The 144,179-nt window shown below is 40.9% G+C and overlaps 4 protein-coding genes across 5 annotated transcripts in view; 1 reads left to right on the forward strand and 3 right to left on the reverse strand.

Annotated features, from left to right (window-relative positions):
- Nucleotides 1-1,080: 1,080 nt before the first annotated feature.
- ANKAR (ankyrin and armadillo repeat containing) lies at nt 1,081-48,792 on the reverse strand. Its single transcript, XM_089519605.1, has 24 exons — nt 48,195-48,792; nt 46,076-46,513; nt 43,843-44,006; nt 41,271-41,386; nt 39,539-39,716; nt 37,046-37,265; nt 31,961-31,990; nt 30,346-30,393; nt 28,732-28,939; nt 23,973-24,181; nt 21,069-21,176; nt 18,503-18,747; nt 16,812-16,980; nt 15,731-15,972; nt 15,157-15,310; nt 14,868-15,029; nt 12,184-12,290; nt 10,670-10,792; nt 9,627-9,785; nt 8,035-8,152; nt 5,462-5,571; nt 3,772-3,968; nt 2,315-2,361; nt 1,081-1,322 (listed from the first exon to the last, which is right to left on the reverse strand). Exons 1-24 carry the CDS (start codon nt 48,790-48,792, stop codon nt 1,081-1,083), a joined length of 4,392 nt encoding a protein of 1,463 aa, XP_089375731.1.
- Nucleotides 48,793-57,177: 8,385 nt separating this feature from the next.
- Nucleotides 57,178-62,076, reverse strand: ASNSD1 (asparagine synthetase domain containing 1). The gene is made up of 3 exons (XM_089519606.1): nt 60,637-62,076; nt 58,926-59,107; nt 57,178-57,733 (listed from the first exon to the last, which is right to left on the reverse strand). The coding sequence occupies exons 1-3, from the start codon at nt 62,074-62,076 to the stop codon at nt 57,478-57,480; spliced, it is 1,878 nt and encodes a 625-aa protein (XP_089375732.1). The 3' UTR covers nt 57,178-57,477.
- A 4-nt stretch (nt 62,077-62,080) lies between these two features.
- Nucleotides 62,081-117,442, reverse strand: ASDURF (ASNSD1 upstream open reading frame). 2 transcript variants are annotated; one of them, XM_089519608.1, is made up of 5 exons: nt 117,356-117,442; nt 66,604-66,760; nt 65,017-65,070; nt 63,203-63,278; nt 62,081-62,169 (listed from the first exon to the last, which is right to left on the reverse strand). In XM_089519608.1, exons 2-5 carry the CDS (start codon nt 66,676-66,678, stop codon nt 62,099-62,101), a joined length of 276 nt encoding a protein of 91 aa, XP_089375734.1. In that variant the 5' UTR covers nt 66,679-66,760; nt 117,356-117,442; the 3' UTR covers nt 62,081-62,098. The 2 variants fall into 2 exon arrangements, with proteins under 2 accessions (XP_089375734.1, XP_089375733.1); XM_089519607.1 differs by lacking the exon at nt 117,356-117,442 and adding an exon at nt 67,886-68,001.
- A 10,336-nt stretch (nt 117,443-127,778) lies between these two features.
- SLC40A1 (solute carrier family 40 member 1) overlaps nt 127,779-144,179 on the forward strand; it is a 21,308-nt gene continuing 4,907 nt past the window's right edge. The window contains exons 1-6 of the mRNA XM_089519609.1: nt 127,779-128,149; nt 130,656-130,723; nt 138,152-138,311; nt 140,320-140,435; nt 140,630-140,756; nt 143,041-143,286. Coding sequence (XP_089375735.1) covers nt 128,119-128,149; nt 130,656-130,723; nt 138,152-138,311; nt 140,320-140,435; nt 140,630-140,756; nt 143,041-143,286 — 748 coding nt within the window. The 5' untranslated portion in view covers nt 127,779-128,118. The remainder of the gene's footprint in view (nt 128,150-130,655; nt 130,724-138,151; nt 138,312-140,319; nt 140,436-140,629; nt 140,757-143,040; nt 143,287-144,179) is intronic.

Here is a 144,179-nt window from a genome sequence, read left to right on the forward strand (position 1 = left end):
CCTTCTCTGTCATTATTGTTATCTAGGCCTGCCTAATATTCCTACATCTTTATCTCTGATTTGTGGTTGTCTTTGGGCAGGATAATAAAAAACTGATGGAGAAGAGGGGAGTCTTAACTATTAAAACAGAAAAAGAACTTTGCATGATTGGTTTGGCATGTGGAGATAAACCCAAATGGGATGGATTGCACCACCTGCCATCCCAAGAATTATAACTCATCCCAAAGCTTCAGGGAGAAGTGTCCATCTGGTTTGGATACAGACCTACTAGTAATTTACTCTGAAGTTAGGCACACTGGCTTATATCCAGTTGCTAGTCCTAGCTTGAGTAGACCCAATCAATCAACTGAAGAATGGTAGGTCAAAACATACATCATCACTTACTTAAGCGAGCTTACTGTACTTGGGATAAGCAATATTTAGGCCACTAATCAGGGCTTAAACATATGGCCCCAAAGAAGTGGTGTCACACTGCCTCTTTCAGCACCGGATCAGGGCTGTGGCAACCACACACTGCGGCTCTGATCCAGCGCTTTGCCAGCTCTAAAAGAAATGGCAAAATGCTAGTCCTTTTAGAGCTGGCACAAAGGTGATTTTGCCACCGTGGCAGCACTTTTCAGCACTCCTTTTGGCGTGTGGTGTATAAATGCTGTGATGCCGCCTACCATGTGGCTGGGCAGGTGGCGTGATGCCTGTACAGGTGGCCAGTCTATACAGCCCCTCAGTTTGATCTTTTTTCCTTAATAACTGCATATAGGGTGGCAGAGAAAAACCTGTTAAAAGATAATTGTGTTTCTGTGCACCTTGCTATGAAAAAACATTTTAACTGTCCCTGCTCTGACAATGCATGTAAATAGCTTTTGTATATTTAATCGCTTCTGCTTTGTATATTTAATCACTTCTGCTTTTATTCTCTACCATTGTGGCAGATTTTGGTATTATTAATAAATCCATTTCTTCTTCCATTCTTGTGCAAATCTCTTGCGGACACAGCAGTAATATTTACTCTAGTTCAACTATAGGCTAAAGGTATTCACAGCAACCTTTGTTTTCTTGGCCACTGCAGTATAGGCACTGTAGTCAAGTTTTCTTTTCTGGCAAATTTCTCCGGAGCACACTAACATTAACAATTCTTGGTCTTGAAACTTGAATGAGGTCTGATGTTGTGACATGTGGAAAGGGATAGTGCGCAGTGGTCTGAACTCGGGGCTTATCCATGCTTCTCAATCTTCCCATTAGGTGAGTTGTGGGCATCAAAAAGAGAGAATCTTTCGGATGACACTTTACTTTGTAAAGCTTGACACCGGTACTTCTTGATTTATCTAGAAAGTAAAATATTATTCATTTATGCACTGAAAGCATCATCTGCAGAATATTTAAGACAGTTCTCTGGCATAAAAAATGTTGGGTTTTAAGAAAAGGCCACAAAATTATGTTTTGATTAAATACAAAATTTAGGTGATAGCACTTGCTACGTAAAGGAATGTATCTTGGATTTAGTGCTGTATATGCCTACAATATCATTCTGTAGACTTATATACAAATCTTCATACCACCTAGTCCCTGGCATTTTTGTGAATAATATATTGTCTTAAAGAGCATTTCACTTGTTTTAAAAGATAAAAGTATTACATCAAAAACATTTTTAAGTTTAAAAGTTGCAATTTTGTCCTTGGGGAGGAAAAACATTGGTGTTCTCCCCCTGTTCCCTGATATCTTCCAAGGGGTTTTCCAGGCTAGAGCAAGTTTCACAATCTATCATTTGTAAATTTGGGAAATGACTTAAATGTAAAGCTGGGAATGAATGTAGCAGTTTGGATGCAGTCTGAAGATACTGTTCCCAAAACTACCATTTGGTAAGCGTGGAAACTCTTAATAAATTGCATGTTGTCGAGTTAAACTACTGAAATCAGTAGAACAACATAAAGTGATGAAGATACAATCCAAAATTCATCACATGGAGCCTCTACAGGGTTGCGGAGCTGTGCACATGCTTCACACTCAGTTGGAAATGTGCAATGCTCCCCTTCTAAAGGCAGCTTCCCAAAGGTGCACCTTCAGAACAAAAGTTGATGTTAACAGAATGGGTACCCATTTCTCTAGATTTTCACTAGTGTACACGGGGACCCTCACATGATTGGTTGCTTGTTCTATTTGATCGGATAGTAAGCACCTGCTGGATACATGTGAGTAGTACACTGCTATATATACATATCTGTAGTGGGCTTAATGAGCTAATGCGGCTAAGTAACTACAAGGACAGAACTGATAATAAAATGCAAAGCCAGTAGGAGTTGTGCTAGATATAAATTACCTCTTATGTGTATAGGAACTGCAGGTGGGCCTCCATTTATCTCCAAACTGAAAAGAAGAAATTTGAACAAGTTAGGCTTTGGTCCTAAAGACACAATGCTCTAAAGTGTATGAAGTTGAGGAAAACAGTAATTGTATGGTTTTGTAACAACTGTGGCTGGTATTCAGTATAGCATTTGCAGATACTTAACCTAGAGTTGCAAATCCACAACTGATCTGCATTCAGTAAGACTTACAGTTAACCCACTTAAATGCCACCCCACCCCAATCACCAGCTGCTGGATTGGGTGAAGGAGGTCCATTCAGCTTCCAATCAGGAGAATTCCAAGGACAATGATGCTTCTACCAACAAGTAACAATCAGAAGCAGGACCCTGTGGCAAGTTCTTGTTGCAGCCTTGATCGCTGGCAAGAAGGGGGTGGAAACAGCCTCCTCCTTACATCACATTATTAGGCCGGTCTGTTTCCGGCCTTAGTTATACAATGTAATGAAGTAGTCTATCTAGGAATCTAGCATATATGTCCAGTTTACCATTTAAACAGGCTATATCTCACAGTTATCTGAACGGTTCCTCGCTTTCACTTAACATCATTGTCTACTGCTTTATATATTTGATGACTGGGACATTTCCAAACCTTTTTTTCTTGTTGTACTACATGTCTCTCCTTCAGGAACTATGTATTCTCATCAATTTTTTTTAAAGTAATGGTTTGCTCTATCTGACTAGATTCAGGTTTTCTGGTAAACTGTCCTCACTAAAGGACAGTGAGCAAAACTAACTCTTTCATAACATTATGTATTGATTGGTTCTAAACAAGCTGCCATACTGAAAAAGCAATTCTTTAATGTTAATTTTTAAAAACTTTTCATTGTCCTTTCTCTCTTAAAGAAATTTATATTGATTCTCAAGTATTACTTATGTAATTATTTAAAATCTATATAGCCTTATTGTCGAATATATACAGCAGTTATTTTTATTCTTTATTGATAAATACTGTCTGATGATGTGTACTGTTACTTTCTGAGTTTCTTTGTTTTGTTAGTTCTTACATTTGGAGTCAAACTTTGTTCTTTTTGGTTACCTTCAGCTGTCTTCTGTGACACTCAGTAAGGGTTTATGTGGGGAACCTATGCAAAGTCTTCCCTAAACTAATTTGATGATACATCTACTTGCCTAGCATTTACAAAGGTCCCTGGACATATGATGCATGGAACAGGCACATATGTGGGCAGTATATCATATAACAACTAGATTTTAGATGATACCACGACATCTGCATATGTTCTATTGCAATTTCTTGTAAATGTAATAAAGAATTTAAACAACAACTAGATTTTCACATAAGTTACCATGAAGCCCCATACTGTTGAACAGAAATCTGCAATAGTCCAAGCAACTAAGACACGACCTTCAACAAATTTAGCAAAATTTCTAAAAAAAATAATTTCTAATATTACCTGAGAGAAGGGAGGCCAATCTTTTTTTGTCTCCTAAATTCTTTTACAAAATCTGTATTTATTCTTGCATCTCTGCTAAGGTTTCCTATAAGTTTCTTGAACAACTTGGGCTTATTCCTACATTGTACTAATAGATGGCGGTATGCCGTTCGGTTAAATGTTAAATATCCCAGAGCAGATGCCACAGCTGTACGAACCTAGAAGAGAAAGAACCTCACATTCAAGTTAACACAGGTTATTTATTTCATTTATTATTTATTTTTTTAAAAACCTCTGGTGGCAGAAGGAATAGAGGCAACTGTAAGAAAGCACTGGCAAGTGAATTTCATTTTTAGTTGTGTTATAGATTTACTGCTTAGCTAGAAAAATAGCTGCTTGTCCCATTTTTCTGGGAATAGTATTTTTAGCAAGCTACTTGGCTTTTTAGGGATTTTAATTTCGGTCTGACTTAGAGGAATTTTCATAGCTCTGATTGTTTAGATTGCAAGGCATTTAAACAAAGAGAGTCACAATGGGAATACTGTATATACTCATGTATAAGTCCAAAAATTTTGGTCAAAAAATTGACTTATCCAGGGACCAACGTAAGTACTGTACTGTAATGCTTATATAAACAATTCTGAAGGGTAATAGAAAACTCACTCTGGATTTAGCCCACCTTCCAACCTTTCAACTGCGGTTGCCATTTGTCCAATGCTGACTAATGATGTAAAAGACCATATGCAAAATTTCTGTGGCCAATGTGTGCTGTGAATACCATCCTTGGAGGAGGATTCGGAAAAATGAAAATTTTTCCAGGTTCTGTGTTAGCTCATACAAGAAATATACTTTTGACATCTGTATACACCATTCCAAAATTTGCTTCAGCCAGTAATAAATACAAATAACATAGGATCTCAGAGTGCACTTCTTGGAGACAGAAATGTGAGACAGGTGTCTTTGTCCATTCCCTTCAAATAAGGAAACAGTTCCATATTTATTCCCACAGGCAAAGTTGCCTCCTTCTGTAACGCAGAAGGGAGAAGTCTTGCAGGAAAAGAAAACTCTGTGCACAGTGCAAGTTCCCTTTAAATTCAATTACAGGGTTTTTTAAAATAATTTTATTACCAAAAAAAGGCAGAAAATGATAAATACAAACAAAAACAAGCTAAAATACAAATCTTTAAAAACCAACTTCAAAGATTAAATTCAATTACAGTTAAGAGGGACTATGCATCTACTTAATGTAACTTCATATTAAGTCATTACTCCTTATCCAATGATTTTCTAATGGTGGGGTGGAAGCCCCAGAGGGGGCATGAGAGTTGGAGGTCCTGATTGCTCCTCCTTTTCCTCCTCCTCTTTCCAAACTTTTTTTATGTATAAAATTTACACATGTATTGAGTTAAATATTGAATTGACTTAAATAAAACTTCAGATTTGAATACACATGAATGTGGAAATTAAAATACAAATTAACAACATATTTTTGTTCATATACTGCATGATGGGGAGGCATGACATCCAGATGTAGATATAATGGGGACTACAAGGGTAAAAAAAAACAACAAAAAACACTGCCTTCACCTTTGTAATGCATGCCATGTAACTGCAGTCAGAACAATTAAAGTATGGCTAAAATAACTGATTCCCCTCCTCTACTACTAATGGAGGTGAATAAAAACAACAACAACAACAACATATGATCTACCTCTTCCTCCTTGGCATACAAATGAAAGCAAAGACGCTGAACAGTTCCCAGACATGTAATTGCTTCTGGAATACCTGCTCTTGTATGAGCCAAACTAGCCAATAATTTTCCTGCAAAGAAATAGACAATAAATTACATGTGCTAGAGGAAATGGTGCTAATATAGAAAAATTTTCAGATCACAGTATTTCAAATCTATTTATCACGCATGTGTTGTTTCTGAAACGTTATAAAGGCAATGAGAATATTATAACCACTGTTCTTTGTATGCCTGTTTCTATGCTCTTGGTATCTTCAAACAAAACTTCTGATACAAGTCCAATGTGTGCTCCAGTGCACAAGCAGCCTTCCCGATTCTATTCATTTAAGTCAAGTTGGAAACTGAATACTGTATACTTATTCCTTAGTGAATGTTGTCACCTCCATGCAACTGATTTATGTAATGGAGCATTTGGGCTCCCGTGTAGATAAGGCATAGTGTTGTGAGCTGCCTTGGGTCCCAAAACAAGGGAAAGGCAGCATATAAATGAAATAAATAAGTAATAGAAAATATTTGTGTTGATTACAATTACATTGAATCCTTGCTGCCTGCAAATGCTTTTATGAGGGAAAATTATTTTACAATTGTAACATGCTATAATTCTTGACAGAAAGCTTGACACTCATCATTGGTATATCAACGTTTCCATTGACCTTTGTCAAAATGTTTCCTGTGCAAGAAATTTTTACACCTTGGTATTACCAGCTATTACCAGCTGATGCCCACCTACTTGTAGTCATTAAAGCAACTACACAGCTATGATAGAGGCTGATGTTTCATGCTGACCCTGTTTTAAAAAGCCCACATTGCTAACTCTTTAAATATTTTTTCTGACTTTATATTGGCCAGAATCCTGTATCAGATTATACTTAAGTACTTAACTACAGCGCAGTACAGACTGCCCCAGAAGGGCGGTCTGCCGACGCCTGTTTTTCCGCCGGAGGGAAGCCTCAGCCGCCAAACCACGAGGCTTCCTGTCAGCGGAAAAACAATCTTCAAAAAACTGGTACACTCATTACGTAAGTGCCATGCGATGCCACGTGGCACTTATGTAACAATGGCGGCGCCCATGTATACAGGGCACCGCCATTGTTATGCCCTCGTCACGTGCAAGGGTTGTGAGACGTCTGGGCACTCTGACCTCAGCCAACCCCTAGCATGTGATGAGGGCGCCTAAAAGGCCCATATGTACCGGGCCTAAGTAACATCTGCTCATCCATATCTGACAGAAATATCATTCAATTGTGCTCTGAGCATTGGCATAATGGTCTGTTTCTCCCGATTCAGCTGATGCCTGGTAAAGTAGATGGGTCAACAAGTTATGATCATGGTAACAGTGTCAAAATCGTAAGTGGCTATTGTGAATATGAAATGGGTCACTACTTAGTCACAATTTTGCCATGATTGCCACAATCATAACTTGCCACTCAACCTACTTTCCTGGGCATCAGCTGCATGAAGAGAAGGAAGGCCATTCTGCTGACAACCAGAGAATGGCTAAAAGACGTTTCCATCAGTTTTGAGTTATTGAGACAGAAGAAGTTACTTAGTTAAGTATTTAATTATAAACTGCTAACAGGATTCTGGCTATTTTTCTTAAATTCTTCCTCTTTCCGTAGACGTTTTGAAGTCCAAACTCTGTCATGGAAGAAGAGAATTAAGCCTTTTTCCCAAGCACCATTTCCATGATGAAAATTCACTCCTACCCTAAAGCCACTGACCGCCATTTTACATGGTTCCCTTCTCCCCATTTACTCCTACAAAAGCTATGGAAGATAGGTTTGGCTGAGAGGTAATAACTGTAAACAAATCAGGCCACCGATTGTGGAGAAAATGGAATATGGCAACCCTACACTATGTAGCCCCAAAAGTGCATTCATATAGTGAAAAGGGAGAGATATTTGACTGGAAATGGCATCTGTGGGGAGAAGGTTCCTGCATTTTAATCCCAATGCAATTTAGGGGCCCCTATGACTGCTATTTGAAAACAAACAAGGTCTAAGTGTAATGTGACATCTGCACCTGTCTATATCCCATTCAAACCATTAGAGCAGTTGAGTAATGTGTCTTTCACATTACAGAAGTATAGCATTTTGATGCCACTTTAACCGTCACTGATGCAACCTACACCATTTTGGGATTGGTAGTTTAGTTACAGACATGGAATTCCTTTAAATAGCTCAAAAATTGCAAATCCCAGGATTGCATGAAATGGAGCTCTGGAAGCTTAAATGGTATCAAATAACTCTAATTGTGTAGTGTAAAAGAGCCACTATTCATGTTCCTTGCTTTCCATGGGACCAAATCACAAATTTAGCTAGACGAATGTCCAGGACTTGTCTTTTAGCCAAGACCAAATGATTTCCCTCTTATTCTTCCTTTTCTTCTTTCTACTATTTTTTAGATTAAAAAAAGAACTGTAAACTGTCACTTCCTAGAAACAACATATATTTACATAGTCCCCTCTTTATTTAGTATTCCATAATCATACTGCACTGAAGATACATCATTTTCTCCTTTATAGCATTTGTTACCTGCTGTCACAAGAGTGGCTGTCTTTTCTGAACACAGCAAGTCGACTAAAATAGAAACTCCTCTTGCAGACAAACTAACCTGGTTCTCATCAACTATAATTCTGGCTAGCACAACAATCTGAAATCAGAGATAGATTTGGACACAACATATTATACATGGCATTTTCTGCATTTTCCATTTTCCACAGTATGGTTATCCAATTGGTCACAGGGACTATGTTGCAAAACTATATAAAAATACCTTTGAGTGTGTCCCACTGAGCTCAGCAGAAGTGCAAAAGCTTGCATTATAAGGATTGTATGTAATGCCCGTTCATCTGCCAACACAGTGGAAACTGCTGGTCCAAAGCACCAAAAAATACAGCTTCCTTGACATAAACCATTTGGCTTATAAGGGTCAAAAATCCCATTGAGATTGTCCAGTTGCAAGATGTAGAATCTAAAGGGTTGTCTATACAGGACAAAAGACCTAGCTTCCCCCTGGCCTTGCATCATCTAGTGCAGATGACACAGACCAAAACCCCCATGGCAGGATTGGGCCCTATCTGGCCTGATCCCAACATAAATAGCCTTTAACCCAAGGTAATTTACTCTTGCTTTTCTGCTGAGCCAAACCTGGCTGTACACATGCCCGCTATACTCCTTACTTTGCTGGCCTTCACCCTGACTGAACAAACCCCTCGTTGCTACATCTAATGCAGAAATGAGACACCTGGCCACATGGGTGCAACCAGATGCCCCATTTCTGCATCAGACATGGCAAGGGAGGGGCTTCTTCTGTCAGGGTAAAGGCCAGCAAGGTAAAGAGCTCACACCTGACCCAATCCCAGGTTGATGCGGGGATGTGTGTGTGAACAGCCCCCATCCCTGTGCCAACCCAGAGACTAACCCAAGTGAGTACCAGGGCTAGGATAGGACGGGCTCAGCACAGGCTCATCTGCTCAGGTCCTAAGAGGTAGAAAGTGAAAGAGGTCCATGTGTACAAAGGAAACACTTCCCCATGCAAGTACAGAGTAAGTATGGATGTCCTTTATAGATAGCAGCCACTGTGATTGATGCTTTGGCATTTCCTCTCCTTTAAGAGATCAAGAGATGCTGCTGATGGAAAGGGGAGCCTGAAAAGAAAAGCCCATATGTCCATGTGCCACACTGGATCACTGTACTTCAGCAAGAAGGCAGATGTGCAACACCCCAACAGTTCTTGATAGCAAACTCTCCATTTTTGAATGTGACATACATGGAGATTATCACACGCCTCTTTTTGCCCAATCTGGACACAATCTGGGCATGGTCTTAAATGGGTGAAAACAGATCTTATTGAACACCTCCATGCCAAATTTGGCTGCAATGCGTACCCAATCCGGACTCCTGGCATATTTTTTGAAGAACGATTCTTTCTCATTCTTCGAAAAGTACGCCAGGAGTCCGGATCGGGTACATGATGCAGCCAAGTTGGACATGGAGGCATGCAATAAGGTCTGTTTAAGCCCATGCTCAGATCAGGTGAAAAGAGGTGTGCAGTTATCTCCATGTTCACATTTATGCAAAGATACATTCTATCTAAACGATAATGGTAATCCCTAATTTTGTACCTGAAATGCAGCCATTGCTCTATCCGTCTCTACTTCTGATCGCAGAAAAGGCTCAAATATAGACAGTGATATCGGTCCAGTCTCTAAGATCAGTAACTGTTGAGTGGGATTATTATAAGCAAAAAAGGCTATGGCGTATCCTGCCCGTAAACAGATATCCTTAAAGCAATCAGAGAAACATGTAAATATGTACATTCATTTCACATTTAAACAATGTAAACATCTAAACATTTATTTGTGTGTCTTTTTAAGCACACAAAGTATTTCATTAACTTGGGATAGATATGTTATTTTGTTGCAGTAATAATATCAGAACCGTGTGGTACCTTAAATCAGGGGTGGGCAACTATAGGAAGTTAGGAGTCTGCATTAGCCCGCTAAGAAAGCTTGGCAGGCTGCACCCACCCCATCCCCACTAAGCCAATCCCCCCTTCCACTGCCCCCAGGGCCTTCTAGGGGCTGTGGGGACATTTTGCCCATGTTTTAGTGTAACTGAACAGTGACATAAACTTAATATAAGATCATCTCTGTTGGTTTTCCTTATATAGTTCTGTGTTGTAAGTCTCAAGATCCCTAGATGTGTGCAGACCCTTTCTTTCTTTGTAAGAGAAGGAGCCTGTCAATATGTGTAATGAAATTTGCAAACAGATCCTGCTGCTTAAATAAAGGAGGAAATGCTGAGAACAGGATTTGTTCCCATAACAGAGAACTTGTTTCTTCTTCATAAAAGAAACGCAAAGAGTATAGGGCGAAACAGATGGGCAGGAAAAAGTGGCTTGAAACTGAACCCCACCAACCACACCGCTGGCTCCCAAGGCAGCTGGAGCGCTCATGTCATGACCACATGATACGGCTTCAAGCTAGGGAGAAGCGGGAAAAAGCTGCTTCTTTTTTAAACGACTTTTCTCTGCATAAGGCGCCTAGAGGGCACTTTCCTGCTGACTTCAAGGCAAGCCAGCCTGAAAGCACCTCTTTTTGCCTTTCTGTTTAGCCCCAGTGTTATTTTATTTTGGCAGTATTACATACTCCAACAAAGCCAGTACCTTATCTGGTGCATGCAGAAGCTTAAGGACATAAGAATAGTTAAAACCTTCCTTCTCTTGCAGCACATTCTGCAGGTTGCTGTTCTTTAAAACGATGCAAGCCAAAGAAAATGCAACTTCAACCTAGACATCAGAGTGGACGGAAAGATATTTTTATATTTTTAAGGGAGAACATACAGAGTGCTTGTGCATATATGCGTACATTAAATAAAGCAACCTAACAGCACTGTTTTCAGAGAAATCTGAATACTAGGATACCATAAAACTGAAATGGATTTAATAAAATTAATGAAAATACATATTTACATAAACCATCAGATGTTTCAGCTGCTGCTTTCCTCATTTATGTCTCACAATCTGGACAATACACTCTTATTGATGCAGTCTAGGACATATTGATCTTTAGCTGTTGCATCACAGTTAACTTGTGGTCTACTAAGACTCCTAATCCCTTTCATATGTGCTATTGTCAAGCCAGGTGCTCACCATTATATACCTCTTTCTTCTTTTCTCCCTAAATGTAGTACCTTGCATTTCTCCCTGTTGGGATTCATTTTGTTAGTTTTAGTCCAGCTTTCTAATCTATTACAGTCATTTTGAATTTTTGAGCTTATCCTCAATGGTATTAGCTACCCCTCCTAATGTGGTGTCATCTGCAAATTTGATAGGCACGCTCCCTACTCTATCATCCAAGTAATTGATAAAAATGTGGAGTAGCACTGGGCCCAAGACAGAACCTTGTAGCCCTTTGCTAGTCATTTCAGGGCGAGGAGGAATCATTGTTTGATACCTCTTGGGTTTAGTCAGTAAACCAATTACAAATCTGCCTGACAGTTACAATTTCTAGTCCACAAGAATTGCAAGAATATCATGGGAGACCTTGTCAAAGGCCCTACTGAAATCCACTCCTACATCCACATCATTCCCTTCATCTATCAAGCTATCAAAGAGAGAGAGAGAGAGAAAATTAATCTGGTATGACCTATTTTTGAGAAACCCATCTTGACTTTAATGATCATAGCATTCCTTTCTAAGTGCAGATCTTGTAGTACTCTGAGACTAAATGATGGAAAGATATTTTATAGCATATGGTTTTGTAGTTCAGTTGCATCTAATGATGCAGACCCAGTCTATTAAAGCTGATGCTACAAACCTCTTTTTCTTAGCCCCAAAGGTGCTACAAGATCTGTTTTATATAGTGATAGAATATATAAAAACTTACAGCTGGGATTACAAAACCCCAGCTGTTAGCCTACTCTGTCTTCAAGAAAGCTGATGTTGGAAACTAGGAATATGCAAAATATATACAGTACTATTTTTCACAGGGCAGGCCCCTAATTATGATCTCCACACTAGGTGTGAGTGACACTGGGAGACACTGCGGTGTTTCACTAGCCTTCTGTTTCATCCATTTTTGTAGCTGGACTGCAAAAATCTTGGTCTTACCAGAGCCATTGGTCATAATGGTTGGAGACTATGCAAGACGTTGTTTGAAGCTAACTCTTATAACCCACCTTTATCTGAAGAGAATGATGAGTTTTAAGTAAATGAACCAGTATCGGCAAGGCCCCTTCATCCACAACATTCTCTTGACTGACTGGGTTGCTTATATTGGCTTCACCTGTCAAGTGCAAAAATCATGCAGAGAAACCCACAGAAGGAAAACAAACAAATAAAAGGGCGGGGAGGGGGGAGAAGGAATTTAAGGCTAGCACAAGAAAATATATAACTGTTAATAACTGTGTGTTATTTGTTTTTAAACCATTAATTTTGATAAAGAAGGGTAATAATAAAATTGGTTTATGGACTTTGAGCCTAGAAACTAAATGCGTTTCATTTTCCAGCTAATAGCAACTACAGTGCACCCGCGTTATACGCGGCTTTGAGCATATGTGCTAAAGCCACGCGGGAGTGCGCGGGGCACAAGGGGCGTCGCGTCCCATTCAGATGAATGGGGTGTGCGTGCTGCTGCGCACACAAGTCCCATTCACTTGAATGGGGCTCGAGCATAAGCAGAATTCACATTACACTAAAAAACCCAATTTACCCCTGTCACACTGAAGTCTCTTTGGAGATAAAGTTGGGTATTATCATACACAAAATGCTGCCAATGCCACAGGTTGGCATTGTGCAGCATAGCTAACTTCTGGCTAAAAGCCATGCTCAGCCGGCCTATTTGTAAAGCTGGCAGCTTCCCGGTTTTGAAAATAGGCTGCCTGAGTGTGGATTCTAGCTGGAGGTTAGCTGGGCTGCACTCAGCCAGCGGCATCACTGCATTTTGTGTATGATAATACCTGACTTTATCCCGAAAGAGACTTCAGTGCGACAGGGGTAAGTCGGGTTTTTAGCAATGCAGTAAACTCCTAGGATCTGAAGTTGTAATGGCCTTTTCAGTGTCATGCGGAGAGAGTTCCTTTAGGGTTTTCTTCTCCCTAGCAATTTAAAAATATTATACTATTTATTTCTTAGATGGTAAGCCTGAGGGCAGGGAACCGTCTAACTAAAAGATTGTATGTACAGCGTGTGTAAATTTACAGCGCTTTATAAATAAAAGTTAATAATAATAATAATTCTTGCTGCTGGTTTGATTATGTGCTGCACTATATTGACCTCTTGCTGCTGGTTTAATCCTGGTAATAGTAGATGCTGATTAATGTACTGTAAGTGCTCCTTATGGTATATATACCCATACACACACACACACACAGCCATAGAATTTCAGACCAACTATAACTGTAAGAGATAAGAAACAGACAAAAGAAAGATGTCAAGGCTATTTAGAGTATATGGTACAAGCTACAAGTATGTGATTCATGTTTTTAGCATCCTTCAGGTGGATGCTGGTTAGGTACAAGCTTAAATAAATCAATTTCTATTGTTTAAGAACATAGCTGGGCAGAAACCAGATGACATTTATTGGCAGGTATCTGGCAGGTTAGTAGCAGATTGGAAAGATTTTTGGCTCCTATTTGTTCTAGAGTAGTAATAACAAAATTATTCTCTTTCCAGATACAGTGAGACTGCTGAAATAAAGATAGCTTGGGTGCTCAGAAATGGTCTTTCTGTGTGGAAAGACTATCACCTCTGTTCAGTTCCAATTTGTTATTGTTGTGCCTTCAAGTTCACCCTGATTTATGGTGATTCTATCACAGGATTTTCTTGGCAAGATTTATTCAGAGGAGGTTTTCCATTGCTTTTCTTTAAAGCTGAGAGAGTGTGAGTTCCCAAGGTTACTCAGTGGGTTTCCCTGGCCAAGTGGAGGTTCAAACTCTGGTCTGCCAGAGGCTTTTCTCAACAATCAAACCACATTATACTGGCTCTTTCTCTCATGCTAATCTCTTGATTCCAGCTTCTTTAATTCTAAAGAATTCTAATTCTGTTTGCACAAGACTCTAGTTGGTGGATCTTGGGGATTCCAGTTTAAAAAAGCAGTAGAGCACATGAAGCTGATTTACTATTTCTTATTACTTTCGGATTAGGAAAGCTTACACCAAAGTGATATCTCTGGACAAAAATTCTGTCATCCCTAGCCACTGGCCATAATGGCTGGGGCTAATGTGAATTGTAGCCCACATTATCTAGAGAGGTTTCACATTAAGGAAGATTGGGTTAAAGGAGACATTTCTGAATCTTAATAAAAAGCTCAGACAACAGCCCAGCCCAGTAGTTAGTCATCAAAATGGGAGTTTTGTTAAGGAAAAGGGACTACTTCTATATCACTCAAACATAGGAGATTATCACACAGGGGTATCTCGCCTTGTCCTGTTCCTGTCCTATTCTTCCCATGCAATCGTGGGAAGGACTTTCAGATGACGTTGCACAGATCCCGTCATTAACTCATCAGGGAACTGTGAATGACAGCAATCATGCAAAAAACTTTCAGATGTCATTGAGCAGATACCGTCATTAACTCACCATTAATCCGTCATTAAAGCGACATCGGCCGGCATTTTGCATTAATGGAAGTTCATGTTATTGCAATGCCACTTTAATGACAGGTTAATGGTATGGCACTATGATTTGAAAGCCTTTCATGCTATCACAGTCATGGATGAGTTAATGACGGGATAAGGACAGGGAGCGATCCCATCCCTATCCTGTCTGTTTGTGATAATCTCCATACTCTTTCAAAGTTATTTTATTATTCTTAGATGAAACTCTTGTAATTCTTTCAATGAAAGAACTGTAGATTACAAACCAACACATATGGTCCCCAAGGCTTTGATGATACTAAGCAGTGTGCCCTCTGCTATCCTTCCACTCCTTAACAACCGGACCAAAGGTGCAATTCCATTTCCTTCACATATTTGATTCTGGTGAAGCTCGCTGTCCTTGCTAAGAGCGATGACGGCTTCACCTCCTTCAGAAACAACCAAAACAAAGCAGGTGTTTAAAAACCTTTGGTGCCTTGATCTGTATGTCTGTGCACACACTTGCATGCATGCAGGGTTTTTTTTTGTCTTTAAAAGAAATAAAAGATGACTTACCAACACACTGCATTCTATCAGATGGGGACAGAAGCATATCTATAATAAGGTTGTATCCAATTTGTTCTGCCATGAATTTTTGCTGCTTCAAGGTTTGTCCTGCTAGTGCCCAGAGCGTTGCTGCACCTTGTTCTTTAACTCTCAGGTGAAAAGCCTGGAAATTTAACCAAACCAAAAAAATCCTGAAAATGTTTCAGGACTGACATAACCAAGCAATAAAAATGAGGTTGCAGTCTTAAGTAGATTCCTAGTGAGTTAGTCTGATTGAACTTGGTAGGATTTTTTTATAGTTTTTTTGTGGGTTTTTTCAGACAGAGCTCTGAAGATGCCAGCCACAGATGCTGGTGAAATGTCAGGGAAAAAATCTTCTAGAACATGGCCATGTAGCCCGAAAAAACCCACAAAAAACCATGGATGCCGGCCGTGAAAGCCTTCAACTTCACATTGGTAGGATTTGTTTGTTGGCGAACATGGTTAGGATCAGGTTATGATGTTCTATAGAGATTCCAGATAACACAATACTAAATTATATTAATGTACAACACATCTGAAAGAAGAAAAGCAAAATACTTGCCTTCAGGAGCTTTAAAAGGAATCTTGTCACAGACTTGGCTAGAAATCTCATCTGGATGTAACTGTTCTTTTCACAGAGTGCCTCAATTGCCATTGCTCCTTTCACTTGGACACTGATTTTTCTTCCTCTGAGCAACTCAACTAGAGGACCAATGACATTCGTCTCAGCAATGGCATTCTGCATATTAAAATTCCCACGGGCAAGTTCTGCAATTGCTGCTGAAGCCACTGCCAGTAGCACATCTATATACAGAAAAAGGAATAAAATAATAAAAACCAACCACTTTACTGAAATAAAAAACCATAATAATGATGATGGTATGTTTGTTATTTTATGTTTATTGGGCAGTTCACAGATTTGTTTTATTAATAACTCCGTGCTGACCTAATTAATGATCCCCTGATGACAGCCTTAAATATAATCTACTATATTCTACTATATCTAAATAATTTTGCAGTCATTAATTAACATCTTTGATTTGTCTCAAAAGGAAGGAAGGAAGGAAGGAAGGAAGGAAGGAAGGAAGGAAGGAAGGATATTTGTGGCAAAGGTGCCACAATGGCAAATGTGAATATGAAGCAGTTATAAGATGGTCAGTCTAGCTCACAACAGCACAATTGCTTAACAAGATGATAGAAATTATTTTTAAATGGCAATTTCTAGAATGCAGACCGAATTGATTTTAATTTCCTATCTACTATTTATTAGATTATGTTGTTACATGCTTTCAAATCGACATTGACTTTTGACAATCAAATCGTGGGCGACCAAATCAAACAGCAATACCAATTTAAAAAACAATGTAACCAGTAGTGGAGCAAGCTACCTTTCCAAACATTTTAGTGAGGAGAAGAATTAATTACTTTTAAAAAGAAATTTCCCAAGCTCTGGATAATCTCTCAGCATTGCAAGATATGTAGTGTAACTGGTGGGCCAGATATTTTACTGGATAGTAAAATGTCTGGTCATGTAACTAGTTTCATACAGCTGTACAAAATAGATCCTCACAAGTTAAACAAAACACCTATCCCAACCACTGAGTTTAATCAAAATAGTATTAAAACCCAACAGTTTTCATTACCTGAATCTGAATTTAAGAAATCGACAAGTGGTTCAATGCCATTGGTTTCTTTCACTCTCAGTTGGTTCTCATTGTTGTTAAGGCACAATACTCGGATGCAATTTATTACATTTACTAGTAGATCTTCTAAATCATACTGTAACAGGTTAACAAGTGCAGGAATTGCACCCTGTAGAAAGAAAACACCCATATGTACAAATAGTGCTGATGAAAACAGCAGATTCCATTAACTGTCAGATAGTTGCCATAGCTGACCATGGATGGATCCTGAAACAGCATTGTGGGGGTTGGACAGAACAGTTCTTTCTGTGTCAGTGGAATACTTGTGATTCAGTAGAAATTTTGTCTTGCATAAGGAGAGGATTGTTGTTTTTTTTGCCAACAACTCCCCAATCCTGTAACACCCCCAAAATATACACTTAATAGTTACCCCCTTCTTGGGTAGTGGTGAGTTGGCACTGGAGGTTGCAAAAGAAGAGAGGAATAAATAACTCTTACTGCTTTTTCCACTAGTGGGAGTATTCTCAACGCACTGCACTCAGAAATGCTCTTGCTAGCAGAATAAAAGCTGAAGTCCAAACCTATACATTTGATTCATGGTGGACAAATAAGGAGCCACTCTCAAGAACACATACTCCTCCCTTGCAACACCTCCTCACTTTTTCCTTACCCGGCAGGTTAACAGCCACAGTGTGAAGTTTAATCAGGGTTTTCTGATTAAAAATACAAAACTTCAGCTTAAAGTCGTTTTCAGGTACTAGTTGATGAGAATTCTGACTACAGTTGGCCCTCCACATTTGCAGCTTTGACTTTTGTGGATTTGATGATTTGCAGTTTTTATTAATATGTTCTCTCTAGGAATCTCTAAGTCCTCCAGCATAATTCTGCCAGAGGTTGACCGTAGAGTTGTGCTGGAGAACCTAGAGGTTCCTAGAGAAAGCACTTCTCTAGGCATTTGTAGGTTTTCCAGCATGAGTCTGTGATCAACTTCTGGAAGATGTTGACCGCAGAGTTGCACTGGAGGACATGGAGATTCCTAGAGAGTTTTGTTTTTTTTTATTTGCAGTTTTTCCACATTCTCTCAGCCAGTTCATCATGGCTTCTTTTTGGCTCCCACAGTATGTTCCAATACTCATTCATATGGTTATCTACTAACCTTGGATTTAGGCAATAGCCCCAAATGAAATTGTACTTATCACCTCATCTCCACACCCACAAAGGTTTGCATTCCTATGGACATTCTCACACACAGACTGCTATATAGATCTGTCCCTGGGCTTTCCACTTCAACACATGCATCTGAGAAAGTAGGCTCAAGTCTATGAAAGCCCATGCTACCAACTTCTCTCTTCTAGTTAGTCTCAAAGGTGCTGCAAGATCCCGTTGCGTGTAATTAAGATTAGTTAGACTGTACTGCTTGACTATGGTTAAAGAGGAGGGAGGAATTCAGAGGAAGAGTGCCAAGAAAAATGCTCCCATGTAATTCCCAATTTGTTTATCATGATCAATAGGGAACCAGCCATGTGTCTGTGGTGTGCTCTTGTAGAATGGAAATAAAACCCTCCCACTCTGGATTACTTGCAAAAAGCTTCTGGATGCTTTTTTCTCAGTTATGAGACTCGACAACTTCACAAGGTAGAAGCACATTTTCTTCTTTTAGGCCATTTTTAAATATGGAGTGACAGACCCACCTGTTCAGCAATGGTGACCTGATTATCATCCAGCTGGGCAATATCATATAAAAGGACAGCACAACGAGATAGCAGTTCAGGCTCATCAGTATCCAACAGCTTAATTAATACGGGAATGCCCCCTGCTTCTACCAAAGCTCTAGCAATCGGATTATTGATGGAGATGTTACTCAGCACCCCCACAGTGATGCACTCCAGCACAATGTCATCGCTTTTTAACAAGTTGATTAATGAGGGTATCGTACCTGCATGCAGAAGAAAAGAAGAAACAATGCAGATGTCAGTTTAACAAGCACAAACATCTTATTCTTCAAAACAAGTTCACAATATTATTCAGAAATGACAAGCATTTTAAACAAAGTTTTTATTCTTCTTTGATTTCAATTTTTTTTGTTGTTATGCTGATTTTAGGTTTCAATGACATTCACTACTTTTAGGTTGAAATCACATCTTGCTGGAAGGCAATTAAGACTTTTTAATGGATTTCTTTATCCACTAAAAAGTCTTAATTGCCTTCCGGCAAGATGTGATTTAAGCCTAAAAGCAGCACACGTCATTGAAACCTAAAAACACCATAACAAATAAATAAATAAAACTGGAATAAAATGTTTGTTTATGACCAATAAAAAGGACAATATGCAGAAGCTCAAATGACAAGAAAATCTAAAACCTGAAATCATTAACTTAGAATAAAATAACAGACCATAAGGATGTATTTTTCATTTGGTGCAAAGGTGTTCCATGAATACCTCTAGAGCAAGTTTTCCATAAATGGGTGTCACATCTGAATAAAGCCTTTCCCTTTGTGCATTAACATATCCTCCAAAGGCACGCAAACAAACCAAGTCTGACAGAGAAATGTGAAAGGGAACAAAAGTGCACCAGCAGTAGATACTTTATGGGATGAGCACAAATGACATGTAGATCTAAATATAACTACTGTACTAGCTGTTATCAGTGGTTTTGCCAGAGTTCATACATTTGTTTGGCTACATTCTCCAGTGGCAAAGGAGCAAGCTCATAACTCATCCTCTCCATCACTCATTGAATCTAAACTGATTCGTCCTTCTAGCTTCATGCAAACATTGGCCAGCATTCCATTGGTGTCATACAGCTCCATAAGTTCCTATAGAAGCAGTTGAACTTTTCCCCTCAATGCTGAAAAGGCCATATTCATCATTTTGCGGTGTTACTGCATGGGGCACCATTATGCATGAATATGGTTGGTACACAGTACATGGGTATGCACTAGTACACACTGCTCATGTTGATATGCATGTAGTGGCATTGTTTGTCTCTGTGTGGCATGCTTTCAAGTCACTTCTAACCTCTGACTCTAAAGCAAACCTGTCACAAGGTTTTCTTGGCAAGTTTCTTCAGAGGAGGTTTGCCATGGCCATCCTCTGAGGCTGAGGGAGTGTGACTTGTGTTTTCATGGCTGAGCAGGGATTCAGACCCTGACCTGCAGAGTCACTGTCCAATACTCAAACCACTGCACCACACTAATTCACTAATAAGGTGACATTACTTAGCTCCATGAAAGTAAAGCTACACTCCATTTTCTCAGTGTATGACCTCAGCCATTGGTTCATGCAGAAGCCTAATTTGTATAATCCCTACTCATTAAAAACTTGCAGGGGAGGAGATTGGGTAAACTGGACCTCTCTTTGGATGACCAAATGTACTGTTTATCCCAAATATTGGCCACAATCTTCTTGATGCCTTCCACAAGAGTAAGGTCCCCCATGGAAATGGTTGAATATTTTTGTCTGATGCAGAACATCTGTATTCAGTTCAAGTTTGGGGAAGCAGAGCCCCACATGTGGTACAGTCAGCCCTTCTTATACACAGATTTTTTATACACGGAGTCAAGCATACACGATTTGAAAATGTTCAAAAAAGTATAAATTTCAAATATCAAACCTTGATTTTCCAATTTTTTATAAGGGACACCATTTTGCTATGTCATTATATTTAATGGGTCTTGAGTACCCATGGATTTTGTTATCCACTGGCGATCTTGAAACCAAACCCCAGCAAATAACAAGGGTCCACTGTACCATTGTGCATTCAGATCCACACACGTATGTAAATGTGCACATGCATGCAGATATATATGTGACTGTCCATTCAGCTGCATATGGGGAGGTGGCTCAGTTGTGCAATGTTCTTATTCATGAAATTGCTTCCTATATGATAACTGATCTGCAAATATATATATACAGTGGACTATTGGCATTCTATGAGGTTTGATTCCAAGACCCTTCCTGGATACCAAATTCTGTGGATGCTTAAATCTTATTATATGCAATAGGGAGGTAAAATGGTGTCCCTTATATAAAATGGCAAAATCAGTTTCCTTGCTGGATTTAAAAAAATATATTTTCAAGCATTATCCATGGATAGATAATCTGTGGATACAGAGGGCTGACTGTATAATCATTCAGTTTATTTGCACATGCATAGTAAATCAACTTAGAAATGAACTGCTGGAGATATTTTGAAAGGACCACCTGTAGCCAGAAGACAAGGGAAACATTTTGAACGAATCATCTGTATCTCTCACCTGCATCCAAAATACACTGCCAGTAGTTATCTTTGGCTAGGCAAAGTACTTCTAAACACCTTACTGCCATTTCCTTCTTCTTACGACCAGCTTCACAGTCCAACATACCTGTTGAGAAATTAAAAGTAACCCGAAGACACTTGCTAATTGTGCAGAATGATTACACACCATTCCAGGTTACTTTGGCAATAACATCAGTTCACACAGTTCCTTTTTTCATTTTAAAGAAACTGCCAGGTTAGTAGTAATTATGAACAAAAGAGAATAAATGCATATGGCTTTCTTATTAACAGTAAAGTAAGCTGGCATTCTGCACAACAATGTATGCATTTTTGTGCAACAGGCAGGGCATTTTCAGTAACAGCACCACAGTTGTGGAATTCCCTGCCAAAGGCAAGTCAAGCTAGCATCATGCCTACTGAGCTTCCACCAAGCAACTGCATTATTTTATATGGCCTTTGGTTCTTGAAACCAGGGTTGTCCTTGGTTTTAACTGTGTGTTTGTATTTAACTTTTTACATTGTTTTGGTTTGCTTCTAAAATGATGTTTTAGGCCCCCATACAGTCCTAAGGACTGACTCTTAGGGCACATGCATCATTTAAACAGCAAACCTCCAAAGTGATCCGAAGCAGCTTTATTTTGGCCTGTATGTATGGGGCCTTTGTTCCTTTTATCTCTTATACATCACTTTGTTGGCCCTGGTGGGCTAAGAAGTGCTAAATACTATAGTAAATAGATAATAAAATAAGTATTTTTCTTCCTCACCAATACATCTCTGAAGAGCTAATGGTATTCCTATAGCCCAACGGTCTGCCCTATATGTGGCTTGGGTAACTCTTATTAAAAATTATCATTTCTAATACTGTATAAGGTAAAGTCCATGCCTCAGATTTTACACTAAGATACAACATAGGCTAAGAGACTAATATTGCAAGTGGAGGGAACTATGAGAAATGGAACACACTGCTTTCCTTTTGCATGGTACAAATCGTACCAAGAGCTGTTGGTTCCTAAAGTTTTGTGTTTTTGAGCAAGGCTCTTCCAACTTCCTTTGATGAAGCTTTTATTTCTTGTATGCCTAAATCATGCAAAGGCTGCACCAGGTGTGAAAACAACAGACCAAGATGGGCAAAATTTGGCCCTCTAGACAGAGGTGACCAGATGTCAGAACTGCAAAGGAGGACAAGGCATCACAAAATGTAGGATGTTGAAGAAAAATTTAGGACATTATAAATAAAAGCCGAAAACACTGATATTAAATGTAAATTCATGCTTCTTTGTCATGGACAAGATTTTGAAATTCCTTGTTGACAGAAGGTTAAAATGAAGGACATATCCTGGAAAAGGAGTACGTCTGGTCACCCTGCCTATAGACGCCTGCAGCTCCCAGCATTCCTCAACATTTGCTAGTTGATCAAAGGCTGATGAGAGTTGCAGTCCAACAGCACACTGAGGACTGCACTTCTCCCACCCCTGCTATAAACCATTTTTGCTTTAAACCTTGATTTTACATGTTGGCATAATAGGGCATTACCTTACCCAGTTTGGGACATCTTGTGTTCCACAATACAACTTGGGAGGCAACGCACTATTGCTAACAATAATGTTCAACGTTTTGGATCTTCTGTTTTATTTACCGGATATAGTCGACTATAAGTTGACTTCATGTAGAGGTCAAGGGCAGATTTTGGGGCCAAAATTATGGATTTTGATATGACCCATGGATTAGTCAAGGGTAAAACTTAGGGGCATGTAAGAAAGTATCTAAAATATGAAGCAAAGGAAAATAATGCCAAACACCTTGCAAAATTGCAGCAGGACTAACTGTTTTTGGTCACCTTAAGGCTTTGCTTCCAGGGCAGAATATGCTCTTGTCTTTCACAAGAGAATGGTTCCTTTTTTACATATAAGAGTTAAAGTACATCACTTACATTGACCCGTGGATAAGTCAACTCAGGTTTTTCTGGTCCATTTTTGGACAAAAATTTCTAGACTTATACATGAATATATACAATAGGTCAAGACAGTCTCTGAAGATTTGGTTCCATCCAAATTTTGGATGATAATTACCATCATCCCTGACCATTGGCCATGCTGGGTCACATGAATACATAAAGCACCTGGAGCAGAGTCCAACACTGAATGATATACACTCAACCCAATTGATTTCAATGGGTTTACTAATGAGATTGCAAGGGAAACGATAGCAACTGCAATATACAAACTCATAAATCTCAGTATAATTCAGGTTTTGACTGAAAGCTCTCTGTCTCTTCCACTACAGATCAAAAGTCAGTGTGTTCATAATCTGGTCTGCCATTTCCCCCTTCACCCTGTACAATCTGGTTCTGCCACCAAGTGGTAATTTCTTGTTCTTTCTGAGTGATGATACCTTTGTAGAGTGAGAGCTGCTGCAGGTCTGATCTACACCATCCCACTCCTTTGGAAAGACAGCATCATAAAGGACACTTGGGTCTAATCTGCACTTCAGAATTTGACACTGGTTTATTTGCCATGGCTCTATCATATGGAATCCTGAGATTTGTATTTTGTTGTGGTACCAGAGCTGTCCCATAAAGAAGGCTAACTGTCTCACAAAACTACAAATCACAGAATTCCATAGCATTGAGCCATGGCAGTTAAAGCAGTGTGAAACTGCATTGTTTCTGCAGTGCAAATTAGACCTTTTAGTCATCACTCGGCATGCTATCTGCTGCACAGTCCAGGAATAAAACATTTCGATTAAGACAGTCTGTTTTATTGATTTATTTTGTATTATTGTATCATTTTATTGATGTAATCCCGCCTTGATCCGTGGGAGAGGCAGCAAATATATATTATTATTATTATTATTATTATTATTATTATTATTATTATTATTAAAAGAAAATGTACATGTTTACCAACAAGAGTTTTCCAAACTGGGAGATCAGGATTATGTAGCTCAATTAGGTGCTTCAGAACTTCTGTGTGAAAGTTCAGCACTGCCAAATGAATGATAGTATTTCCTTCACTGTCCTTTTTCAGCCAGTTGGCTTCAAGAGAAAACAAATACCGGATAGTATCTAATGCTCCAGACGTAGCTGCAAGTAAAAGTGGAGTGGAGAAATACCTGTAGGCAGGAGAATAAAAAAAAAGTATTGTTATATAATAACAAACCAACCAACAACATGAAGGCGGGATACAGACGGGCAGGGGAAGACGTCTTGGAGGTGTATTCTGCTGAATACGGAGCCTCCAGACCGCCCGCCCCGGGGGCATGGCTCAAGAGATGGGGCTTCCACATGGGGGGCAGTGAAGACGCCTCACCTGGGTCCGTTTCTGACCCGCAGTTTCCAAACCGCCACCTCGGAGGACGCTGCAAAGAGAGAGGCAGCTTCCTCATGGGCGGCCAAAAACGGGGCTTTTTTTTTCCCTTTGCCGGCTGGCGGATGCGCAGCTGCGCAGCTGCAGCGCTAAACAGCGGCGGCAGAAAGCCTATGGGCACATTTAAAGTGCCCAAGCCCCTTTAAAACTTTTCCCCCCGCTCTGCCCAAGAACAATGGTGGTCTCCTGCCAGCTGGTGATCAGCTGGTGTTGGCATCCTTGTCCGCTTGCACTTTGCCAGTGTCACCAGCATCATAGATGCCTCCTCTCCTTTGGTCCCCGCGCTCTTGCTGAATCTGCAATGCACAGCTACAGCTGTCTCCGCTGCCACCGCTGTCCCCCTGCCATCCCCCATCACCTCCCTTGTACATATGTAAATATTTACAGTTTTAGCGGTTTTTATTGTTAGGTGAAAATGGCACAGGAATGTGTGTAGGGGTTCACTTTAAAGTCCAAACTTTCCAAGCAGCGCATGCGTACATGTTGCTCTAGGGTTAGGGTTAGGGTTAGGGTTAGGGTTAGGGTTAGGGTTAGGAGTCTTAAAATGCGCTGCAGCTGTGCTGCAGCTTCCACACCTGCATGGCAGCTGACGCTGCAATTAAAGCCTGACTGCAAACTGCGCATGTTCCAGGACCCTGACTCATTATGCGACGCAGCAGACACGGAGCTTTTAAATGGGCAACTTAAATTAGTGGCGTAGCAATTCTGGCGTACCGGTGCAGCAGCTTACAGACGGAGCTGCGCAGCTGCGCATCAAACGGAAAAGAAGCGGAGAAAAGCAGCACCTTTTTAATGCCGCTTCTTCCCGCTTGGGGCGTGCGGGGGGCGTGTTCATGGCGGCATTCAGGTAAGGCCCGTCTGAAGGCTCTACCTTCATGATGTCATGAATACACCCCTTTTTGCCCATCTGTATCCCGCCATAATGAATAAAACAGAATGCACATACAGTGGGCTCTTGATATTTGCTGGAGTTTAGTGGATATCAAAATCTGTGGATGCTCAAGTCCCATTAAATACAATGGCATAATAAAACAGCATCCCTTATATAAAATGAGCAAAACAAGGTTTGCTTACTGGAATTCATATATTTTAAAAATATTTTCAAGCCATGGATGCTTGAATCCGTGGATAAAAAAATCCATGGATATGAAGGGCTGACAGTGTTGACTTTTAGTGAAAAGTGGAGGCCTAAATAAAAGAGAAAGTTACAGCACAAACGTCTCATATATGTTCAAAGGGAGAAACACTGCCCAGTATACAATTGCAGGCTTAAGTTAAAACAGTTGATTACCTTAGAAAGGAATATCTTTGAGTCTGCCAAGGATTTCAGAGCATGAACTAAGATACTACATTAGGAATTTAGCTGAGCGAGATCACTGTGCATTGCATTTGCAGAAGCAAAGCAGCCTTATTTAGGATTAGAAAGGAATGAGGGAGACAAAATACCAGATTACTTTAAAACTAATAATGAGTTAATGGTAGACTTTTAGTACACTGACTGGTGGTTAGATTTTGGCAAGGACATTCCAAGTCCTATTTGGAGTTGCTGAGATCTATCTATCTATCTATCTATCTATCTCTATCTATCTATCTATCTATCTATCTATCTATCTATCTATCTATTTTATATCCTGCCTTTTTCCCAGCATGGGATTCAAGACGGTGATGAGAACATGGGAGTGACAACTAAGTGAACACTACATTTGAGTGAACATAACTGGTAGGCAGCCGAGTCTCACATTGTCTGGCTTTATTTCTGAGCAATTGTGTGCACCACCAATCTAGACTGATCCAACTGTGCATGCATAGAGATTTAAATCTCACTGCCATTTCTTTCTAAATCCTCCCCCCTCCCCATGCCATACAGCAATGGAGGAAAAGATAAAATTGATCACAGAGAAACAAGTAGGGAAAGGCTTGATTTTATTTAATAATTCCCTTCAGTTTAAGCATTACTAATGTGGATAGATGCTCCACCGCAAACCTATACCCCTCCCTACAAACTTAGTAACCCTTCCGCTGGTGAACAATATGAAGCCTTTGGATTGGTTGGGCTTTGTAAAACTAATATAAATCTGGTTTTCTACCCTGGCCTAATGTGTGCTGAATTTTTTTAGGTGCCCTGAGGTACAATGAACTCAAATTGCATGCTATTTTACATCAGTAGTGCTTAAATTAAATTAAATAATCAAAGAGTATCAAGCCTTTCCCTTACTTGTTTCTCTATCACCAATTTTATCTTTTCCTCCATCAATAAAAGGGGGAGGGGGATGATTTAGAAAGAAATAGCAGTGAGGTTTAAATCTATATGAGAGGGAGCCATCAGGCAGACCCAGCAACATCGGGGACTGCCTGAAGGAAGAGGCCCCTCCCTCTTCAACTGTCATCTCGGCCTCAGAGGGAGCCATCAGACAGACCCAGCAACATCAAGGTCTGCCTGAAGGAAGAGGCCCCTCCCTCTTCAACTGTCATCTCGGCCTCAGAGGGAGCCATCAGGCAGACCCAGCAACATCGAGGACTGCCTGAAGGAAGAGGCCCCTCCCTCTTCAACTGTCATCTCGGCCTCAGAGGGAGCCATCAGGCAGACCCAGCAACATCTTGGACTGCCTGAAGGAAGAGGCCCCTCCCTCCTCAACTGTCATCTCGGCCTCAGAGGGAGCCATCAGGCAGACCCAGCAACATCAAGGACTGCCTGAAGGAAGAGGCCCCTCCCTCTTCAACTGTCATCTCGGCCTCAGAGGGAGCCATCAGGCAGACCCAGCAACATCGGGGACTGCCTGAAGGAAGAGGCCCCTCCCTCTTCAACTGTCATCTCGGCCTCAGAGGGAGCCATCAGGCAGACCCAGCAACATCGGGGACTGCCTGAAGGAAGAGGCCCCTCCCTCTTCAACTGTCATCTCGGCCTCAGAGGGAGCCATCAGGCAGACCCAGAAACATCGAGGACTGCCTGAAGGAAGAGGCCCCTCCCTCCTCAACTGTCATCTCGCCTCAGAGGGAGTCATCAGGCAGACCAGCAACATCAGGGACTGCCTGAAGGAAGAGGCCCCTCCCTCCTCAACTGTCGTCTCGGCCTCAGAGGGAGCCATCAGGCAGACCCAGCAACATCAGGGACTGCCTGAAGGAAGAGGCCCCTCCCTCCTCAACTGTCATCTCGGCCTCAGAGGGAGCCATCAGGCAGACCAGCAACATCAGGGACTGCCTGAAGGAAGAGGCCCCTCCCTCCTCAACTGTCGTCTCGGCCTCAGAGGGAGCATCAGGCAGACCCAGCAACATCGGGGACTGCCTGAAGGAAGAGGCCCCTCCCTCTTCAACTGTCATCTCGGCCTCAGAGGGAGCCATCAGGCAGACCCAGCAACATCGGGGACTGCCTGAAGGAAGAGGCCCCTCCCTCTTCAACTGTCATCTCGGCCTCAGAGGCAGCCATCAGGCAGACCCAGCAACATCGGGGACTGCCTGAAGGAAGAGGCCCCTCCCTCTTCAACTGTCATCTCGGCCTCAGAGGGAGCCATCAGGCAGACCCAGCAACATCGAGGACTGCCTGAAGGAAGAGGCCCCTCCCTCTTCAACTGTCATCTCGGCCTCAGAGGGAGCCATCAGGCAGACCCAGCAACATCGGAGACTGCCTGAAGGAAGAGGCCCCTCCCTCTTCAACTGTCATCTCGGCCTCAGAGGGAGCCATCAGGCAGACCCAGCATCATCGGGGACTGCCTGAGAGCTGGTGGAGGACTACTTCTGCCGCTGCCCCCCCTCCATGTCACCTGGGAAGAAGCTCCCCAGAACTGTGGAGGACTGTCTTGCCGCTGTGGTGGCTTTTTACCAGGGGGGAGGGGTCAGTGAGAGAGGGGTGTTTTTATGTATTCTTAATTGTTTTATTGATATTTGCTGTGAACCGCCCTGATCTATGGAAGGGCGGTATAAAAATAAAAAATATTATTATTATTATTATTATTATTATTATTATTATTATATGCAAGCACAGTGGCATCAATCCAGATTGGTGGCATGGACACTTGCTCAGAAATAAAGGCAGCCAGTGTGAGGCTTGGTTGCCCGCCAGTTATGCATTTCATGTAATCACAATGGGTACGTTTAGCCCTAAGCTCTTCAGGTTTAGATATAGGCAGGATTACCCACAGCCCTGGCAGACACCTGCATCCATGCATTCAGTCACTATATGGTGCCCCTTTCCCAATTGTAGAAGTGAAAAGCATCCAAGTGCTGAAAGAGCCAGTGAGGCCATGACACTGGCCATGCCCCACCAATGTTATAGTGATTCCTAGTTTTACGCATACTTACTTAGCTCGTGTTTCAGCCTCTATCAACTCTGGGTTTTTTCGGTAGAGAACTGTGACACAGGTAACATTGTCATAGAAAGCAGCATAATGTATAGGCATCCATCCTCGACTGTCGGGAACACGGTAGTCTGCTTTTAAGGCCAGGAGGAAATGAAGTCCTTCTAGGGAACCACACTGAGCTGCCAGATGCAAAGCAGCAGGACCAGATGCTAGTAGGCCAGAGGATGCAATAGAATTAGTGACTTAGTCCTGGTGCACCTAAGTCTGCAAAATCTAAAGTAAACGCTTCCAGACATTTGAATAATTGCTTGTTGTTTTATATCAATGCTCTCTTCTTTTCATAGAAGAAATATGGATATAACTTCTTGTCATTAGGGATACAGCCCGTGAATGTATTGGTAAAAGAGAACTCTTAATAATAAACACCTAGTATTTGTGTGTCATTTATTCATAAATAAAAATATTTATATTCCACCCTTTTCTTGTTTGTGTTTTCAGTGTGGTGTTACAGATTAATACAAACAATTTAACCCAATTTCAGGTTAAAACGACAAAATGGCTTAAATAGAACAGAAACCTATTAAACTTGACAACATCATTAAAATAGTTGCGGGAGCTACAAAAAAGCCTTTGCATTTTTAAAAATAATTTTGACACAACAAAATGCTTCTCTCACAGGAATGAGAAAAGCATGTATAATACAATTTTATAACTTTATAAAACATTGATATAGACCCCAACATATGATTAAATATGGTATTTAATAATATAGTATTCAGAAACAAAGAACTCCCCCTTAGTACATCAGCTCCACAGAATTTATAACCTTTAAAGTGCTTAATTTTAGCCGGATTATGTTCAGTATTTTCTACTCTTTGTATGAAAGTATAAAATGAGGAAGAAATCTATACTTGGACTCCAGCATACAAAAATGCTATTTTCTGTATTGATCGATAACAGGCTGGAATCGCAGGTGCAAACTGATGTTAAAGCTGAAGTGGCTAGATTGTTGGATTAGGACTCTGAGAGACCAGGGTTTGAATTCCTGCTCAACCATGCACAAGGATGGAGGCAGAGGTACAATCCACATTTCTGTGCGTTTTTTGCAAATTTCTTCATCATCGGTTTAATATAATATGATTATGGATTAGCTCAACTACAAATTTATAGCTGAGTAAGTGTAAGTGGCAAATAAATGTAACACGGACACCAACAGTCACCAGATATAGCCTTGATGCAGGTTTTTTTTTAAAAAATGAATAGAATAGTTGGAACTAATTATTTTCAACAGAACATAGTAATCGTGAGTAAATTTCTCTGGAATGGACCAACATGCTTTCAAGAGTCCTGTTCAAAATACATAATTACATTTTTACATTCTCAGTACGCACACCTACACCTTTACATCTTGAATGAAGATATGCATTTTACCTTCCACTGATACAGATGAAATACTTATTTATATTTATCAGTATGTAGATATCTTCATCACACACATGTGTGCGCATGTGCACGCACACACATACATACACACACACCTATGACAATACTTCAATCCCAATAATTTAATTGGCCTCATCAAATGAAGGGAACACTGATTTCATTTGCAACTCACCAATTCCTTCTGTGGAGGCATCTTTTTCAAAGATACTCATTCCTAAAACTAAATAGATTTGTTTTGAGGCAAAATAGATAATGTGATATTTCTGCCAGTGTGATACATATTTTAAAAAGATACATGTTATTTTTACTAAAGTACTAATCACACTAGCATACCTACAGTCACATAATGATCTTAACTATGCAAAACGTTCATTGTCATCACAAAATACTACAGTGTCAACATTCCTCTACATTCACTTTGCTCATTGACGGGTACCTGGGCAAAAATATGAAACTGTAACATGCTTAATGATTTCTGATATACACATTTTTTCACTTAATACAAGTCCTTATAATGCCCTTTCATTAGGATTATGAATCCTGTGAAATTCTGTCTCAAATCCCAATTAACATTCCCACAAAACAAGGCAGGTATGAGCCACCCTGAACTGGCTCTTAAAACTCTCCACTGACACACTCTTTCCCACTTGCTCCTCTCTTTTAATAGTCACTCCTCAGGCATCCCCCACCTTTGCAGCCAACCTGACTCTGATTGGCTATTGGGGAAACTACACTCTGCCAGTGACTCAACACAGTCATTGATAAAGATGTTGAATAGCACTGGGCCCAGGACAGAACCCTGTGGGCCCCACTGGTCACTTCTCTCCAGGATGAAAAGGAGCCATTGCTGAGCACCCTTTGGGTTCGGCCGGTCAACCAATTACAAATCCACCTAACAGCTTGTTTAACCCAATTCTATATCCACAGCATTCCCTGCATCTACCAAGCTGGTAATTTTAGCAAAAAAAGGAGATCAGATTGGTTAGACATGACTTGTTTTTGAGAAACCAATGTTGACTTTTTATGATTATGGCATTCCTTTCTAAATGTTCACAAACTCTGTTTAACTATCTGCTCTAGAATCTTTCCTTGTACTGATGTCAGGCTAACCAGGCGGTAATTGTTTGGGTCCTCTATTCCTCCTTTTTGAAGATGGGGACAACATTTGTCCTCCTCCTGTTTGCTGGGGCTACTCCTGGTCTCCAGGAGTTCTCAAAGATTATGGAATGCTTGAAAAGACAGAAGTGTTCTGCAACTGATTTTTGTGGATTCCCATTCCTAATGCATGTTTTATGTCCATTTGTCCTTTGGAGCAGAAACTGGCATGCTTGCCCAATGTAGAGAGCTGAAGGGCAAGTTAGAGTAGTGGTTTTTAACCTTTTCTTTACCAGGAACCCTATTTAAATAACTTTTGTTGCCATGGTCTCCCAAGTTTAAAAGCCAAACAACAACAACAACATGTACCTGAACACTAACAATTACACTATCTGTTACCCTCCCACACAGGCACAAGCAGGGGAGGGAAATTTTTTCTGCTACTCCTTCCTATCGGTATGTGGCTGGACTGGCCTGAATGGCAATATGCAGGTCCAGCCAGCCTTTCCCTTGGATCTTGTCACTGAACTAGACTAATGGGGCTATGTCTTTGCATTCATAAAACTAGTTCAACATTATTTAGTATACAGTGCACATGATTTTATTTTTATTTAAAAACAACAACTCAGAGTTTAACTTTTAAACACTTTTTAAAAAAACAACTCAGAGGACAACAGATATTTATGACTTACTCTTTGACTCAGGTTTCTGAACACGTTTTCCTAAAACAAAATATAGTTGTTATGTTTGTGGCTACTATATCTCTTTTTTCTTGCAGTACATATCAGCCTGTTATTTGCTCTAATGATAACAACAACAACTACTACTTGTATGATTCAGGCAACATATTTATAAATTCAGGCAATGTATTTGTAAATGTATTTATATGGAACACTCAAAGACATTTGATAGTTCTGATGAGAAATCTGTATTCAGGACAAGAATATGAGAAACAGATTGGCTCTTAGTTGGCAAGGGGGTCAGGCAAGATTTCATTTTATCACCCTACTTGTTCAACCTGTACACAGAAATCATCATATGAAGAGCAGGATTAGACTCAGAAGAAGGACTGAAGATAGGAGGAAGGAAAATCAACAATTTAAGATAAGTGGATAACAACATACTACTAGCAGACTTGGAACAATTTCTAAGGAGGGTCAAAAAGGAAGTGCAAAGACATGCTTAATGTGGAACGTAAAGAAAACAAATAATGACAACAGAGGACCTACATACATTCGACCTAGACAATGAAGAAATTGCTATAAAGATTTCTCATACCTTAGCTCAAACATTGAACAGATTGGAGACTAAAGTCAAGAGATAAGAAGATGATGAAGAATGGGGAGGGCAGCAATAAAAGAAGCAGACAAGATCTCAAAGAGTAAAGAAATATAATTGAGCACTAAAATTAGGACTAGGACTCCTAGATCCCTTTCACACTCAGGGCCTGAACAGACAGGCCCAAATAAAGCTGCTTTAGATCACTTTGGACGTATGCTGTTTAAATGATGCATGCATCCTAAAAAGCCGGAAGCTGCGCCAAAGCCATACCCCAGTTCTAAGGACTGGAGCGCGGCTTTGGCGCAGCTTCTGGCTTCTTAAGATGCGTGTGCCATTTAAACAGCATACCTCCAAAGTGACCCGAAGCAGCTTTATTTTGACCTGTTTGTTTGGGCCCGTAGTCTCCTTAAGCCAGGTGTCCCCCATCCTACATCTGTGCATTTCAATTTTTCTACCTAAGTGCAGTATTTTACATTTCTCCCTGTTGAAGTTCATTTTGGCGGGTTACAAACTGCCATAAAATACGTATTGACTACGTATTAGGGTTAGGAAGGGGCGGTGCTTCCGCACCCCCCTAACCCTAGTATGTAGTCAATACGTATAATATGGCGGCAGCCATTCCACACGGCCGCCGCCATATTGACGTAGTGGACACTGTGCATCTGCATGTTGCGTGGCGCTTATGAAGTCGCGAGTGCGCCATTGGTGCCTTGCGGCGTTATAACCGCGCCGCAGGAAGAAGCTCCATTTTGGAGCTTCTTTTTTGCTCCGCGAGGGAGTCGTGCGGTTTGGCTGCTGCCAAACACTCCCTAGTTAGTTTTGGCCCAGCTTTCTAATCTATTAAGATCATTTTGAATTTTGATCCTCTCCTCTGGGATATTAGCTACTTCTCCTAATTTGGTGTCATCTGCAAATTTGATAAGCATGCCCTCTATTCCTTCATCCAAGTAATTGATAAAGATGTTGAATAGCACTGGGCCCAGGACAGAACCCTGTGGGACCCTGCTAGTCTCTTCTCTCCATGATGAAGTGGAGCCATTGTTGAACACCCTTTGGGTTCAGCTGGTCAACCAATTACAAATCCATATAACAGTTACCTTGTCTAGCCCACATTTTACCAGTTTGTCTGCAAGAATATCACGGGGCACCTTGTCAAAGGCCTTACTGAAATCGAGATATGCTATATCTACAGCATTCCCTTTATCTACCATAGAGGCAATTGGAGATGTCCCATCCACAAGGTCACCATGAGCTGAAGTTGACTTGAGGGCAGTTAACAACAATTTATAAAGCAGATAAATTTATTGGAAACAAAACAACACTATAGTCTATTATTCATGGAATCATGGAGCTAGAAGAGATCACAAGCGTCATCCAGTTCAACCCCCTTGCCATGCAGGAATATGTAATCAAAGCACCCCCCAACAGATGGTCATCCAGCCTCTGTTTAAAAACCTCCAAAGAAGGAGACTCCTCAACTCTCCGAGGGAGTGTGTTCCACTGTTGAACAGCTATTATTAACAGGAAGTTCCTCTTAATGTTTAGGTGGAATCTCTTTTCCTGTAGCTTGCATCCATTGTCCCGCACCCTATTCTCTGGAGCAGCAGAAAACAATCTTGCTCTATCCCTTTAAGTATTTAAAGAGGGCTATCATATCACCTCTTAACCTTCTCTTCTCCAGGCTAAACATACCCAGCACCCTAAGTCAATCCTCATAGGACATATTTTCTAGACCGGTCACAGTCATAAAAAAATAAAGCTTGCAGAGCTAGGAATGTGTATTCAGAAATAAACTCCACTGATATCAGTGAACCTATATCCTAACTGGGGTCATAATAATATTTCTATATGTGAGGAGTACATCACATTTGAGAATTCTCTGAGCTTTTTACTTGACTATGAGCGTCATGAACCAAATGGTCCAGCTTTGTCTTGGCCTCACATCATCTAGTATAGATAACACAGGGCAAAACAGTGTGGCAGAACTGGAGGATCTGGTCTGACCCCAGGATAAAGAGCCTTTATCCTGCAGTAAAGTAGCCCTGTTTTTTCACAGAGTTTCTAAGAAACTCCACAGCAAAATTGGGCTGGTCAGACAGCCCCTCCCTATACATCTTACCTTTTTGGCAGGCAATCCATAAGAGGAGACCCCCAGTCATCCCATCTGATGCAGAAACAGGGCACCTGGCCATGTGGGTAAAGCCAGGCACCCCATTTCTGCATCAGATGGGGTGACCGGCAGGCTTCTCAGATGGACTGCATGCTGGAAAGATAAGGAGTAGCACACTGGCCCCAGGTCCAGGTTTGGTGCAGGTTAGATGTGTGAACACCTGCATTTCCCCATGCTGACCCAGGGACTAATTTGAGTGAGCACTGGAGCCAGTATAGCACTGGCTCAGCCCATGCTATTCTGGCCTGTCTGATCATGCCCTATGAAAAAAGAAGCATTTGCAATGAAAATGGAAATTCTAACCAAATGAAGTTTCATTTTTCATTCAAATCCCACCTAGGCACTTTTAATTTCCTGTATGTTTAATCTAGGGATGTTAATATTTAACTATTTACAAGTGAACAATATCCATAGTTTTCTCTCCACTGTAGAGAAGAATATTTCTGTGCTGTTCTCCCCCAGCATTCACACATTTGAAAATGTTTCTGGAAATTGTTCTGTGTACACATACACACAAATGTCCTCTGTGTGTGTGAGAGCTGTGGGGTTTTGTGTAAAATAGCAATAGCAAGTACACTTCTATCCTTCTTATCAGTCCACTTAAGCACTCCCTAAGCAGTTTACAAAGTGTAAACTAACTGCCCCCAACAATCTGGGTACTCATTTTAGCGACCACAGAAGGATGCAAGCCTGAGTCAAGCCCGTGGCTGGTATTGAACTCGCAATCTTATGGTTTGGGAGTGAGTGGCTGCAGTACAGGCATTTAACCACTGCACCACCAGGGCTCTCTAAGCATTCTTTCAAAACGCTAGGTTTGAGCGGTTTCAGTGAAAGATTGCTGTTTTCTATGGAAAAATAGCATTTTTGCGTGCACACACACACACACATCTTCTGAAAGAAAAATCTTGTGCAGAAAACAGAATCTTGTGCAACAAAACAATGTGGCTATTTTTCAGGCAAAAATACTGGGTTTTGTGCATGATTTTTTTGGTAAGATTTTTATTGTGCAAGATTGTTGAGGGTTTTGCACAGTGGGCCTTTCTTACCCATGGGCTTGCCATCTGCAGATTTGAGCTTCCATGGATGGCAAGCCTTGTTGTTTTTAATGGAGGTGCATGGAAGCAGCTGCTCTACTGGCCGTGTGTACATCATGCTGCAACAGGAAACAACGGGACTTGAGGTCCTGCATTTTTTGTTATCTGTGGTGGGGGTCCGGAATGGATCACCCATGGATACAAAGAGATGACTGTAGCAATCTTGCACAAAAAACCTATGTGACTGTCTAGAAATAGTAAGCTTTGAGCAAATCTCCACAATTCTAATTAAAAAATCATCATATATTTCTACACAGAAAAGTTTCCCAAAACAGTTCAGGATGTGTGAGTGCCAGATGGATGATTAAACTTTTAGAAATGGGCAGACTATCAAAAAAGATTAGAGGCAAGATAACCACAGACAAAGAAGATTACTGGGAATGTGGTCACAAATTATTGGATAAAGAATGGAAATCATGAATATTACAACCACGAGACATAGACTGAAGTATCTCTTTCTGAAATCAGAAATGTTAATTAGACAATTTGGATGAATATTATGTGAGACAGAGTTTAAAGTTATATAAAAGACAGAAAATATATACATACATATACAGCAAAAAGAATTTGAATATATTTAAAATATGAAAATTATAGGCAATAGAGATATATTACGACTCTGGGTTTAAGGGAAGTTACTTATATGGTTGTGTACTTTAAGAAGACATAAATAATTGATGAAATTTAAATAGACTTTTGTATACCAATATAACAGAAATCAATGAATATTTGTTTATTATTTTACATTGTTTAATTTATTTTTTAATAAAAATATAGTTTTTAAAAAAGAGAGATTCAGGCTAAACCCCATTGACATGGAAACCACCGGTAATTATTGCAACTAGACCAGTAATTGAATCTTCTTTCAGCACTGGCAATGATATAGCATCCTCTCCCACATGTAATAGCAAGACGCTAGAGCAGTGGTTCTCAACCTTCCCAACGCCACAACCCTTTAATACAGTTCCTCATGTTGTGGTGACCCCAACCATAAAATTATTTTTGCCCTGGTTCCTAAGAACACTGGAAATATGTGTTTTCCAATGGTCTTACGCAACTCCTGTGAAAGGCTGGTTTGACCCCCAAAGGGGTCGCGACCCACAGGTTGGGAACCGTTGTGCTAGGGTAAGACAAGAGGTTCTGTCCTCACATCACATCTGAGGATCTATTGCCTGAGACAACCACCACAATTTGCATAGCATTAGGGTTGGCCCTGCTCAGCAGATTCTTACCTTGGCTAGCTATTATGGTGCGCTTCTGATTCATAGCTAGGGGTGATTTGACCACCTGACATATAATTGCCACTCGGTTGTGCATAGCAGCATGGTGGATCAGTGCATAACCTTTTTCATCCGTTGTTGTGAGGCTGGAGATGGATGTCTTGCGACAAAAAGTAAGGAAGACAGCAGCTAGCCCTCTTTCAGCAGCAGCTTTCATGCCAAATGCCAGACTCTAAAACCACATCGTGTACAAGGCACGTTGGGAGGAAAAGAATAACAATGAAATATACCAGATTCCAGTTATGCCAGGATGCTTAGCACAAGAAAGTAATTTTATTCAGGTCTTTTTGTCCTGTTGTAAACTGACAATATAAAATTAAAATTTTGAGCCAAGTTAAACTTAATTCTAGGGCTTGTACAGACTATGCAAATTGTGTGGAAATTCTTGTTTTTTCTTTATTCTCTATACAAAAGAAAATAATCCCCCCCTTATTCTGCACTATCTTCTTTCCATTTGTTTTGGTAAGTATTTTCATAATGACCCTCTCACTCTGGTTAGGCAGGGGGTGGGGGAGTGAAATTGGAAAGAAGGTACATAGGCAATGGCACCCCATGCCCTTATTGGGAGATGACACTCATTCCACCAATGCTGGATGAGATGCCCAGCTGTTTGGACCACAGAGCTCCCTTATACTGTATACAGGTCTTTGAAACTTTGGTTCCAACAACTCTGTTTAATCCCACTGTTGAAACTGAAGTGGGGGATAACTGGGCCCTTAATTGAGTCCACTATTCCTCTTTCCCCATCCTTCCCATACAGAGAGTATTCTAAAACCAGTAGGCCTAAGGGGTTCTAACTTTCTCTGAGGTGCCCAAATTGACCGAGGACACCAAATTATTTAGGGAGGTTAAAGCCAAAATGTAGCATCCAGTGTGGTATAGTGGTTCAAGCATTGGATTATAATTCTAGAGATCAGGGTTTGATTCCCTGCTTGGCCATGGAAACCCACTGGGTGACCTTGGGTGAGTCACACACTCTCAGCCTCAGAAAACCATGTAATAGGTTTGCCTTAGGGTCAGAGAGCCAGTGTAGTGTAGTGGTTTGAGTGTTGGACTATGGAGAGCAGGGTTCAAATTCCCACTCTGCCACAGAAGCCCACAGGGCAAGTCACACCCTCTCAGCCTTCAGAAGACTCCATCAGAAGAAACTTGCCAGGAAAATCCCATGATAGGATCACCTTAAGGTCACCATAAGTTGGAAAGGACTTAAAGGCACATAACAACTACAGAGCCAAAATGTATAGGAAAGAGCTCCCAACAGATCTTACCAAATTTGGAGATGGACATTCAAAAGTTAAATGTGGTTGAATGTAAGCAAGTTTAATGGGATGCACTCTGAGACACCCCCCCAATCTAATTTGCAAACTGTTGGCATGTACTATCTATGGGGTTTCCACATTTTCATATCTAGAGCCAGGCATGTTCTTAAGTGGTCACAATGACTAGGACGCTTCCCCATAGGAAGGGTACCTTGACCTGATGACATGTGAAGGATCTAGGTAATACAAAAATAAAGATTAAATGGGTTTGCTGATCTCTCTGTGCTCCCACCAGGCTGACTTGCTGAAGGCCACCCAGTACTCTTCTGTAGTGGAGTGGGAATTGAACCCTGGTCTCCCAGAGTCCTTGCCCAACTCAAACCACTACACCATGCTGGTGCTTTACTGTAAAGGATACATCCCATTAATCTGCCATTTCAGTAAATACATTGACCCATGAGAATTTGTCCACAGCTTGACTGGACTTTTTCAATACCCATTTTATTTACAGCTTTTAAATCCAGCATATTAAATGCAAGGATGCTTTTAACATCATATCTAATCTGGTCCAACAATGCTTCTGTAGCTCAGGGACAACAGAAGGAATGGAAGGATGGAAAGGACCTGAGTACCCATTCATTATTTGATGATTTGAATGTATGAATGTCTTCTTTTGCATCTAACTGCCAGAAAACCCCATGATAGCGTTGCCATAAGTTGTTGTTATTGTTGTTGTTGTTGTTATTATTATTATTAATATCCCGCCTCTTCCGACTGAGGATCGAGGCAGGTAACAACAAAGTAAAAAATTATTTGGAGACACACAATAGCAACAAGGCAGTTGAATAGTGACAAATGTTACCTCTAATTCAAGGCTCTTCGAGCTGTCACTTCCCTCACATACTCAGCTGTCAGTTTAATGCAAAAATTTCTTAAAGAGAAATAAAGTGGTATACATGCACTTTTGAACTGGCCCACAGAAGCACAAGGAAAAATGAGGCAAAAGAAATAAGGCCCTTCAACAACAAGGAAGAAGAGGTAGATTTTTCAGAGCAGACACCTGGAATATAATATTATTTTGAGTGGCAGATGAACAAATTGGCTCTGAATTGGCTGTCATGACAATAAGAATATAAATGTACTGTACAGTCTTGCTAAAACATCCAGTCCCTAACTGAAAACATACCTTACACTTAATTGCTTTTTTGTAACCAAATCTTTTCTTGAATAGATCCATTGCTTGAATGTCAGTTAATGGTAGCCTTTTGGGTTTAAGCGTGCTTATTAGTTCATTTATGGCGCCCCACCACTGGCTCTTAAAAAGCAGATAAAAAGGTTCAAGTTCAATGCCGATTACATAATAGCTGGAACATGCAGAAAGGGAAGGGGAAAAGAAAACACAACACAACACAAACCAGAAATTTTTGAAACTGTGTTGTAGACTGTGGCTCATAATGCCAAATTTTCATAATGTAAATCTAACCTGTACAACTTATGACCCACCAAACCAAGGATGGGCAACTGCAAGGGAAGCAGGATTCAATTTTCTCCCTCTTCTCCCTACAGGCTGCACCCATCCATCCTGTCCCAAATGTAATTTCATATTCTGCCATATATCAGCCAACCTGGCAAGTAGGAAATGGTCTAATGTCACTTCAAGCTGCTATTTTGGCTGAAAACAGAATTACTTGGGGAGGAGAGTTCTATGATGTATGGAAGGACATTTTTCATCACTTTTGGGGTGTGTTAGTGCAGTTTTGGGGTGAAAAATTGAAAATTTTACTTCAAATTGCTAAGGTGGTAGAGGGGACTGGAGGAGAGTTGGGGGGGGACACAAAAGTGGAGACACATGTTGTGGTTCACCAGGGACTTGACAAACCTAATTTTGCTCTCTCCCTGGCTCAGAAAAATTGTGGGATAGGGTGAGGGGTGGAAGTAGCTAGCTGGCCAAAATATATGGTTGATAGACTCCATTCAGTACAGAAGATCAAAAGATGTACATACTTCTTTTAATTCATCTAAACTGATTCATGGAACACTACAGTGAGCCTGAACCATACTTCACTTTCAGCATATGCTGAAGCTGCGCGAGAATGTTATCAATGGTGCCCCCGCCTGCAGCATGTGTGTCCTATGGTACTGCACGCACGCACCCCATGTGGGTTCCAGAATGGATCCCCCACATAAGGGAAGGGAGGACTGTATTATGCTTTATAGATTTCTTGAGATGGCACACAGGGTTCATGGCTCTTCATTTTTGTCCATACTGCAATTTCAGTTGTTGCACACCTAAGATCACCCATTGAGCTCTACAGCTAAATGGAAATTCATATCTGTCTCTCTATAGTGCTATCCCAATACTCCAACCCAAGGATGGGCAAGATGCAAACTGTGCAACATATACGTCCCACAGGCTGTTCCTGTGACCCCCCCCCCCCCCCAATCATCCTCATTTGCTACAGCCACTGGTAAAAGCAAGGCACAAATGTTGATAGTGATGCCTTACAGTCGTATACACTTAGGCCTTTTCTTCGCTTCCTGAAAGTAGGAGATTGCTCTGCTCTGCTAGTCTGTAGGGCTCTGTGGTGTGGGAGTGTGTGTTGCAACCCTTTTGCACCATACACAGCCATAGCATTTGCTACAGTAGTCAGCAGCAGCGTAGGCTCTGGTGGGTTGAGGGATGTCTAATGCAGGCCACCCCACAAATCCTGCTGAGAAATTGTCCAGCAGCAAAACTCAATGCTCCATTTAATTATTCCCGATTCATTGTTCCTTTCCCCTTAATTATCTAAACTCACTTATTCAAGATCAAGATTACCCCGTATCCTACAGTGCAAGTGAGGGATGTGTTTGGTTATAGTGAACTTTCTAGTGAACCATTCCTAGGATAGAATAGAAAGCATCCTCATAGTCTTTACCTCTTGCCATCAAAATCCATTATTGGTATGGAATAATGCTCTCGATAGGGTGCATCGGGGTCAAGCAACTGAGACAGATGGTTTGTTGCACACGTATGTATTTCATCATAGGCAGCCTATAACAAGAAACTGAAAGTAACTAGACATGCTTATGAAGCATTTGTTTTACTTACACCAAAACCAAGAACTAATTTAGCTAGATTTAGTCTGTAAAATATTTAAATACGTTTTTAAATCTGTTCAAATTATTTTTATTGTTTTAAGTTGTTCTAGGCTGTTTAATTGATTTTATTTGTATGCTACTCTGTGATCCTAGGATATAGGGTGTGGTATAACTATGTTAATACCATTAATTAATTAAATATATTAATATTTATGTTGTTGTTAACTGCCCTCAAGTTGACTATGATTTATGGCGACATCTCCAAGCCCCTCTTTCCTCCACTGCTTTGCTTATTATGTCTTGCAAATTCATACTTGTGATCTCCTTAATTGAGTCTATCCATCTAACGGTCTTCCTCTCTTTCTATTTCCCTCCACATTTCCTAACATTATTGTCTTTTCTAATGAATCGTGCCTTCTTATGATGAGGCCAAAGTACAGCATCACATTGATCATCTTGGCTTCCAGGGAGAGTTTAGGCTTGATCTGTTGTTCAAGAGCCCACTTGTTTGTCTTTTTGGCAGCCCATGTAATTCTTGGTACTCTTCTCCAGCACCACATCTCAAATGAATTGATTTTCTTTCTTCACTGTCCAGCTGTTCCATTCACATGATGATGGGGAGTAATAATGGCTTGGACAAGTCTAACTTTAGTGCTCAGTTGTATATCTTTGCTCTTTGGGATCTTTTCTAGCTCTTCCATGGCTGCCCTTCCTATTCATAGTCTGCAGTCTCTTTCTTGACTGAAGTCTTCGTTTTGATCAATGTTTGATCAAAGGTATGGGAACCTTCTTACTATTTTGATTTCCTCATTGTCTTGGTTGAATGTATGAAGGTCTTCTGTCGTCATTATTTTTCTTTTCTTTATCTTTAGCATTAAGTCTGCCTTTGCATTTTCGTCTTTGACTGTTTTTAATAATTGTTCTATGTCTGCAGTGGTTTCTGCTGGTAGTATCGTGTCATCCTCATATCTTAGACTGTTGATATTCCTTCCTCCTATTTTTATTCCTCTTTTTCCAAGTGTAAGCCCATTCTTTGTATGATGTTTTCGGCATAGAAGTTGAACAAATTGGCGATAGAATGCAGCTTTGCAGGACCCCTTTATCAATTGGGAACCATTCTGTTTTTCCATTTTCTGTTCTAACTGTTCTGTTCTAACCATTCTAACTCTGTTCTAATCTATATCTACACCTATACTTATATCAACATCTATAGTTGTAGCCAATGGTATTCCTCTGCTGAAAGATCCCCACCCCACCTATACTTATATACAAGGCTGGCAGACTCTTCTGAACTCTTCAGGACAATATGGGATGGGCGTTGGAAGATAGAAAGGCAAACACCAACATTTGTCTGCTGTATCAAAGAGTTGTAATCTGTGGAGTGCCAGATTGGACACTGGACAAATCCCAGAAGGTTTAAATGTGAAACATGCAAAATATCTGTGAGAATAACATTTATTATTCTTGATCCATAAAAAAAGTAATGTTGGCACCAGATCAGACGCTTTGGGGAAGATGTTTCATAATTGGGGTACCACAGCAAAAAAGGCCCCCTTTCTTGTATTTAGAGATTGTGGAGCTGTACAAACAGCCTCAAAGGGGCGGCCTTCAGCCGCCCCTTCTTCAGCTGGATTGGGGTCACAGCAACCGCACACAGTGGCCCTGATCTGGCCTTTCCAGGGCCTGAAAAGGAGCTATGGCTATACAGTGCTCCTTTGGTGCTGTGTTGTATGGATGTAGCAGGATGCTGAGGAGCGCCATGACACAGTGTGCCATGTGGAATGATGCGCGGAATCATGGCACCCTGGGGGGCAGAGTTGGGACATGTGTCATCTGGATGCAATGCCCCGACTCTGCCACCAGGCTAGCCTTAATGGCTGGCCTGAATGGGGCCTATATTTCTAGCAAGGAGAGGACTGAAAGAAGTGTGGGTGGGTTGGTGTGGCAACAAGTATTCAATGACATGTCAAGCAATTTCAGGGTCTCAAAAGAAGCAATTTGAATGGGGGTTGTTGAGAAAGATTGATGTACCTTCTGTACTACCATTTCAAGTTTCCAAACCATTTTCAATGGTAGTCCCACATATAACACTTTATGATAATACCCATAGGGTGTAGGGCATATATAGTAAATAGTAATTCAAAACCAAGTAATCAAGAACAATAACATTCAAAATCTACAAAACTTGTACATTGCTTTATTCCCAACAGAGCTACCTCTGGATATGGTTTTTGGAAATAGATAACTAGCTGTAGACCATCTCCATGCATGAAAGGTATGAGATGCTAGATTAGCTGCAGCTGGAAGTCACTCCAAGCCACTGCTGCTTTATCAGCCTCAGTGGCAAAGCTGCATCTAAGAAAAGTCTCAAACTACAAATTAAATTTTTTCAAAGATATTAACTCATACCTTAATCTCCTCTGAGACATCTTTAACTGCAGGAGTACCAATATCGAATTCAATGCCACCATGGAGATGGAAATAACGATTTTGGGGATACACAAAATGCTGGCATTTAAAATCTGGTCCAAGCAAAAGTGGAGGCAATTCACGTTCAGTTTTAACTTTGTCATCTGCAAAAAGAGCAAATAGGATTTTAATTCTGAGCAGAAAGTTAGTGTTACTGTCTGGGTTTGAAGATAGACTGAATAATTAAATGTCACTACAAGCCTAGATTGACTACTCACTTAAGGAAACGTAACTAACCCTTTTTCCATCTCCTGGGGGAACCACAATATGTAAATATCTTCATGGCTGACCTAGAACAACACTTCCTTAATTCCAGCACCTAGGAACCACTCCTCAACCTGAGGTACACTGACAATATCTTCATAATTTTGACTAATGGAGAAAACTCACTCCAGCCATTTTACCAGAGTTTCAATAACTTGTACCCCACCATCAACCTCAGCCTGGAACTTTCTACAAAACAAGTTCACTTTCTGGACAGCACAGTACAGCCTCAAAATGGAATCTAAGCACCACACTATAAGTGCACACTAAGCACCCATGGACCGCTACAATACTTATACGCCTCCAATTTCCACTCTGAATACACCACCAGATCCATAGTCTGCAGCCAAGCTCTCCAATACAATCGCATCTGCCCAGACCCACCAGACAGTGATGCCAAACTCAAGGAATTACAACAAGCTTTCCTCAAACTACAGTACCCACCACATGAAGTGAAAAATAAACAAAGTAAGACTTGTACCAGGACTGATCTATTACAGAACATTTGAAGAGAGAAAATGACAGAACCCCACTAGTGGTACATACAGCTCGCAACTGGGACCTCTTAGGCACATCATCAATGAAATACAACCTGTTCTGGACAATAATGCCATTCTTTCAAGGGCTCTTGGTGGCAGACCTTTACTCACCTACAGACATCCTCCAAACCTCAAAAAGGCACTCACCTACAGGAAGACACATGACACAGCTGGGGACACAGATACTAAGCCTTTCCACAAACCAAGATACCAACTCTGCCTGCACATTTATCAAGGAAATGTCATCACAAGACACAATGGCATCCCCAATGAGATTTATGCCATACTACACCATCAATGTCCTTCAGCACTATACATCAGACCAGGGGTAGGCGACCGGCCCCCGCCCGGTCCTGCTGCTGATTGCCGCCGGAGCCTTTGGCCTCTCGCGTGAGGGCGTGGGGCCTTTGGCCTATCAGGAGGAGGCGGGCAAGCAGCAGGCAGGGGGGCAAGCGGCGGGCAAGGGGGGCAATTGTCTATAGAAGCCTCCGAAACATGCATTTATATTAACATTTTTTTAAAAATCAGCAAATTTTTTTTGCATGTCCTCCATTTTTTTAAAAAAAGTGTCCTCCATTTGAAAATTTTGTCCCACATTTGTCCCGGTTTATTTATTTATTTAATGTTTTTTTTAAATTATTTAATTATTTATTTTTTGGCTTCAGCCCCCCAGTTGTCTGAGGGACAGCAACCCGGCCCCCGGCTCAAAAAGGTTGCCTACCCCTGCATCAGACAAATACGTCAATCCCTGAGCCAGAGGATAAATGGACATAGATTAGACATTAGGAATGGGAATATACAAAAACTGGTAAGAGAACATTTCAGTTTCCCTGGGCATTCCATCTCAGACCTCAGAACAGCAGTCCTTGAACAAAAGAACTACAAAGGTAGAGTCCTACACTCATCTATTCACCTACAGGCTAGTTTCCAAAGCAAAACTGGTCTTGCCTCTTCATTCCCATACACATTTCCCAGTTCCCAATGTTTTTGTTCACTAACCACCACAGTTAAAACTGGACTTGCTACTTCATTCCCATATGCCTAAGGGCCTCAAAAAGAACAGATCCTTTCCTTCCTCCTCCAATTTGGACTGTATATGTGTCTGGGAAAGTGGCCTTGCTGCCAGCAGGCCTGTTCCATCATAGATGGTCCACAAGATATTTCCTCTGTTGTGTTATGGAGGAGTCATACATGTACTTCCACTCATCTGCATTTTGAAATGGTACAACCTAGGTTTACCAGCCCAGTGAGACAACTGTCAATGGCTTATTACATTTAAAAACAAAGGTTTTAATACTAACCTTATACACATTAGATCTTATTGACAGATTAAGAACAATCTGTCAAATACAGATGGAATATAATCTTACCTGAATATGGCTGAAGAAGACGACTTAAATTTGGAACTTTATTTTTTCGTTTTAAACTGACAATAAATGGAATAAGAAAAGTGATAATCTTTAGATATGCTATATTCTTCTGGATTTCTGGCTTTTTTTCTAGGTGTTTCTTCACAAGTTTCTGTTGAAGAATCAGCCTCTGTTGCAGTCTCTGGTATGATGCAGTATCAAGGCGGTCCTCAGTCATTCTTATGGCATTAGTAAGATTGTACTCTGCATCAAACTTGAAGACATTTTCATACTGCTGGACCTCAGTTGTAGTGAATGTCAGTTTAAGGAGCATGTAATCCACAAACTGCATAAAGAATTTTTTTTCCTCTGTGCTGTTAGGATCATAAGTTGGATCTTCATTCATATTTTCATCATAGATGCCTCGAAAATCTGGTTCCTTTGAAATATCAACTAGACCTATATCACACACAAGTACATAAAGGCTCTTAAATGTATAGAACAATGCACACTCGCACACACACGGGTATATACATGTGTGTATATGTACACACACATTAAAAAACAAATATATCAAGTCATATATGGATCTGTCTCTAGAAATGAAACAAAATGTAAATGGTGTGCAATAATGTAATACAAATTAAATTCAGAGAAGTGCACTTGAAAATGCTAAGGGTAACATTACATAGAGTCAGGGAATTGAATGGGATCCTAAGGGTCACCTAATCCAACCCTCTTTCAGTACAAGAATCCATCATGAAAGCACCCTGACATATGGCCATCTAGACTGTTTTAAAAACTTTAACAAAGGCAAGTCCGCAACCTTCCAATGCTTTTCCTAATATGATGCTTGATTTAATTCTGATTGTGGCAAATCAGGGGGCTCATTCCCATTGGAGGAATGACTTGATTTTTGATCCAGCTTGGCTGAGTGTCAGAAATCAATCCCAAAAGGTCTCTCGTCCCCACTACAAACAAGATTTACCTTACTCCAGAGTAAGCGTGGGTTTTTTGGCATGATTCTTGTTCATTTGATGGCAGGACTGGAGGAAGGAGAGAGGGAGAGAGGAGCCCCCAAGTTGGGGATGGAGGAGGGGGAAGAAGGCCTGGGAAGAAGGGAGAAATGGGGGAGTTCTGGGAGCAGGGAGGGAGAGAAATGGAGGACTTCGGCAAAGGCAAAGGCAAGGCAAATGGGGGACTTCTGGGGCAAATCAGTCCCCTGTTTCTCTCCTCAGTTTAAAAAATTAAACTGAGCGCATATGCAATTGATTGGTTTAGCAACTACATGCCTTTGCAAGTAGTTTCAAAAGCAATCAATCAAATGTGTGCTCAGTTTAATTTTTTTTAAAAGTACAAAGGCAGCACTGACGGGGGGGGGGGGGGGGAAATGCTGGATCTGTCATAAACTGAGGAGAGATGGTAAACACCCCTCTGCCATTTGTTCCTCCCCTACTGAATGCAGTGTTTCCAATCTGTTCCCACCTATCTGACTCGCTTCAGGATCGATTCCTGTGAAAAGAACCGCAAAAAACCAACAACAGTATTACGTAACCCCGGGTTATTTGTATTTGCCCCACTTCTTTCCTCCTGAAATCAATCCAATGAGGATCAGAAATGGGTTAAATGGGAACGAGAGTCGTTTGCCTCGAATCCTGCTTCGGAGCAAACTGCAGTGGGAATGAGCCCAGGAAATTACATGAAATTATAGATTCTTTTCTACTCATCTGGCTGCCCAGGCCGAGCAAGGGCCCTCTGAGGAGCATCTGGTCTGAAAACTCTCTCTGACAGGGAAGGAAGCAAGGCAGGTAAGGGGTGGTGGAGGTGGTGGTTGTGTGCCTTTGAGTCGTTTTCAACTTATGGCAATCCTATTAGGTCTTTAAACAGAGGCTGGATGCCCATCTGTCAGGGATGCTTTGACTGAGAATTCTTGCATGACAGGGGGATGGATTGGATAACCCTTGTGGTCTCTTCAAACTCTATGATTCTACACACACAAGCCCTCCTGTTGTGACAACATAACATATGTTGCTCTACATATAGTTTTCCTTCCCCTTGCATGTAAACATATCATATATCTAAAGTTAAAAATGTTTGGTACAATTCTCACAAATAGATCAATATGAAGTGTTGTTCTTACCGGCTTGGCAAAACTCTGCACAGGCTGTTTTTTCTGTTTGGGGGGCACCATCTGCATCAATATCCATGCTAGAACGCCATAGTTCGGAGAATCTGACCCGTTTTTCTTTGGGCATGTACGCTCCGTGCCACAAGGCTTTCAGCATGTAGTCAACGGCGATTAACATTTGCCCTATTCTTGTGTCAAAGTATGCTGGAGAGATTGAACACGAAGTGCTCTGATCATAATTGGCATCCAGACTGATAGAAGGGATTTGGTTCAGACAGTAAATCCCAACTGACAACTCTCTGATCATCTGATGGATTTCTCTACAGTCCAGAGCTAGCCCGGGCTCCACTGGTGCCAGCAAAATAGCGGTGTGAACATTGACGGATTTCATCTCGTTGATAAGGCCACTGGGAAGTTCTAAGGGATGGCGCAAGTCATCTTTGGATGCCAGCCAGCTGCAGAATGAAATGGTGAGCAACTCCTGGAGCTCACTTCGCTCATATTTCTCAAAGAAGGCACTGGCATTTCTCTGTGCTGCGAGTTGAGCTAAATAGGCAGCCTCATCCGCCTGCTCATTCCTGGGTGCTAGCTTTTTTATCGGTCTCAGCATTCTCCAGGTGTTGCCACGGCGGAGTCTCTAAATTAATAGAGAGATACAAAGAGGCAGAGAGATAAGATTAGATAGACAGACAGACAGCATCCTGTTAGTCAATTACGATGTCAAAACTTAGACTTAGGACATTGCAACTCTTCATATTCTCATTTGCAATTGTGGCACTTAAAAGCCAGCCAGCCAGCCAGCCAGCCAGCCAGAGCAATGGCAATCTGTTTTGTGCCTCAGCAGGGCACTGCAGAATTACAGTGGGACCTTGGTATCTACTGGGGTTTGGTTCTCATCTCATTAATTACATTGGCATATAGTGTCCCTTATATAAAATGGCAAAATCAAGGTTTGCTTTTTGGAATTTATCTGTTTTTTAAAATATTTTCAAACTGTGGGTGCTTGAATCCATGGATAAAGAATCTGTGGATATGGAGGGCTGACTGCACTTGACCAGCCCTCTCCCTCCAGTGCTGAGCAGAAGTGGGGACCTTTGTGGCAAACCTGTCACAACTCTTCACCACAGCCTCAATCTCTTGGGTGAAGAGGCTGGTCACATCCTGTTGCAATGTCCCACTTGCCAGCAAAACAGGCCTCAGCCACTCCAGATGGCTACTTGGCTTTTAAGGTGGGTTTCAGAGGTTGGATGAGAGGTTAAAGTGCAGTTGGGATATTCTGGTTAAGTGTTGCAAGATCATAGCCACTGTTTGTTGGATGATTTTTCCCCCCTCCAAGTAGGACTTAGAAAACTCCCCCCCCCCCCGGTGATTTCTAGTACCTACCAATCCTATCCAGGGTGACCAGATGTCATCACCACAAAGGAGGATGAGGCACCACAAAATGTAGAACATTCAAGAAAAAGCTAAAAACACTAATATAAATATAAATTCATGCTTCTTAGTCATGCTCAAAATGGAGGACATTTTGCAATTCCTCCTGGACAGAAGGGTGAAATGTAAGACATGACCTGGAAAAGGAGCATGTCTGGTCACCCTGGTCCTAGCCAACTTGGCTGATAGTAACAAATGAGGGAGAAGTAGTTGCAACAGATGTGCTGTTGTTGTTTATAAAAATGTGTAATGTAGGTTGTATGTGTTTTAACTGTTCTAAATTAATGTTTTTAAACTGATGTTTTAGTTGGACTGCTTGTTCCATGCTTTTAAAACTTCTGTACTGCACATTGTTTTATTTATTCTGTCTTAATGTACACTGAAAACCACTTTGTATCACATTTTGGGAGAAAAGGTTGGAATTAAATCAATCAATCAATCACATATGATAGTTGGCCATCATCTAGTGACCCACAGGTTCCCCACCCTTATTTTAATGATAGAAACAATACATGTCAGAAGTAATGGCACAGGCAATATTAGTGTTACTGAAATGTGGAGATAACCCAACATTAATTCACTAATAAAGCCCTATGATGAGAGACAATTAAATACTACGATTCCTAGGGCCTATTTACCCTACACAGTTATAGCACTATTACTCCACTTTAATTGCTATGTTTCCATCTTATGGTATCCTGGGATTTGTAGATTGCTCAAAGGCATTGGAGTGCTCTGGGTGAGAATTCTAGTTGCCCTTCCCTCAACTGCCAATCCCAGGATTTCATAGGATGAGGATGAGGCTTAATATTTCTTACTTGCCTCTCCCCATGGATCAAGGCGGGAAACAACAAAAATTAGTAAATACGCTATATCAGCTAAAAACTCAGCAGTTAAAATACACATAAATTTAAAAGGACAAATACAATGTACACCTATTAAAGCAATCCACATTTAAAATTCAGTTTAAAAACCATCTGGATAAGCTTGCTGGAAGAGACTGGTCTTTAATACTGTTTTAAATTAAGACCGTATTCAGCTATCAAACCTCTTCTGGCAGGTCATTCTACAGTCTTGGGGTGGCTGAATTTAGCATGTTCCAAGTAATGTCACTTTTTTGTAACTGTGGTATTGTGATTCTGTCTATAGCAAGATTCCTCAGATGTTTTGTCAATCTTTTAGAATTGGTTTTAGTGCTCCTATCTTTACTGAAACCAATGGTGTCTTCTTTCCCCAGAAGGGATGGATCTCACTTTCCAGGTCTCTATTTTATCAAGTTGAGCTAAGGTGAGTGAGTTTTATCACTTTTTATAACTCTTCCATGTTATGTAAGTGAACAATATTACATAAAAGCATATTGTTACGATCACAATTTACTTAACATATATACTTGACTAAGGTGACCTCATGCATAAGTCAAAGGCAGGTTTGGGGGCCAAAATGAGGGAGGGGTTTTGCTATGAACTGTGGATAAGTCGAGGGTAAAATTTAGGAGCATGTAACGAAGGATCTAAAGCAGTGATTCCCAAACTTTGGTACTCCAGATGTTTTGGACTTCAGCTCCCAGAATTCCTGACTGTTGGCCAGGTTGGCTGGGTGTTCTGGGAGTTGAAGTCCAAAACATCTGGAGGACTAAGTTTGGGAGTCACTGATCCAAAGGATGAAGCAAAGGAAAACAACGCCAAAGTAACTTACAAGATTCTAGCAGACATTTTTGTTTGTGCTCATCCTAAAGGCTGGATGGATGAGAAAATAGATGTGTATGTGTGGTGGGGAGTATCAGAGCTTCCAGGACAGGCTATGCTCTCGCTTTTCACCAGGGACTGGTTCCTTTGATCAGTTTCTTTTCTTTTCTTTTAATAAGAGTTAAATACAATACTTACTTTGACCTCCAGATAAGTCGACTCAGGGTTTGGGGGTCAATTCTTTTATTACAATTTCTAGACTTATACATGAGTATATAGAGTAAATACCTAAAATCACAAATCTAGAAATCACAGAATTACACAGCTAAAATCACAAATATCTAAAATATTAGATGACAAATATATGCTAAAATATCAAATATGATATAAAAAGTAGCAATTATTTGCATTATTTCCCAAAGCTTGTGCAATTGTGCTGTATTATCCTCGAGACAGAAAAGTTTAAAAGACAGCATCTCCCCAAAACTACAGTTCCACGTCTTACTTCCTGGTAATTACACAGTTTCAGTCAATGGTCACAGAAAAATTGATCTACTTTTAAATTTTCAGTGGTTATTGTTAACACACCACACATAAGACTAACATTGCTTGTTTCTGTTATTTCCAAGTGATGACCCAAAATTCTGGATGAACTGCTAGTATTTTTTATCACATTTTAACTGCACAACAGCCTGGACAGTGGAGAGTGTCTTATGCAATGGTATATGGTAAGCTTTATTCTGGGCTGAGATTTGAATCAGGTTCTTTCATATTGCAGATAAAATTTGATTTGGGGGAAAATGTCAAGTATTCTTAAAACTAATAGGACATAACCCACAACTTGATAATAAACTACAATAGCTAAAGTGCAAGACAAATTTGCTGTACAAACATTTCTCTTATCGAGGATGAATAGAATCAGAATAGGTTCATTTGATTTGTAAGAGAAAGATGAATAGACTAGAAAGCTGGGCAAAAGCTAGCAAAATGAATTTCAATACGGAGAAATGTAAGGTACTGTACTTAGGGCGGAAAAACGAAATGCATAGATATAGGATGGGGGACACCTGGCTGAATGAAACTACGTGTGAAAGGGATCTAAGAGTCCAAGTAGAACACAAGTTGAACATGAGTCAACAGTGCAATGTGGAAGCTAAAAAGGCCAATGCGATTTTAGGCTGCATCAATAGAAGTATAGTGTCTAGATCAAGAGAAGTAATAGTGCCACTGTATTCTGCTTTGGTCAGGCCCCACCTGGAATATTGTGTCCAGTTCTGGGCACCACAATTAAAAAAGGACGTTGAGAAACTGGAGTGTGTCCAAAGGAGGATGACTAAAATGAAAGGTCTGGAAACCATGTCCTATGAGGAACGACTTAAGGAGCTGCAGAAGTCTAGCCTGGAGAAGAGAAGGTTAAGAGGTGATATGATAGCCCTGTTTACATACTTGAAGGGATGTCATATTGAGGAGGGAGGTAGCTTGTTTTCTGCTGCTCCAGAGAACAGGACCCAGAGCAATGGATGCAAGCTCCAGGAAAAGAGATTCCACCTCAACATTAGGAGGAACCTCCTGACAGTGAGGGCTGTTCAACAGTGGAACAAACTCCCTCGGAGTGTGGTGGAATCTCCCTCCTTGGACAGGGTTGCTATATCCCACTTTTACCAGGGACTTGCACGGGTTTTGGGGTCTAAAAATGTCCCTGCCTGGTTTTTACTACAGGTCAAAGGCAGTCTCCTTCCCTGGAGGTCTTCAAACAGAGGCTGGATGGCCATCTGTCAGGGATGCTTTGATTGGGAATTCCTGCATGGCAAGGGTTGGACTGGAAGGCCCTTGTGGTCTCTTCCAACTCTATAATTCTATGATTCTGTGACATAAACAGCAACTTTACCCATTACAATGAATGGAAATCAAGCACAAGTTTTGAGAACAGAGAGAGTATGATCACTTGAGGAACTGAGATTACACTGATGGAGAATGTTGATTCATTAGAGAATGGTTAGGCAGATGTTTCACTCTACAATGCAAGCTTATATTTGGACAAGTCAGCAGGTTTTGAATAGTTTTGTTAATGAACCAATCGCTCATATATGAGAATCACCCCACTGTATTCTGCATGGATCCTTCAGCCATATACTGGGGATTAAGGCTGAATTCTATACTCACTTCAGTGGGAGTCAGTCCCATTGCATTTAAAGGGGCTTACTGAGTAGCCATGTCTAGGATTTCACTGTATCAGATTAAAATATGTAATAACAGTACTTAGAACAGGTTTTTACAAATAGCAGGTGGTTCCAAATGCACAACTTCTAGCATTGCCAGTCAGAAAACACTGTGCAGCTAGTTTGTGATACGAAAAACCGTTATGAAAGAGGAAGGATGACAATTTTTCTATCGCTCACCATGATATTCTGTGAATGAGGCAGGGTGACTGCATAATTAAAATCTTGTCTGAAGCATCCAGTTGTGAATTGGGAGGAAGAATGGCAAATACCACAAGCACTGGTTTAAAACATTTTGAAAGATGCTCACCAAAGAGAGAGCCAACATTTGTGGCAAACTGAAAGCCTGGTGCAAATAAATTCTTCACAAGGTTTTTGGTTTTAAGGTTTCATCCTGTCCAATCATCCCCAATAAATAAAATTCCAGTTTTAACTCAATTTTATTAAACATAGTCTCTATTATTCCATGAATAAGAACATTCTGGTATAAAGAATAAATGGTATGGGTTTTGTTTTGTTTTTTGGACCGATATGGAACAATACTAGACAGACTGGAAGAGAAATCTTGGAAGTGAAACCTCAAAGGGACCACCGGAAAGACTCGCCCACATCCAGGCACCACTTTCCAACAAGCAGCCCATGCATGCCACATAGATGGCAACCATGTGGTTCCTCTTTCATCTCAAGTCTTGTGCCATACTCACTTGGTTTTTCTCAGCTGTTAGGTAGTAATCGGTGTGAGAAGAGTCTGACTTGGGTGTTGTTGTTATGGGAACCATGGAATAAGGTTGACCAACTGTGAGGATGGAATGAGAAAGATCAAGATGGCTCCCAGGTTGAACTCCCAGTTTTTGATTGGAGAAAGACATCAATCCCTGTACAGTGTAGGAGAGCTGATAATCTCAAATCCAAAATACCTGCTGGGGATACCTTTGTTATGCTGACCAGAAGGCACAAAAATCTTCACACTAGCTTTCCAAGTAAATAGGCTTCTGCATGAGACAACAACAGCCAAAAGAAATCACACAAGAGAAGTGACATTGTTAGCCACAGGCCTGTGTCTGGTTTGTCTGAGATGTTGAAGAGGTAGTCAGTGCAGACCGATGTGAAGTCACACCTCAGGCTGTGAAGTCACAAAAGCAAATAAAAGCAATAAAATTTCCTTTCTACATTTTGCAGCTATAAAGTTTCTTCAAGAACTGGATCTGTCCCTGTTTTTTTATGAAGACATGGCCCCCTATATGGGCAGAGTTGAGTGACCATCCCAAAGAAGCCAAATTAGATCACTTTGCTTTGTGCTGTAAAATCAAATCAAAGTGTAAAATGAGTCTACTCTCTCTAGATTCGAGTTCCCCTGTTCCTTGGATGTTCAATATCCCTCCACCACAAAAAAGCAGGGACAGCTATGTTGGCCATAAAACAAAATCCAAAATGCAGATTATAGTAATACCTTTAATAATCCATGTTCTCCACACACCTGCTAAGAACCATTTCAGAACCAGTACACAGAATAACATGTAAACAATTTAAAAATCACTTTTGTTGTGGTGGTAGTGCTTTCAAATTGTTTTGACTTTATGGGGTTATCATAGGGTTTTCTTGGCAGGATTTGTTCAGAAGGGGTTTGCCATTGTGTTCCTCTGAAGCAATGAGAATTTGGGATTTGGCCAAGGTTATTCAGTGGGTTACTATAGCCAAACAAGGGCCTGTTACAGACTGCCAAAATAAAGCTGCTTCGGGTCTCTTTGGAGGTATGCTATTTAAATGATGCATGCATCCTAAGAATCTGGAAGCTGCACCAAAAGCTGCACTCCAGTGCTTAGGAATGGAGTGTGGCTTTGGTGCGACTTTCGGACTCTTAGGACCCATGCATCATTTAAATAGCATGCCTCCAAAGAGACCCGAAGCAGCTTTATTTTGGCAGTCTGTAACAGGCCAAGGATTCACACTCTTGTTTCCTGGAGTTATAGTCCACACTCAAACCACTACACCACACTGGCTAAAAACAAACACTACTGATATATTATTACTAGGTCAGAAACTAGGGATTGACTTCAAACCAGAGATGGCTGATCTGGATTCCACAGGATCAGCTGTTCAGCATTCACAATTTTCAGACCAAATACTCCTGCAAATAATATAATGGAAGATCCCAAAACACGAAGATATACAATTGAGCACAAAAGTTAGAACCATACAAGCCATTACATTCCCTATTACAGTGGATCCCTGTTATACGCTGGGGTTTGGTTCCAAGATCCCCTGTGGATAACAAAATCCGTGTATGCTCAAGGTCCCATTAAATAAAATGGTATCCCTTATAAAAAAAATTTTTGAAATGTATATTTTTTTGAACATTTTCAAACCGTGGATGCTTGAATCTGTGTATAAAAAATCAGTGTATAAGAAGGGCCGATTGTACCATGTATGGATATGAGTGCTGGAGAGTTAATAAACAAGATAGGAAGAAAATGAATTCATTTAAGACTAGAGAAGAGTGCTGGGAATACCGTGGACAGCCAAAAAAGACAAATAAATGGATCCTAGAGCAGATTCAAGCCAGAAACCTCTCTGGAAACCAAGATGACAAAAACTTAGGCTGTCTTTGGACATATCATGAGAAGGCACGTCTCACTGGAAAACACAATAAAATGCTAGGAAAGGTGGAGGAAGTAGAAAGGAAGACAGGCCACATACTAGATAGATACTATTAAGGAGGTCACAGGTATGAATGTACAAGAACAAAGCAGAGCAGTGGAGGACAGGGAGTCTTGGAGATGTCTCATCCACAGGGTTGACATGGCTCGAGATCCACTCAAAGGCAGTTAACAACAAACAACAAAAAAGATGTATGAATATGATTATGTATTCTTCTTCCATCCATATTCAGCACGAAGATAACCCCAGAAAAAAACAAAGCATGTTTTGCTTATGCTGGATGTCAACCCACTTAGATTAAAAAAAAAATACTGACACAGGAGCCATTTTAATGTTTGATTTACAGCCATGAAATCATCAGCTAGTTGGCACAGACACTAACTACTCTACACTAAGGTTCCAAAGCTTTCATCAGTTTGGCCAACATACCTATAAAGGCCTATAGAGGCCTGAGATCTTTAATTCTCCAACAAGAATTTAGTAAATTTACAGCCCAAATAGAAGTTTATTTAACCATATGAATAAATGACATTCATTTGCATGAAATCTACATGGTTACACTGAGATTACTTTCAGCCCACTGGCTAGACCAGAGGTACACTAATGTGAGTATCCCACTCTTGTTGGTCCTCAGCTCCCAGAAGCTTCAGTCAGCATAGCAAACTGTCAGAGTTTCTGGGTGTTGAAGTCAAATAACATCCAGGAACCCACATTTAGACTCACTGATTTAGACCCTGAGTCAATCAAAGAGGTTGCTATCCTTATGTATTCCAAGCCAGCATTGCCAAAAAGTATCAGCCTTAGCTGTCATCTTGCAACCCAAGGTGGACAGAGCCATTTTCATGAATAACAACATATGCCCATTCCTTAAAGGAGCAGCTGATAATACATCTCAACTACACATAGATTTCCCCTGTGAGATCTACAAAAATGGTAGCATCTGTGCCGATGTCAATTCCTGTAAAACCCAAGGCTAGCATGTACCACCAAAGAATGCACAACTTCTGAAATATTAAACCAACAACCAGCTTTATTTTGTTGCACATACATGACACAGAAACATCTTTTGACACACTATTGGGACAATCGAGCCTGTGTAGTAATGATTGAGTTCCATTAAAACCAATAGAACTTAGATGTTTACTTTCCTTGGACTGTTTTCAACAGGACATACAGTCTAATCATTCAAAAGGGGCTTACTCCCAAATAAGTGCATAGAATCACTGCCATAACAGAAGGGTCTTTAATTTTGTCAACTGTGTAATTGTTTTTTTAAAAGGTCACCTTCAACTCTATACAGAGCTACTCTGCTGAAAGTGGCTGGAGTCTTTTGCATTTGTCAGATGCCTTTTCATTTCTGTTCTCCATTTTAGCAATCCTGGAGCCAAACTGCATGGCCCTTTTTGGCAGAACTGAAGAGGTAGTCAAGCCAAGCTCAGCAGCTGCCAAGCGCAAAAGCAGTTTCTCTCCAATGCCCCGACGTACAGCCAAGTTTGCTTTCTCCCAAACAGGGAGGGAGTTAAGAAAGGATACAACTTCTTCATCAAGAAAAGGAAATCTGAGGTAAAAAAGAAAGTTAAAATGTGAGGACAGATTTAAATAACAAATGTGCAAAATGCTTCAGAAAATCCTTAATTCTGATTCTGATAGTTATAATTCTGGTTTCTTTCCCTCCCTTAGGTTCTGTAACCTGCCCTTAGTACCTTTACAATCTTCACGGATTTACAACCATTTCAATTTCTATACATTCCATTCTTGAGATCACCTCTTGGGTAGAACTATCATGTACTTAGTTTGCAAATCCCACCAAGGATTATGGGAGCTGAAGTTCAATAGCAGATGGTGGGCTGCTCATTCCTGCCTCTAGTGTAGGATAACTTTCTCCATGACATGTCACTTAACACAATTCTTCCCTGTCTTTGCTCCACTTCAGTGGCTAGCAGGGAAAGCACAGAAGTATGATACCACAGCATATCATAACTGCACTTAGAAAGGAGAACCTATCACAGAAATAATATGGTAGTCTCACTCTTAGCATGCAAATGCAAGTGTGTGTGTGTTTAATGAGCATTCACTGTTCCATAGTGCTGTGCTGTTACACACATCCTGTCAGTCTGCCAGAACTTCTGTATTTGTGGCTTCCATACCAGAGATGTGAGAAGATACCTTTATATCAGGGGTGAAAACTACGTGACCTGTGGGCTCTTGGAACTCCCCGACTTTCAAAACACTAGGAGAATCATACTTCCAGATGCTTCTGGGCATGTTTTATTCTCTTCTAAAACAAAGCACAGTAATTCCCCCCCCCCCCAATAAACATGCAAACATCTTGCTTTGGCCACCAAAATGTTGGTTACTTCTGGTTTCACTGGAAGGTACTGGACTGGCCCATGGAGGGGCCCGGGATACATGGAAGACTAGTCCTGAACCCCCTTGAAGTAACTTACCCCTGGTTTAAATGGAAAACCATGTTACAAGTCTGTGCAAAGTACACAGAAACACTCCCTTAACTGTGGTCTCCTTAACCAAGTCAACATACTAGTGTAACAGATGGAAAAAATTCTTAGTTTAAGGTATTTTTCCACCTGTGTTTTTTCAACAAATAGCCTGAAAAGCTGCTACATATCCCCAAGAAGATAGATGTCCATTTTGTGTGCATGTGTTCAAATGTCCCAAATAAAACAAACAAAAATCTGGACTGGAAACATTTCCCAGAAAGAAAAAGCTCTTTCACTTGCATGCCGCCTTACCTAGCTTCTTTGCCATGATCCCCAATAACTCTATCATCTCGCCCAAGATTTCTAGAAGAAATACGTCCCAGTTCCATTCCCAGCTCTTCATTCAACCGTTCCAGACCATGTTTTTCGAAACAAGCACGGTGTCTGGAATAGCCAGCAAGCTGCTCATCTGCTCCAATCCCTGTAAGTACAATCTGCAATGGAACACAGGTTAGTTTCAGGTATTAAATGTATATATCACTTCCCTAACCCAAATGAGACCTGAAAGTTAGAAGAGAAAATCCAAAAATATATGTAATGCATTCAGTTAAACCCTGTAAACTTAATAAAAGTGTCCATCCAGAACCCCACCTTAAAAATATGCCTCCTCCATCTAGCAGAAGAATGAATGGCAGAAATAGGACACCAAGAATGGACAATAAAACCTATGCAAGTGCCTTTGGGAAAGGGAACTCCACAGAAAAGGCCACCTTAGCATCTACACAAAACTTAGAAAAACTATTTTTTTTAATTACAATTCCCAATATCCTTGTGGACTATGACATTTTGGGAACTGCTAACCAAAAAAGTAACCTCTCCATACTCTGCATCTATTTATTTAACCATTTATTCATTGCTTTCTAAATACATATGGCATGGCTAACAGGGACTAAATCAAAAACCTTCGCTTTACAGTATTTTCCTTACTTTTACATTAACCTTAAAAAACTACAGCTATATTCAAATTAAAATATATGAAGATACAGTATTTGCAAATAACTGCTGTATATGGCTCAACTGTTTTCCAATTAACAAATTGTTATCTTCTATTTAAACAGGAACAGAATTGCATTTTTTAAAAAAGTAAAAACAGACACCACAAGCCTATTAAGACTGTGATCTGGATAAAGATTTTATCCAAATTAAGCAACAAAAAATTACAAAATGAAAGCCAGAATGAAAGATATTTGTTAAAGGCACTTATTTCCAGGATGTCAGAAAAAACTTGGTAATAATGTAGGTACTCTGAAACATCCCTTTCAATAAGCCCAATGCAATGCCATTAAAGCTGTAATTTAAAGTAGCAGGTGAGACCTGAACAGAGGAACTATGCTTTTTCTGTAGCAACTTCTTTGAAGTCTGTTAGATTAATAGTCATTGAGGCCTGAATGTTTATAGTTCCTTATTTATATGATTTATATTTGGGATTATTTATCTGTGTATTTTTATCCTGCCTTGTATAGCCCAAAAGGAGTTTCCCACATGTGAGTCTAAGCTTGTAAGCCCAGGATGAGCCCTGAAAGTAACTCAATAAATGTTCACAGGATAAGAGAAACACAAAGCAGGGCCAGCTGATATATCAGCTACCTCCCTAAACCACTTTTTAAAATTATAGGTGGCCATGATAATAAGATTAATACCATTAAACTGTATTACAGTATTTTATTTGTGTTATACTTGATCATTAGATGAATCCCACAAAGTTATGTTCCTGTGTCTGAGTGTTCTTGTTTTCTTCCTACCATCTTCTTTTCCTGTTGTGTGATGTGGTTTTAAATTGAGAATGGGCATTATTTTCAAAACACCACACACACAGGTGTAAGCTGTTTTGAAAACCTCTCCACCTGAATTTTGAGGCATAAATGCTTATAAATAATAAAACTAAAATCTCTCCTGCACTTGAGAGATATAACTAAATTAATTAATTAAATAATTACAAACAAATAAGCAGAAAACTTTGCACCTTTGCAGGACTTTTATATGGCTTTACATCTCCCTTGTTGGTAATTAGTCCTTCTCCTCTGGAAGCAAACCACACAGCGCAACCAATGCTATCATCCAAAACAGTGTCTAATGGATAAACCAAGTGACGTATATGTTCTTGTCTCATTGCTTTTAAGTCCGCAAGTGTAACATTGATTTCCACAAAATTCCACAATCTTGAAGGATTAATACTTTGCAGTTCTTTCAGTCCTGCTCTGCCTGTAATTCTGTCAGGAACATTAAAAGATGACACACAGTTGCTAGTCACAATGCAGTTGGCATGTAAGCATTCTGGACTAGGTGGCAACTGTTTCTTCTCTCTGCAATGCTTCCTTGTGGAACTGTTTTGATTACTTTGTTCTGGAACCATGAAAGCCACGTTAAGAAGATCAATGGGTTCTTCCACAGGCACGTGTCTATCAGCAAGCGTTGCTATAAGAATGGAGTCAACGCCACCAGAAAAAAGTATTGCAATTTCAGCTATCCCTGATGCATCTCTTAACTGATCAGTCTCTCTAACCAGACATAAGACTCGTTTCCTTACAGCTTGACTCAATACATCAATAAATTGGTGAACTAATTCCTTCTTGTGGTGTTCAGCAAGAAACATATGAAGAACTTGCACATCATCTACATTTTTTATAAAACTGAGGAACTGGGACTCCTCTGGCATGTTACAGATCTCCTTATTCAGAGGAATGACAGGAGCTGTCAATGAGTGGGATTTATTTATTACCAGAGACACGTAAGTTGGTAAATGTTTGGAAATGATTTGAAAGTCACCTTCTTCAGTTATATTCTCTCTGGAAGGATATTTCCACTGATGCAATGTCAGTGTCACAGCTTTAGATGCAGCACAGTCCTGGAGGTCCATTTTGAAGATTCCCAACGCTGGTACTTCCCACCACTGATGATCAGACATAACGCTTACAGAGGTGAGAGCAAGAATGTTGTCCAACTCCTTATTAAATTGCCACAGGAGACTGCGACGACCAAAAAAATCTCTGCCAAACCACAAACAATGCTTGGATGCTTGATAAAAAATGAAAGACCATGGGCCTTGAATGGAAGACAGCACTGACAGAATGTCTGATTCATTACTGCAGGAACAGAGTTGGTGAAAAATAACTTCAGTGTCATTCTCTTCAGCTTCTACATGGATTCCACCAAATACCTCTCCATTCCAAAGAAATACATTATCACCAGTAGGATCTTCCAGCGGCTGTGGAGTCTTCTGCCCCCTTAAGTGAAGTACATGGCCAGAAAATAAGCAATGATAGGGAAGGTGGAGCACAGTCTTCACCAGTTCTTGGCTACTACTGGGCCCTCTTCTTCTTAGGTTACATAAAATATTCTCTTTAAAGAGAGAAATGTTAGGAGGATGATCAGACAAGCTGACCAGGCAGCAAATCCCACACATTTTGAACTGGTGTCTGATTTAGCTATTTCTTGATTTTGGCTTTTTCAGAATTTTCCATTTCCTGATGTGCTTTCTTCAACTCATCTAAAACGTCTGCAACAAATGAAATCCATCTTTAGTCACATTAGTGTAACACATAAAAATAAAGTGTGTAACAGAATTTTAAGCAGCCTGTACCTGCACCTTCTAGTAGTCCAGTTGCTGCAAATTTGACAATATATATGTACTCTTATTACAATCTAGAAATCTGTAATACCAACTAGAGAACAACTTCTCCAATTAAAGTGGGTGGCCAGAAGCAAGAAAGGAGTGTATGTATATAGTTTTCATCTCATAAATGTGGGGTGAGGGAAGATGGATACCTACAGAAGGGGATAGTCAAATCTGATCATACATATTTTAACCACAGCCAGAACTGTGTATGTAAACAGAGTTGTGAGATGCAGACTTTCCTATCCATAGTAGCTTTTTGCACAGCATGAAGAAGGTTTTAACAAAAAGAAAATATGAACAATGGGACTTGTATCAAAAATCTCCCCTGTGTAACTTTGTGAGCTGCCTTGGGTCCTACTACAGGGGAACAGCAGCACATAAATGAAATGACAAATGAATAAATAAAATAAACTTTCATTAGAGATATATCCACTTGATTTTTTTTTGCAGGACTCTACTGGGTGGACAATTATTGAGTGCAAACCCCTATTGCAGAAAATAACTTCAAGTTACATGATGGAATATTTTCCTCCCACCAACAGGACCTTGTCTCTCAAGAACTCGTTCCAAAAGAACCCCCAACTTTGAAGAGACGATTTTTGAGTGCATGAGGAGAAGAACAAATATAGATAAAGCTTATTTATAGTACCCTTTGTTTTTGGCTTTTTCAAATACATTGTTTCAACTGTCAAAGCATTTGGAGGGCAATAGGAAGTTCAATAATAATGATGATGATGATAACAACAACAACATCATCTAATAGTAATATTCACAACTACAGAATATACTTTCAGAACATGGTAACTTTAGTTTGTTTAACGAGAGCACCAGCTGTCAAGTTAGGAACTAATACACTAGATACATACGCACAAACAAACAAACAAACAAAGACAGAATGATCTTAGATACATACTTTTGGATTCTGATAGTGTTTGGGTCCTGTCCACTAGAAAGAGTATGTTGCTGTTGCGCTGTAGTTTGTAAACCTTCTAAAAAAAGTAAACAAGTAATCTTATACATAACACTTCCAGAAAGAAAGAAAATATAAAAGCAAAAATGTTCTTATTTCAGCAATTTTTTTATTTTAAAAATATTATTTTAAATTCTGATTAAAAAAAGAAAATTGAGTGCACCTAAACTTAATTTTGTCTGAAATATGGAAAACTACTTATTTATCAATTAGAATATCTCTTCAATCCCTGTGTTTACATTATTTACTTTTTATTTATTTATTTTTTTATTCAGTGATTACATCTTATGTTCAGGTACATAATAAATATAGACTTTTCTTATTTAGTGACTAGTACAAAAAATAATACCAAAAAGAAAATAACATGCTTTTCAGCTTAATATCATTATCTACTTGTGTAATGCAATCTTCACTGAGAACTTCTTTTTTGACCACTGTAAATAACCCCTCCCCCCTTAGTCCCATCTTTGTTCGCTTGGATTTGTTTGGTATTACATTGAGCAATTATCCCTCTTTTCTTTGGATTTTCTATTCTTTAAAAAGAAAGTATAGAGGAATAGTTAGTGAAAAGAATAGAAGTGATAGTTTGCGAATCTAATCTGTACCTTAACAGTATATATACTTTTATATACAAGAACTCTCAAGCAAAGCATCCCCAACAGATGGCCATCTGAGGCTGAGAGAGTGTTACTTGCCCAATATCACCTAGTGGGACAGCACACAATTCTCTGCAAGAAACCATGCAAATAAGAAATGTTAATTCCTTTTGCATCCTTTGCAAAATTCCTTTTGCATCCTTTGGACTGGATGGCCCTTGTGGTCTCTTCCAACTCTACGATTCTATGAAAATGAGTACCATGGGTGTCTCTGCAAAGGATTGAGGCTGGCAGGTACTTTGCTCTGTGTGTGTGTCCATGTGTGCAAACGCCTCTGGATGGACTTATGACAGCTAAATTGGTATCAAAGTGCTACAATGGTGTGGTACGCACACATCCTATGTTGAATATAATTGGAATAAATTATTCCCCTTTTGCAAGCATTCAGTGATTTGTCCAAGCTCGATTAGACCCACTGAATGTATGGAACATACATAAGTCTTGACTTAACTAGTCTTATTGCTTCAGTGGGTTTGCTTTACTTGGAACTAACAACTAACATTGGGGTGTGCTGGGATTATGAAAAAGTTTGGGGACACTGACCTAGAGATTTCTAGAGAAGCGTTCTTTCAGGTAAAAAAAAATAGCATTCACAATTTTAATTGAAATCTACAGGGTGGGTGTGTGGGTGCCTCTTAACCCTGTAAATATGTGTGTGTGTGTATGGGGGGGAGACATAACACTTTTTGTATCAATTTTCTAAAAAGCTCTACTGACAAGAACATGTTATGAGGAAATGTGATTATGGTTGAATAGTGCAATCTCACACACTTGAAAGGCCACGCTACCAAGATGGGTGCGTTCATCAGGAACAGCCATCAGACTTTAAATTCATTTGACCGCACTGAATTTGTGGGAAAGTGGCATGATCAGTGGACCAAAAATTAGTCGCCAAAGCAACAGCAAAAAGATTCAGCAAGCAACTGGTAAACCTAATATATAGGTGAGATCTTTCACAAGAGAAAGCGATAGATGACATATCTGAGACAACTCAATCTACTTTGCACATTGCTGCAGTTATAAACCAATCTGGGCACTACTTCCTTACATTTCTGTTTCCTTTAATTTATGCTTAGTAATAATCAAAGGCAAGTTATTTACCCGATTCTTCTTCAGGTTGGAAAGTTCATCAACTATAACTTTTTGCTCTTTAATCTGAAAGACAAAAGTTTAGAAAAAGTGTTTCTCAGAATGAAACTCAGCCCAAAGAAACACGATTCAATTGATTATAAAAGGCAAAGTAAGGCTGTTCTGTTTTACATTCTAGCAATCAAAAAATCAGTGTCTATTTGTGAAATGCAGTTTAGGCTTTCCATGTACATTGCCATCTTCTCCAGGCAGACTGGGAACTGTGTTAAATGATTCAGGAAGGTAGCATTTTTACTGAAAAATGGCAATTATACTAAATATTGGTTTGAAAAAGTATTTAGGTAAAAAGAAGCAAGTAATTATGATTGAAATGACAATTAAAATGAATCCCATTAGTTATAAATTTTATCACTGAAGCACATTCTCTATTATGGCTCAAGCCCCCAGAATCTGAGTTTAATGGTGTTTGACTTTGATGGCACATTTTAGCTTTCTTTATAGCTGTAGTGAGAAGAAGCAATGAGGCGGCATTTTTGCTGGCACCTCTTGCAAATACAAAATAACAACAACAATAATTAAAAAAATTATACTATGACAGCCACTGTGGCATAGCGATTTGAGTGTTGGACAACAACTCTGGAGACTAGGGTTTGATTCCCAACTCTGCCATGAAACCCACTAGATGACCTTGAGTGAGTCACACTCTCTCAGCCTCAGAGGATGGCCATGGCAAACCTCCTCTGAACAGATCGTACCAGGAAAACCCCATGATAGGGTCACCATAAGTTGGAAATGACTTGAAGGCACGCCACCACCACATCCAAGTTATAATATTCTTTATCTACTTTTGTAGCCTCTTGTGTTGAAGGGATAAACTCTTAACTTAAAGAGGTAAAAAATCCCTATTAAGAGGTCATTGACATTTTGCCATGTAGCGCAGTCTGAGGAAGTAGACTGATGCTCATGCTGCCAGTTTCTTTCAGTTAGTCTCAAAGGTGCTACAAGACCTCTCTATGTACTGATTCTACAGACTAACATGGCTATACCTTTGAATTCTATACATATTTACTCACAAATAAGATGAACTGTGATCAGTGGAGTTTATAATCCCCTATATGTTCCGGACTGCACTCAAGCCAACCATTATCATCATTGTGCCAAAATCCCACTGCTGGTCCTTTATCTTTCTCAGGATAGGAGAGGTCAGTAACTGCTGAAGGCTCTTGCACCAAAAATGATACAGATGTTGTTCTTATTCAGTGAGCCAGTTCACACTACACAATTGTAGCATTATAATTTCACTTTAAATGCCATGGCTTCTTTATTTATTACAGTTGTATGAAACCTTTCTCCCAGAAGAGACCCAAGGCAGCTCACAGTTCCATTTTATTGAATCCTGGGATTAGCAGTTTAGAAAGGGACCTTTGGACTCCTCAGCCTTTGGTGCCTCTGCCGGAGCTACCAATCCCAGGATTCCAGAGGAGGCAGCCATGGCAGTTATAGAGGAATCATTGAGCTATAACTGTGCAATGTGAAAGGGTCCAGTGTCACTTAGCGACAATTTATCCTGCAACTCTCATTCATCACCTTTCTACTGACCTTTCTGTTCAGCTCCTCTTTGTCACACAGCTTCACTCCATCTCCCTCCTCTCTTGGTGGTGTCTGGCTTGACATTTGCTTCAAGTCACGTTGCTCCTGTTGCCCACTGGCCAAAGTCACCCCAAGTCTCCTGGACACACGTGATCAACTGCTTCTCCTTCAAAATAATAATAATAATAATAATAATAATAATAATAATATAGCCAGCCTTCTGTGTCCATGGATTCTTTATCCACAGATTCAACCATCCACAGCTTTAAAATATTCGAAACAAATATAAATTCCATAAAGGGAAAACTTGATTTTGCCATTTTATATAAGGGGCACCATTTTACTATGCCATTGTATTTAATGGGACTTCAGCATTCATGGATTTTTATATCCACGGTGGGTCCTGGAACCAAGCCTCAACGGATGCCAAGGGCCCACTGTATTAATAGTAATCGCACCTTAAAGCTGGGCATGATGGTCAGATCTGAGAAAAACAGAAGGCCAATAACATACCTCCAACCAGCCCAAAATAAATTCAGGTGCGGGAGGGAATATATATATATATATATATAGAAATACGCTGGCACCAGTGTACTGACCAGCAATGGTTGCTGGTTGGGGTACGATGGAGACCCCTCCAGTCCTGTTACTCACATTAGATCTGTAGGAATAGCACTGGTTTTGTCTACACAAGGGATGAACAATGTGTAGCCCTCTTGAGGTTGATGGAACTATAATTCCCAGCAGTTTGCACCATTAACTCTACTGTTGAGACCTAATGGGAGATGCAGTCCACCATTACCTAGAGCAGTCGTTTCCAAGCTTTGATCCTCCAGATGCTTTGGATCTCAACCCCCAGAAGCCCCAATATTCATGGCCAAGAGTCAGGAATTCTGGCAGCTGAAGTCCAGAACATCTGGAAGACAACCAAAGTATAGGCACCACTGGCCTAGAGGGACCAGGGTGAAAAGAGGCCCTCCTTTTACATGACATGTCCTACATTTCCACCTTCTTCTGCCCAGGAGGAACTCCAAAAATGTCCTCCATTTTGAGCATGACTGGGAAGCATGTATTTACAACGCCATGTAAAAAAAAAGGCCACTGCTTGACTGATCACCTGTCCCATCATCCCTTACTCTTCCTAAAGTAATTATGGAATACTTCTAAATACATATGCAAATACTTATGGGGGGACCATAAGTCCAATTGACAGTATTATATTATAGTGTTTTACATGATTTTATATTAGCTTTATTAAAAAATAAAATTAAATTAAAATTAAAAAACGTACATCTGGGTCCCAATTAGAAATGCAGCCAGTCTCTCACTGTGCTCCTCCTCCTCCTCTTCCCCTTTGCAGCTCCACGTTCCAAAGGCTCCCGGGGACGTTCTATTCCCCCCCTCAGTCACGTGCCTTGTCCCAACATTCCAAAGCAGGCGCGCCTGGATGACGACCGCGCTTCTGATTGGACGAGCCGCTTGGCGCCTTGACCAATGGCAGGCAAGCACAAGGCAAGGCACAGCAAAACGAGCGTATAGCACAGTGATGTCCAAACTCTCTTCCTCCAGGTGTTTTTGGACTACAACTCCCAGAAGCCTCAGCCACCTTGGCCAATGATATGGGATTCTGGGAGCTGAAGTCCAAAACACTTGGAAAAGGTCAGAGTTTGGACATCACTGGTATAGCAATATATTAGAAACCCACAATGCACAAAAGAGTGCTGCCTTTACCCAGGATTATCTTCAGCCCCAAACACACTGCAGAAATAACCCAGTTTGAGACCTCTTTAACTGCCCTGGCTCAATGCTGGGGAATTCTGGGAACTGTTGTTGTGGCACCAGAGTTCTCTCTGACAGAGAAGGCTCAGTGTCTCACAAAACTACAGTTCCCAGGATTCCCTAGCATTGAGCCAGGGGGCAGTTAAAAGCAGTCTCAAACTGGATTATTTCTGCAGTGCGGACAGTACCATAATAAAAGCTTTATTTAAAAAAGCTCATATACATGTAAATTCATGCTTCTGGGTCATGCTCCAAATGGAGGACGTTTTGGAATCCCTCTTTGGCAGAAGGTTGAAATGGAGGACAAAGGAGGAGGGCCTCTATTCACCCTGCCTTTGTTGGGCAACCAAAATGCACAAAACACTTCATGCAAGCTTCCCAAGATACACCAGGGCAGTGGTCCCCAAACTGTGCTCTTGAAGGGATTTTGGACTTCAGCTCCCAGAATCCCAGACTACTGGCCAATGTGGCTGAGGCTTCTGGTAGCTGGAGTCCAAAGTCTTAAGGGCAGGGACCACTGCACTAGAGCTTATTCCCCAGCATCAGATTCAAAGATATAGCCATGTTAGTCTGGAAAAATCAGGATGCAAAGGGGTCTCTTGTAGCACCTTTGAGACATGTAAGGGATATATATGGGAGCTGGACAGTCAAGAAAGCAGGCAAGAAGTACTGTAAATCAATTCATTTGAGCTGTGGTGCTGGAGAAGAGTGCTGAGGATCCCATGGACAGCCAAAAAGACAAAGGAGTGGGCCCTTGAACAGGCCAAGTCTAGGCTCTCCCTGGAAGCCAGGATGATGAAACTGAGGCTGCTGTACATCAGCCACATCATGAGAAGGCCGGACTCATTGGAAAAGACAATTATGCCAGGAAAGGTAGAAGGGAGATCATGAATCTGCAAGACTTAGCAGTGGAAGATAGGGAGGTTTGGAGATGGCTCATTCACAGGGTTGCCATGAGTCAGGGGTCGAACTGAGGGCAGTTAAGAACAACAACATGATCTGAAATATCTGTTTCCTGGTGAAGAAGCCAGTGGAGCTTTGAAAGCTTGCAACTTGTATTTTGTGCATTTTGGTTAGTCCAATGAAGATATCGCTCCTTCATAGATTTTGTTTTACACTCAAAAGAGAATCATAGAATCATTGATTTGGAAGAGACCACAAGGGCCATCCATCCAGTCCAACCCCATTCTGCCATGCAGGAACTCTTAGCCAAAGCATCCCTGACAGATGGCCATCCAGCCTTTGTTTAAAGACCTCCAAGGAGGGAGACTCCACCACTCTCTGAGGAAGGAGTGTGTTCCTCTGTCAAACAGCTTTTGCCGTCAGGAAGTTCCTCCTGATGTTGAGCTAGAATCTCTTTTCCTTTAGCTTGCATCCATTGTTCCATGTCTAGTCTCTGGAGCAGCAGAAAACAAGCTTGCTCCATCCTCAGTGTGACACACCTTCAAATACATCCGATCTAAAGAGCTTCTGATCTAAAGAACAAGCCAGCAGGTCACTGGACAATAGAAATAAGCATATTGCAACCGAAGTATTGCAAATAAGGTGTTGCAACCAAGCCGCAACTGTCCTACTGACAAGCTGCTTCCAAGCTGACTTTGTATTTTGACTTTATTATTTTGGGGGGGAAATGTATAACTCAGTTGCATACATATTAGATTTGGAATGGGTGGGGCATTTTACCAAGTTGATCTTTCCTGCAATCTGTGATGTGTTCTTTGTTCTCTTTGGGTGCGTAGGATTCTTCAGGGGTTGGAAATCATCACAGTCATCATGGACACAGTGTCGGTTAATAATCTCCATTGCACCATTTGAAAGCACTGTTTTAAAGAGCTGGAGGACTGAAAGGGCTGTTAGATCAACCTCTTGCCATACAGAAATAAACAACTAAAGCCCTCCTTAACAGATGACCACTCAACCTCTGTTGTTGTGTGCCTTCAAGTCATTTTGGAATTATGGTGACGCTATCAGGAGGTTTTCTTGGCAAGCTTGTTCAGGGGTGGTGATGGCGTTGCCTTTGCTTTTCTCTGAGGCTGAGAGAGTGTGGCATGCCCAAGGTCACTCAGCTGGTTTCCATGCCTGAATGGGGATTCAAACCCTGGTCTCCAGAGTCTTCAGAGTACTACACCACAGCTGGCTCTCAACCTCTGTTTAAAGACCTCAATAGAAGAAAAGCGCAACACCTTCTGAGGCAGTCTGTTCCACTGCTGAACATCTCTGATAGTCAAGTTCTTCCTCTTTTTTTAATCTGGTATCTTTTTTTCTTGTGTAATTTTTATTCTTTCATTGTATCAGAGTCTCTGGAGCAGCAGTAAACAAGCTTGGTCCATCTTCTGCACGTTATGCACCTTCCACGTTGGTTCTCTTATGACAATTCTAATGCAAATCCGCCATGATATTTTATTTAAGATTTATTCAGAGGTTTGTCTTCCTCTAGCAGTTCTACTCAAAGTGGTGGTCCCAGGACCAGTCCCAATCCACAAGACATTGACTGCTAGGCCACAGACAATTTCCAGGAAAGGAAAAAACAGTTATAACCAGATGGCACAAATATGGTACCAGTCCCTGGTACATTAGGAGGAAATGACTCAAACAACTTTTTTAAAAAGTTAAAGGAAAAAAAGAGGTTAGGGATGGGATCTGTGGCTGGGAGATGTGGCTTTCCAAAGTCCCACAAAAGGCCAATGCAGGCTCGCAAACCCAGGGGGTTGCTAACCCCTGCTTTAGGGAAATGGGAACAGAACCTTATGGAAACATTTACAACCTCCACCCAGCTGGTCTCACATTCTCTGCAACTAGGGTTGCCATAACCCGGCTGCAACTGGGATTTTCCCGTTTTTGGCGGCACTGGGCCCCTCCGTCCCAGGTGCCGCCAAAAACCGGGACAACCCCGGTTGCAGCCAGGTTGGCCGCGGCCCATGGGGCCTCGCTGCCCTCCTCCTCCACCGCACATGGCCGTGTGGAGGAGGAGGAGGAAGAGGAGGGCAGCGAGGCCTGGGGCAGAGGAGGCAAGGTGGAAGTGGTGCCTCCTGCATGCGGCTGCGCCACCCTCCCCGCCTCCCCGCGGCCTCCTCCCTCCTTCCCGGCCTCTGAGGAGGCCTCGGCCCCCTTAGAGACCGGGAAGGAGGAGGAGGCTGCCCGCGTTTGGCCCTGTGGGCTCCTTCTCGGCCCCCTCAGAGGCTGGGAAGGAGCGCGGGGAGGGGGGGGTGTCCTGCATTTTTTGGAGAAAAAAAAATGTCCTACATTTTAAAATGTTGTCCTACATTTGTCCCGGTTTGGAGATCCTGACTTATGGCAACCCTATCTGCAACACCTTTTACCTCAGATGATGGAGATCAGTCTTGTAAGGCAGTAGCAGGTATCACCCCTTGGAGTAACTTTTGCACATCATCCTTGGGCTTAATAAAGGTTGGCAGGCTGTCTGAACAAAGGATGGAATGGCCATTAAAGCTGGACAAAAAGATGCCTAAGGGGTGCATCTACACTGTAAAAATAATGTTGTTTGATACCACTTTATCTGCCATGGCACCATCCTACATAACCCTGGGAGTTGTAGCTTTGTGGGACACTAGCACTATTTGGCCGAGACAGCTAAAGACCTTGTGAAACTACAAATCCCAGTATTCTATAGGCTAGAGCTACAGCGCTGAAAGTGTTGCCAAATTGTATTATTTCTACAGTGTAGATATCTCCTTAGTCCCAGTCTTTCCACTCTGTGAAGAGTCCAAGTTGGAGTAATTGAAAGCAATTTGATCAGCAAAGTCTTTTGTAGACTCATCACAGATTCATCCCATTGATTCAGTAGATTTATTCTAGCTGGGACCATGAACTGGATTTAGACCTGGAACTACAAAAATAAAAATGTATCAAGTGGAACTGAGAACCAACCTGCTGTAATGATTAAGGTGCTGGGTTGGGACTTGGAAGTTGTAGTCTTCACTGAGCCAGGAAGCTCATAGGTGACTTTGGATCAGTAACTCTCTCTTAGCCTGTCCTACTTTACAAGGTTTGTTGTGAGGATAAAGTAGTAGGGAGAACTATGTACAGTGCGCCCTTGGTATCCGCTGTGGTTTGGTTTCAAGACTCTCTCGTGGATACCAAAATCTGCGGATGCTCAAGTCCCACTAAATGAAGTGGCACAGTAAAATGGTGTCCCTTATATAAAATGGCAAAATCAAGGTTTGCTTTTTGGAATTTATATCTATATATTGAATATTTTCATGCTGTGGATTCTTGAATCCATGGATAAAGAATCAGTGGATACAAAAGGCCAACTGTACATTGCCTTGAACTCATTATAGGTGTAACACATAAACAGGATTTACTTCCATCCTGTGCAGTAGCTTTTTTAATCATTTAAATCAACTTTTCACATTAATTAGTTCAGCAGCCACCACAGGTATTTTAATTTGAGTGAGCACTGCCTCCTAGTGGGCACACTGGGATCAAGACTGGGAAGGGTTTTTTCTGACACAGGATGAACTCTTCCCCAAACATACAAACACACGGACAAACATATACACAACCAAAATCATTGCCTCTTCCTATTTTGTCATTTCCCCCTGTGTTTCAGTTGATCTGTCCAACCTGTTTGTTGTGTTTTTTGCCATCAGTGTCTGGCATGTAATCTGATCAAACCTCATCTTGGGCCCTGGGCCAAACATTCTTTCACCGAATTGTCAAGGAGCAAGACAGAAGGGAAAGGAGACAGTGAAACTCTTTCCCACTGTTACACAGTTGATTTTCTTTTTAGCAAAGACATGATTATTTCCTTCCATCTTGGTCCCAAGGCTCACAAAATGAGCATAGGCAGCCTTACACTGGAGAGCACAGGGATTTTTGCAGCAAAAGAATGCTCATGGGTTGTGCTGATGAGAAAAGCAAAGTACAGGTGCATGTATGTAAGTCCTGGGAGCAAGGACCTGTCTTTTATTATTACTCCAACACTTTGCACACTAAATCAATGGGATGAATTTGTGATGAGTCTGCAAAAGACTTTGCTGATCAAATTGCTTTCAGTTACTCCAACTTGGACTCTACACAGAATGGGGAGACTGGGAATAAGGAGATATCTACACTGTAGAAATAATACAGTTTGGCAACATGTTTAGCGCTGTAGCTCTGGCCTATAGAATCCTGGGCTTTATCCTTCATCTGTCTTTAAAATACCGTATATACTCGACTATAATTCAACCTCATGTATAAGTCGAGGGCGTATTTTGGGGCCAAAATAATGGATTTTGATATGACCCATGGATAAGTCGAGGGTAAAACTTAGGGGCATCTAACAAAGGATGTAAAGAATGAAGCAAAGGAAAACAATGCCAAAGAACAAAATTCCAGCAAGCATAACTGTTTGTGTTCATACTAAAGGCTGGATGGATGAGAGTAGAGTGGGGTCAGTGCTTCCAAGACAGATTACACTCTTGCCTTTCACCAGGAGATGGTTCCTTTTTAAAAAAATAAGAGTTAAAGTACAGTACTTACATTGACCCATGGATAAGTTGACACAAGTTTTTAGGTCAATTCTAAATTTCTAGAATTATACATGAGTATATGGGATGTCAGTAGATCACAATTTAATAAGACACTTGTTGTTGTTGTTGTTGTTGTTGTGTGCCTTCAAGTCCTTTCTGACTTATGACCCTAAGGCAAACCTGTCATAAGCTTATTAACCTGTCAGTAAGGCACTAGATAAATGTCTTCCGACCGATCAAAATGGCACACCTACATAAATAACCACTCTTTTATCACTCTCAGGTATCACAAGGTTTATTACACACATTTAATAAATATACAAATCTAGATGCACACCACATCCTTTGGTTTCATCCTGTACAATGTAAATGTATGTTATAAAATATTGTGAGATGAGCCTTGTATTATTATTATTATTATTATTATTATTATTATTATTTTGATGTTCAGGTTATGAATAAAATATCCAGTATCACAGATTAATTGTTTCAGTGCTATGGAGCAACTATAACTTTTTATTATAATAAAATGCACACTTTATTAAAATGTGTGATTGTTTTAGTATTAAAGTAGGGGTCAAAATTCAGTTAGTTAAGAAAAAGGAAAACATCTATTTTAAAAATCCCATCTAACCATTTTCTTGTCATATTATAAATATGTTTTTAAGCAGGGTTTTTAAAAACGCAAACATCAGTCAATATTAATTCAAAGGGATTTTCAAAGCTGTCAAAATGTTAAAATACATGTTTTCATAGCACATACTTTTGTGTAGTACAGCATGCAGCCAGAGTGCTAAAATTATGTAACTAATGTAAGAAAAACAGCATGATTAAATTATTTATACTTTTATTGGTTTTCCAACAATGTTATTCACAAACAAAGTAAGTCTAGTTGACTCTTGTTTAGAGTCTACATTTTCTCAGGCTGCAGCACATTTGCAAATAGAGCCAATAGCATTTAGGACATTTATTTGTAAATTGGAAAATGCATGACTCAGAAACTAGGTGTTGATCTGCTATGAGCAACTATCTGCATGAAACAGAAGAAAACATCTCAGTAAAGAAACAAGTAATGTAAGATTATCAGAGTTTATTTACAGTTCTAGGAAGAGGGACTTTAATAGTTTTAAATACTATAATGAAAACCTTGCTCTTCATTTTAAGCATGTGGCTCAGTTTTTTTAATCCTCAAACAAAACAAAGGGGAAAAATAGTCCAGTTAAATTCTTTTGGGGGTGTATGCTGAAACATATTAGGAAGGATGCAAAGGGCTCTTTTAGCACCTTTGAGATTAACTGAGAAAAAGAGATTTGTTTGTAGCATAAACATTTAGCTGTTTCTGATGGATTAGACCCAGTCTATGAGAGCTGATCCTATAAACTTCTGCCTTACAAGATCCTTTTGCATACTGATACAGGCTAACAAAACTGTGCCTTTGCCTATTAGGCAGTAGCAATGCCTTGTATGAAGAAGTCCTAAAGTTCAGTTCCCACATCTCCTATCATGTGTGCTGGAGAAACTCACAGCCATACAGAAATCATGGAGAGCCATGACCAATTAGTGTGGACAATAAGGGGAAAGGTGTGTGAATCTCTACATGGCCACTCTTGTAGTGCTTTACGATTGGCCCAGCTGGCTTGGGCTAATGGGAACTGGAATTTGACAACAGGTATTCCAGCTCTGGTTTTGACTGAGTTACTTGTACCAGTTGCTAACTGTAATGCAAAGTAAGCTTCCTGTATCCAATATTATCAAACCCAGCATGGTCTAGTGGTCTGAATGTTGGGCTAGGACTCTTGAAGAAGAGGATTCAAATCCCCACAAAGTCACGGAAACCACCTGGATGACCTTGGACAAGTCACATCCTCTGAGACTCAGAGGAAGGCAGTTGCAGACCTCCCATAAATAAATCTTGTCAAGAAACTCCCATGAGAAGGTCGCTGTAAACTGGAGTTGAAGGCACGTAACAACAAATTCATCATTAATCCCATGTGGGATGCCATTTGGATTGTTCTACGTTTGGCAGCAATATGTCCTCAGTATATGAAGCCTTAGGACAGGGGTAGGCAACCTGCGGCCCGCGGGCCGGATGCGGCCCGGCGAGGCCTTGGGACCGGCCCCAGCCCGGTCCTGCCGCCGATTGCCACCGGGGCCTTTGGCATCTCGTGCAAGGGGCATGGTGGGGCAATTGTCTATAGAAGCCTCAGAAACATGCATTTATCTTAACCTTTTTTAAAAAATCAGCAAATTTTTTCGCGTGTCCTCCATTTTTTATTTAAAAAGTGCCCTCCATTTGAAAATTTTGTCCTACATTTGTCCCAGTTTATTTATTTATTTAATTTTTTAAAATTATTTAATTATTTATTTTTTGGCTTCGGCCCCCCAGTTGTCTGAGGGACAGCAATCCGGCCCCCGGCTCAAAAGGGTTGCCTACCCCTGCCTTAGGACATACTGCTGCTTAAGGTAGAGCAATCCAAATGGCGTTGTTGTTGTTGATGATGATGATTATGTGTGCCTTCAAGCCATTTCTGATTTATGGCAATCCTATCCTGGGATTTTCTTGGCAAGAGTTGTTCAAAGGAGGCTTGCCATTACCTTCCACTGAGGCTGAGAGACCAGACTTGCCCAGGATCACCCAGTGGATTTCATGGCTGAGTTGGGAATATACATGATGGTAAAAATATAGGTATAAACTAAAGAATTAATAATCTGTTATCTGTCAGTGGGACCTTAAATTTGCTGTGATGTGTCATATCAAGGATATTTATTTATTTATTTAATTATTTATTTGTATCCCGCTCTTTTCCCAGGACTGGGACTCAGAGCGGCTTCACAGCATTAAAAACAATACAATTAAAAACATAATAATAATAATAATAATAATAATAACTATATTAAAAAGGAATTAAATTATTACAATATTAAAAGAATAAAACATATTTAAAAAACAGAAAACTATAAATAAGAGGGGGGAAAACTGTAACAATTTTTTTAAATGGTTCAACATCCCAGCCTGTCCTTATAGCAATTCCTTAAATGCCTGTGTGAACAGGTAGGTCTTCACCTGCCAGTGGAAGGCCATCAAGGAGGGAGCCATTCTGATCTATTCCCTGGGAGATCAGGGAGTTCCAGAGTCTTGGGGCAGCCACCGAGGAGGCCCCCCCCCCTCGCGTCCCCACCAACCGTGTTTGTGATGATGTTGGGACGGAGAGAAGGGCTTCTCCAGAGGATCTCAGAGTCCGGGCCAGTTCATCCCAGGAGAAACAGTCTGCCAATTAGTGTGGGCCTGAGCCATGTAGGGCTTTGTAGGTTATAACCAGCACCTTGAATTGTGCCCAGAAACAAACTGGCAGCCAATGAAGCTGTTTGAACAGGGGCATTGTATGGTCTCTGTAATCTGCCCCTGTTAACAGCCTAGCAGCAGCTCTTTGAACCAGCTGAATTTTCCGAACACTTTTCAAAGGCAGCACCATGTAGAGTCCATTACAGTAGTCCAAACAGGATGTAACCAAGGCATGTACCACCGTGGCCAGATCTGGCTTCTCAAGGAACGGACACATCTGGAGCACAAGTTTTATATGTGCGAAAGCACTCCTGGTCACAGCAGAGACCTGAGCCTCCAGGTTCAAAGCTGAATCCAAGAGTACCCCCAAACTGCGAACCTATGTCTTCAGGGAGAGTGTAACCCCATCTAACAGAGGCTGGATCCCTATTCCCCGATCTGCCTTCTGACTGACCAGGAGCACCTCTGTCTTGTCTGGATTAAGTTTCAACTTGTTGGCCCTCATCCAGTCCATTACTGAAGACAGGCACTGGTTTAGGACCAGGACAGCCTCCTTGGATTGAGGTGGGAATGACACTGCACCCCAAAACTCCGGACAACCTCTCCCAGTGGTTTCATGAATATGTTAAACAGCATAGGGGACAACACAGAACCCTGAGGGACCCCACAAATCAATGGCCAGGGGGTTGAACAGGAGTCCCCCAGTTTGCCCCTCCAGGAACGAACAGAGACACTGTAGAACAATACCTCCAAGCCCCATCCCAGAGAGGAGGTCCAGAAGGATACCATGATCTATGATATCGAAAGCCGCTCAGAGGTCCAGGAGAATCAACAAGGACACACTCCCTCTGTCCATTTCCCTGCGTAGGTCACCCACCAAGGCGATCAAGGCTGTCTCTGTTCCATAGCCAGGCCTGAAACCATATTGAAATGGATCTAGATAATCCGTTTCATCCAGAAACTCCTGGAGTTGGGAAGCCACTACACGTTCCAAAACCTTGCCCAGAAATGGTAGGTCAGACACTTGATGATAGTTATTCATTATTGTGGGATCTAAGGATGACTTTTTTAACAGAGGCCTCACAACAGCCTCCTTTAGGCAGGATGGAATTCTGCCTTGTTATAGGAAGGCATTGATTACCTCTTTTACGCACTCAGCCAGTCCCCCTCTGGCTGTTTAATAAGCCAAGAAGGACAAGGGTTCAAGACACATGTGGTGGCTTTTACCTCTCCAAGGATCCTGTCCACATCATCAGGCTGCACAAGTTGAAAAGTATCCATTAACACTGGACCGACAGGAGTCAAGGTTACATCCACTGACACTGTATCAACTGTAGCATCCAATTCAGAGCGAATCACACTTTTTATTTATCACACTTCCAGTCAGAATAGTGGTCATGCTGCATGCACCTTAGACAAAGTGTTGAGCTGGGACTTGCCAGATGCAGAGATTGCTGTTTCGGTGACAATTTGGATGAGCAGATCCATGAGGGACTTGGAAACAATTCTCATGGGGTCCATTGCCTGCCCTTGGGATGAATACAGGCAGAGGATAATGAGAGTAAGGAGACCCACTGTTACTGGTTGCCATCTATTGGCATAAGTGCCACAACCAATTATTTTAATGAAAGGAGCTGAGCATTGTCACTAGAACACCTAACTGTTCGCTACAAGTAGCTTCATATGGATTTTGCCTCTATATTCTGAAAAAACAAGTGAGTAACTGCTGATATAGAGAACGGAGTTGGGAGGGAGACCTGTGACAAAGACTTTTAAACTAGAAACCAAGGTGAAGAAACATGGATTAACACTTTTAAAAATGGATCACATTTGTTAAAAAAGAAATTAATGAAACTGCAATTAAGAGCCTTAAGATTTAAAGACTATCAGTTTAACAGCAAGGGGAGAGTTAAAACTGTTTACCTTATTGCAACCATAACAAGGAATCTTCCCATGAGGTCGCTAGAAGGGAAATGAATTATAAAGGGCTTCCCTTCCTGGAATCTAGATACACCTGTTTCTCTTCAGATCGTATAATTTTTTTTACCTTTTAAAAATAATTTATGACAGTTGTCAAAGTACTGTTAAATACTATTATTAGTTAAATATATTGGATGCAGAACAGACACATAGTGACCAGAGGAGGGAGGAGAATGTCAGTGGATCAATCTAGAGGGCCAGTTGATCCAATAGCTCAACTGGTAGAAGAATTTAAACAGTTGAGAAGAGGTTTTTCTTCTGATTTAAGGGATATAAAAAATTCTTTGGGAAAAAATGACAAGGGAATTGTACAAAGTAAATCAAAAGCTCAAATATTTAATGGAGAATACACAGAAGCTGGGGGAAAATACAGAGAAGATGAAATAAGAAAGGGAAGAATTATCAGATGAGATCATTCTTGTGGGTCTGAATGAAGGAGAGAAAGGTATAGAAGTAAGATGACTACTGAGCAAAAGAATGAAGACATATGTACAGTAATGACTGAAGCATTAACAGATTACTTAGCTATACCTGCTAAATATTTTAGTTGTAATATAGATAAAGTGTACAGGTTGGTTCCTTTGTGGCCAGGCAGATGAAGTTACCAAGGGATGCAATGGTTTATTGTGTTAGAAAACAAACTAGAGAATTCATACATGAGCAGCAAAAAGTCAAGTTCAAGACTGCTGACAAGGAATTAATTCTTTTAAAAGCTATTCCCAAAATAATTAAGGAAGAGAAGAGACTAGGCCTTCTTAATGAATATATTAAAATTGAGAAACATGCCCTTCAGATGGGAGAAATTAGAAGGGGTAACCCTCTGGTTTAGATGGAGAAGATTTAGACCAAACTGTGCACAAAAAGCCAAGGAATTTTTGAAGAATTATTGAAATAACCTGAACGAACACCAAGAGGATGAGAGGAAAGAAAGGACAAAGAAGAGATTCTTGAAGAAGGAAAGGTTAGGGTTCGTTCAGAAGGTGATGAAGGCCTTGAGGCTTCAAGATGTTGAAGGACAATATTTAGGAGTGGAAACTCATCTTAATGGAATGAAAACTTTGATTGTTGGGGTTTATGCCCCAAAAGGAGTGAAGTCTGATTTTCTTAAGAAATTATGGAAAAATTATGGAATAATTTTAATGAAAATCTGATTTTCCTGTGAAATTTGAATGGAGGAATTATGTCTAAATTTAACAGTTTAGTTGAAGTGATTATTACAGGAGAGTATGGAAATTGTGAAAATATTTCTTTGGCATGATGAATAACCTCGCAATTCAAGAATTTAGACATTCAACTATGGAAATTCTGGGGACTATTCTTTTTTCTCAGAAAGACAGAAATCATTTCCCCAAACCTGATATGTTTTTAATTTCAGAGATTTTTGGGCCATAAGAAATGAAGAATGGATCGTTTTACCAAAGTCTTTCTCCAATCATAACCCAATTTCATTGATACTATTGAATAAAAAGAGATTGTTAAATTGAAGGTTGAGTGAATCATTTTTAAATAATGAATCATGATAGTGGAAGCCAGGACATCTTTAAAACAACTCTTTGGGGGGGGGATGAAATAAAGGAGCCAGCCTTATGCAAATCTCCCTAAACTTTTCACCTGTCAGGATGTACTCCAACAATCCATTCTCAACCGCCCCTGCCCCCCAGCAGCTCCTTACCTTATATTCTAATATTCTACCAATAAATTCAACATTTCCAAATATAACTCCATGACATTACCATCTCATTCTGTTTCATTGTAAGTACCCATATTTGGGTAAGGAGTGAGGTTGGTTCCATAAAAGCGTCATCATGTAATTGTGCAACTGAGCAATTACAGCATCCTTAAAAAATACAACACAACAGCCCCCTACACACACACACACCAATCATGGTGCAGGAGGTGGAGCAAACAGGGTGGTATAAATGGTACTGTCATTTTTTCAAGTCTGAGAAAACATAGTGGGAACTAATGGCATAGAAGCACTAATGCAGTGATGGTGTGGAACTGTGTATTGCCATTCTGCTACTTTTCCAAGTAGTTTTCAAGCAGAACAAAAAACATAGTGACTAGTGTCATAAGCACTCAAGACAGATGGATTGCAGTGCTCTGCCTAATGATGAAACTGGGATTACTTGGGATTAAAGCTCTCTCCTCTCTCCTGTTGTCTCAGAACATTTGAAGTCATCATCATCTGTGCCGAACTGTCAGTCAAACACACTTTGTACCATATAACACAACTTCTTGCCATAGAATGGGACTACTTATTAGGTTTGCATTTGCTACTGAAAAATTACAAAGGTTGCCCAGGGAGTGAGTTTAGCCCAATGTAATGTTACCTAAGTGTGAAGTCATTATCCCTTGCCCATGCAGCAATAAAAATCATTTGTTTATATAAATGGATAAATAATTGCTGATAAGAGGATCAAACCACAAACTCTGGACTTGTGAAGTAGTCCCAATACTCCCACATTTATTGATGTTTCCAACATGTCTGAGTGCTGAGTGAAGGTTTAAAAGCCTCTCGAAAATCAATGCATTTCTAATGAATTACTAAAAGTAATAAATCACCACACCTTAAGCATCTGTGATAAGCTAATGGTCAGAAAACATGCTCAGTTCCTTTCCTTTAAGGAAAGGATAACCACACAGTGTCATCTAAGCTACAGGCCAATGTCAAAATGAAGTAGCCTCTTCTTTCTAGTCTTAAGGTTACCTCATGGTCCCTGCATGTCAGTAAGTTGTGAATCACTAACCATGGCTGGCATCCTTTTAGTAACATATGCCAATACCACAGTGGCATTAGTCTTTTTTTGGTTGCTGTGGAAGGAGGAATTCACTACCTCCCCTGCACAATTCCCAACTCCCTGAAAATCTACCTGTTGGTCCCCTCCACATCCACATCTCCTTCAGCTGTCCCGATTTGGCAGGGACAGTCCCTTTTAACTCTCTTTTATCCCACTTTTTCAGCTGCTATTAAAAGGTCTCTTTCCTCCTCCCATTTTCTCCTTTTGTCCTGGATTGACTTCAGTTGCTACAAAGCGAGTTCCAAGTGCAAAAGTAGTTTGCACTCAACTCAGCAGGACAAGAGAAGGTGAGTGGGAGGAATCTTGCCCTTCTCAAGCAAAAGCAAATTGTGGCAGCCTCTCCTAGCTTATGTGTTCTTCCTGAATAGCTTTTGCTATCTTGGCCATACTCTGATGTTTCTTGGCCATGTGTGTCCTGGCCAGTGGAGGGGTGGTGACAGAGAATAATCCAGCTATTTCTCTATAGCCAGACAGACAATGATAAAAGCATCCTTAGGAACAGTGATTCCTAAAGTGGGCAGTACCACCCTCCTGGGACTGGTGAAAGGATCAAGGAGGCAGAGAGGGAAAAGGGGATGGTAGGGGTCCTTCAGTCAAGAAAGGCAAGGGGTACCAGAAGCCTTTGGGACAATGGTGTGGATGATGGTTGCATGAAACTTCTCTTTTCCCTTAGAACCACTGCTCAGCCTCAATGATTGCTTCATGCGGTGGTGCTTCCCACTCTTCACCTCCTTGCATGAGCTTACTCCTGTGGTGCCTTTTTGAGACAGAATAACTAACTGGAGCAAGAAGCTGGAGAATGTGGGGGCAGGGGAGAAGTGACCAATAAATGGCTGGGGAGCATGTGATACACAGGCAGCCAGAAGGGTCATCTGACTCTCCCCTTCATTGCGGTGATGGAGGTATCCTTGTGAGGATGCCTCCACCTCTGCGGCAAAGCCAGGAGAGGGGGGCTTGACCCCCTTATTCATTGCAGCAATGGAGGTCTCCTTGTGAGGAGGCCTCTGCTGCTGTGGTAAAGTCAGAAAGGGGACGTTCCTCTGCCACTGTGACAAAGTCAGGAGGGCAGCAGCAGGAGGAGAGCCTGACAGGTGTCATCCAGTGCAGACTGCACCCCCCGCATCCCTCTAGTGATGCCACTGGTAGAGCAGTGGAGGATAGGGGGGTCTTGGAGATATCTGATCTACAGGGTCACCATGCACTGAGGCCAACTCAAGGACAGTTAACAGCAGCAAGGGCCTGGGGGTTAAATAGTCTTTAAATAACCAGTTTACAACTACCTGGCATTTTCTGGAGGCACAACACATCATGTTCCTTAAAAAGGACAGGGGGCTTTGCTGCTACCCAATTTACACCACATGCTACCTAGAAGCCAGTTCATAAAATGTTATTACAGATTAAACTGAAATACAACAGATCTCACTATAGTGGGGGATGGCCTCCACATCAGCCGCCACACATCACTCCATATGAGGCCAAAAATGAAGTGCCCAGAGTTAATCAAGCAACTGGGCACCTTGTTGTGATCTCATTGGGAGCTACCTGCGCTGGAGATGGTACTGTTGTGTAAACAACTATCTGGCATTGCTCTGGAGTACTCCATTTTTTCTGAGAAGATTCAAAAGGAAAAGTAGGATCCTCTATTCTGATTTTATTCAGGGGTGGCTCAGATTCCCTGCAGGACTGCCTTTATGACATGAAGTCAATCTGTAGTTGAATCAGACCTTTGGCCCTGTGTTGTGAAGAGGGGATGATGAAAGGGAGAAAAGAAACATATAAATAAATAAATAAATAAATAAATAAATAAATAAATAAATAAACAAGAAAGAAAGAAAGAAAGAAAGAAAGAAAGAAAGAAAGAAAGAGCAGAGAGAAACCAGGTCTTTGGGCCCGTGTAGACATGACCTGAGTTTCCCCATCTCTATATGGGACACAGTTCATGGAGAAATGGAAAATGTATTGATATTGGGTGGGCTGTTGGAGTGTATTTCTCTATAGGGGATGGGAATTATGTAACATAGGAGAGTTCTTTGGTGCTGAAAACTTGCTTTTGATTATTTCTGTTCTCAGGATGTTTCATTAAAGTTCTACTGTTAGTAAAGCAAAACAAAGGAAAAGAAAACAAACAGTTTTGGAGTTAGCAGCATAGACAAACTGCTATTTAATTCCTGCTTTGTTTTCCTCTCTTCTTCTTTTTAAAACTCTTCAAATTCACTTGGCACAAAGGAGTCCTCTTGAATTTAACAACTCCGTTCAGGGCCTTGTGCTAACTGCTGCTGTCTCAAAAGATGTTGAAGACTTTGAGCTACAGCTTCCTTTTGAAAAATGTGAAAAGTACAGTGCCCTATTTTGAAAAAAATTGTTATTCCTTGGTTAGGTTTAATACTTTAAATCTATTGTAAAGTGGTTTTCATTAGTCATGGCAGTGCTTGTAAATAAAAGGTCTGGGGGCATTCTTTGCCTTGCCCAACACTTAATGCCTTGAAAAGAAGTTTTTCTCGTTGCAAATGTGTGGTCCTCCCCCATTTGTTGCTCGCCTCCCCCATGTAAAAGCAGCAAATTTTCTAAACACAATTATGGATTTCAACAGCAAAACCAAACAGTTATAAGCTAGGGGTGCAAACTTAGCTGTTCTTGGAATGGGAGTGGTTTATTTTCTGAGACTGCTGTGATGATTTTTCACAAACCATAGTCCTATCTTGTGAGAACAGCTGTTCTCAAGGGAGAACTCAGCCCGCCCTGCCCTTATGCCAATTGCCAGAGGTGCTAGCAATATGCAAGTTGGTGCCACAGGAAAAAATCGTGAAGGTCTTCAGATGCATGAGCCAGTGTCGGGCGAGTTATGGGAGCTGCAATCCAACACAATGAGCTTTTAATATCTGCTGTGCTAATCTAAAATGGCAAAATCAAGGATTGCTTTTGGAATTTTTAAATAAAAATCAGGCTGTGAATGGATGATGGCGATGATAATGGTGGTGACAATGATTATATTTATTTATATCCTGCTTCCACCTCCCCCCTTAAAAAAACCTGGGACTCAAAGTGGCTTACAATTTAAAAGAACACAGTTAAAAACTTACAAAACTAAGAATTAAAACTGTTACAGTAAACCGCTCTGATAGCCTTGGCTGAAGAGCGGGGTATAAATAAATAAGTATTATTATTATTATTATTATTATTATTATAAAACACATCCTTAAAAGAATAAAATGCAGATAAAAAAAGATAAAAGCACTTTAACATATCAACGGATATAAAATCCATGGATATGGGGGTGGGTGTTGGTGGGGCTGTATATCAAGGACTCCAGGTTGCAGATGACTGCAGTAGATATCTTGGTCATGTATACAATCTTACTCCAAGAAGAGTCCTATAGCAGTGCTTCTTGTCTTTCATTCAAGAATGGTTCTCATCTTGGGAGCCATTCTTCTATGTAAACTGTCATCACCAGTTTGTACTGGCCATCCTTTGTCAATAACAGGACTTTGCTGCACCTTCAAAATCGGATCTTCCTCAGAACCCAGTCCTCCCCTGCCATACTTTTTGCTCTCTACGGAAGATGGGAAATGTCACTAGGGAACAGAGTGACAATATGTGAACGATGATAAAAAGGATTACATGAGGGATTATTCATAATTAGTTTTAACACTATTACATATTATTAAAAGAGAATTTTAAGAATTTTAAATTTTAAGTCTTCATTGTATTGCATTTTATGCTACTCTGTTTTACATATTCTATCTATTTTATGGGAAAATCTGTTATATTTGGTGATGCTGGTCTATGACCATAATAAATTCAGAGTTTCCCCTGCTTTGAAAAGTCCAGAGGTTTCCACACCTTTACTGAATTTTACAGAGGTTCTTTAGGCAAGAGGTGTCTTTTGAGATCCTCAGATAGTCCATACTTCATGCTGCTCAAGTCTTTGCATGAACCCTTTTGTTACCCAGAAGTAAGCAATATACATAGAATGTGCCACAAGGAGAAAAGGTTCTATTATCGCCTGTCCCCCACCCTAATCTCATGCAATCTGGAGACAAACTGCACAGATGGATCCACACTGGCTGTGCTTTCATTCTTACAGAAGATTTGATTGTCAATCCAAGGCTGTGATTTTGATATTCAACATGTGTTTGAACATGTTGCTATGAGGCAAGCTCAGGAGGAAGATTGTCTTCAAGCATCTGTTGTGCACTTCAGAGGCTGGGTGTCAAACAGCTCTTGCAGAAGTACTGGCATTGCCCTGCTTTGTTTTGTTTGGCAAATGGCCCAGTTGCACTGATATACAGAAGAACCAAAGGTGGGATTTTCATTGTGTATTCCTGCATGGCAGGGGGTTGGAGTGGATGGCCCTTGTGGTCTCGTCTAACTTTATGATTCTATGGTTCTAACATGCATTGTAAAGTTTTGCCATAGCAGAACTAAGGACATTATCGCACCCCTTTTTCTCTTGAGCTGGGCACGGGCATAAACTGCTTAAAAACAGATGTTATCACATACCTCTGCGTCCAGCAAGGAGGCATCGTGTACCCAATTCAGACTTTGCAAAGAACGGGACTTTCCTGTTCTTTGTGAAGTCTGGGAGAAGTCTAGATCGGGTAACATCAGTTTTTAAGCAATTTAGACCCATGCCCACCTCGGGAGAAAAATGTGTATGATAATCTCTGAAGAAATGCCTCACCCCATCCTCACATGACATAGTTCTCCTGCAAACCCTCTCCATAGCCTATGGAGACAATAGCACAGCTGAGAAGCATTTAGTTTTGTGTTTGTAGCCAGACTCACAACAACAACATCCAGGACCTGCAGAGAACCTTGGGGAGGTCTTGAAAGATGCGTTCACTTTTCTTTGTCTGGCTATAGTCACACAGGCAGACACTTCTCATCCATCTCCTGCTTCTTACTAGCCACTACATGGCTTTGGAGGGGGCTGGCACAGGAGGAAGGTGGGTTGTTATGCTGATTTGGTAACTGCACAAGGAGGAAGTGAATTCCAGCTTCCACAACAATAAAAAGAGAGTGACATATGCAAGCACAAGTTGGAGTTACACCTGTGTATGTTACTAACAGGATGCCAACCAGAATGTAAACACACAGGCAAAACACATTCCAGAGCTTATTGACCATCCTGTTGGTTAACCCTAGTATAGACAAGACATTTCCCCCCTACTTCCACTAAGTCCTTTTTTTGAAAATAGCATCAGCTGCATAGCCACAAGTTCAAAACACAAGTTGAATAGCAAAATTACTTTGGCTGACCACGCTCCACCACAACAGTTCTTATTTACACTGTGGACCATAAGGAGCAACTGGAGTGCTGTTTGATCCTTGGTTTGGAAACCGAAGCAGTGACCCCAGACATATGGTTTCAATTGGTCTTTCTCTAACTGCTGGAACCCTGATAACATATTTGTTGCTCCTCCTTGCTCTGCTCTCTTCTTCATGGAGCCAAGGCAAACTCAGAAAAATTGTCCTCAAGCATCTGTTGTGCACTTTAAAGGCCAAACAGCTCTTTCAGAAATACTGGCATTGTCCTGCTTTGTTTTGCAAGGTAAATGACTCAGTTGCACTGCTGCATGAAAGGAACAAAGGTAGTACTTTGTGGATTGTTTTTGTTTCTTTTGTTTTCTGTGTCCTGATGTTGTTTTTGTTGCTTTTAAATAAACTTGGCTTTGTGGCCATGTGGCTATGACTGGACCTACCATTAGACAGAGGGTGGCAGCTGCCTTAGGCAGCACACATGACATATCATGAAAAGGCAACATATGACTGAATATGAATTCTATCCCTATCCCCACCTCTCCTCCTCTCATGCTCTATCGAAACCCACTGGTTGCTACACTTACTTATATGCCTCCAGTTTACACCAGAACATGGTACCAAACCTATTGTTTACAGCCAAGCCTTCTGAAACAACTGCATCTGCTCCAATCCACAAGACAGGGACTCAAAATTCTTGAGTTTACAACAGGTATTTCTCAAACTACAGTTCCCACCTAAAGAGGTGACAAAAGAAATCAATAAGGCAAGATTAATACCTAGAAACCATCTACTACAAGAGAGACCAAAACCACAAAATGACAGAAAACCACTAGTTGTCACCTACAGTCCCAGGTGAGAGCACCCAAATGCATCATCATTAGCCATTCTCCAATTCTTGAGAATAACACAGCCCTCTCACAAGCTCTGGAAGGCAAGCTTTTGTTGGCCTACAGGCAGCCTCCAAATCTTAAACAACTACTAACTAACAACAGGATATATAAGATGTATAGTAATACAGGGACAAGACCCTGCTATAACCCCAGATGCCAACTTTGTCTTCACATCTATTCTGGGGAAAATATTACATGGGTTAAAAACATCACCACAATGTCACAGGTGCATGTACTTGCTCTTTCTCCAATGTGATATATGCCATCTTGTGCCACCAATGGCCCTACACTTTACATTGGGCAAACCAGAAAATCTGTGCATGAGAGGATAAATGGGCACAAAACTGACATTAGAAGTGACAATATATATATATTAAAAAACCAATTGCAAAACATTTCAACCTTCCTGGACATACAGAAAGGGATTTACAGGTTGCAGTCCTTGAACAAGGAAATTACAAATGAAGACTAAAAAGAGAAACAGCTGAAATTAATTGAATTATATTCACAAATCCCTATCCATTAGCAGAGGTATGAATAAAGACAATGGTTACATGGCACACTACATTTATTAATACAAGAGTCCTTTCTACTGCACATAAAGCAAAGGGAATCTTCTCAGAGAGAGTTTTGATCCCTAGGAAATTGACTTTTAGTAAGCAGATTTATTGCTTTCATGTATCAACACTGTCAAATGTATAGATCTGAAAGACCTACATCACCTCGCCCAGATTTTTGAAAATTTAAAGCAAGGGTAATAGTTTGCATCTTTCTGGATCCTATTCTATTCTGTCCCACAACTGTATGAATAGGCTTTATAATCTGAGATTTAAATATCACTCTGTACTAAACTGGAAGAAGTGGGTTTATATCTATAAATGCTCATGCCAAAATAAAAACAAGTTAGTCTTAAAGGTGTGAGCCAGTGTGATGTAGTGGTTTGAGTGTTGGACTATGACTCTGGAGACCAGGGTTCGAATCACAGCTCAGCCATGTAAACCTATTTGATGACCTTGAGAAAGTCACACTCTCTCAGCCTCAGATGATGTCAATGGCAACCCCTTCTGAATAAACTTGCCAAGAAAGCCCTGTGATAAGTTTGCCTTAGGGTTGTCATGACTTGAAGGCACACAACAGCAACAGTATTAAAGGTGCTGCCACACTCCTTTTTTAACCCCCCTTCCTTCTTTTTTGTGCTGTAAGAGACGAACGTGGCTATTTCTCTGAAAATCCCTTAGCTCAGTTTTACAGTCTGCCAGGTGTTACTGACTGAAGATATGGCCGGTCAGTAATTCAGATTCTATCCAAGAAGCTAGGATTCGGCAAGATATTACCAGATAATGTGACAACTTCCAAGTAGTGCCGCTTTTGGTAACTGCTAATGTGGTCCTGTTTGCACTGCAGAGATAATACAGTTTGACACCACTTTAATTGTCATGGGTCTATCCTATGGAATGATGAAATTTGTAGTTTGTTGTGGCATCAGAGCTCTCTGAGAGAAAAGGTTAGATATCTCACAAAACTACAAATCCCAGAATTTCATAGCATTGAGCCATGGCAGTTTAAGTAGTGTCAAACTGCATGATTTCTGCAGTGGAGATGCAACCTATATGGCATTTCAGTCAGATGTTTTGTCACAAAGGAAGAGGATTGCATTTTGACTTCCATGGAACTGGAGAAAGGTGCCTCAACTACCAAAAGCAACGGATTGGCCTTGCCCTTGAGTTCATGGGCATCATTTGCTACTCTTTCTCACATTGGCACCATTTAGAAAACATGGGTTGTGTATCCATCAGTTATCTGATGTAAGTGTAGTAACCTTAGAAAACACCTGAAGGCTTCTCAGTTGGCCCTGACAAGTGACATGATTGTCTGATTATCTATTGCTTTTTAGTCAATCTGTTTTAGGCAGAATGTGAAAAACAGTGTTACATAAGCAGCTTTTGAAATCGATTTCTCCCCATGGAAATGTCATTATCTTTAAAACAAAATTAGTAAAATAATCATCCATGAGAGCCAGCATGGCATAGTGGTTTGAGTGTTGGATAATGACCCTGGAGACCGGGGTTCAATTCACTGCTCGGCCATGAAACCCACTGGGCAAGTCACATACTCTTGGCTTCGGATGAAGTCAAAGGCAAACAAATTTGTTCTTCTAAACAAATCTTGCCAAGAAAACCCCTTAGGGTCGCTGTAAGTCAGAAATGACTTGAAAGCACACCAGGATCACCACCATCACAAGGAGCACAAAACCAGGGTTACATGAAGCTTAAACCAACTTTAAAATAGGGATGCTCCTGTGTTGTTCTTCTTCACTCAGCAGCAGGCTACCTGTTTTCTACTGACCAGGAATCATGTTTTGACTGTGATCTGCCACATATTGGGATGCCACAGTCAGTTGTTCTCATGAGTTAGGTTCACATGCATGTTCATTCATGTTGACATCAGCTCTAGCAGTCTGGAATTGGGAAAGTAAGTACAGGGGTTAACTATATTCTCTTCTGCTCAGGACAACTGTCATCATGATTGCTGAACTGGCAAGGCAAAATATTAAACAACTTTTGTTGTTTCACCCCTTGCCTTTCAGTTCTGTCTTCGGTTTCAGAGGTACTGCTCCCAGGTGCCTTTTCATCTCTGCCTGTTTATCTTCATTCTTTCATATTTTCAGTTCTGACCTGAAATGACTCTGTAGGTGGACTCTCTTTCAGTCTGATCATAGATAGCTTTGCACAGCTGGGGTAGGGAGGCTTGAGTCCACAGCGGCACACCAACATCCTGCGCTTATCAAGTCAGGCAAGTTTGTCCTGCTTTATTGGCTGGCAGTTGCAAATTTAACCTTGGCATGATGCCTCAGTGGCTTTCACCATAAGCAACTCCTTGGCCTTCTCTACCTGCGCGATCCAAGCAATTCCTTCTACAGAATCCCGATTATAATACAGTGGGCCCTTGTTATCTGCTGGGGTTTGGTTCCAGGATCCCCTGTGGATAACACAATCTGTGGATGCTCAAGTCTCATTAAATATGATGGCATATCAAAATTGTGTCCCTTATATAAAATGGAAAATCAAGGTTTGATATTTGGAATTTCTACTTTTTTTGAATATTTTCAAGCCCAGAATCCTTGAATCCGTGGATAAAAAATCTGTGGATAAGGAAGGCAGATTGTGTAGTGTCTCCTAAAGCAATCTATTTTCTCATTGATGATACTCCCCCCCTTTTTTATAATTTTCCTTGTACATCTCTGGTTCAAGTCAAAGGGTGCATGGCTGCACCAATAATGCAGTTTGACTTCACTTTAATTGTCATGGCTCCATCCTATAGATTCCTGGTATTGATAGTTTTGTAAGGCACCAGCACTCTTTGGCATTCAAAACTACAAATCCCGGGATTGCATAGGATTCCATAGTACTTAAAGTGGTATTGAACTGCATTATTGTTATAGTGTAGATGCACAAGGAGTTAATCAGTGCCAGAAGCTGGATCATAAACTTTCTTGGACATTGGCTGAATGAATGGGGAGGGAGTTAATAACACAGACTGTGAAAATGTGTTCATTAACAGTGTACTTTTTTAAAAAACAGAAAAGTCACCTTGGAAGGAAAACTGAGAGCTGGAATGTGGTAGTATTAGTTTAATCCTCACCCAAGCTTTCTTTGCTGTTAAATCACCAAGTGGAGATTTGTTTTAAATATGTTTTATGTGTTTTTGGTGTTTTTAATCAAGTTTTTAAAAATGTTGATGTTTAATGCCTTTTTTAACTTTTGTAAATTAATGTTTTAGTTGGAGCTTTTTAAAATTATTGTAAGCCACCTTGGATCCAAACTGCATTATCTCCAGTGCAGATTAGATACATCCTTGCGTTGTCAACAAGAAAATAGGTTGGGCCAGTGGCATAAACTTCATATACATTGATTTACAAAAATATCCTTTCTGTTTCCAAAAAACTCAGAACTAAACTTATCCGTCATCATGCGATAATCAGACAGGTTCTCTGAAATGGAAAACAGAAGTGAGAAACAAGGGGTGAAGTGGCATTTTTAGTTCTTTTTCTTTTAAATGTTTAATCTTGGCACTTAGGCCTTCCTGTGAATCAGTAACTGGAAAGCAAAAGAACTAGAGGAACACAAAGGGGTAAATAGACAGTTCTCTCAGTGGAGCTATGTAAACAGTGAGGTCAGTTAGGACCAATACTTTCCAACTTATTAATAAATGACCTGGAATCAGTCTGCTGATGACACTAATTTATTCAAAGAATGTTGAAATCCAAAGCAAAATATAAAGAACATCAAAAACATCAAAGTGGACAACAAAAGATAGTGAATGAAATTCAATGTGAGCAAGGTCAAATGAGAAAAAGAGCTGGATTGCATTGTCACCTGGGAGAGTCTGGGAGCTTTCCAAGCTTTCCTTTGTTGTTACTGTGTGCGTTCAAGTTGTTTCTGATTTACGGCGACCCTGAGGCAAACCTATCATAGGGTTTTCTTGGCATATTTCTTCAGAAGGGGGTTGCCATAGCCATTCTCTGATGCTGAGAGAGTGTGACTTGCCCAATGTCACCCAATGGGTTTCTATGGTTCAGCGAGAATTCGAACCCTGTCTCCCAGTGTCCTAATCCAATGCTCAAACTGCTACGCCGGCCTTAGACCATTATAACTGGCATGCTCTTTCTTCTAGTTCAGATGGGGCAATAATGCATGATGCTTATCGGTCTTGGCATTTTGGCATTTCAGCCATTGTGTTATTTGGTGAAAAAAAGCAGCAGAATAACCCAGAAAACCCAATCTCATTCCATGCATTATACTGCCCTGATTAATACATGAATGTTAATAAGTCTATAGATATTCCTTTGTGTGTTTATAACTTACATTGTTTAAAGCTATGCACATCCACACAATAGCCCTACTGTTTCCCTTTCTTCTTCCTATTTACATCCCTCTTTTACACATGAATTTTATGTGACCTAATTGTGATTAATAATTCTTCCGGCATTTATAGAGTACTTTGATCCAAAGTTGCATAGCTCCTCATAGAATATTTTAACCTGGTCCAGTCCTATAAAACAGCTATTTGCTATTACTCTGTTATAAATAGGTGAAGAAACCATTGCAATTCTATAATTAGCATCACTGGCATCACTGTCTACACACATATAACACTTTCTCCCCATTTTACAAGCCACATCATAACAGAAACCAAAGAGCTGTGAGGAACCTCAAACATCTGTAAAGCCTTAAGTTGTATCCAACAAATGTAGATTCAGTCACTTCTTTAAACTCTTTTGAGGACCTGAATTTTTCCCTGGGCAGCTTACAGATCTAGAGATAAGTAGCACACAGAATTGAAGGCCAGAGCTGAAAGTGTTAGCAGTTCCTGGATTATCTAGTGATCAATCACACCAATGTGTACTTAACAAACAACAGTGGGTAGGTGAAGAATAGAAAGGTTTCCAGCCACTTGATGGTGGTACAAAAGGGTGTCCACTTGGTGGTGGTACCTTGTAACAGTCCTAACCTCTGTGTGGTTCTTTAGAGAGCAATTTAAGGCTTGTATCTAATAGATACTTGAATACAACCAGTTGCTGGAGAAGAATGCCTTTCCAATCTAGTACCTGTAAAAAAGAATAGAAAATAAGGTATAGCTAAGCATCAAAATACTCTTTGGCCAGCAGACTACTACTGCTGCTGCTGACTTCCTGTATCTGCTGACCAAGGCAGTTGCTGCATTTTACCAAATGGTAGGACCAGACCTGACAAAGGGGGTTTGAGCATACTTCCCAAAAGATGGCTGCCCATTCCCAAACCAGAACAGGGCTCTAATATGAGAGGTACTAAATACAATGATTAATTCAGGCCTGTGCAAGAACATTGAAAGCTTTTGTCTGTGTGTGCCAAAAGGATTGTGACTGTACACTGAGGATAACTGAGAAGGATAATTCAGGATGTATGTGCAGGGCATAAACATGTTCTGTCTTACTCCAGAGGAGTGGTGATTTGTGGACTGGAGGGAGGGCAGAAAGATGCCTCATCCTGGAATAGTGAGAGAAGGTAGTCCCTTTTCTCAGTCCATAATCTTCATGGTTTCTCGATTTACTGACGTAATAATAATAATAATAATAATAATAATAATAATAATAATAAATGATTTATTTATAGCCCACCCAATCATGAGGAATCCGGGCAGGTTACGACAGTAAAAATACATTAGAAATACAATAAAATTCAAAATTAATCCCTTCCCAAGCCCCCCTTCCCAATTATAAAACTACATAAATGTTGTTGTGCCAAGAATAAGTACACTAACAGGATGACTCTTGGCTAATTGGTGCCAAATTTCAACTCTCCTCTTCAGGGAGCTTTACAAGCAGGATATTATGAGGTTTAATTGATGCAAGACTGGAAGGCAGATATTAACTTTGTTTACATGTTTTAATAGAAGGAGAAGGGCTAAGTGAGTCTCTCAAGCCAAGCGCAATGAATCATGGTCAGAACCAGAATTATACTTTAGGGAGTGCCTGGTTCTTTGCCCTATGGTATGTCATTAGGGCAAATGTCTCTCTTCCTTCCTGGCCTTATTCCCAGGATCTTCCCTTTCTCCCACACCTTCCATGCTTCTCTTTCTGGCTGATTTTGGCCCCATTATCACTGGGCTATAAATTGAATCAAGAATCGGATTATAGGAACATCATTCCCATTTGAACTTGCGTTCGATCCTAGTTTAAGGAAAACCCCGAGGCTCCCAACTGTAATAAAAGGGCCTTAGGCTGCCTAAGCACCCCCCCCCCAAAAAAAAAAAAAAAATTAAAGGGAGGAACACTAAGAAATACAACTCCCTCTCTCTTTATGTACCTATCCAACCCCTCAACTTTTTTTCTCTTCAAATTCCCCATAGAGCCATCCTTCTCTCCCTCTCTTTGCAAATGATGATGATAATAATAATAATAATAATAACAACAACAATAAATATTCAAGTCCGTAAAACTTTTTTTTAAAAAATAAGAAAGTTAAACTGGTTTTTTTGGAGCGGGAGGGGAAAAGAAAGGAAAGAGGAGAATGGATATGGAGAAAGGGAGACTGGCAAAACCTTTTTGTGAGCAGAAAGAAAAAAGAGAGAGAGAGGGAGAAAGAGAAAAAACCCAAAACCCTGAATGTGGCTCCTGCATCCAGACTTGTTTCCTTTTTTGAGACAGAAAAGGGGTGGCTGGTTGCTGCATATTGGGGTGGTTTGAAGAAGAGGGGGATAAGAAGAAAAGGGGATTAGATGTCACTGTGACATCTAATCGCCTAAGCGCTTGATTGACAGCTAAAAAACGGTTCTAGAAAGGCAATGGGAACGGGGGAGGAACCCGTGTCAAATACAACAGAGAAATATCAATGGGAATGAGAACACGGGCCATGAAAAACCGAGTCCATTTGCTCCCTTTTGTAATGGGAACGATGGACCTGATTCGAAGATGACTCGGAAACTTGATCCAATCCAGACTCGCAGCGATATATGCCGCTTTATATGCCCAGTGGGAATGGGGCCTTTGTGTGCAGAGCCTGGAAAAGTTCCTGTTCTGGACAACAAGTACCAGAATCCCCACTCACTGCCCTTGGGGATTTTAGGAGCTGTAGTCCCAAAAGATAACTTTCCTGATTCTGGCTCATTGTATAACATACTGCTTCTCTCCCTCCTTTAATTCATCACATTTTTAAAAAAAATTATCTGTTCTTGTCCCAGTCTGTCCCTATAAACAGCATATTTCATACTAAGGCTAATCTAAAGTATTATTAGTAATTAAGAGTGATTGCCATTGCTACCCTAATTTTATTGGCCATCCTTTCAGAATCTTCTTATGCTGAAATGTAATTTTCTGTCTGTAAATGAAAGTGCATTTTGTATAATTAAGTAGATTGTTTAATTAAATAGTTTCGTGTTTAAAGCATCTGTATGAATAGTACATTCTTATGTTTTTGCTGATACCTATTGTAGTTTTGTGTGTAAATATTTATCTATGGGCCAAGACAGACTGCCCGAAAATGGCAGTCTGCAGGCGCCCATTTTAACTCTGGAAGAACGCCACAGCTGCCAAACCGCACAATGTCCCTCTGGAGTAAAATGAACCCAGTTCTTCTGGGTTCTTTTTGTGGCACCTGGGTTACGTCGCGAGTGCACCACTGGCGCACTCATGACATAAGCAACACAAAGCAACATGTGGATGCTAAGTGTCACTTACATAAAGATGGCGGCCCCAGTGTGGATGGGAGGCCTCCATTAGGCTGCCACCTGCACGTACTACAGTTCTGAAGCATATGGTTGCTGTGCTTTCCGGAAACCTAGCTTTGGCGGCAAGACAGTGCTTTTGGCCTGACTGTCTCAGGCCTATATATTCTTTAAGTATACCTGTTCTAGACGAAAAACCTGGTCGACTTTCTGAAAGCTTTTTAAAACAATGGATGGAGCACCTGTAATAGCAGGAAATACTCACATACATTTTAAGTTCTCAAGATGAATGTGTAGCAAATAAGATAGCAACAAATAAGATGCATGAAGTGAAGATCTGTTGTCATATATGGAATGGACCAAGATCCAAAGAGCTACTTTAGGCTGGCCTAAGAGCTTGAATTCGCCTAGTAAGATTTCCTTTGAAAAACAGATGTCATAACAGATCACCAAGTGTTTCTGAAGTGCCTGTCAGTTTAAGATGTTTAGCCATGGAGCTTGAGAGATGTAAGTTCAAAGCACTCTTTGGAGCTGGGCCAAAGTGCTGAACTATTATTGCTGCTGCTGCTTACTGCTCCTGCAACAAGTACTATGATTAGTACTACGAGTTGCTAGTACAGTTGCTCTGCTAGTACATGTCCTATATGTTCCAATCAACTACTGAAAACTTCAATGAAGTAGGGCAAGCTTTTGTTCCTCCCCCTCCTCTCCCCCTGTTGAATTAACTGAATGCAAACTACTTCTGCATATTGAATTCTGCAGCAATGGAAACAAGCTGAAGACCAAGGATGAAAGTGAAAGGAGAGAGAAACTGAGACATTTTAAAAGCAGCTGCAAAAGTGGGATGAGAGAGGAATAACCAGGACTGTCCTTGCCAAGTCAAGACAGTTGGATGGTATGTTGTTGTTCTCTTGATAAATAACAAGCACATAGACATACATTGTTATTGGTGACATCCATCTCCTGGCACACTTTTCCTCATGTGTTTGAAAGGCAAAAACTGTTGTCATGCCTCCAGAGCATCTTTGATGCTCTTGAGACATATATTTAGTTAAGATTACAATAGGTTTTCTATGTATTAGTTTAGGAGGGGAAATAAAGATCTACAGCTTTAAGAAAGACCAGGATTGTGGGAAATCCCAGGGTCTTATGCTGTCTCCCTCTAGCTAAGTTTCTGTGTGTAGTAAGATTTCAGCCAAGTCAGACCTGGAGAGAGTATTTTCCTTTGACAAAAAGATAAGTCCACAGAAGAAGAAAGATAGTCCTCAAAAGAAGAAAGATAGAATCCACCAAGAAGAGAGAGCAAGGTATTTAGGAAGGACTGTTGAGAAAGAAGAAATCAGTTTCATGTTATTTGTGTTTATAACCAGTAAAGCTTTTAAAACTTAAGAAATTTGTGGACAAGTCTTTCGTTCTGGCTGTGTTCCCGAGAGCCAGAGGCCTTACTACACCCAAAGTCCATAGTATTGCTCTTGGGACAAAACAACTGTTTTCTGCATTAAACGTCTGTTGAAAACATCTCCATTTATGCAGGCTTCCCCCGGCTAGTAAGGATTTTGTGACTGATCTGTTTCTGGGTTATTATTGGTTGATGGATTGTTTGAACTAATTATTATATTCAAAGTACCTTATTTGCTTTATATCCCTTTTATGCTGTCATACAGTATATATGGATCTGAAATCTTAACTTAGAGATTTTATTATATGAAGTGGTATAAACATATTGCTATAAATAATAAATCTGACAATAAGCATTAAGGTAACACAGGAAAGAGAGGCTGCATTCATCCTTCTTGGTCTTGCTTTCCCATACCCTTTCTACTCCCCCTCCTTGTTGTTTACTAATATCAAGTTGACTTTGACTTGCTGCAACCCTTTGAATGAGAGACCTCCAAATCACTCCATTGTCAATACCCTTACTCAGGTCTTGCAAACTCAGGGTGTGGCTTCCCTGATTGACTCCATTCATCTGGAATAAGGCCTCCTTCTTTTCTACCTTACTCAGCATCATTCTCTTTTCTGGTGAGTCACATCTTCTCACCAAAGTATGACAATCTCAGTTTAATCTTGGATACTAGGGAGAGTTTGATCTGCTCTGTTGGTGTTATCTGTCTTCATGTTGACTTTGACTGGTGGCAACCCTGTGAATGTCCCTCTGTTCTCAACGCTAAGATCTAGAAAGCTCTGGCCTATGACCTCCCTGTTTGAGTCTATCCATCTGGCATGTAATCTTCCTCTCTTTCTATTGCCCTCTACCTTCCCCAGAATTATTATATTTCTAATGAGTCATGGCTTCTCATGATGTGGCCAAAGTATGACACCCCCAGTTTAATCATCTTGGCTTCTGGGGAGAGTTCAGGCTTGATCTGTTCAAGGACCCATTTGTTTGTCTTTTTAGCTATACATGGTATCCTCGGCACTCTCCTCCAGCACTACATCTCAAGTTTATTTTCTTCTACCTGCTTTCTTCAAAGTTCAGCTTTCAGATCCAATGGGGAATACAATGGCTTGGACGATTCTGATTTTAGTGATCAGCTGTATATCTTAACACTTTAGCATTTTGTCTAGTGCTTTCATAGCTTCCCTTCCCAGTCCTAATCTCTCTTTCTGATCAATGTTTGATCCAAGATATGGGAAATCTTTAACTATTTCGATATCCTTGTTATCTAGGTTGAATTTATGCAAATCCTCCATAGTAATTATTTTTTTTTTCTTTAGCAGCAGGCCTGCCTTTGCACTTGCTTCTTTGACTTTCTTTAGTAATTGTTTCAAGTTCATGTTCTTTTCTGCTAGTAATAATTTATTTATTTATTTATATTTTGCAATGGATAATGAAGTGCACCAAAAAAGTAGTATGGTGTTATCTGCATATCTTAGATTGTTGATGTTCCTTGCTCCTATCTTCACTCCTCCTTCCACCAATTCTAAACCTGCTCTTTGTATAAGATTTTTACATATACATTGAACAGATAGGGTGATAAAATCCAGCCTTGCCTGACCCCCCTTGCAATTGAGAATTATTGTGTTTCTCTGTATTTTGTTCTTACAGTAGCTTCTTGTCCTAAATTCAGATTTCTCACCTGGACTATCAAATGTAGTATCACTCCTATCTGCTTTTATATTTGATGTTTTTAATTTGTCTTTTCTCTTCTACATGGTAATTTTATCGATTCCTCTATTTAATTATTATCTTAGAGTGTACGCCTTGGGCAGGCTTTTATTTACTCCTTAATTTTACCGACTTTGTACAGCGCTGTGTATAATTACAACGCTCCAGAAATAAAGTTTAATAATAATAATAATAATAATAATCCTATGTCTTTAAGAGCATTCCACAGCTTTTCATGATCTATACAGTCAAAGGCCTTTCTTTAATCTATAAAACATATACCATTTTTTTCTGGAATTCTTTGGTGCACTTCATTATCCATTGTATGTGGTCGCGAGTGCCTTTTCTTTTCTTGAACCTGTTTGCAACACTGTGTCTCCTTTTTTGTGGATGGGAATGTATATTAATCATTTCCAGTCTGTTGGCCACTGTTTTGTTTTATATATTTTTTGGCATATTTTGGTTCTGGAATTGATTCTGTTTGTGTGGTTTGAAGCAGTTCATCTGCGATGTTGTCTGTTCCTGGTAATTTATTGACTGTCACTTTCACATCGCTTTCCATATGTCACTTATTTTTTCATATCTTTTTTATAGTTCTATGTATTGCTTTCATCATCTTTTTATTTGCTCTAGGACGAATTGATTTTTCTTTTTAGCTGTCCACAGTATCTGTCGGAATCTTCTACAACACCCCATTCCTCCAGTTTTCACACCTCCTTATTCTGAGGCTAGTCCAGATTTCTGTATGATGTGTTCATGGTAGAAATTAAACAGATCAGGGTGATAAAATGCAGCCTTGCTTGACTCCTTTGACAATTGGAAACTATCCCATTTCTCCATATTCTATCCTAACAATAGCCTCTTGTCCTGAGTACAGGTTACACATCAGGACAATCAAATGTGGCACACCTATTTCTTTAAAATAATCCATAGTTATTTATGATCTACACAACCATAGGCTTTGCTATATTCTATAAAGCACAGGATGATTTTCTTTTGAAATTGTTTAGTGCTTTCCATTATCCAACCTACATTATTGTAGAATTTTGTGCATTACTTTTCTTGCATGGAGAATTAATGCATTGGTGCTGTTGGTGCTTCAATCCCTGTTGTCTCCTTTTTGGCAACTGGAATGTATATTGAGCATTTCCAGTTTGCGAGTCTTTGGGGTGAAACAGATGGGCAAAGTAAAGTAGCTTCTAGCAGCTTTGAAGGCAGGATGTTTATATGATGCATGCCCCCAAAGCAGGTGGAAAGCGAAACGGGGCTAAAAACCGGAGCAAAAAGAAGTCAGGATACTCCTGGACTAAAGCATAGAATATTTCAATTTCTTCTTCTACCTCTGTAGTTGAAGCATAAACTAGGATTATATTGACTGTTTTTTCCTGAAGTCTCTTTGATATGATTTGGTCAGATTTTATATTATATCCATTGACTGCTTTTGTTACATCTCTCTTCACTATTAATGTCACCCCAATTACATCTTAGATTTTCATTTCTTGAGGAAAATACTGTGTAATTATCTGACTCAAGATGTCCCATTCCTGTTCACTTTAGCTTGCTCACCCTGAGGATTGCAATGTTTATGCATTCAGTTTCTTGTTTTACTATGTCTAGCTACCCCTGATTCATGCTTCTCACATTCCATGTCCTTATAATGGATGTTCTGCAGCTTCAGATTTTTCTTTCACCTCTGAGCAAATCAACAGCTGAACATCCTTTTAGTTGGAGTCCAGTTGCATCATTAGTCACAGTGCTACTTGTAGTTGCCCTCTGCTGTACTCCAGTTCATTGAGTGATACTAGTTCTTTCTTCTGGCACTAACTTTTGTTTCATTTTGGATTGTCTCATCATAGTGTTTTCATGGGGAAAAACCTTCAAAGGGGGTTTACTGTGCCTCCCTTTGCTCAATACTAACGAGTGTTAGCTGTGGTGCTACTGCTGTTGTCTCTGAGAGATCCTCCACTAGTGTCTCCTGCCACTACTGTTGCTGCCCAGTAGCTGTTTGGCACATTTAATTTGGCTTCACAACAAAAGCCTGCCTAACAACGGAGACTCTACCAGTAGCATTGCTGCCATCAGCATAGCCTCTAATCTCACAGGAGCAAGCAATCCTACCTCCATGGAAAGGTAGTGCATTGATGGGTTTCCCCCATAATTCTGCTGTCTGAATTGCAAAGGTTATCGAGCCGTATTCCAGCCTCACCCTGTGTATTTTGGATGTTCCCTCCTTCACTGGTCAGTGTGGAAGTAATCCCTAGGATTCCTGGCATGGTGCTTTGACACTTCAAGATATAAGCCTAAGGTGGAATTTGGTCTGGACAGTTTTACACTGATAAGGCCCAAAATATCCTCTATTAAAGTAAATGATTTATTTTGCTTTAAGCCTTTGGCAACTTAAAGTACACCTCTCCTCCTGACTGCTTTCTTAAAACTAGTTCAGAGCTTTGAAAAAAGATAAATGAATGTACAGAGACATGCTAAAGCTACTCAGAACTGAGCAATAGTATGGGGATGCCCAGGTACCAAAAGTATCATCCTACCCACGCTCAGTTCTGGGTGGCTTCAGCTTGTCACTGAGCTCATCTTTCATAAAAGTAACTTTCCAGGCTCTGAAAAGGGACCTCTCTTAAAAGGATATACTGTATATAAGCATCTATAAGTCTGGAAATTTTAGTTAAAAAAATTGACCACCAAAACCTGGGTTGACTCATCCATGGGTCAATGTAAGTACTGTAAGTTCTGTAACGTATCTCTTATATATAAAAAAGGAATCATCCCCTTCTCTGAGTAGAGTGGCAAAAGGCAAGAGCTTAGTCCAACCTGGAAAAAACTAAAAGAAGCATAACCCTTCTCTATTTTCCCCACTGTGGTGCCACTTCTGGCCTTTTCGAATGTCTGGGTGGGAAAATAGCAGTACTTTGGCATCATTTTCCTTTCCTTCATCCTTTGCATCCTTTGCTACATGCCCCTAGGTTTTACCTTCGACTTATACACAGGTTATAGAAAAATCCATAACTTTGGCCTCACAACCTGCTCTCAACTTATACATGAGGTTGACTTATAGTTGAGTATATATGGTATGTGTTATTGAACCAATAGTTGGTTTGATTCATGCATCATTGTGCTTGGTGGAAAAACACATTTCTTATTTCTAGATACATATGAGTTTGTGCCAGACGCAGTACTATCTTGATCCTAAGGGACATATGGAGATGTCTGGAAAGGTGTGAAATAATCCCAGAAAAACACAAACAGGGGATGTTTATCAGGTAATGTACTAGCCATCTACCATCTCAAATGAGAGCTGGGTCACTGTGATTCATTTAACCTCAAGCAAACATGAAGCTTAAAGCAATCTATAATTATGCGAGAAAATATTTTCTCTAGTGATCTCCCCACTAATTCTGACTTGCTGCAAATCCATCTTGAAGAGCAAAGTTGCATCATTCATTAATTTCCTCCCTTTCCTCTAACCACTCAAGGACAAATCCCTTCCCATTGAGGCCCAACCCTATAATAATCATCCTGGGTGACGGATATGGTATTTGTTGTCTGCTTGCATTACTGTGTATCAGTAATTTCAAAATGACAACAACTAACTGCTTAATAGCTGCTCAAATTACCATGTGCCTGCAGATCTTGATGTCTGTGGAAGAACTTGTCTCACACACCTTTTGCCAAGAAGTGATTTATACTCATTGCTGGTATAGAGGAGCAACCAGGATCAAGCATCATTTGCACTGATTCAGGATACCTAGCGGAAACATTAGAGTGTGTTCCTTTCTTAGTCCTTATTTTGTTTAGGAAATGATTATATTGTAGGGAAAGGGAAGTGTGGGCAGGTTATGGGGCAATTATCTCAAACAAGAGCTCAAAAACACTTAAGCGGAGCTAGATCCAGGCAGTAGCGTCACTGGGCTTGACCTCCTCCCATACCACACCATTGTTTTTTGTATTAATGTTACTCATAAATCATATATCACTGAATGCAGTGGTAATAACTGTGACATAAACAACTAGTCAAATTAAAATCATATCTTTAAATTACAATATCATAAGCACAGACTAAATGTATTTGCATGTACATAGTTTCATGTGGTTGAAGTGAAAATTTGTTTAGATGTGACATCTGAAATAAATTTTTAAAAGAATAAATAAATTAAGATTTTAAACTTTTAAAAATGTTTTCATTCTTTTAAAATTTAATTTGCTTGCAAGAAAAAAAAAAACAGAGCTTCTCCTTTCCCCTCCCACTGAGCATCATCCAACTGACACCATGTCTTTAACATTTTAAAGGCATGCAGACAAAGACCACAGCTTGCCAAAAGGCAGATGTTTTGGCAGATGTGGTGCCACTCCTCCTTTGGGTTTCAGCTGGAATTTTTTTAAAAAAAACAACAGCTGGGGTCTCTCATTTCTTCTCCCACTGAGTCTCACCCCATCTCTTCAGCATTTTAATGGGACACAGGCAAATGCCACAGCCCATTTCTGCCAAAGCACAGATGTTTGAGGAACAGTGGTGTCACACTCCCGTTAGAGTGCCATCTAGTGTGGCCCACCCCCCCCCCCACACACCCCTAGTGATGCCACTCAGTCCAGGGTGAGCAATGGCACCAGGTTCATACTCTCTAACATTTCAGAGATTAAAACAGGGACATGTATGCCCAAGCAACATGAAAGTGGGGTCAAGACGGCAAAAGTAATTAATGAGGAAGAAAGGACAAGCTAATAGAAGATGCAGCAGTTTGTTTTTGCCTGAGCCTACTGGGAAGGACAAGATTCCACCTGGTTCTCTCCTCTTCCCCCTGCCAAGTTAATTGTGTGTAAGCATTTGCATTTTGTACTCAGTTTGCAGTTATTGAAGTAAGCTGAGGAGAAAGGAGGGGGAAAAGACAAGGAGAGAGCAACTGGGACATTTTTAAAACATCTGAAAAAAGGTGACAAAAGATTAACTGGGATTGTCCCTGCCAAATTGGGACACTTGGAGGATATGCAGGACCAGAGACCAAATTTCTGCCTCTGGAACTTTGGCATGGATTACCAAACATATCCCCAGACACTAGAAGGGGCTGATAGTCCCCTTCAGGTTTTGAGGGAAAAAACAGGTTTGTTTGTTTTGTAACTGTGAAAGTTGTTTAAAAGGTGAATTGACACTTCTGGGGGCTACCAAGGGAGGCAATTCACTGCTCCTCCAAATATGGTTTGGAGGGGATGTGGGCCAAAGAAACAGCCCTGGGGCCTCATATAGGTAGCACTTGGACTGGCTGTAAAGCTCACACCCTTCTAGCTGATCATGGCTGAAGGTCACGATCAACAGAAGATGCTGATGCTCAGCCCAAAGATTTTTGCTGGTCGCTCATGCATTGGGGCAGAATGGCCTACATGGAATGCCTGTTCAACACATGTAGGTAACCCTGCAGAAATGGGAATCTTAATCTTTTTATTAACTTTCATTTTTATTAATAAATAAAATTGAATAATTCTTGGTGCATATAATATATATGTGTGTGTGTGTGTGTGTGTGTGTGTGTTTGTGTGTATATATATATATATATATTAACAGTAGATACATTTAAAGTAGATACAAATATCAAACAAATTATTATATTATAAATATATATTTACTCTGTTATTTCTTAAAATTCAGTCTTTTGTCTCAAGTATTTTGTGTGTGTGTGTGTGTGTTGTTGTACCTATGAGTTCTACATCTTAACCATATTAGACTTCTCAATGGGGCTCTTCAGAGTGCCCCAAAGGGGTGGTCTGCAAACACCCAGTTTTCCTCTGGAGGGACACTACAGCAGTCAAACTGCGCAGCGTCCCTCTGGATCAAAAAGAACCTGGAAAAAACAGGTTCTTCTTGGCGTGCAGGGATGCCGTCATCAGTGCGCCAGGTTTCAAGCGCCACACCCAGAGTTGCGGATGTGACACTGAGTTTGCATCATGTACAGGCCCCGTTTGGACAGCACCGCATAAAAATGACACCGTCCACACATTCTACGGTTCCAGAGCATGTGGATGCTGCACGCTCCAGAACCCTAGAATTGGCCCCAGGCCCCTGCAAAGCGGCAGTCTGTACTGGGCCTAAGTCTCTTTGATATATTTGACTTGTACTTAAATATTGTCTACTTCTGTTTATGAGTCATTTATCCTTTGTTACTTCAGTATATATTCAGATTTTTTAAATTTTCTTGACCTTCAAATATTATTATTATTTGCTTTTAATTTTTTGTCTCATTCAACTCCATTTGTTTCTGCATGAATTAAAGATTGTGTTCCATTCTTTTTCTATTTTTTCAAAAGATTTTCCATTTGACCACCAGGCCAACTTAATCTTACAATTTCATACAATTCCATACCCTCCAACATTTCACAGATCAAAACTGGGATACATGTGGGCAAATTGCAGCAGAGTGGCCAGACTGTGGTCAAGAGGGCACAGCTGATTATTGAGGAAGAACAGACAATCTAGATGAGGCTCCAGTGGTTTACTTTTGCCCGAGCTTACTGGGAAGGGCAGGATTCCCTCCTCTTTTCTCCTCTAAGCCCAAGTTAACTGATTGGAAAGTACATTCATATTTTGAACTCAGTTTGCAGCAAGTGATGTAAGCATGAAGGGGAAAGTGGGAGGAGGAGAGAGAAACTAGGACATTTTAAAAGCTCTTGAAAAAGTGCAACAACAGAGGATTAACTGGGACTGCCCCTGGCAAACAGGAGAGCTGGGGGGTATGTAGTTCCTGATTTCAGACCTTACACACTTGCCCCTTGGAACTCAGGGGGGATCTGTTCTGCCCCACCTTGAGTTCCAAAACTTATGCATATTCAAGCCCCATATGCTTGAATGGGGTGCGTGCATGTGGGGCGCACACCAAAGGAGTGCCCCATTGAGGTTAATTGCAGTCGCCCTTCTGTGGATTTTCAAGTCCACAGACTTGGAGAGGCGACTGTATACCCTTGTTCCTCCTGATTTGCGGGGGATCCATTCTGGACCCTCTTGCGAACTGGAAATATTGCAGATATTCAAGCCCCATTGGTTATAATGGGAGTACATGCCCCATTTTGTCTCGCCCTGCTTGCCGTCCGCGAAGGACCAAAACTGTAGATCCCAAGTCCATGAATGGAGAGGGATGGGTGTGTTTATAGTTATTTACATTTACATACCATGTTTTCTCTTCCTCACACAAGGTAGCCATGTTACTTGGAAGTGTGCTAAAAGGACAGTACTAACAGGCAAAAGAATATAGCAGCACTCCATGTGGCATTTTTCGACTTACAACTTGACAAGATGTCCTGACCAACAGGTTTTCTTTGAAAAGAGGGACAATTATACCTCCTATTGTATAAGCATTTAGGTTCCCTCTTTGGTTGACAAAAGAGAGACCTTGTCTGATGATAAAATGTTCTAAAGCTGTTAAACATTTAATTAATATTCCAAAGTAAAAAATTGTCCTTTCTCCTAATGACAAGAATGGAAGAAAGTCTTTTTTTACAATGCAGACTCAAATATAGTCAGCTATTTTCTTGTAAAACCTGTCTTAAAGTTATTTCCATTGCTTCAGAAAAGCATATTCATCACTTAGAAGGCTTTAAGAAACAGTGAGCCTTTCCTTTTGTCCTGTTTTATATCACTCAGGGCTATAAGTCAGCCATGCTTTTAAGACGTCACATTGCAGTAAGTTTTATTTTATTTATGTGAACAAAATAAAAAACGAATTGCCGTGTGGTATAGAAAACAGAATGTAGTATCTTCCCAATACAGTACTATCTTGTTCATGTTATTGTTATTAGGCTGTGTGCAAAATAGCAGCAGCCCTGGTCCAAGGATAGGGGAGGGACTACTGCATTATGAGATCAAATGGCCCTTTTGTGCTACACAGTTGTGGTTTGCAACTTAGTCAGAGGCAGCAGGGGAGCTCTCTGGCTGAGGAGTCTAAATGCTCCTACCTAAATGAAACCATAGTATGGACAACACTGGTTTTCCTTTGACCCTTGATATATTGTTTTACTGCAACTCCTTAACCACCCTAGCCCACAATAGTGAAGAATTGTGAGAACTGCTGTTCATCAGCATCTGGAGGGCAAATCCAGTTTAAAGATAAAACTAAGAAGGGACATCAAGGAGAGGACTTGAACTTTTGCATTCATAGTCAGTACCTGGATAGCGATCTGTAAGCATATTGGTCTCCTGGTCCTCAGTGGCATCACTAGGGGGGTGCAGGGGGTGCGGTCCACACCGGGTGACATCCCAGAAGAACAGCAACACCTCTTCTGGGGCAAAGAGCCTTTTTCTGCACCCTTCACTGCCACCAAAAGTAGGATGATGGGGAAGCTCTGAGGGAGAGGGTTGTGTGCCATACCCCAGAAGTCCCACCCTCAGTGAGTGACAAGGTGGGATTTCTGGGGTATGGCACCCAATCTTCATTAGGGCAGGGACACCACTGCTGGTCCTCATTATCATGAGATTGTATTTCTATAATAATTAGTAATTAAGTCTAAAATTGCATCTATGCATAAAATTAAACTAGTTTTTAATGCATCTTTGCCTCTTCTTTTGTCTTCTTTTTTGCTGATGTATAAAGGGGCCATCTAAGGGTGCATCCACACTGTTGAAATAATGCAGTTTTACACCACTTTAAATGCAATCTCTCCATCCTATGGACTTCTGGGAACTGTATTTTACAAGGTTTTTAGCCTTATTATTATTTATTATATTTATTTATAGCTCGCTTTGCCGCCAAACTTGGAAAACATAGCGGATTATAAATTAAAACAGTAATATTAAAAAAAAACCAAACTGCACATTAAAATTAAAAGTGCCTTCTCTGCCAAAGAGTGCTTGTGCCTTGAAAAACTAGAAATCCCAGGAATCTATAGGATACAACCATGACAGTTAAAATGGTGTCATACTGCATTATTTCTACAGTGTAGATGCAATTTACGTCTAACATGGGACTAAGATGTTCCCAGATTATACTAGCCTCTCCCAGACACTTGCTCTAAAACCTGTGAGTGAAGGAATACCTTTTCTTAGGCCCAATTAAAACATCACAGACTAGTGAAGAAGCATACAGATATGTCCAGAACTCTTTAACCAGACTAGGAAGGCTATCGCATGGGGGCAAAACTGTCCCCCGATGTGTTCTCACGAGCACGAGCGTGGGCGAGCACGGAGCGTGATGGGAACTCGATGGGGCCCAGAACCCTAGTTTACCGCACAGTGGAACGCCGCCGCTGCCGCCGGCGTTCCCATCGGGTTCCCGATGTGTTCCAGGAGGCACCATTTCTGGGACAGTTTCAAAAGCGTTCCCAGAAATGGCGCCTCCTGGAACACATCAGGAACCCGATGGGAACGCCGGCGGCAGCAGCGACATTCCACCGTGCGGTAAACTAGGGTTCTGGGCCCCATCGGGTTCCCATCACGCTCCGTGCGCGCCCGCGCTCATGCTCGTTAGAACACATCGGGGGACGGTTTTGCCCCCATGCGATAACCTTCTAGGTCTTCAGCAAAATATTAGCAATGCAATTTTGTTTCAATTTTATTTCTTATGATTTGAGTGCATTATTGTTTTATTTGAAATTGTATGTCCCCAGTGGGCCTCAGTGGGCAGAAAAGTGATTTGTATATACTTTTAATAAATAAAAGCATGATTTAAAAAAACCCAGCAGTGGGTGTAGAGTGGGAGACAAATATATTTAAGCAAAAACTCACCAGCTCATGTTTGGTTAGGAAGTGTAATGGATGAGATACCTGCTAAGTGCAAAACAGACCTGAAATTTCATCAAGGGCTTTCAGGGTGGAGAACAAATGTGGATTCTTTCTTTGAAATTGTAAATGCTAGTAGTAAATTACTTCTCCATCATTATAACATTGCAAAGCAGGTATATGCTGGCAAGCAGGACTCCAGCAGTCTGACAGCATATAATCTAGTCTGCTCAGTTCCTATGGGATGGGAAAGCTTTCACGTGTTTATTTTTATATGATTTCTTTACTAAATGTGTAGACTGGTTAGTATCATACGACAATACCTAGGAGGTGTGCAAGAAATAATATTACAATAAATGTTCAAATGGAAAAACCAACAGATAACTTATCTGCTGCAGCTCCTCAAAAGAATTATGCATCAGCTATTCTGTCTTTTGCACTTTGTTGTCTTTTTCTGTAGAAAAACGATGATGAAAGACAGGGTGGAAATAAAGGGGAGGACCATAAGTGGAAAATGATGGCATCTGGTGTTTGTGTATGTGTCTTCAAGCTGCCTGACAACATATGGTGACCCCATCAATTTGATAGGATTTTCTCAGGGAAGGAATATTTAGAGGTATTTTTTCCAATTCCTCTAATCAAAATATAGCCTACAGCACGTGGTATTCATTGGCAGTCTCCCATCCAGGTACTAACCAGGGCTGACCCTGCTTAGTTTCAAGATCAGCTGGGATTTGGTGCCTTTAGGGTAGTTCGGCTAGCTATAGCATGTGGACCTTTTGGGTGAAGTATTTATGGTACACTTTTCCTAGTCCATTCATAGACTTTGATGGTATCTGGACCACCCTCAAATTCTGTGAATGGGTCAGAAGAAGTGTACACAACACAGTCCTCATCCAAAATCACACTTTGCACATGTTTATCGAGGGGATGATGAGTTCCTTGTCAGCACAACCACCACTGATATAGCTAACCAACTCTGTTGTGTAAAAGGTACTTGGTGCTGTTGTTCTACTGGTGGAATTTAATTGTACTGTATAGATTGTTCAGTGTAAAATGAAGTCTAAAAAGCAGTTAATCTGAATCTAGAATTTCTTCTCTCTTTTGTAGGTTTTAAAAACTGAGAACATATTATAGCATCACATGTAAGCCACATACACATGGAAATTGCATGGGGAGGGAGGATGTGGTATTGCAACATGGGTTATTGTTGATGAGACTGCCAAACTGTACTCAGCAAATTATGGGTAGTAACACAAATAAGATCTCTCATGATATGTGAGCAGTAAAGTTCAAATTCTGAAAATCAATCCTTGCACATCCAGTTAGAAAAACAAAAACTTATTATGAATAAGGCCTGAGGTTACACTGTGTTTTGTGTTGATCCAGCAAATCAGTCCATTCAAGCAGACAAAGGTTTAACAGGCATTCCTCTGTGTTTACTACCACATGTATTATTGTGATGCCACTTTGTAAGATTTAGAGAACTTAAAGAAATGGACTTATTTTAAAACCAAACCTGACTAAGGCAGGTGCAGAATCTTAAATGGGATTCAAAGAGAGTGTGCGTGGCCAGAGTTCTGCTTTACACCTTGGTACATATTGCCACAAATCAAGGAATAACAAGAGACATCATCTTCCATGTTCAGTTGGAAAACCATTGGCTGAGGCAAAGTAGATGCATTCTCAAAAGGGTTTTGCTAGCAGGCATGGTTCACCTTCACAGAGAACTAGGGAGAACCCATAAAACATGCCAAGGCTTTGGGTGCATCTAACACTGTAAAAATAATTCACTTTGACCCCACATTAAGCATTGTCACTCCATCCTGTGGAATCCTGGGATTTGTACTTAGACAAGGGCTTTGTAGCTTACTCTGTTCAAGAGGGCTGGTGCCTCCTAAGATTACCATGATGCTGTAGGATGGAGCCACAGTAGTTAAAAGTGGTGTCAAACTGCATTATTTCTACAGTGTAGATGCACCTTCAGTGCCTGGTTGTGGACCAAGCAAGGGAAGGGGGTCACTCCCAAATGGTGAGGAGGCAATGCACTCCCTGGTCAATCCACAAGGTAGCCATATCAATATTGATATTATTTGTTCATAACATTTTTGAATCTCTCTCTCTTTCTCTGTGTCGCAAAAAATGAATTAACGACCAGCTTCATTAATTCAACTAGATCAACTAGAATGCACTGCAATCTATCATTAGACACAAACCAAGTAAATGAGAGTCTGAATGTAATAGCTTTTTGGTGATGTAGTCATTAGGGGTTTCGAGCTGGACTGCAGGAAGACCCAAATTCCAAATTCATGTTCAGCCCCAAAGTACTGTGCCCTGAATCAATCTCACTGAAGCTGACCTGAAGGAAAATGAAGGACAAAACCATATACTGCATTTCACCTGAGGTCCTTGGAACAAAAGTGAGATATACATGTGATAACTCCCAGCTAAAGTGTACCATCGCAATACATTGTCTTGACCATAAACTCAATGGATTTTTTTCAGTCCAGCAGTAGGATTTGTCTTAGTGGTAAGCTTTTTTGTTTAAACAAGTCACAGAGTCCAGTTTTCATTTATCCTTTCCCCCACTGCAGTCTTTCATGGCCTAGTTCTTGGCCCTATCATTAGATAGAGTGAAGTGGCCACAGACCTGGGTATCATGAAGATTCAGCAGATGGTGAGTTAGCTAAAGCCTGGGTTGAGGAGAGGTACTTGGGGCTTTCATGTCCCAGGTACCAAAGCAACTTTGCTGGGTTTAGGCACTATCCAATTTCTCTTAGGTGTGACGGGGTGTACTGATTGTTGCTCTGCCTCAGGCAACAAAATATCTTGGGCAGCCCAGTTCTATTCTGTTCCTCTTACTCTCAGGAGCAGCTTTTGAAAGAATGGAGTGCTTCCATGGATAAGGGGAATATGATGAAAACCATATGTTCTGACTTGCAGGAGCAGAACCACTTTCTGTTAAAGCAAAGCATACAATCCAGGACAGTGCTGGGGCCGGGGACAATTGTTTTGAGACTACCATTCTCCAAATCTCCCAGATGACTATGGGAACTAATGGATTCTGGATGTAGCAGTAGTAGTAGTAGTAATGCTCTTATCCAAGCTTTAAAGTACAGTGAGCCTTTGATATCTACTGGGCTTTGGTTCTAGGACAACTCCCTCCCTGTGAATACCAAAACCCATGGATACTTAAGTCACATAGTATGCACTGGTGTATTACAATGGCGTTCTTTATATAAAATGGCAAAAACAAGGTTTGCTTTTTGCTACAGATACGTTTTCTGAATATTTTCAAGCCATGGATGGTTGAATCGGTGGATGCAGAATCTGTGGATATGGAAGACCAAATCTAATAGCATTTCTTTATCTGATTATTTTCACATACCATTTGGCCACAATTATCCTCCTCCTCCTCCTCCTCCTCCTCCTCCTCCTCCTCCTCCTCTTTATTGTACTTTTTGTTTTCCTCTTATGCCTTTTTTATGGGAGGCTGAACCTGACTTCCCTAAGGCTGCAGTTTGACACCACTTTAACTGCTATGGCTCAATGCTATGGAATCCTGGTGTCTGTAATTTGTTGTGATACCAGAGTGCTCTGACAGAGAAGACTAGCATTGAGCCATGGCAAAGTGGAGGCAATCGGAATTATTTCTGCGGTGTGGATGCAGCTATAAATCACAAAGCATGTCATACTTGGGAGATAGACTTTGCTCTCTCAGGCCCACATCTACAAAGGAAACCACTTCTTTTGTTAAACTGGCTTTCCTCAAGATTGTACAGATTGCTTGCCTTATCCCTACATCCGTGAAAAAAAACAAGCACACTCATATGGCAATAGTCCATAAATATTAATGTGTGGTTTCTTAGTCATGGATATGCACTCACAAACAAAGGATGTGTTCTACTATCCAGGAGGTTCCCTTCATTTCCAAACATGGGACTCTTCCTCTGTTTCCTTTGAATGACAGGAATTAGCCATATAATACCCTGTAACCCTGGAGGGCTCTTCTGAAAGGATCCACCCTCTCACACACTGCTGTGGCATCTTAATACCGTGCAAGGTATTACTGCGAGACTGCTAATTTTCTAGCTGATGTGCAAAACAGGAAGTTAACTTCATCAAACTTTGGTCTCTTTCTTCGATGCAAACATTAGGCAATAAAGAATGCTTTGAATTAATGGCCCAGCAACAAAATATGTATCCATAAAATTATTTGCTAGGAGTTGCTCAGTTGTGGTGTTTGCATGTGACACCAATCCATGATTTATGTTACTGTGATTTGTTGCTTTAGTCAAGAATTGTCTACAATTCTTATAAGTCCTGCAGTTGTAGATCCCTAATGTGCCCCTGCTGGAGTTCTGCAGATGTTTCCCATATGGGAAAAATCTTCTTTCTTGTGACAGCCATTAATATCATTAATAATTCTGGATGAAGATCTTTTTCTATTCAAATCAATGAGGAGGAATTTGCCTGATAGTAAACATCATATGAAGAGCAGGTCTGGACTCAGAAGTGGGACAAGTGAAAATAGGAGGAAGGAACATCAACAATCTAAGATATACAGATGACACCATACTACTGGTGGAAAACATCATACATTTGGAACAATTACTAAGAAAGGTCAAGGAGGAAAGCACAAAGACAGGCTTACTGCTGAACATAAAGAAAAGAAAAATAATGACTACAAAGGATCTACATAATGAGGGTATTGAAATATTGCCTTCCCACCCTAACTGTGGGCATCCACCGATGGAAAGCCCCATTACCCCTAATGGCCATGTGTGCATGCAGCCATGGCCATTGAAAATCATGAGACATGAGGTCCTGTTGTTTTTTGCATCTGTGGCAGGGTATGTGTATCTGGAATGGAATCCCCATGGATACCAAGGGCTGACTGTAGTTAAATATTTCCTGTATCTTGGATCAAACATCAATCAAAATGGAAACTGCAGTCAGGAAATAAGAAGACTAGGAATGGGAAGGGCAGCCATGAAAGAACTAGACAAGATCCTAAAGTGTAAAGATATACAACTGAGCATTGAAGTTAGAATCATCCAAGCTGTTGCATCCGCCATCACCATGTATGGATGTGAGTGTGACTGTAAAGAAAGCCGTCAAAAAGAAAATAAACTCCTTTTTCCTGTGGTGCTGGAGAAGAGTGCTGAGGATACCGTGGACAGCCAAAAAGACAAACAACTGGGTCCTTTTATATTAAATTAGACCTCTCCCTGGAAGTCAAGATGATGAAACTGAGGCTGTCATACTTTGGTCACATCATGAGAAGGCATGACTCACTAGCAAAGACTACAATGCTAGGAAAGGCAGAAGGCAATATAAATAGAGGAAGACTGCATGTCAGATGGATAGACTCACTCAGCGAGGCCACAGGCCTGAATATACATGCCATAAGCACAGCAGTGGAGAGTGGGAGGTCTTGGAGATATCTCATCTACAGGGTCACCATGAATTGGGGTCGACTCAAGGGCAGTTAATAACAAATAACGACAAAAGAAAGGGCAAATGTGTGGTCCTCCAGATGTGATTGGATGTCCATCCCCATCAGCCCCAGATGAACGGTGCATGTTTACAGGAGTTTCAGCCCAACATTTGGAGGGCCATACATTCCCTACCCTGGGTACAGGGCAAAGGAAAAGGTATTTTAATCAACACAATCTGGCAGATCTTTTGTTCTGCAGCTAAAAATTTATGGTGCATTTTGAAGACTACTGTACTAATAAGCAAGTGAAACATATATCTTCTGTGGGAAGTTCTTGAGAAGCAGAGTGTGTGAATCAATAACAGGAGCCATTCAATACTTTGGGATTGTTTTTTATTTTATCCAGTGATATTGGAAACATCAAAAGGGACAGTGCATTATCAGATGCCAACCTAGGTTCGTTAGGAAATAATCTCCAGAGGCCTGGTATGCAAGCTCAGCAGATGCCAGCCATACTTGAGTACACTAAGTATAACAATTAAAGCCTTCAGAAATGTATGGGAAGCTAATTTATTAAAAGGGGGTATGATTGGCAACTCAGCAGCTGAGCTATACTTGCATAATTCCCAAGAATATGTTGGGATTTAAAACAGTATAATGCAGAGACATTTGAATGTGTGTGGCCTTCATGTATTGATTGAGGATGTATGGGAAACAAAGGTCTGATGCTCCATCACAATGGTGTTGTTGTGTGCCTTCAAGTCATTTCCAGCTTATGGTGACCGTAAAGCGAACCTATTATGGGGTTTTTATTCAGAAGGGGTTTGCCATTGCCTACCACTGAGGCTGAGAGAGTGTTATTTGCTCAAGGTCATGCAGCAGGTTTTCTTGGCCAAGCAGGGATTTGAACCCTGGTCTCCAGAGTCCTAGTCCAACACTCACACCACTGTACCACAATGTGGCTAATGCCCACAATGTGGCTAATGCCCCAGAAGAAAGGAGTAAAGTTCAAAATGACCTTAGTGGATTGGAGGGCTGGGTGAAAACTCACAGGGTAGGTTTCAATACAGAGAACTGTGGGGTGCTGCACTTGGGGTGGAAAGGTGAGGTGCATGGATGTAGGATGGGGACACCTGGCTTGATGAGACAGCGGAATCTGGGAGACCTAGTGGACCATAGGTTGGACATGGGTCAGCAGTGTGGTGTGGCAGCTGGAAGGGCTGATGCGATTCTGAGCTGCATAAATTGAAGTGTGGGGTCTGGATCAGGGGAGGTAGTAGTGCTACTCTGTTATGCTTTGGCCAGGCCTCACCTGGAGTGCTGTGTCCAGTCCTGGGCACCACAGTTCCAAAAGTATGTTGGCAAGCTGCAGCATGTCCAAAGGAGGGTGGCTGAAATGGTGAGGGGTCTGGGGGGCATCCTCTATGGGGAACGAGTTGGGGAGCTGGGTTTGTTTGGCCTGGAGATGAGAGGATTGGGATGCATGATTTTGCTGCATTGCTTTTTAATGTAATACTAATGTATTAATATTAATGCATTATTTTTAACCTTACTGTTTTAATATTTTTTGTTTCTTTTATACTGGACTTCGACTGTATTAAAGTATATTCTAAGGGGAGATGATATGATGGCCTTGAAGTTTATTGCACCCATTTCCCCCCCCCCCCATTATGGGCACGGGAAGAGGATGCTTGTGTGTGCACGCGACCAAGAAAAAAACGGATTTTATCGCACACCAAATCATCCCCCAAAAGGCCCCATTCCAGTGTCCAGTGCCAGGCCGTCCCCATTCAGTGCTGAGGAGCGCCATTTTTGCCTGATGGAAAAGTTCCATCACACAAAAATGGCGCTCCTCAGCACTGAACGGAATGAGGCCTTTTGGAGGACACTTTGGTGTGCGATAAAATCTGTTTTTTCTTGGTCGTGCATGAACACGAGCATCCTCTTCCCATGCCCATAATGGGGGGAAAACAGGTGTGATAAACCTCCCTGTTTAAGTGTTTGAGGGGATTTTGTGTTGAGGATGGAGCAAGCTTGTTTTCTGCTGCTCCAGAGAATGGGACCCAGAGCAATGGATGCAAGCTACAAGAAAAGGGATTCCACCTAAACATTAGGAGGAACTTTCTGACAGTGGTAGCTGTTTGACAGTGGCACACACACCCTCGAAGGGTGGTGGAGTATCCTTCCTTGGAAATCTTTAAACAGAGGCTGGATGGCCATCTGAAGGCTTTGATTTTTGGCAGTTCCTGCATGGCAGGGGGTTGGACTGGATGGCCCTTGTGGTCTTTTTCAACTTTATGATTCTACCATTCTAATGGCAATAGGAATACTTTATTATTTCTTCTTTCCCCTGATTCTTTTTTTAAAAAGTCAGTCAGGAACCAAGATAAGGTTTGTTTAATCATCAGCTTACTCCAGACCATGTATAACCAACCAAACAATCAGAGGCAAAATAGAACTCTGCTTTTCCTAATATACAAGATAGTCTGGGACTAAAAGCAGTGTGCGTGTGTGCACAATTTCAGCATGGGTCTGGGGTCAGCTTTGTGCCCCAGGACTCTCCTGGGGCTGAACAAACTGACAAAAATACCAAACAATGGAGGGGGGGGGGGACCCACAAAGCAGCAAATGGCTGATTTGCAACCTATTTGAAGGGTGAGTTACCAGTCCTAGAAGCTTCCAGGAGAGGCAGTTCAACCTTATTTTGGCAGGATTTTTTTTTGGGGGGGGGGTGTCTTGGGGGGTTGGAGCCCCAAGAACACAACTGTCAATTTAAAGAGACCTCACAATGTTACCTCCACAAATTTCTATTACTCTAATATATTTTCTCACCTTCCCTTCTTCTTTCTCCCCCTTTTGTTGTTTGTCGTGTGTTTTCAAGTAATTGCTGACTTATGGAGACGCTAAGGTGACATCGCAATGTTTTCTAGGCAAGATGTATTCAGAGGTTTGCCATTGCTTGTCTCTGAGGCCGAGAGTGTGCGCCTTGTCACTTAGGTAACGTAGGGTAGGGAGTTTCCATGGCTGAGTGGCAATTTGAAACCTGGTCTCTCATATTCCTACTCCAACACTCAAACTGTTATACTATGCTGGCTCACCCTCATCTCACTGCCTCCTAGCATTTAGAGCTCCCAAATAATTTCAGCCCCCAAACTGTCCCTTACATAACTTATGCATAAATCTGGCACTGCTAATGTGTACAGGAGAGCTACAAGTGGGAGTTGCAGCAATGGGCTGCATTGTGTTGTGTTCCCTGTCAAGGATTCCAGCTGCCTGATTCCATGTCCCCCCTCTACCCATCGCCAGTCTTCCAGTTTTAGCTCCAACAGCAGCTGGCATTCTGCAACTACTGGGCATGTTGAGTTGGCAGCAGTCTGTACCCATGGATCTTCTCAGTCTTCATTAGGCTTTTGGGAGATGTAGGTATGGAGGTTAACTTTGGATACATAGACGATCGATCAATCGACTGATCAATCAATCAATCAATCAGTTGATTGATCGATTGTTCATAATGGCGCAATCCTTGGCAGTTCTATGAGCTTACCAGTACCCCCTTCTTCTGCACTGATGTTATTGTTATGTCTACATGTGAATCTGAAATTGTGAATCTGAAACTGAAGTTGTTATCATCGAACAGGTTCTCTAGAGTAAAGGTAGTGAGAGAAATGTTGAAGAGAACCAGTGGTACAATTACTTTCTAGTTTCACAATATATAACACAGTGCTTTAAAAACCAGTGGGGAATAAAACCTTTCATATGGGGGAAAATAGAACATATCTTACTATTTTTCTGATTTATCCAAGGCGGGGGGGGGGGGGGGAGAGCAAAAGTCCAAATAAGGATGGAAACCTATATATGGGGGATGTTTGCTCCCAGTGCACTCAAGACAACATACAAATAAAGATACTAAGGATTGCGCTGTTATCTGATGTAGTCTCTTAATTTGCAGCAATTTGGCATATACATGAGATTCATACTTTTGCTCACCTGCTCTGAAAAGTGCTTTTTGAAAGTGCCACTGGTTTCAACAGAATTTCCTTCAGAGCAAGTCTTAGGAGTTTATCAAACGGGAGGAATTTCTCTTAAATTAGAATGAAAAGAAAGTGGGGCCAGAACGCATTCACTTAAAGTTGGTAGTTTAGCGCAATTATGTGAATGTGCATTGCATTCGAACTGGCTTCCCATTGCCCAAAAATAGCATGCCATTGCCCGAATTTATGTGTGGCAGTCTATCATGCAATAACGCGAAACCCCATGATTGCGTTCAGATTGCCATCGGATTATACTTCCAGTTCCCCTTGTCTGATAAACTCGTGAGTTTCAAAAGTGGAATTTCCCACCCTATAGGAAAATTTAAAGAAAGACTCATAGAATTGGAAGGAACCCCAAAGCCCATCTAGGCTTTTGCAATAAAGTCTTGTTATAAGTTCTGAAAAAGAAGTTGGGGCAAAATCCCCCAATGGCTGTACTAAGTGGCAGCGGGACAGTAAATCTACCCTGAAAACAGAGTGAATCCATTCTGAATTGTAAAGGAGTTTCTCCAAGATGCTTTAATCTATTTCCAGTATAGGTTCCATCACTCTGAATACCTCCTTTGAAGTTCAGGCTTAAATCTGTAGTGGATTCACCACCCCCACTGATATGGGAAGCTACCTGTTGGCACTCGGTGCACTGTGCTACAACCCACGTCCTGTAATCCATTATTGAAGCAAGCAAAATCCATGTGCAGCTGAGTTCCCAGACAGTACATAGTCCATGCAGCTGTGCACATCTTGTTGAGATTGTTACAGCTGATCAGAGAAGCCACAACAGCTCCAGCTCAGATGTTGTAAATCCAGCATACCAAACTATGGGGAAATAGAGTACTTACTATTTGACTGTGATTGTTTTGAGAAACATTCACAAACAATGGAATGGTGCTTTATCCCCGCATGACCCCCAGATATAGCTGGCCTGGCTTGAGCTACCTGCACTGGCTCCAGAGGGAGTGATGGTGGTAGGGATGCCTTAATGCATTGCAACTTTCTGTGGCCCACAATCACAACTTGCAACAGAGCTGGCCCTATCATTAGGCAGAGTGAGGCAACTGCCTCAGGCAGAAGATGCTAAAGAGAGGAAGATGTTGGTGGAGGGGACTGTATGGTGCAGGGTGGCCTGCCTGCCATCTTCCAATGCAAGAGAAGATGCTACCCATTGTCAGTACTCCCAGAGGGAACCACCAATCCATTTTGATTCTCTGTATAGAAATAGGAGAAGCCACGGAAGAAAGGTGGGATCTAAATCTAATGGTGCATCTACACTGTAGAAATAATGCAGTTTGACACGACTTTAACTGCTAGGGGAATTGTAGTTTTGTGAGGTACCAGTAGTCTTTGGCAAAGAAGGCTTTGTAAATCAACAAAACTTAGGATACCATAGGATGGAGCTACAACACTTAAAGAGGTGTCAAACAGCATTATTTCTACAGTGTAGATACACCCTAAATGAATGTGGTGACCCATTCCTACAGTTGCAATGAAAAACTTATAAAGATAGTGAAGGTACAGTATAAGATGCGAAATATCTGAATAAAATGTAAAGTAAAACATGATGTTTATATTTTAATGTAAAATTTAAAATATTGGCTGGAATCATAATAAAACCATATTAAGTTTAATTGGTAAAGTAATTAAAGAAAAATGATTAAATATTATTTGTAATTATCCTGGCCTTGAAAAGTCTTCAGTCAACAAACAAAAGCATTCATTCAAATATGTTAGCAAATTCAAATTCATGTCATCATTTTTTGTTTGAACTATGAGTCAAAGTACTTATTAAGCTACTTTGTCACTAAAGTTTAATTCCTGTACTAAAAAACTGTTCTTCCTTTGAGAAAGATGACTTCTGTGATTCATTGACAGAAACTGTTGGCACCATATTAAAGCCAGAAATATTTTAAAAGGAGCTTCCATAGGAAAGCAAATTACTGGTTGGCATGCCTATATACCTAATTCAGCAGATGACCCACCTGTTATTTAAAATGTCACATACTGTAAAGGTAATGAAATATTAAGAGTCATTTGTTAGAACACTGAAAAGTGTTATTCTAATGTGCTATGCAGTACTGTGACTGTAACAGCAACATTAACTTTGTGTGCTAGTCATAAGTTTTCTTTATGTGGACTCCAGCATGGATGCAAGGAGGACTTAAGGATGTTTTTGCTTTGATTTTTTTTCCATTTTATTTTTGCTTAAGTATCATCCCATCCTAACAAACTGTGGCTAGCCTAAACTAGGTTTTGTTTGAAATTTCAAGCTGGTTTGTTTCAACAAACCATCATTAACTTTAACTTCATGATTTGGTTTAGAAGTCATTTGCTAAACTTTGGTTAATCAAAAATAGAAATTAATGCTTCTGATCCTATCCTGGCTGCCTTGCTAGATGTAAGCATGTCAGAGCACTATGATCTAGAAACTGTTGCTTTTACAATCATCTTCATTTTACGGTCGTTGCTGTGCTACTGGATTGAAATGGCACAGGTCCAGAGGTGCCCAGGTCATTTCATCATAATGTTCTGCAGGAGAGCAGTATGTTGGGTGTGCTGGGAGGAGAGAGAAAAGATACAAGACGTTTATTTCTTATGCCAACACCACCATGTACCATGCATACAACTTTAAAATTTTGGGTCAGCGGGAGTACTATTCTGTGCTTCTGTCCTCTTGCAACATCCCAGTAGGTGCATAACTGCCACCAAATGATATGGTTCAGAAAACACACTGCTTCTTCTACTTTCCATTATATCTCTGCTTTAAGCGTATTATGTCTAGAGCAGATCACTAGATGCATCTGAGGAAGTAGACTGACATCTATGAAAGCTCATGCTGCTAACTTCTTTCTTTCACTTAGTCTCAAATGTGCTACAAGATCTCTTTACATACTGTGTAAAGCATGCAGATTAAAGTGGTTTAATTTCTGCAGTCTGGAAGAGCTGAAACTGAGTGAAAAGAAGTTGTAGCATAATCTTTTGTAGACTTATTTTACTTCCTCAAATGCATCTGAGTAGATTAAGTCTATGAAAGCTTGTGCTACAAATTCTTTTGCTCAGTTTGTCTAAAAATTGCTACATACTGTCTAGAACCGTGATGGCAAACCCATGGCACATGTGCCACGGGTGGCATGTGATGCCATTTCACCAGACACGGGGTGAGGGAGAAGGTGGAAGAGGCACTTGCGTGCCTGTTCCACCTCCTCCCTGCCATTTTCGGACCTTGCACTGTCTCTCCGAGACAGCGGGAAGCCAGAAAATGGCGCTCAGGAGGAGCCAGAGACACGTGTGTCTGGCTCCTCCTCCCAGTCCTCTCCCGGCCTTTCCCAGACAGTTGGAGGCTGGGAAAAGGGCAAAGGCAGGAGGAGTGATCAGCGCGTGCCAGTGGCTCCTCCCCAGAGACCTTTTCCGGCCTCCAGTTATCTCCAGAGAGATAGCTGGGGGCTGGGACAGGTCTATGGGGAAGAGGGATGGGCTGCGTGCCCAGTCCTCTTCCCCCCTGGCTTCCCTTTCCTCCGCGCGAATGGGTCCCTTGGAACCCATTCAGGCAGAAGAAAGGCCCGGGGAGGAGAGGCCTGGGTCATGTGCCCTGTCCACTTCCCCCCGGTTTCCCTTTCCTCTGCACGAACGGGCCCCTCGGAGCCCATTCAGGCGGAGGAGAGGCCTGGGTTGTGTGCCCAGTCCTTTCCCCCCGGCTTCCCTTTCTTTTGCCCGAAAGGGCTCTGAGGAGTCCTTTCGAGCTGAGGAAAAGCCCTGGAAGGAGAGGGTGAGCAGACGCCTCTTTCTCTTCCCCACAGGGCTTTGCCAGACCTGAGGTGTCCTTCCAAGGACACCTCGGGACTAGCAAAGCCCCGAGGAGAGGAGCAGGGGCCATGGGCCTCCTCCTCCTCCTCCCCGCGGGGCCTTGCTAGTCCTGAGGTGTCCTTCTAAGAACACCTCAGGACTAGCAAAGCCCCAAGGAGAGGAGCAGGGGCCGCGGACCCATTGCTTTTACCCCCACGGGCCCTTACTGATCCACAGATGTCTCTGAGAGACAGCTGGAGGCCAAGGTAAGGGCAGGAGGAGCAGGCGCATGCCCGTCACCCCCTCCCCAAATTTTCCCTGACTTCTAGAGACAGCTGGAGGCCGGGAAAGGGTGCAAGGGAAAGTTCTGCCCCAGAACCCCCGTCCCCCAGAGGGCGGAAGCTCTGCCCCCAGCATGCCGAACGAAAAAGGTTCACCATCACTGGTCTAGAATGTGACAGTATCTTGCCTGGTACTAATATTTTAAAATTTATTTCCTTTAAACTTAATATACATTGATCATATATGTAACTGATCCTTTAATATTAAACATTACATTATTAATATACTATAAATACTTTAGTTATAATAATATAGTATTAATATTATATACTAATATTCTTAAGTTCATACAATGAACACTTTCTTCAGTAAGGAACAGTTGGTTACTGTCTTAATAATCCCCTTCACACACTCAGGCAGGTTTAAAGTCATAGTTTCAAAAGTGGAATTTTCCAGCCTACAGGAAAGTTTAAAGAGAAGTGGAAGGAACCCGAAAGCCAATCTTATCCAGTCACTGTTGGAATCCACAGCCAAAAAATTCCTAGGAGAATGATGTTCTAACTTCTGTTTAAACATAACTTGATAAAATTATTGTAAAAAATCCAAAATCACAATCCATACCTCTTTCCCTCCTTATAGTATCACTGGTGTGTGTGTGTGTGTTGTGTGTGCATGTACTGGGGTGTCTGTGCATCCTGCTTTACAAGTGATAATCTCCTGTTTAAAGAGGTGCTCTTTTCTTGGGGCTGTCCAGTCCCAGTCCCAGAGCATCTGGAAAAGTAGACTGAGACTGAGGAACTGCACAGGTCACCCAGTCATTGTTTTTTTTCAAATCCCTTCTGTGCTGAGTTGTGTTGCAGTTCTCTTTGAGTCATACTGCCTATTTCTAAATGTGCATTCAACTGTCTATACATACAAATTATTCCATACTAATTGTATGTAAATTGGTACCCTCTTTTGGAGTGATGCATTTCCTCTTTTCTGGTGGTGTACAAGTGCCCCCCCTAATTTGTACCATATATTTTTTCTTACTTATTCCCTCTAATAGGATTTCTATGAGACAAAGGTGGGCAATGTGTGGCCTGTGTGTCCGATGCAGGCCCCTGCCCAATCCTTCTCCCCTGTTCCCTCCAAATTTGCCATTACTGTGGTCACACTGGGAAGGGAAATGCATTTATATTGAGGTGCACATCCACATGCACCTTCTTCCAATTCCAGTTTCAATTCCAATTGATTTTTTCCTTGGTACACAGCTCTTTTACAAGTGAAATCATGCTCCTGGATATTTATTGGAAATGCAGTTTGACCTATAAACAAAGCACTTGTTTTAAAAGGGGGGGGGGGGAGGGAACAACATTGTTATTTGGAAATAAGTCATCCAAGCATGTACATCTTTGATTTAAGGAGGAATACTACTTGTGTAACTGCCACAGTAAACCTGGCAGTGGTGGGTGTGGGTGTCGTGATTGGGGCCTAAGGCAGCCTCCTGGCCTTGGGACATGCCCATCCTTACTCTCAGGTGTTGGGAACACACTGTAAATATGTTTATACCTTTGATACTGAGGATTAAGAATTCACAAAAAAATAGCATAACATCCCTGAAATAATATTCAAGATACTATGTGGTTTAATAAATGAAGATTCTATGCAATATGAAATGAGCATAGGACAGTTACTTAGAGAGCCAGTGTAGTGTGGTGGTTTGAGAGTTGGACTAGGACTCCAGGGGACAAGGTTTTGAATCCCTGCTCGGCCATCCACTGGGTGGCCTTCAGCAACTCACACTCTCTTGGCTTCCTAAGAAGGCAATGGCTAACTCCCTCAATAAATTTTGCAAGAAAATCTCATGATGCATTTGCCTTATGGTTGTCAATAAGGAGGAAACAACTTGAAAGTTGTTGTTATTGCTGTTAACTGTCTTTGAGTTGATCCTGACTTATGGCGATCCTGTGGATGAGACATCTCCATGACTCCCTGTTCTGCGCTGCTCTGCTTAGTTCCTGCAAACTCATACATGTAACCTCCTCAATAGAGTCCATCCATTTAGCATGCGGCCTTCCTCTCTTTCTACATCCTTCCACCTTTCCTAGCATTATTGTCTTTTCCAGTGAATCTTGCCTTCTCACGATGTGGCTAAAGTATGGCAGCCTCAACTTAATAATTTTGCCTTCCAGGGAGAATTCAGGTTTGATTTGGTCTAGGACCTATTTGTTTGTCTTTTTGGCTGTCCATGGTATCCTCAGGACTTTTCTTCAGCACATGTCAAATAAACTGATTTTCTTCTTATCCACTTAACTGTCCAGCTCTCACATCCATATATGGTAATAGGGAATACAATGATTTGTGCAATTCTAACTTACATGGTCAGTTGTATGTCTTAACTGTTTAGGATCTTTTTTTAGTTCTTTCAGAGCTGCCTTTCCCATTCTTAGTCTTCTTCTGATTTCTTGACAGTTCCTATTCTGATCAATGTTTGATTCAAGGTACGAGAACTTTTTTACTGTTTCTATTTCATCATTGTCTAGGTTGAACTTGTGTAATCTTCTATAGTTACTATTTTTGTGTTCTTTATGTTCAGGAGTAAGCCTGCCTTTGCACTTTCTTCCTTAATCATCCTTAGTAGTTGTTCCAGGTCTGTGATGTTTTCCACTAGTAGTATCATGTCATTTGCATATCTTAGGTTGTTGCCTTCCAACTGGTTCTTTCTGGAATGCGCCCAGGGTGCCATTGGAGCCCTCGCATTCACTGATGATGTACACAAGGTGCCGTTTGGACACTGCGGTGTGCGTATGTCATCATGGTGGCCCTGTGTGGATGGGGGTGAGCCATGATGGTGCCCATGGTGCGCAGTAGGGCTCGGGAGCGTGTGGATGCTCCGCTCTCCCAATCCCTAAAATCAGTCCCAGGCTGGAGTAAGGCACCAGTCTTTACCTGGCCTAAGTCTCAATAAAATCAGTGGAATATGCAGCACAGTACAGGTAGCCTCCACTAAGAACTGGAGATTTCCTTTCCTGTTACATGAGGGATAAACGAATGGAAGAAGACTCTTCAGTTGCTGAAACAATCTGTAAGCTTTTGAGAAGAGAGCTAGCATGGTGGCTTGAGTGTTGAACTAGGACCCTGGAGACCACGGCTCGATTCCTGACTTGACCATAGACACCCACTGAGTTATCTTGGGCAAGTCACTCTCTCTCTCAGCCTCAGCCTCAGCCAGTGGCAAACCTCCTCTGAACAAATCTTGCCAAGAAAACCCCATGATAGGTTCACCGCCTTAGGGTCTCCATAAATCAGAAATAATTTACTAGAAAGATGTTGGCACCATGAGTTTTCCTAGACTTCAGTCTACTTCAGCAGATGTGAGGAAATAGACTGAAGTCTAGAAAAGCTCATGCTGTCCACTTTTCTTTCAGTGAGTCTCAAAGGTGCTACAAGGCCTCTTTACATACACATAGAGAGAATATTTTTTGTCTTCTTAGCTAAAGGGTCTGTTCCCAGGTCAAAGGGAGATGATATTATTCCTTCTCACTTAGGGAGATGGGGCTAAGGAACATTCAGTCTAGCCTACTTGTTTCCTCATGCGAAGGGCAACTTTCATGGGAAGCTAGGTTGGCCCCCTTGCTCCTTGTATTTCCAGGAGAAGCAAACACAGTTTTATTTAAGCAGGCTTTTAGAATCAGGACAGGGTAGGGTTTTTTTAATGTGGTCTCTGTGTGTTTTTTAGTTCTGTTTTTAACTTTTGTATGTTGACATATTAATTGTATATCATTTTAACTAGATAAAAAAGTTATTGCGATGTTTTAATAATGTTTTATCTTGTGAGCCGCCTTGGGTCCCTTCTTTTTTGGGAATAAATAAATAAATAAATAAATAACTGAGATGGTTCCTTAGCTCCCCATCAAGGCTCTTTCTGCTCAGGTTTTCAGGCTTTTTAGTTTTGCTTCAGAAACCCAGAGGCAGACCAAGGAAGAGATGGAGGGTGAAAAGGAAGAAGAGGAAAAGGAGGAGATTATTTCTGCAGTGTGTTTTGGACCCTTGCTTCCTCAGGTGAAGGGCAACCAAGGGGGATTCTTAGCTCCCTATCAAGGCCCTTTCTGCCCAGTTTTTTTTTTTTAAGTTTTGCTTCACTAACCTAGAGGCAGACCATGGAAGAGATGAAGGAGGGGAAAAAAGAGGAGGAGTAGATTATTTCAGCAGTGTGTTTTGGACCCTTGCTTCCTCAGGGGAAGGCCAACTGAGCTGCAAGGCCCTCTCTGCTCAGGGGCTTTTAGGTTTTGCTCCAGAAAGCCAGAGCCAAACCAAGGAGGAGGAGGAGGAGGAAGAAGAGGAGGAGGAAGAAGAGGGAGAAGGAAGAGGAAGGAGAGGAGGAGGAAGAGGAAGAGGAGGAAGAGAAAGAAGAGGAGGAGGAGAAGGAAGAGGAAGAAGAGGAAAAGAAGAAGGAAGAGGAGGAGGAAGAGGAGAAGGAAGAGGAAGAAGAGGAGGAGGAAGAGGGAGAAGGAAGAGGAGGGGGAGGAAGAGGAGAAGGAAGAGGAGGAAGAGGGAGAAGAGGGAGAAGGAAGAGGAAGGGAAGGAAGAGGAGGGGGAGGAAGAAGAGGAAGAGGAGAAGGAAGAGGAAGAAGAGGAGGAGGAAGAAGAGGGACAAGGAAGAGGAAGGAGAGGAAGAGAAGAAGGAAGAGGAAGAAGAGGGAGAAGGAAGAGTCAGAAGAGGAGGAGGAGGAAGAGGAAGAGGAGGAAGAGAAGAAGGAAGAGGAAGACGAGGAGGAGGAGGAGGAGGAAGGAAGAGGAAGAAGAAGAGGAGGAAGAAGAACAGGAAGAACAGGAGGAAGGCCCTGTGGCCTTTCTGGGTGTTTGTGTTTGTGTGTGTGTGTGTGTGTTTGTGGGCGCCCTGAGGGATGCAGGGCTCCCTAATGGAGGGTGGAGATTGCTGGCCCTATAAAAGTGCCCCCAGATGCTGGCTGGGCCTCATCCTTCCCAAAGGGCTGCTGCTGCTGTGGCTCTCCTCCTTGTCCTTCCAGTGGGAACAGAGGGGCAGGAGGGGCATGCAGATCAGGCGGGCGCTGATAGGCGACTCTGGGCCCCGTCTCCTCCGCCTGGGCTCCGTCTGCAGTATAAGAGGGAGGCTCTCTGCATTGCCAGAACAGACAGAGCCAGCAGCAGAGCAGGAGGAGGAGGAGGTGGGCGCCCAGCAGCAGCAGCAGCGGTGCCCTTCCCCTACACCCAGCCCAGGGCCCCCTTGGCCACCCTTGGCCCATAAGGCCATCGCTTTCCAACTTCAGCTACAGTGCTAGCTAAGTTTGGAAAGACCAACAGGGAGGGAGAAGACGCCTTTGCAAGGCTTTGGGTTGCTGCTGTTGTTGCTGTTGTTGTGAGTGAGTGTGAGTGCCTCCAAGGCTCTTTCCTCTGTGCCCCCTTCTCCTCCCATCCCTGCTCTGCCTCTGCCTGGAGGGTCTCTCTATCCTGCAGGGAAGGCTGGAGAAGAGAAGGAGAAGCAAAGGAGCAACAACAACCATGGAGCAGCCAAGTAGTCAAGGATGCTGCGGTGAGTGGGAGGCTCCTGCAGGGGAAGAGCTTCTTCTTGTTGTTGTTGTTGTTGTTGTGTGGCTCCAAGTCCTTTCCAACTTACAGCCACCTTCTTGGGGTCTTCTTGGCAATTTCTAAAGAGAGAGAGGGGGGAGGGCTTTCCTTTGAAGCTTTTTTCTTTCCTTAATTTTATTTGAGCCTGAGTGTGCAAAGCGCTGTGCAATGTTAATAGTAATAGTAATAATAATAATAATAATAAATGTTAATAATAATAATAATAGGCTGAGAGAGTGTGGCTTCTCCTCCCTATTTTATTTGAGCCTTACTATGTCAAGAGCTGTGCAAACTTTACAGTGCTCTGTAAATAAATGTTAATGATAATAATAATAATAATAGCAATAGCAAGTACATTTCTATACCTCTTATCAGTGCACTAAGCACTCCAGTGGTTCTCAACCTTGGGTCCTCCAGACATTTTAGACTTCAGCTCCCAGAATCCCTGATCATTTGGGCATGCTGGCAGGGACATCTGGGAGTTGAAGTCCAAAACATTTGGAGAGCCAAAGGTTGAGAAGCAAGCGGTTTACAATGTGTGTACGCTAATTGGGTGCTCATTTTAGCAACCTACGGAAGGATGCCAGGCTGAGTCAACCCTGAGCCCTGGCTGAGATTGAACTCACAACCTTGCGGTTTGTGAGTGAGTGGCTGCCGTACAGGCATTTAACCGCTGCACCACCAGGGCTCCTATATAATAGGTTGAGAGAGTGTGGCTTTTTGCCCAAGGGAGTCAGGGCCAAGGGGATTTGAGCGTGCACCTAAAGCTCCTGTTTGCCTGGAAAGAAGGCAGACTGCAAAGGGAAGGCTGGGAATTGTAGTGTTTGTGAGACATTTAGCCTTCCCTGTCAGAGAATTTTTATATGAATCTGACATGCATAGACACCCCCCCGCCGTCTCCCCAGGAATTTAACTCCGAACTTTTCCTTCCACCCAGAATGTGGGTCCCACCCAGAACCAAGCCTTCATCCCTTGCGCAAAAGCAGCCAGCACAGAGCAGCTCCTTCCTCTCCCTCAGCCCCCGTCTCTTTCCAATCCTTGGAGAGAAAGGAGTCAAAGCATTGACACTGCTTCCACACACACTGCCTTGGCTCCATCTCGTGGAACCCTGGGATGTGTAGTTTGCAGTGGCACCAGAGCTCTCTGACAGAGAAGGTTTAATAGGTCACAAAACTAAACCAGAATTCCATAGCATTGAGCCATGGCAGTTAAAGCGGTGTCAAAATGGATTATTTCTGGATGTAGATGTAGCGAAACCCCAGAGTATTTGAGGAACCTATGCATTCTGAAATGGTGAGGGAAGTAGACACATTCTCTCTATATGGGCTGCATACCTTCTATAGGAAAAGACTTAAGAAAAAGACCAAGGTTGTGCTGGACAACAGGTATGTGGTAGGCGGAAAGAGTGCCTGTATGTCATCTTGTCACACCTTGAAGAGCCCAACGTGGTTTGAGCATTGGACTACAACTCTGAAGACTAGGATTCCAATCTCTCCTTGACGATGGAAACCCACTGGGTGACCCTGGGCAAGTCACACACTCTCAGCCTCAGAGGACAGCACTGGCAACCCCCTTCTGAAGAAGCATACCAAAAAATCCTGTGATAGGGTCGCCTTAGGGTCGCCACAAGTTGGGAATAACTTGAAGGCAAACAACAGCACACACACCACACAGGTTCATAATGGTGCTGTGTATTTTGCATTTGATGGCATTTTTGCAAGGGACGGACATATCTATGTGAGAGAAAAGTGTGGTGTGGATTAATTGCTAAGAGCTTGACTTTTATATCCTTAAAACTACTACTGGAATTTGATAGAATTTTCTACATGAAACAGTATACAGGATGATGCTCAGCCATTCCCTGTTATCAAAAACCCATCTCAACTGTTTGTGGTCTTGACAGTAGCACTTCCATACGCATGTAGTCTCTGCAAAATATCTGCAGTAGAGTTATCTTTGTGGTTGGAAATAGGATTAAAGGTCTGGGTAGCAAAATTAATGCCATTCAGTATGTGACAGAATGTAAACTGCTTGACAAACCCTTTCAAACTTCCTAATCTGGCACTTTTCACATGTGCTGAACTACCTTTTCCATTCCTCTATTGACTTGCATTGCTGTGCTAGCAGGGGATGATGGGAATTGTAATTTGACACATCTGAAGGTAAGGGGCACCAGGTTGAGGAAGGCTGAAGCATTTAAGAAAACTCAGACATGGCAGGCATATATATATATATATATATATATATATATATATACTCTGCAATAATGTTATTTGAAAAGCCTGTGTCAATAGGCACAGTTGTGATCCTGTGTCAGTAACAACCAGCTAAATAAATGCCCATTGCTTTCATGTTTATTATTTTGAAATGTGATTTTAAATGATGCCCGTGCATGCTCAAATAAAAATGTTCAGTAACTTGCAAAATGTACTTGAATTATCTACATCAGTTCTCTCTTACTTCTCTTTCAGGATCCTGTGTCAGTTACTTCACATCTGCAAAATTTCTGCTGTACCTTGGACATGCCCTGTCCACTTGGGTAAGTACAGTAGATCTACATATGATTGACTTTTATTATAATGAGTTGCATATAATTACATTTTTATTGTATGCTTCATCAAGACATTTAACAAGAGAGCCGTGAGGTGAGATATTTTGTCACTCAGTTATGCAGGAGGCGAGTGGTTAATGGGGCCTGGATTTTAGTCCAAACCTCAAAGGGGCTATTGAAAATGCCTAACTTATTTGGGTATAGGGGTCAGCACCATGGATAGCTCCTTCAAGGTTTGGACTGGAAAACTCACTAGAGAAGACAATAATGTTTGGTAGGAGAGAAGGCAGTAGGAAAAGAGGAAGACCACATTCCAGATAGATAGACTCAATTAAAAAAGCCACGGCTCTGAGTCCTGAGCAGAGTGCTTAATGACAGGGTGATTTGGAGGTCTCTCATTTGTAGGGTTGCCATAAGTTGAAGTTGACCTGGCAGCAGTTAACAACAAATTCTGACTGCCGTTCAATAATATGGTTAGGTTTGATTTTCTAAGGTTATTTACAGAACAATCTTTTCCATTTGAGCTTTACTTTGTATTAGTAACTCTACATATGAGTAGAACTGGGATTAAAATGCCTGAAGCTTGGGTAAAATCTTCAAGATCACTTGACATACTCCTTGTTAATTAACTGAGTTATATTTTGAGCCCCACGTAAAACATATTTTATACTCTGTTTTCGGCATTAATTGAAAAAAATTGCCTGCCTTCCAGATAATATGTAAAGCTTAGCCATTTTACAATGGATTAGTTCTCTTTCATTATCCCTTTGATGTTCTGTGGATAAGAAATTCAAGGTTCTACATTGTGAATTATGTAGAAACTACTTTCTAATTGCTCAAGAAGTTTGTTTTCAGTTAGTAGTATGAGGAAACATGTTCCTTCACAAGTTGTAGACAGAGAGGTCGCATAACATTTGCAAGCAGCAATATAAAAATTTCTTGTCTCCTAATTCAATTAAGAGTTAAGCCCCCTTTCTTTATTTTTTAAAAGAAACAATTGCTATATATTTTAGTACTTGTGCTTTTGTGCCTTCATGAGAAACCTGACTTACAGCACTTCCATCCTAGTAAGTTCTTGGCAAGATTTAGTCAGAGGCATTTTGTTTTTGCCTTTCTCTAAAGCTGAGAAAGCCTGACTTGCCCAAGGTCACCCAGTGCTGAGTGGAAATTTGAAACCTGGTTTCCTGGAGTTCGAATCCAACACTCAAAGCAGTACACAGCACTGGCCCTCATATCTTACTCTGTTGTGGTTAAAATGAATGATAAATCATGGAGTATTTCCGTGGTTTACCAAAATGGCAGTTATCAAAAACAAACATGTGCAAAATATTAGCAGACCAGTCATTTGAGGGAAGATTCAGATATTCACATCTCTGCCTGTAGTGTTTGATATTTGTGAGGCTCTGTGATACATGCAGGCACATTTAATTAATTATATCACACTACATTTTATCTTGTCTTATCCCCTAGATTGGTTAGGACACTTTACCTAGTCCCCTTCTGCTCTCATAACTTTGTGAGGTAAACTAGATTAAGGCACAGAGAGAGGTCACACTGTGAGCTTTGTGTGTCTACGTATAATAATATCTATCAATGATAACATGTCACCAAAAATAAGGGCTAGAATTCACTAAGGTTTGTAATCATGATACCTATGTATTCCTCAGTTTAGGAGATATGTAGGGACCATGAAAAGTCTCAAATCCCTATTTACTGGGCAGCAGCTACTGCAGTTGATGGAGGTCTGTTCCCCTGTTGCTTGGAAAGCATCTAATATTGCCACCCAGTCTGTCCTGTGAGCTATCTCCAGTGTGAGAGGGAATTGAGACAGGGACTCTACTGTTGCTATTGCATTAGAAATCACTTATGGGCTGGCAACGTCAGTCAGCTGCTTCCAAATCAGCAAGGGTAAGTGGGGACTGGGGGAGTTGAACTGAGAGACAGCACTTAGCTATGTAACTAAGGTGCTTACATTTTCATTACTGTCTTTGTGAATTATGGCCAATATATTCTGAAATTATGGTTGAACTGAATGTGGGACTATGCTGGGAATTGTAGTAAAAAAGCAACTTTTCCAGGCTCTGCAGGAGAGTAGACTTGATGTGGGACTATATATAATATGAATCAGATATAATGAATAACCGAGTGCTCCAGTTAAAGCAGAGAATTTGCTTATGGACACAGTCTTTCTGTTTTTCATTTCATTTATTAATTAAAATACTTATATCCTATCATATATCTTGGGTTATCAAGGTGGTGTACCAATAAAATCAGCTTAAATGTTGTATAAAGCGAAAACATATTAAACAAGTAAACGAATTAAAACAGTTTAAAACCGTGTGCATGTATAAATTTTGGACAAGATTAATGAAGCCCCAAATGTTTTAATAAAAAGCCACACTTCTGGTACCACATTTGGTACCAGAATAAAAGAATCATCTGTGCCAATCAGGCCTCCAGGGTGGGAATTGTGTGGACCGTTTGGATATTGTTGAACTGCAGCTCCCAGTACTGGCAATGCTGGCTAGGGCTGTTCGAATCTGTAGTCCAATAACATTGGAAGGGCTATACAGTTCCTGACCCTATTCTGGAATAAAACAATGAACTTGCCTTGAAACGTTCATTGCTGTTTTGAATAATCATGAATGATCATGCAGAGCTGGATCAAACCAAAGACCTGCCCAGTCTATCATTCCTACAGTGTTCAACCAAAAGCCTCTGGGAAGTCCCAAAGCAAGCTAACATCCTTGTTCTGATGTCATTTGCTAGCTGCTGGTATTTGGAGGCATTGCTTCTTCTGAACCTGCAGGAAGTGCATAAGGGAATGCCCTTCAGTACAGTGCTATCAAACAAGGTACTAAACAGGTCCTAAGACTGACGTTGTATTGGAAGTGGAAAGGAGCAGCTGTTTGGGGTGGCTTTCAATGAAGCATATATTTGTTCTAAACCTTATGTCCATCCACTAAAAGACTCTCAATACAGTTCAAAATGAGGCATAAAAATACTTGAAGGCACAAAGAAGCTGGAGTTAATAAACATTATAATTCCCACATACCAAAGTATGAGAATTGAATGTGTGCCACATCAAATCGATTGAAACTAAAGGATTTGCCATTCTAGAATGTCAGATTATGGGTAAAGCACATGTGTAGTCAAGAATATATTGAATGGTTTTACTGTAGCTCAGGGATGAGCAGCTGGTGGATCTAGGCTCTCAGCCTAATTTCATTTATCCTTCAGCCTAATCTCAGAAGACATCTACAGTGGTCAGTTGATCTGTCCTCTCCTCAGTGTGCTATGTGGGGAGGGAGACTGAGAGAGAGATAAAGGTATAACAGGGAGATGGGAGGAAGGGGAAGAAAGTTAGCAACCTCCTATTCTATTTAAATCTGGCTTGTTTGTATAGCTAGGTGACCAGCCCTTTAGTTATGTACCTGCCTCTGCCCTTCGTGCATATATCTCTGTCACATAGTCATTAAAAATATACCTCTGGACTCTGAATTGGCCATAAAATTTAAGGACAAGCAGAGTAAAAGTAGATTTTATTTCTCAAGAGAGAGGAGAGTAGGAACACAGTTCTGGACAAAGTTGAGTATTTGTTGTATTGATGTTGTGTGCCTTTAAGTCATTTCCAGCTTATGGCAACACTAAGGTGACCCTATCATAGAGTTTTCTTGGCAAGATTTGTTCAGAGAAAGTTTCCCCTTGCCTTCCTCTGAGGCTGAGAGTATGACTTGTCCACCGTCACCCAGTGGGTTTCCTTGGTCTAGTGAAGATTTGAATCCTGTTATCCCAGAGTCCTAGTCCAAGCTCAAACTATAAGTCACTGTCCAACACCAACATCAGATGATTGATGTTGTCAGATCAGTGCTAGTTAAATACAGGCTAGGCTAGTTGGGATACATGCATGGGGGCAGAAGATGTACAGTTGGCTCCAACTTGTGAGGATCAGTTATACTTATCATGGCCAATGTTCCTTATCAGACTATCTCTTAAGTAGTCTTAAGGACTTTTAAGGTGTTGTGGTCTCACAGAAAAAAGGTATTAAGTTTCATTGATTTTGTTGGGGCTTGCTAGTAAAGTAGAATTTGTTTAAGATGATGGTGTACCTATGAAATGGTTGTACAGTTTGGATGGAGCGAAATTATCTCAACAAAATCCCTGGGTTTAATTTGTTAATAGCAATTTACAACTCCCACAACAATCTTATGTGTCTGACTCATCTTGTTTTGCTTTGTAATTGGAAAACAAACAGGCTAAGAAACATATTCTATGCCTGATGTTTTCCCCATACATCATTAGGTTATGTGTTAATAAAATTAACAAATGGATGAGGGTGGGAGGAAAGGAGGGAGCAAAGCATATTCTTAGAAGACCTAACTTAGTAGGACCAGTGTTTCGCCTACCATGAATGAATGGGTGCTTACATGCTATGTAGGACAGTATTTAGGTCTTCCCTTTGGTTATTAATTAGGAAGCAAGTAACTCTGTCAAGTGATGCATCTGCACTACAGAAATAGTGCAGCTTGACACCATTTTAATTGCCATGACTCAATGCTACAGAATTCTGGGATTTGTAGTTCTGTGAGATATTTAGCCTTTCTGTCAGAAAGGTCTGTTGCCACAACAAATGTCAAATCCAAATTTACAAGCAAGCCCCAACAAAACCATTTCTGTAACTATGAACCAATAAAGTTAAAACAATGTCGAACTGCATTATTTCTGCAGTGCAGATTCAGCCCAGGGTCTTCAAGAAAAATTTGTGCTTAATGTTATGCTGTGAGTCTGATAGCTATCTCTCCAGTCTATATTTTAATTTGAAGTTAAATGTTGTTTCTACCTGTATCACCATGCGAAACCTGAAAAAATATCCCTTGTGAACTAACAATGTTGCTTTCACTGCACTATTAGAAAGTAAGGTGGTTTAGGGCCATTTCATCATGCAAAAGCAAATCCAGAATTACCAGTAAAGTGTCTTTTCAAAAGGAGCTGAGGCTAGCTATAGCTCCTAAATTAAGTGTTTCTGTATGATGCATTCTGTCCCATCCATAATTTAAATTATCTGATGTATGCTTAGAAAAGGAAAGCTTTAGGTGTGCACTTAAAAATGTAATCTGTGAAGCTATCCTTCAGTAACTTTATATGTTCTGTTAAAATATTTTATAGTTTCTCTTATACTGAATTGATATTAGGCTGCTGTTTTTCTTTCTACTTATATCTGTTTCAGGCATTAACTGTTGGGGTGTTCTGCATTACCTGTAGTTGCTTCTTCTGTCTTGTTTGTTAAAGAGGGAGAACTCTACCCAATGTATGGTGCAGAACTCCTTGGAAAAAATAGATGGTTATAATACAAGTGTTGCAGGGGGGAATGAACATTATGCATAGGCTTGTTTGGCAAATTGTCTTTAAATGGCTTGACCCTTCACTCATATAATTACCCATTTATCATGGAGTAGTCCCTTTGTCTGCAATATAATTTCTATAGAAAATTGTGGACTACAATAGGAGTGTAGGACATGTTTCAAATATGTTTGTGACAGTCAGCCAAAGTCAAGTAATCTCCTGCTAATTGGTAAATGAGGAAACAGTATATATTTTCAGTGGTGGGGTCACAGTCCTATTCTGATAGTAGCAGTTTGCATTTCTGTGTACTTATTTTGAGTAACAGTGAAATAATTACAGGCATATTTGATCCCTCAGCACTTTTCCTAATCAGAGTTGGCACACTATCAGAGTTTCTAAGATCATATCAAAATTTCCAGCTACTCAGACATTGCCTTTCCAACACCAATGGGATGTATTAGTTTGTAAGCATATGGAAGTTGAAATATAATTCATGTCAAACACAGTTGGAACAGTTTCTGGGACCACACCTTCATAAAATCAACCTGAGTTGTAAATGCTATGTAGCTAGACTCCAGGAGGGGATTACAGATGAAGGATGTAAGAATCCTTTGTGGTGATGGAGGGAAGGGGTTAATTGTGGATTATGATGAAAACGCACAATTTTAGGAATGGATTGAGTCTTCAGTAAAGGGCCTCAATACAGTGTGTGAGCTGAAGGATTATGTAGAAAGATAATTTGAAAGGCATTAATGTGTAGAGTGGGGTATGACCCAACCCAGGTCCTGGAGTAGAAAGTTGCAGCAGTTTGCCTCTGAAAATGGAAACCTTATCTTGTTTAGATGACTGTGAGTGCAAATATAAGTATGCATCTATATACAAGCTTGCCACTAAAAAAATCCCTCACCTGTAAAAAATAATAAAGCAGGAACAGCAAGCCTAACCATGTTAAAGATAATTATCACAAGCGTCTAGTGAAACAACAACAATGGGTAAAATAGAAGTTGGAGATTTCCAAGAGAACCATTTAGCCAGTATGACAAATGCACCGCTCCATGCTGCAAAGTCAATAAGCTTTTTGGACTACTGTTCCCAAAATGGCTGTGCTGGCTTGCTGGGGAATTCAGAGTCAGCTTTTCAATCTCTCTTCATTCCACTGCTAATCATTATGGTTACTGCATATTCTTATTGTGTCAGTTAGTCCTTATAAGAGCCTTCTGCTTGAAGGCTGTAACAGAAAGGCCATTTCATCAACCAGATAGTTGACTGGAAAAGTTTATGATCAGTATGATTCTGTTGAAGAAGATCTGCAAGAAGTCAATTCTTTCTTCATGCCAGTTAATTCTGACTGGGAACAAGAGTGAGTATGTGGGACAATGATAATGAATTTTCCTAAAAATGTGTGATGACATGACATATATGAGTTGCCACACATGTAGTGCAATACTATGCCTGTTTATTTTTTTAAAAGGCACCACTGCATTCACTGTAAGTCACTTAGTATGTTTAACATGGAGTGTAGTTCAGGGCTATTCATATTGTCCATATGGCTTATGGAGATTGTTAGGCTTTAGGAGACCTTAAATTGTTCATGGTACAGACTCAGTCTGGTGACCCTTTTAAATGTCTCATGGTGCATGAAATGGGCCTGATATATGAAAATTTATTTTCAGGGTAATAGAGTGCAAAGATATATTCTGAGTAAGCACCAGGGTATCTGCCAAAGCCTACAGTGCAGAGGGAGTAGCCAGGCCTCATTGTTGGTACCAGTTCCCTTCTCCTCTCAAAGTGTGTGAGCAGCATCAAGGGGAAGAAAGAGCAAAGTCCTCCTTACCTTCTCTCTTAGCTGGGACAGTGGTGTGGCTTGGGCCCTGAGAGAGAAAAAAAGGCAATTGTGAGAGTAATTATGGTAATGGAGGCTGATTCAGTGGAAGGAAGCCTAGAATAAAGACATCTCACCTGAGCCCCACTTCTTGGCATGGAGACAATGTGGTTGGAGGAACATAGTTTATGGATATGTAACATCTTGATATACAGCCTATGAACCTTGAAATGAACTTTCTTTTTTTCTAGGGAGATCGTATGTGGCATTTTGCAGTGTCAGTCTTCCTTGTTGAACTGTATGGAAACAGTTTGCTCTTGACAGCTGTTTATGGCTTGGTTGTGGCAGGATCGGTTCTTCTTCTGGGAGCCATCATTGGAGACTGGGTAGACAAGAACGCCAGACTCAAAGGTCAGTAATGTTATAATAATGTGTCCTAGAGGATATTTGCATGCATTAAGAGTAGTCATAATCACAGTAAGAACAATAGAAGATGCTGAAACAGCTACACTCAGTGCTGGGCTTCTGTTGAGATTATTATTACTTTTTAACTGCAAGCTCTCAGTTTTTAAAAGGGACTCTGACATTTCTTTGGTTGCAGTCTGAAAAATGATGTGATCTTCAAAATGTATAACATCTGGATAAAATTTAGAGAACTGTCTGATACATGAAGACAGGGATGGGGAACATGTATCCCTCCAGGGGTTATGAATAAAATTGTACTACAAGCTTCATGATTTCTGACTTTTGGTTGTGCCTGCTAGGGTTAATAGAAGTTAAACTCCAGCAACAACTGGAGGGACACACGTGCCCTAATTTTATCTGCAATCTTGTGCTTTCTTTCCTGGGGGAAAAGTACTTGGGAAGCAACTGACACTCACATCTGAATAGATATGGATAGTGTTGGTAATATCTCTTTTGGAGTTGTCAAAATAATAATAATAATTGTCCCAAGTTGCCTGTATATACAAAAGTAAGTGCTTTTGAGTTCAGTTGGATCTCCCCCAAGATTAAGTGCTACCAAAATTGCAATTTTAAAATAGTAAAATATGTGCATCAAGGACAGGACACCACATCTCAGTAACCTTAGTAGTGACAGTATGTATGCGTCAAAATTCATATGTTTTTTCTACTGAACTGAGCACTTTAAATGTAATGTAATTATATGATGTACTTAAAGCTAATTTTACATAATTAGTGCCATAAGAAATGAACTTCATGTACTCAAACTGGGTGTTACCTGCTTGGTAGTAGCGTTAGCATTTTAAAAACACAATGTCTTTATTCTGAAAACAGAACAAAGGGACGAACACCTATTTCTTGTTTTACTTTGAACGCTAGCCTAAAGGGACAACACTAAGAAGAATTAATTAATCTCTCTTAGCTGACAGAGCACACAAGCCAGCATCCCTGTAGTTTGAGGAATTTACTTCAGTCCTTACTATATATTCTGCATTTAAAAATGCTGTGGTCAGTCAGATGGTATTTTAGAGAAATACCTGACACATTAGTTTTGTTCACGCCTCTTTATTTCCCACTCCCTTCTTGCTCTGAACTTCTTGAAGAAAAGTAGCATGAACTGGGTTATATTATGTTTCTCTGAATGACAACAGAGGTCCTGTAGAGATGACTTCATTACCTAAGGGCAATACAATCCATTTCTTTGGAAAATTTCTCTTCACTAATGGCAGAACTGGCCCCAATGGTAGAATTGGGACTAAAACCTCATTGAACTTAGGGAAGGGTGACCAAATGTCATAACTACAAAGAAGGTCAAGACATTGCCAAATGCAGGACCTTCAAAAATGTAAGACATTCCAAAATAAAAGCTAAAAACAGTCATATAAATATAAATCCATGCTTCTTAATCATGCTAAAAACAGAGGACATTTTGAAATTTCTCCTGGACAGAAGGCTGAAATGTAGGACATGTCCTGGAAAAGGAGGGTGCCTGGTCACCCTGACTCAGGAGGACTTACTGCTAAGTAGACATATATACAATTGTGCTTTTCGTTTAAAGCAGCTAGCGCAGAGGTGGATAAAGTGTGACGCTTTCCCAAGACTCTTAAAATCTCCTAGACTTTAAAAAATATTTTTAAATATTTTCCCAAAAGATTTTTTAAAATCTAGATGAACATTTTAGTGACCACAAAACATCCAAAGGGTAACAAACTGCTGCTTTTCCAGCAAGGATTTCCTTTTATCTGCAACCTCAGTTCTTTGAAACATGACAAAAAGATTGTAAAAGTTCCTACCCCAAACCAGAAGTGGAAACTGGAAGTCACTTTGGGTTTAATTCTTGGTCCAAAATGGTCTGGAGAATGGGTGATGTGCACAGAATGTATGCATATTCCCTGTGATCAGTGTTGATGCAACTTAAAGTGTAATCCCCTCTCCCTTTATGCTTTATTCCAAACAGTGGCCCAGACATCCTTAATTGTGCAAAATGTGTCTGTCATTTTGTGTGGCATCCTCCTGATGATTGTCTTCATTTTTAAAGATGAACTTTTGAAAATGTATCACGGGTGGCTTCTTGTAAGTACTGTACACAAACTTCAAAAACCTTTGAGAACATTTGGGTGGGCTTCTGTTACACCATTTTCTTTTTTTTTTAAAAAAAAGCATTCAGTTTTCTTATCATGAGAGTTTCTTCTGTCATCATTAAGCTTTGCTGTGAAACATTTTCTCTCCCTTTCTTTATTAGTGTAAGTTTCCTTCTTCTCCCACAGACCTTGTGCTATATTCTTGTCATCACAATTGCGAACACTGCAAATTTGGCCAGCACAGCCACTGCAATTACCATACAGAGAGACTGGGTAGTTGTTGTTGCTGGTGAAAACAGAAGCAAACTGGCAGGTGAAGTATATTGGCTTTTGGTTATCTGTGTGCTTGGGCTTAAACAAACAGAAATCAGCAAAAAAAAAAATCAGGATTGCAGGAATCATGAGTCAACAGTCAGGTAATAAAGGGCAGTTTAGATACCTTTCTCAACTTTTTTGCCTCTTTTTATGAAGAACAAGGGCACAGCAAATTACAGGGTTTGCATTTCCAAGTAGTCATATAGTTGTCATTATATTCTTCAGTCTGTTGTTATTGTTCAAGTATTTCACTATCAAGTTTGCTCCGGCAGTTTTTTTTAGTTATTCGTATTTTGAATCAATACTTTAGTCACCTTGTTATCAAAATTTTGTTTACTGTATAAGTGCAATGCTTAAGGTTCATAGTAGTTCTGCCAGGTAAGATGAGTTCATGACAATATACCCTATACTAAGAGAAATGAACTGTATGGCCCTCCATTAGTATAGGGCTTGGTAGTCTGTGGCTTTCAAGATGTTCTTGGACTATAATTCCCATTAGCCCTAATGATTGTCAGTGTAAGCCAGAGTTTCCCAAACTTTGTTCCTCCAGATGTTTTGGACTTCAACTCCCAGAAATCCTAGCCAGTTTGGTCAACAACCAGGAATTCTGGGTGCTTAAGTCCAAAACATCTGGAGAACCAAAGTTTGGGAACCACTGGTGTAAGCTAAAGCTGATAGCAGTTGCAGTCCAATGACCTCTGAAGGACCACATGTTCCTTATCTACATTAGTATAATGCAGATAGTGTGGTAGAGTGGATACTTGAGCATTATGGTTGCAAATAAATTTGTAGATAAGAAAAATGTAACAAATGGCAGGGTACAGTCTGCCAGAAAGAAGTGCCTCCATGGCACCTCTCTTTGCTCTGCAGGAGTGCCGCAGCAACCAAATTGCGTGGTGCTGCTGTGCAGCATAAAGGGAGCGCTCGAAAGCAGCTCCTTTTTGCGGCGATGCCGCAAAGCGCCATAGCCAGTGCAGTGACATCGCAGCTGCACCACCCTGTCTGGAAGCGGAGCAGCTGTGACATCACTGTTATGCACCCCATCTGGTGGGCGCGCCGCAGCTGCAGCACCCTCGTCACGTGTGAGGGTTGCTGGGCATGTGGGTGCTCTGCCCACCAGGCAACCCTCACACAGGACGAGGGCGCCACAAAGGCCTGTCTGTTCCAGGCCAAATAGTTCTTGAATATGGACTTTAATTTGGGCTTTAATCAAGTCATGCTCCAAAGTCTTAAAGAAGTGTCTGGGTTTTTTTCTTTTAAAAAGAACTGTTCAGCTTTGTATAAAGGTAAGTTTTCAGATTAAGGTATTATGAGGAATCCACCAGGATAATAGATATGTCTGTGTGTTAGGCTGTGAACCTCTGGAGTAAATTTTACTGAATTTGCTTACAGCTCTTTCATGCTGCAGAAATAGTTTGTCACCAGTTTGGGCTGGAAAAGATGGCCTGTTTAAGCCCGCTTCCAGGCATCTTGGGAGCATGACGTTTACATGCCATATGCTCCGAAGTCTCCTGGACAATGCCTGGAAGTCGGCTGGCTGCCCAGATGTGGGCAGCTTCAAGATGTTCCCATCCAGAAGCCGCCCTGGGGCCACAGTAAGGCCAGGAAAAGTGATTCTTTCCCAGCCCAGTTGGAGCAGATCTTTTCAGCTCCTGTTTGGACTGGGTTCAAGCCGCTCTTCGTGGCCATCTGTTCAGGCTCTTTAACTATCATGGCTCCATTCTGTGAAATAATAGGGTTTGTAGTTTGGTGAAGTATTCAGCCTGGTCTGTCAGAGAGCTCTGGTGTCTCACTGAACTACAAATCACAGGATTCTGCAGGATAAGAGTCATGGCAGTTAAAGTGGTGTCAAACTGCTTTATTTCTGCAGTGTGGATCCAGCCTTAGAAATCAATGTGTATAAAATATGCTTTTGTTTATTATCCCCAACAGAAGTCTCTATGTGATCTGCAAATCTTATAGTTTAGTAAATTACTAACATATCATCATATCATTAGAAAGTATACTAAAAACAATTCGCATGTATCTGATGTAAAACCATAATATATATAAAATGAATCGGGACTCCAAAAGAATTGTAAGAGTAAAAATGATGATACACTGATACAATCTAAACATGTGCTACAAAGGTGAAACTAAAAAGCCTGGAAAAATAAAACAGAACAACCCCCCCCCAAAAAAAAAAAAATACAATTTAGAGGCCAGGTGGGGCCCTCAATTTAACATTGCAATTTACCATATGCTGAAGTATAAATTTTGTATTCTTCCATTTTGCCATATAGATATGAATGCTACAATACGAAGAATTGACCAGCTGACCAATATCTTGGCTCCAATGGCTGTTGGGCAGATAATGACTTTTGGATCTCCAGTGATTGGATGTGGATTCATTTCTGGTTGGAACTTAATTTCCATGTGTGTAGAATATATGTTGCTCTGGAAAGTTTACCAGAAAACTCCTGCTTTGGCTCACAAAGCCAATTCAAAGGCTGAGGAATCAGAACTGAAACAACTGAATGTGCAGAAAGGTACCAATGTTTTAAAGAGTGTCTTTAATAAAATAAATATTTCTTTCTCTATCAATATATCTATAGCACAGTCTTATGCATGTGTACAGGTAAAGTCTGTTGAGTTAATTATGTGTGCATAGATTGACAGACTATTTATTTGTTGTCTCAAACACACACGTGTTCCAGAATTTTTGGCACCATTTTCAAGGTCTGCAAGTCTATTTGGAAAGATTACTCTTGCTTGCTTTATTCATTCAAGTTCTGAATCATCACTCCTTGCCATTTTTTCTTCCAGTACCCATTTAAGATACTTCATATTCAACAGACTATTAAAGCTTTATACATTCTGAGTACTTGAGGGTCTAATTACATTTTCCATGCATAGGTTTAGGAATGTGGCAAGAGATCCGCAAACAGAGTTCTGCTCATAGAACAGACCACTCATGACTCCTGCAAACAGAAGAGATAGAAAGGAAATTTATGAAGTTCCCTTTTTGAAGTGATACTAGAGGTTGCCTAGAGGAAGATGAAGTGGTGAAAATCTCCCAACCTTCTGTTTGCAGAAAAGTCAGGTTCTGAAACCAGATGTGGTACCTCCAGAAATAGAAGGACTCTTATTCTTTGACAAACTGCATTGGAAAGAAGCCTTTGTAGTAGCTCTTAGAGTCCTCAAAGTAAGCCCTCCCTGCCCCAGAGAAAACATTATGAGCTTTTCCAGGGGTACTCTTGTCATAAATAGGACTTAGAAAGTTGCTGTGGTAAAAGTTTATTTCCACATTGAAACATTTTAGAAACAATATTCTTTGGTTTCAGCCAGATGTTCGTACTGAAATGTAATTGAATTAACCACTGAGTGAAAGGAGATCTTGAGAAAGTTACATTTTTGGACTACAGCTCCCACAACGTAGCAG

The sequence above is a fragment of the Sceloporus occidentalis genome, unplaced genomic scaffold (assembly GCF_023333645.1).
Source record: "Sceloporus occidentalis isolate IW3139 unplaced genomic scaffold, rSceOcc1.0.p SCAF_4, whole genome shotgun sequence".
Taxonomy (NCBI): Eukaryota; Metazoa; Chordata; class Lepidosauria; order Squamata; family Phrynosomatidae; genus Sceloporus; species Sceloporus occidentalis.

Coding starts and splice junctions, on each gene's coding strand:
- ASDURF (XM_089519608.1), bottom strand. CDS start 66,678: ATGTCAAGCCAGACACCACCAAGAGAGGAGGGAGATGGAGTGAAGCTG. Junction 65,071..66,603: donor AAGAGGAGCTGAACAGAAAG/GTCAGTAGAAAG, acceptor TTTGTCTTTCAG/ATTAAAGAGCAAAAAGTTAT. Junction 62,170..63,202: donor AACACTATCAGAATCCAAAA/GTATGTATCTAA, acceptor CATTTGTTGCAG/ACGTTTTAGATGAGTTGAAG.
- ANKAR (XM_089519605.1), bottom strand. CDS start 48,792: ATGCTGAGACCGATAAAAAAGCTAGCACCCAGGAATGAGCAGGCGGAT. Junction 28,940..30,345: donor TGCCTCCACAGAAGGAATTG/GTGAGTTGCAAA, acceptor CTGGCCTACTAG/CATCTGGTCCTGCTGCTTTG. Junction 1,323..2,314: donor AGTTCCTATACACATAAGAG/GTAATTTATATC, acceptor TTTACTTTCTAG/ATAAATCAAGAAGTACCGGT.
- ASNSD1 (XM_089519606.1), bottom strand. CDS start 62,076: ATGTGTGGGATTTGCTGCCTGGTCAGCTTGTCTGATCATCCTCCTAAC. Junction 59,108..60,636: donor CATATAAAAGTCCTGCAAAG/GTGCAAAGTTTT, acceptor GTTCCATTGCAG/ATTGTACTTACAGGGATTGG. Junction 57,734..58,925: donor GATCATGGCAAAGAAGCTAG/GTAAGGCGGCAT, acceptor TTTTTACCTCAG/ATTTCCTTTTCTTGATGAAG.